General features: G+C 45.5%; 1 long non-coding RNA gene and 1 pseudogene across 2 annotated transcripts; one reads left to right on the top strand and one right to left on the bottom strand.

Moving 5' to 3' along the window:
* Positions 1–62038: 62038 nt before the first annotated feature.
* On the bottom strand, positions 62039–126957 carry LOC142830858 (uncharacterized). 2 transcript variants are annotated; one of them, XR_012906387.2, is made up of 4 exons: positions 86214–86742; positions 85982–86121; positions 64779–64870; positions 62039–62726 (listed from the first exon to the last, which is right to left on the bottom strand). It is a non-coding gene; the product is annotated as an uncharacterized LOC142830858 (long non-coding RNA). The 2 variants fall into 2 exon arrangements; XR_012906388.2 differs by lacking the exons at positions 85982–86121; positions 86214–86742 and adding an exon at positions 126637–126957.
* On the top strand, positions 79648–81316 carry LOC142830859 (uncharacterized; annotated as a pseudogene).
* Positions 126958–144179: the final 17222 nt, after the last annotated feature.

Genomic DNA, 144179 nt, shown 5'->3' with positions numbered 1-144179 from the left:
CCTCTTCCCTGGGGTCTAGGAATGCCGACACCCTGTACCCGTCTGTTCCAACCAGCCCATCTGCTTTCATCTTTCAGTGCTCACCCAACCTGGGAGAGGTCTCACCAATGTGGAGCGTGTTCCCAGTGGAGGCCATGTTGAAAGGATCCCACCCATGGGCCGCGTGTTGAGCCCTGCGTAAATGCAAACCACACCGCAGGCTGCAAACAAACAGGCTGCGGGCCACATACAGCCCACAGGCCGCGTGTTGAGTAGCTCTGCATTAGAAAGTGCCTGTGATATCTTTTCAAGAGGGAAAAATGGTTCTGGTAGAACAGTTAAACTTCTGCAGTAGAGGATAGGGTACTTTGTTGTAGCTTTTGGGTGGGAGATATTCAAAGAGGGTGTCTCTGCCCCCTCCGCAGCTCAAACTGTAGTTTCCAAAAACTACACAGGCCAAGAGATTAGGTAATTTATGATGTAACAGTCAATTTGATCAACTTTGGGTCTGCTCTTGGGCAAACTCTTGCTCACACGATTCGTCTTTTTGACTTTTCACTTGGGACTGTAGGATTAGCTCTGTATTTTAATGGGAAAACTTTCCTCTTCCAACAGAGAAACTTTCATTTTGCCAGAGGATGTGATAATTGGGAAAGGCTTTATAGGGTATGGGAAACTAGCTCTGCCAGTGGTTTTTGCAAGGCCATCCAGGGAACTGGCTGGGATAGGCACAGGGAGTTACTATTGGATGGAAGATTACAGGCCCATATGGGGCTGGGGGGCGAAAGCACCCCCTCCATAGTCCCTTAAGCAAGCACAATCCTACCCAGCCCGGGGAAGGCAGGACCAGCATGCTGCCTGAGCCTCCCTCCCCCATTCTCTGGCTGGGGGAAGGCTGGGACTGATTCCCTGCTTACTTGGGGGGCCATGGAGGTGCATTTACACCCTTGCAGTCCATGTTAACAAAATAGCACCTGTGTATGTCCCTGGATTAGATCCTTCATCCTCAGGGAGAGGTGGGGTACTACTAAGGTGGCAGAGGCCAAGCCAAGCACTCCAGTGCTGCTCACTGTGGTCTGGAGAGAATTTTCTCTTCATCCCCATGGATTTGCTCCCGGTATGGAGAATTTGCTTTCTAACTCGGAACCTGACCTTCAGTTCTCATTCAAGTATGTGAAGTCTGCAAAATCAGGACCTTGCTTTCAACACTGCAAATTTCAAGGTTTGTATTTAAAAGAAGCCAAGAGCTGACTACTATAAAAGCACATTGGACAAAATGACACATAAAAACAGAGTTAAAAGAGAAACCTATCATGGCTGTGTAGGTATAAAAAGTAGCAGTTTAATTCCAGTAGCATGTGCCCTTGGAATCAACTCAGCTGTATTTATGAAATTTGTCCTTGGGTTGTAATTCAGTGCCAGAAGCTTAGTTTTCAAAGAGGCCAGGAAGCAGCAAAGATCTCATGCTAGTATGCCTGCTCTCTGATTATTGCATGTTACAGAGAGAGGTTTTTAACAACTGTTTTGGAACTTGACCCTGAATTCTTTCCATGAGAGTCAATAGGAATTTTGGGTGCACAAGAAAGTTGGACCCTTAATTTTCATTTGTGCTTTTAAAATAAAAAACAAAGTGAAATACAGTGCTACATGTATGTAGTAAAACAGCGACCCTAAAGCTAAAAAATATTTAAAACAGGCTATTTGTTCTAATTGCATATAATCAAAATGAAATTTTAACTTTGTGGATTCCATCCTGCTCCTACTGCATAGAATTTTTGCTATTGCCTTCAAAGAGAAGTAGTTAATACATGGCTCTGTGTGACTATTGGCATAATTTTAGGTGATACTTGCTATAGGTTCATTTTGTTATTGTTTTCAAAGACTTAGTTTTTTGGGGGGCAAGAGTAATTACTGGAAGCTACTGGATTTCAAGTAAGATGTAAGTTTCTAAGCTGTCCTTGTGGTTGCTAGCATGCCTTCTCCAGGAAGAAAGTTATTGTGAAGGATGACTTTCAAACCATAAGCTATTTTGGTAATATCTTAAATAGCACAAGAATTTCTTTGTGATGGTTCGCCTTCAAATTATATTAAAACAATTACCTCATATTTAAGTTTTTTAAATTAACCTTTAAAAACACTTACAAGTCATAGTTTTAGATGAATATCAGAATACTTCCTTAGGGTATGTCTACACAGCAAAGTTATTTTGAAATAACAGCCCTTATTTCGAAATAACTTTCCTAGCGTCTACACAGTTAAACTGCTATTTTGAAATAAATTCAGAGTGCTTATTCCTCATTCTACGAGAAATAACACCAAATTCGAAATAGCTATTTCAAAATAAGTGCTGTGTAGACACTTATTTTGAAACTAGCCAATTAACCTGTCATAAGATGGGATTTTCAGGTCTCTCCTCCACATTGGTCATCTCTCCTGAGTCTCCAGTCTCTCACTCTGTCTCTCTGAGTATGTCTACACTAGCCCCCTAGTTTGAACTAGGGAGGCTAATGTAGGCATTCAAAGTTGCAAATCAAGCCCAGGATTTAAATGTCCCATGCTTGATTTGCATCTTCCCGGCTGGTTGCCATTTTTGAAATTTACAAGTCTGGACTAACTGTCCACGTCTACACGTGGCAGGGACCCAGTAGTTCGAATTAAAGCCCCTAAATCAAACTACCTGTTAAACCTCCTTGTGGTTTAGCAAAACGCTAATTCGAACTAGTTTTTAGTTCTAGATGCATTAGTTCAAATTAGCTTAGTTCAAATTAACTAATTCAAACTAAGTTAGTTCGAATTAACGCTGTAGTGTAGACGTACCCTCCCTGATTTTCCCCTCCCCTCTCCCACTCTCTCTCCTCCTATCTCCCGCTTCCTTTCCCCAGTCTCACCAGAGTTTCATTCTCCGCCGCCACCCAGTTTTGTTAAATGAAAAAACGTGTATTTTATTTTACATTAGGAAGGGGCACTGGGGGGGGCGGGGTAAGTGGCAGGACGTGAGGGAGGAATGAGGCACAAGCCTCCAGTGGGGCAGACCAGGGAGACTGTTAGTGCTCCTCAGGGTGGAAGCTCTCCCGCAGGGCCTCCTGGATACTGACAGCCCCCCAATGGACCTCCCGGATGGCAGCCTGCAGAAAGTGCAGCCAGGCTCACAGCAACGTGTCCATGAGAAGCACCAGAGTGCCCAGGGGCAGCTCTGGCTCCATGTTGCAGGGTGCTGTGGTGTCCTGAGTGAGGGCATCCAGAGCACGCAGACACAAAATGCTTTGCTGTCCCTCATCGAGGTAGGCAAGCAAGCAGGGAAAGCTGAGAACCGGCTGTCCAGGAGGGCTCCCTTTAAGCACAGGCCTCAGATAGCCTCAGGCAGCAGCCACATGAAGTAACTTCTGGCCTGATGCCCTGCTGGGCCTGGTTCCAGCCGGCCTTAAATGCGATTCAGTGTCCACTCAATACAGACAAGCTATTTCAAAATAGCAAAACGCTATTTCGAAATGCATTTTTTGTGTAGATGTGTTATTTCAAAATAAGCTATTTCAAAATAATGCTGTACTGTAGACATACCCTTTCAGAGTAGGCATTGGAACATTGTGCTGTTGCATGAAACCCTGAAAGTAAAACTGACAAAAAAACACCAAAATGAGAGACAAGGTAAATGAAGCAATGTCTTTTATTGAATCAATTTCTGTTGGTGGAAAGGACAAGCTTTCGAGCTTTACAGACCTGCTTTGATCTGACAAAGATCTCTGTGAAGTACGAAAATTTGCCCCCTCCTTCCTCCAAGAGAAGTTGATCGAATAAAAGGCATCTTCTGCCTAGTCTTGAAAGTGGACCAACTTGGCTACACCACTGAACACCAAATATGAAGGTGACTAGTCTATTGTTATCCAAACTGAGAGAGGTATGAAGAAAACAAATGGCCTGAGTTTTCAGAAGTGCTGTGCACTCACAACTCCTATTTAAATCATAGATAGCTCTTGGAGCTCAACATCTTTGAAATTCAGGTTTTTATATTTTCGGTTTTGCTAATCATTTGACTCTAAAACGAATCAGCGCACAGGACATGTACTAAATTAGAGGCAAGATTCTTCTGCATATTTTAGAAGCCAAATAAGTAACTCTAAAATCAAGCATCTGTTTTCAAACAGGCTCATCATAAACTGACAGGAAACATTTTGCACATGCTTGAATGAGTTGCTTTCAGAGTCATCTCCTCTTGTGTACAATTAACATTTCCTTCATTCTTCCCCTCATGCAACAGCAGTTAAAGACAATGCTGCGTATTTATCATGGAAAGCCACTTATTTCCTGCATCTCCATGCCTCTTTGCTGCACCGTTAAAGGATTCAGAGTGAAAACAGAGGCTTATAGATAGCTAACAACTTCCCTTGGGTCAGTCACATATGGCAATAGTTTACATAGGCTCATGAACTTCTGTATTCTTGACAAAATTCTCCACAACCTTGCAGTCATGTGTAACTGAGCAGCTGATTGCTGGTGACTAATTGTCTTTATTTAGACAATTTGTGCATCCTTGCCAATCACTGAGTAATGGAGAAGCTCAAATTTCTGGAGAGTAAGACAATAGGGCAAGATTGGCTTTTACTTGCATTTCAAAATATTTCCATAGGTTCTGATCTCCAGGCATGTGCATTATTTTCATTCCTAGTCTCTGCATACCTTTGGGGAATTACTATTATTACTATTATTATTTGTTATTTTAATGGCTGTGTCCCGACCAACCATGAAGAAACTCATCCTTGTATCAACTACAGCCTTGTATCAAATCTTCCATTCCTGAGCAAGCTCAGAGAAGCCACCCAAAGACCACTTCAGTTTCATCTATTTGAAGCTACTATCCTAAACCTGGCACAGATTGCAAGGACATGGGACAGAAACCACTTTAAATGCTAATGGCTAATCTCCTGCAGGCATCCATTCTCAACCTCCTCACCACCTCCGCAGCATTTCCAAGTGGTGATTATAAAATACTGCTGTCTAGCCTGAGAAATATGGTAGAGGTTCAAGGTAATGCACAAGTAGTGATGGAAAGTTGTACTTCCACTACTAGATCCCTCAACTCTGAAGTCCACAAACGATCAACTCTCTCTGGTCCTACTCATCCTGAATTCTCCTCAGGTCAGACTGGGCCTTGATCTGCAGATATTTAAACCTGTCCTTTTTTGAGATGGGAGTGAGTTCATTCTGCCATTCAACAAATGCTTTCTGCTTGTCACATAGGAATTTGGAAATGCTCTTGTTCTCAAACCAATCCTGGTGTTCCCTTTTCTTTGGCTCCAGCATTGATTTTGCTGTGTCAACAATCACATGTTTGAGCTGGTTCCATTTTTCTGTTGGGTCGTCAGTGACTGGCAGGCATAAGAAATCTTGTCATCACATGACTGCTGAAACTGCACCTGACAGTTGTTGTGCTTGAGCTTTACTAGGTTGAAAGCTGTTGCATTGAGCTTGGGGCATTCACACTGTGAAGGGACTATGAAGGCTGAGCATTGCTTTTCCTGTGATCAGTTCAGGGTTCTGTACCGCACATGGCTCTGGTAATTCTGACTTTGCAGAACTCTAATTGGCAGGTGATAATATAGTCAATCAAGTGCCATTGTTTGGCTCATGGGTGCATCTATGTAATTTTATATTTATCCTTTTGCCTAAAGATGGCGCTAGTCATGGGCAGACATTTACCCAAGAAGAGGAGTATGTTGTTGTTCATCCTTCCCACTCCACGTCATCCAATCATACCTCTCCAGTCACTGTGATCTCTACCAACTCCAGCATTAAAGTCTCCCAGGAGGATGAGCTTGTCACGTGCAGGGGGTTGACCAACAATGGAGTGCATAATGGTGATAATGCATATGCAGTTGTGCAGTGAAAGGTTAGCCCTGATTTTGTGCCAAAGGTAGGAAGGGACATAGTTTTAAACAATGAAATCCCCAGGATCACTAATTTAGGGCACCTTCTTTTAGGGCTTTTGCCAGTCAGATCAATTTTCTCTGCTCAAAGAGCTGTATATGTTTGTTTAGTTTTGTTATTGAATCAGTTTCCAGGATGCAATTCATTATGCTTAGGAAAGAGAGCAGTTTACTCATGAAATACTTCTTTATTTTTCCCATTCCCTGGAGAATAATGTTGCTGCTTTCATAATCAAATTATGGAAATTAATAGGTATTGATGTGCACATTTGGAAAATCTGAAGATGTTGCTGTGGCAACATATTGACATGGCTATGGCTCACAGGACCTAGTTTCTAAGAATAGATATTCATTCTGTTTTCATCTTAAAACCTGTGTAGTGGCTTGGATGGCCTAAGAGGATTTGAGAGGCTCCAAAACCCCTTAAAATGTACAACCTAATGTCCACTAAAGTCAATGGCAAGATTCCTTTTGAATTCAATGGGACCATGATTTTATGGGAGACGCCAGACATGGCTTTGAGCTTATACTCCTTGGCAAGCAGTAGCAGGTGTGATGTATCAGTGCACGTTTACTGTCTGGTGAGGCTGTTCTTGCTAGGGATCCTGTGCGAATGTTAGATTTGTATTCTGGAAGTACTCACCACGCACCAAACACAATCCATATGTGCACAGGAATACATACTGACCTCGCCCTGAAGAGCTGGTTATTCTGTTAGATGTTTTAATTGGGACAAGGTAGGCACAGAAATGGAAGAACATGTAGTCAAAGTTCTTTCACTGAATCTTACATCTGTAGGATAGAAGGTGGAAAACAACTCGTCAAAGATCATATCAACCAATGGGTCATACAGTCCCTTCTGTGAGTTACTCAAACAGAGGATTAGAACTCCAGGCCTGACCCTGTAGCATTGAAATCAATAGGAACTTTGCAACTGACTCAGACTTTCCATGCAGTTTTCTATGAATTCTTCCCATGCATAATTCCTTTAGGGGGAATGGAGGGAGGAAACAGGACCTGTTTTTTCCCCTACTCACAGAAATAACAGGAGCATCTGTCATGCCAGAAAAGTCAACAGGTCCCCAAGATGAGCAGAGATGTTCTGCTTCCATACAAGGTCCCTGCCCTCTATGACCCTTATTCAGACTCTTCAGAGACATGCAGCCAACCACTCCATGAGTTGGTGTCTGTGGAAGACTACCTAAAGTATACGGGTCAGACGTGTAGGAGTGAAAAGTAATGAAGTTAATGCTGACTTCAGGCAGCATTCATTTTTTCCTTTTTTTTTTTTAAGAGTTCTTCTGGGTGTGTGTGATCACACCTATATATAGATGCACACCCATATCTGTCTCCTTTTCATTAGCACTTTCTTCTTTTCTTCATGTTGTCTCTAGTCAGCTGTCTATATTACAGAGTGGAGGACACTGTTAAGGCGGAGTGCTGTGAATTATCTTTAAAGTTCATCTGTCATCGTCAAGTGAACTGCTTATGTGGGGGGGAAGAGTGTGGGCAACTATGGGTCACATGACTATATGTTTTTCTCCCTGTAGTTGTATGATAAGTATATGATCTCACTTCTAGCTACTGTAATTCTCCCATATCAACTTGGCACAATACAGACTGTCCTCGCTATAAGTCCAAGATAAGTTCCAAAACCTTGGACTTATAGTGAAACAACTTAAAGTGAGGAATTTTTTCGCTGCAGCTGACTTCCATTTATGGAAATTGGGTTGTTGGGGTTTTTTTTGATTGTTTGTTTGCTTTTTGCACGACTTAAGAGCGGGAAATGGGAGGCATTCCACTACCGTCTTTTTGTGCCCTGGTTGCCCGTGTGGATGCCAGAGCACCATAAGCATGGAGCCTGGTGTTCAGTAAAGTATCATCATGCTCATGTATGTTGTGGCACTCCTCGTGGAACTGTGTTTCAAGAGTATGAGCGTGTTGCTCCACCAGGAAGAGGATGAGGATGAGGATGAAACTCAGCATGGCATGGAGACACTGCTCAGGCAAGGCCAGGATTTGATGCTAGAGAAGCCACCAGTCAATCCTCTGGACACAGTGCAATGTTGGTTCTGGTGCCGCAAGACTATCTGACTGGTGGGACCGCAGACATAGGATGATCAGTAGTGGCTGCAGAACTTCTGAATGTGCAAGGCCATGTTCCTGGAACCATGCCAATGGCTTTTCCCTGCCCTGAGGTGCCAGAAACCTGAATGAGACCTGCTCTGACCATGGAGGAGTCTGTGGCAATAGCCCTATGGAAACTTGCAAGGCCAGACAGCTACCAGTCAGTCAGGAATCAGTTTAGGGTGGAGAAATCTACATACAGGGCTCTTGTCATACAAATAGCCAAGGCCATCAATAACATTCCGCTATGGAGGATTGTGACTCTGGAAAATGTGGACACCATAGTGGATGCTTTGCCACGATTGGGCTTCCCTAATTGTGGTGGCACCATAGACGGCATGCGCATCCCCGTCCTGGCCCCCGAACACGTTGCCATGGAGTATATCGAGTATCCCAAAGAGTACTTCTCCATAGTGCTGCAGGTGCTCATGGATCACACGGGCTGTTTCACCGACATCAGTGTGGGATGGTCGGGAAAGGCGCCTCTTTCAAAACTCCTGCCTCTCTCAAAAGATACATGCCAGAACTTTTCCCCCTATCTGGACAATCAGAGTTGGAGAGGTAGACATGCCAATAGTGGTCCTGAGGTACCCAGCCTACCCCTGCTCCTGTGGCTCATGAAGCCCTACACGGGCATCCCTGACCCCAGCAAGGAGGAGTTCAATAACAGGTTGGGCAGGTGCACAATGGTGGTGGAATGCCTCTTTGGACATTTAAAAGGGAGATTCAAGGGTATCCTGACTCATCTGGACCTCAGCAAATGCCACATTCCCTTTGTGGTGGCAGCGTGTTGTGTTTCATAATCTGTGCAAGAGCAAGAGGGAAACTTATCTGGCAGGGTTGGGGGCTGAGGCAGAGTGCCTAACCAGAGAGTTTGAGCAGTTGGACATCAGCGTGATCAGGAGAGCACAGCAAGGGGCTGTGCGAATCAGAGAGGCCTTGAAGGACAGTTTCATGCAAGGCCTTTTTTGAGCCTCTGCCATGTGGCTCTCCACAAGTTGCCCTGCATGCCCTGTGTTTCCCTTTAATCCCCCACCCCACCACTGCTGTTCTCTTTGGTTGAACTGGGGTTCTGGCAATTATTTTAGCTACAAAGGAACCAGCAAATCACGAAAGGGACATAAAGCAAAGATTGCTCCTCCTGCCATAGCCTGTGACACAACCCAGGTCCTTCCAAACTTAATCTAACCAGCATTCTGCCAGGGTCAGATCAGGCTGCATTGCGGGTCCCCCTCTCTCGTCAGTGTCCCAAGCAGAGCCCAGACTGTTCTCTCTCAGCAATTGCCTTCTACTCTCATGGTTCTCAGTTGCCCGTCTTCATTTTCCCTCTATAGGCCCTACATGGGCCTCTGGCAGGCTGATGTGCTCCAGCTGACTCCTATCTCCACCCATAAGCCTTTGCCTAATAATCCAGGGTTCTATTGCAATGGGCTTCTTGCCCCAGCCTCCTCCTGAACTATCTCAGGGCTCCAGATGGTTGCAGGGCCAGTCATGGGCTGCTGTACTGGGCTGGAGTAGTGCAAAGCATCCAGAACAAATAGGTGAATCCTGTCCATCGCATCAATCTCAAGAAAGCAACTCATTAATCTCCTGTGACAGCCCCTATAAAACCCATACAAGTATATGAGTAGCATACATAGAATTAGCATGGCATAAGCTTTCTCTGGACACCTCACTTGGCCCACTTTGTACAGAATTTGAGGCAAACACACAACAGTGGGTGCAACAATGATCTGCAGTTTCCTATTACAACTCAATACCGCGACACCTCCATAGCCACAGATGACCAGGACCTTGGATTTTATAGTTCTTCTGTGAGAAAGCACCTCCAACAGGTGAGGTTCTTCATAGTTCTTCTGTGAGAAAACACCTTCCTGCCGCCCTGCTGCTGCTGCATATCCTGAACACAATAGCTCAGAGAGAGCCATGCCACTGGAGTCCTCAGTACCGCAACTTTCCCTCCTCCAGCCCTACCCAGCTTGTAGAATATGACCTGACCACCAGCCCTATGCCTTATGGCTGGGGCACAGCGCAGTGCTGTCTGGCCTTGTGGGTGACTTTCCCCCGGACAGGACAGGAAAGGGACCTTTCCCCAATGGCACGGCCAAGTTTACTTTGCATCTGCATTTCCAAATTAAAAACATAAGTATCACACCCTCTTTCCTTCTGCTGTTTCTCTCCATGCACCATCACCTGCCTCTTTACAGGAAAATGACGTCTGATTTCGGATTCTGCTGGTACAAAAGTGTCACCATTTTGCACCGGCAGCTAAGTCCTTGAGAATGATGGCATGGATGGGAGATCTTCTGTAGGATTTGTGGGGTTCAAAAGAAGGGTGGAGAGTACAAAAAAGGTGCACAAGGGGGGGATTTTAGAGTTACAACAGGGCATTGCTGTGGGCACAAAGAAGTTTTCCTGTTATGCTGAGCTTAAGAAAAATCCCTGACAGAGATCAGCTGATCATATAGAAAATTACTGCGCTCAAGTTTCATGGCTCCAGGATCTCTGTCCACCTCCCCCCAATATTGCTGCTGCTCAAGTTGTCCTTGTCCTCTTTAAAGAACCCCTAGCTCTAGCACAGGCAGACAGCAGGACTATGGCTCTCTGGAGCAGCCAAAGAAGTGGGGGGGACCAGTAGATTCCCCCAAGGGTCTGTACTGGGTAGGGCCATCCCTATGGGGGAGAGGGGACCAGGACAACCTCCTCGTCACCCCAGGCCCTACCCCCTGCTTTGCCCCAGTGCACCTTGTAGCCAGACAGACCCCACCTTCCCCCGCTCACATCCATCTTATTTGCCTCTCTGAGGTTCCTGAAGCATACAGGGCAGAGAAGGAGCAATAAAATCAGCATAGTCTATGCTGGCTCATCTGATCCTGAGAAGCTGAAAACATAGATATGAGGAGAGAGCGATTAAGGCACTAAGCTGACCTCGAGGCTGCGAGAACTGCCTCGGCTGGCACCCATGTTGATACGATCACACACAGCCGCCCCGGGAGAGGAATCTCCCACTGAGAAAAGAATCCCTAGTACTTCCAATTTAGTTCTCTCTCTTACAAGTGTAAATTAAGTTCACAACTCCCTTGTAAGAACTGGTCTCACAAAAGACAGACCAGCACCATTTGGCATCACAGATAAAAAAGAGAAATACGTGACCTCATGGGTATAAAGATGGGTCCAGCAGCACACTCACTTTGAGTGTCAATCTACCCTCTACCTGCTGGTCGGGTTAGGTGTTTTGACCTCCTGAGGTTCCATGGGGACGCCCACCTCATATTTTCGTCTTTCCTAGGAATTGAGGGACCGGCCCTGGCCTGACATGCTGGAGTCAAGAGACACAGAAGGGGGTAAAAATTGTACCTGGATGTGGTCCTTTGTCTTAAGTGTACACATAGACTTAGAGCTCTTTGAAGATTAAGCTGTCACTTGGTACCATTATTTCTATTTTCTATCTTTATTGTCTTTGTAACCATTTTTAAGATCTATATTTGCTAGCAGTTAAGAAAGAGAGCAATAGCCATTGTAACCATATGATTCATAAGCTTCTTTAATAAACCTGTAACTGTTTAAGTTTTAACCTGACTCCTTCAGTTGCTGTAACAGAACCAAGCACAATTTAAAAGAACTTCAGCCGGTCATAAGGGACAGGTATAGGAACACACCCTGCCCTGACCGTCGGCTGACACACCTCCATGCCACACTTCCCCCAAGCCCTAGCCCTGCTCTGCCCCCCCCCCCGCCTCATCTCAACCCTGCTCTGTCTTTTTCCACCCCCATTGCACCTCTTCCCTAAAGCCCTCTCCACCCAAGTGACATGACTCAGGAAATTACAAGGGGATCTGGCACAGGGAAGTAGCAAGGGTCAGGACCCCACACTCACTTCTGGGGCAGGAGCTGGAGTGAACCCAGCAAATCGCTGCACTCCGCTCTCCTAAGTCCGTGTCACTAGAGGGAGCAAAGACGGCTGGGGCCTGATTGCGCCACTTCCCACTGCTGCAGTGGAGCAACCCAGCTGGGAGATGGTGGAGAAGTGAAGCAGGCTTCTGCACGCATTGCTCTGCTTCCCATGAGTCCCACTGCTACAGTGGAGCAACCCAGCTGGGAGATTGTAGAGAAGTGAAGCAGGCTTCTGCACGCATTGCTCTGCTTCCCATGGGTCCCACTGCTGCAGTGAGTGCACAGGGGCCCAATTCCTGCTGCTGGCTTCAGGCCTCCCAGGTAATCCCACAGGTTGCCTTAGCACCCATAGGCCTAACCATGGACCATTCCATCCATAGGACAATTGGGGAGGCTGCCGTGGGGCCCCCAAAGCATAGGGTGGGCAGCCACCTTGAGCCTTCCTATGGCATGGGACTAATAACCCAGAAAAGGAGGTGATCAGGGAAGTGGCACAGTTTGCAGAGGATACAAAGATACTCAAGAATGTTAAGTCCAAAGCAAACAGTGAAGAGGTACAAAGGGATCTCACAAATCTGGGTGGTTGGGCAATAATATGACAGATGAAATTCCACATTGTGAAGTGCAAAGGAATGCTCATTGGGAAAGATAACCCCAGCTATGCATATACAATGATCAGTTCTAAATTAGCTGTTACCACACTACCAGAAATCTTGGCGTCACCACAGGTAATTCTCTGAAAGCATCTAAAACTTGTGCAACAACAATCAAAAAGGCTATCAATATGTTAGGGATTACTAGGAAAGGGATAGAAAATAAGACAGAAAAATCTCATTGTGTTACTATATAAATCCATGGAACTGCACACGGAATATTCTGTCCAGTTTTGGGTGACACCTCAAAAAGCAGACAGTGGAACTGGAAAAGATTCAGAAAAGAGCAGGTACTTGGCTCTAAGGGTCTAAAGAGGCTCTCAAGAACTGTTTAAATAATTATCAATAAACTAGAAGAAAATATGAAATCACTGCTAGTACCATGTATGGGTGACAAAATATGAGAAGAGTGGTAAATAAGGCTGAGGCCAGGGCAGTGATTTAAAGTGATCTGGATCCCTTGGGAAGCTGGACCCATGTGAACAAAACAGGTTTTCACATAGCCAAATGCAAGGTCCTAGCCCCAAAAGCATGCAGGCCACAGCCCTGGAATGGGGAACTGTACGTAGGCAAGCAGTGACTCTAAGGACTAAATCATATTAGAAATAAGGCAGAAATAAGGCACAAATATTTCACAATGAGGATGATTCGCCATTGGAATGAACTACCAAAGCAATTGATGGCTTCTCCATTTCTTGATGTCTTTTAAAGACGACTAGATGCCTTTCTGGTAGGTGCTTGGATCAAAACTTAGCTACTGTGATATACTGGGTGGGATGAGATATGAAGGGCTCAGATTCAATGCTCTAATGGTCCCTTACAGCCTTAAAGTCTAATATTTAATGAAAAAATGAGGGTGGAAGAGGGAGTAAGTAGCCTCTGGGGCTTTATGGGGCAGCCAGCTGGTTCCCCAGACTCAGTTGTCATTAAGAGGGATGATCCAGGGGAAACCACTCAAACATCCAAAGAGGCTGGCCAGGGTCAGAACAGCAGCCTTACAAAGGAGGAGTGGGTGTGGCAGTGACATCACAAAGGCCAGTTGCAGGACCTCAGCCTACTGGGGGACAGTGGTAGGGAGATGATGACCTCATAGAGAAACACTGACATCAGTCAGGTAGGACAGAGATGCAAGGCAGGGGCAACCTCAGAGACTCCTATGGCTTTGCAGCAGCAAGGTTCCTTCTCGAGGTCTCTCCTTGGGCCGTGTCCACACTCAGGGGTTATTTCGAAAAAAGTACCCTTTTTTCGAAAGAACTTCCCCTGCGTCCAGACTCAAGCCGCGTTCTTTCGAAATTAAATCGAAAGAACGCGGCTTTTCTTTCGACGGCGGTAAACCTCGTTTCACGAGGAAGAACGCCTTTTTCGAGGGAGATCCGTCGAAAGAACGTGAGTCTGGACGGGGGGAGCCCTTTCTTTCGAAATTACTGGCCTCCAGGAACAAGCCCTGGTGGACAATCTGGGCCATGGGTTGCACGTCTGTGGTTCCTGGCTGCAGCCATTCCTTAAAGGGACAGGCGCACCCTCACAGCCACTTGTTGCAGACAAGGAGCCAGAGCACACGGCGACCTTGCTGCAGCATGTCACAGCCCCAAGAGCGTCCTGGCCCTTCCTCCGAGCCTTCTGGGGACCCAGCCAAGGGCTCCAAGCGCCGGGCACCATCCTGGTCCGGCGCTGAGATCAAGAGCCTGCTGGAGCTGTGGGGAGAGGAAGAGGCCTTAAAGGCCCTCAAAAGCCGGCGGCGAAATGCCGAAATTTATGGCCGCATGGCTGAAGCCCTGGCCCAGAAGGGCCACTACCCCCGCACACAGGACCAGGTGCGCTCCAAGGTAAAGGAGCTGCGGCAGGGCTACGCCAAAGCCAGGGAGGAGAGCTCCCGTTCTGGGGCAGCCCCCCACTACTGCCCCTACTACCCAGAGCTGGACCAGATCCTGGGTGGCAGTGCAGAAGCACGCACACCACGGCGGTTCGTGCAGTCCGGACTGGCAGACCCGGTGGTGGACGCTCCAGAGCGGGAGCTACAGCAGTCTGGAGATGGGGACATGGGCCCAGAGGAGGAGGACACTGAGGAGACGGCGACCCTCACCCTGGAGCCAGTCACCCAGACCTCTGAGGCCTCCCAGGCGTCATCTGGCACGGGAGAGGAAGCCTCCGGTACAGGTACGAGTTTCTGAAGATGCGGGCATCGTGTGCCCGCCCTGACCACCCAACACAAATGTCCGAAAACTGTCCACGATGGTCGACAAGGGCCTGGAGGACCATAGAAAAGTAGCCCTTTCGATTGATGAATTGGGCTGCTCGATGGGGCGGTGCACGGATGGCAATGTGTGTCCCATCGAGCGCTCCTCCGCAATTGGGGAAGCCGAGGGCAGCAAAGCTGGCCATGACGCTATCCAGATCCGGTAGACAGATGAGCCTGTTGAGCAGCTCCGAATTGATGGCCCTCACCACCTGCAGAACGAGACAGACAACAAAGTGTTAGAAGGGGTGCCTTATGTCTTAAGAGGAGAACCCACCGCCCACCTTCCCTCTCAAACAGCCCGGGAATCCCCTCCTCAGAACCCCCCCCACAATTCAGGGTGAGTGGAGGAGCTCCCTCCCACTCCCACTCCCACTCCCACTCCACTTGGCCCTTCCTGACAGTCTCCCTTCCCCCCACCCCAAACTGTGACTGTCCCCAGACAATGACTTACCTCCATCAAGACGGCCCCGACAGTAGATCTCCCCACGCCAAATTGGTGTCCCACGGAGCGGTAGCTGTCGGGGGTTGCCAACTTCCAGAGGGCAATGGCGACCCTCTTTTCCAGGGGGATGGCGGGCCGCAGGTGGGTGTCTTGCCATTGCAGAGCAGGGGCGAGCCAGGTACACAGCTCCTGGAAAGTGGTCTTTCTCATGCGGAAGTTCCGTAGCCAGTCTTGGTCATCCCAGATCTCCATCACGAGCCGGTCCCACCAGTCAGAGCTGGTGTCAAACCTCCAAACACGCCTGTCCACGAAAAAGTTCGGAGGCAAGGGCAGTGTGGCTGCCGGACGGGGGAACCCCTCGTCCCTCTGGTCTGGGTCCAGCTCGGGAAGGAGCCTCATGATTGTCTCACGAAGATGCAGCAACAGCTGCAGTATGGTGGTGTGGGGCCATCGCCTGCCCAGGGGCAGCTCTGGCTCCATGCCAAAAATAAGGGTCCGCAAGCAGAAAAACCTCAAAAGAAAAAAGCTGCTGGGGTGTCCCAGGAAGCTGAGCACTCCAAAGCAGCACTGCAATGCCTTGCAAAATTCCTCAAGGGACAGCAAAGGCAGCTGCAGGAGCAGAGCAACAGGTGTTCAGGAGTGTCCCTCTCACCACGCGTCTCTGCAAAGGGCAGGCAGGCAGCACCCGGAAGGAAATGCTGCCCCCACGCCCTGGCAGAAGCAGTTCCGGGTGGCTTTCAATTTCGAAAGAGCGTCCAGCAGTCTGGACGCTCTTTTTCGAAATAGCGGATCGATCTTTCGATCCGCGCATTGTAGTCTAGACGTGCTCTTTCGAAAGAACCTCTTTCGAAAGATGCTTTCGAAAGAGGCTCTTTCGAAAGAAGCCTGCAGTCTAGACACAGCCTTGGGGACTGAGGATATATCTACATTACAGCGTTATTTTGAAATATCTTATTTCAAAATATCTTATTTCAAAATAACGCGTCTAGACATAAAATGCATTTCAAAATAGCGTTTTGCTATGTCGAAATAGCACATCCACAATGATAGGAAGCTGAATCATGTTTAAGGCCAGCCAGCCAGCCAGTTCTGGCAGGGCATCAGGCCAGGAGTTAGCCTCAGGCAGCAGCCATACGAGGTATCTGAGACCTGTGCTTAAAGGGGACCCCCCCCCCCCGGACAGCCGGTTCTAAGGTTTCCTTGCTTGCTTGCCTACCTTGCTGAGGGATAGCAAAGTATTTTTTTCTCTATGTGCTCTGGTTGCCCTCACTCAGGACACCACAGCACTCTGCAGCATGGAGCCAGAACCGCCCCTGGGCACTCTGGTGCTTCTCCTGGACGTGTTGCTGTGAGCCTGGCAGCACGTTCTGCAGGCAGTAATGGTCTCCATGGTGTGCCCCACTGGGGGAGTGTGCCTCATTCCTCCCTCACGTCTTTCCACTTACCCCTCCCTAGCCCCTCTTCCTGCTGTACAATAAAAGACACGTGTTAATTACAACAAAGCCTCTTTATTGAACAAAACTGGGGTGGGATGGGGGGAATGAAACCGAGGTGAGACTGAGGAAAGAGGGTGGGAGAGGGGAGGGGGAAACCTGGGAGGAGAGAGCTGGCAGGGGGAGGCAAAGGGAAGAAGGGGGAGGAGAAGCTCAGGGCTCAAGGTTGAGGGTCTCACCAGTCCAACTGTCTCCCAGCACCACGGGTGTGGGGGCATCGGCCTCCCTGAGGTGTGGGGAGGAAGAAGTGGGAGGGGGAGGAGTGGGAGGAGGAGCGGTAGCTGGGGAGGCAGCTAGGGCTGGAGCAGCAGAAAGCAGCAAGCTCTGCCCCAGGGTCGATGACCATCTGGGGGGCACGTACCGTCCAGCCCCCCAGGATGCGGTCCACGGCATCAAAATGGGGCAGGGGTCTGGGACTGCCCCTGGTTGGGAGCTGCCCCTTGTGGCCCTGGCATACGCCTGCCGCAGCTCCTTTATTTTCATGAGAACCGGCTCCTGGGTTTGCATGTGACCTTTGGTGGCCAGGCTGGCAGCCATCCGCCTGCAGACAGTTGTGTTCCTCTGTTTAGTGTGGTGATCGTGGACATTGAAGGAATCCCCCCAAACCTGAATTAAGTCCCTGATCTCTGCACTGGACCAGGCAGGCGCCCACCTTTTCCGGCCCCTGGCAGGCTCCTGGGGAGCAGTGGCGGGCTGGCTGGCACTGGCTGCCTGGCTCATGCCGGGGCCACTGGGTCAGGTGCAGAGACTACCGGCTCTGGGCTGGCAGGCTTAGAGCTGGCACAGGCACTGTGGCCAGAGTCTACCCCTTTAAGGGCTGCGGGGGGAGAGGGAAGGGAGAGGAGTTTTCTTGGTTGTGCCCAGAGTGGCCACCAGGGCACCGTGGGAAGGGCTGGAGGCCCTCTATTTCAAAATAAGTGCCTACATAGCGCTTATTTTGAAATAGGAGTTTCAAAATTGGCGCTATTCCTTGTGGAATGAGGTTTACCGATTTAGAAATAAGCCCGCCGCTATTTTGATTTAATTTCGAAATAGCAGTTTGGCTGTGTAGACGCTGGTAAAAATATTTCAAAATAATGGCTGCTATTTCGAAATAACTTTGCTTGTAGACATACCCTGAGGCTGTGTCTAGACTGGCCGGTTGAATTTCCGGAAAAGCACTGACGATCTCATGTAAGATCGTCAGTGCTTTTCCGGAAAAACTATGCTGCTCCCGTTCGGACAAAAGTCTTTTTCCAAAAGACTTTTGCGCAAAAGGGTCAGTGTAGACAGCAGTGATTTGTTTTCCGCAATAAAGCCCCGATCGCGAAAATGGCGATCGGGGCTTTTTTGCAGAAAAGCGCGTCTAGATTGGCCACGGACGCTTTTCCGCAAAAAGTGCTTTTGCGGAAAAGCATCCTGCCAATCTAGACGTGCTTTGGAGGATCCCAAAGAAGTGGGGTGAGAATTGCTCTGAGACCGATCCTATCTGGGAGTGACTTAGGTCATCCTTTGGCACCTCTGCTGAGACCTATCAGCCACCCACTTCCCAGAGTCTCCAATGCTGATTGACCGAGCAACAAGCTTTTGACAAAGAGAATTTTTCCCAGTTTTCCAGCTGTCATCCATGGCTGTTCATTCCTTTGCAGGCTCTGCACAAGTCCTTGTCTGACCTCAGGCCAGCCATGCTGGGGAAACTGCTGGCAGAGTCCCCAGACACAGACAGGCTCCATTACATCTTGGAGGTGAGCACAGTCAGGAGCAGCAGGGGGCAGTTTTACCTTAGTGCTGGGTGGACCTGAAAAGGGGAGATTTGGAAATCCAGTCTGTCCTCCTACCTGCACTCCTGTGGGCCATTCTTGATTAGGGCAGTCAGGGCAGCGCTATTTTAAGCCTTCCTCAAAGGGGAAGGAGATGAACTTCAAATCAAGGCCCTGCCTGACTTTGGGAATGAGAACCTCACATCTCGCACCTCCTACCCAACCTTTCTTTGCTCCTGCCATGAGATCCAGGAGACAGTGCTCACAGAAGAGTGGGCCCGAAGGATCAACTCTTCTTTCCTACTGGAATCAGATATTCCACCCTGAGAACAATGTCTCAGCTCTGGAGATGGGGGTGGGCTCATCTTAGGGTGCACAGCATGTTCACCAACCAGTCTTGTTTCTGATTTGCCTCCTTCCAGTGTGTCAACATCAGGTGCAGAGTGTCTCAGGAGAGAGCCAAGGCCGTAAGGAGCAGCCGAACACTGTTCTGATTCATCATCTCACTCCCTGAATTTGATGCAAGTGACCTTCCTGACACTAACCAGGTTCATGCTTGGCTATGGGTCCTTCTTGTCCTTCTGGAGCAGCTGGGGGTACAAGTCCCCATGGAGGGCTCTGCCCACATTCCAATGCTCCAGGATCCCTTGGGGGCAGAAGGAGATGAGGGTCTAGCTATAGCTCCTCTCCCTAGTGTCCTGGCCCAGGGGAAATAGGGAGCTGAGAACAGAATACTGATGGAGTCCGCTCTCCTTCCCTTCCATTGGAACTCAGCACAGTTCCCCAAATTAGGGAACTTGATGGCTGAGCTGTGATTGTCCATCAATGACCCTGACAAATCCAAGGCGGCGTTTTAAAGGGGCAATGCTGCACTTCTGACCCGGGGATCAGCTGTATGGCGGCTGCCCCTTTGGAAAGCTGCCTCCATGTTTCAAAGGGGCAGCTGTGGAGCCCAGGGGCAGCTGGGGTGTCCCCAGCTGACCCCAGGCTCCATGGCACCTCAGCATTTTAAAGGGGCAGCGCTGTACCATTGAGCCACGGATCAGCTGTGCAACTGCTGCCCCTTTGAAACTTTGGGATTTCAAAGGCAGTGTCACACAGCTAATCTCGGGCTCAGCTCTGCAGTGCTGCTGCTTCAAAGTACCCCTTCCACACACACAGAGGCAGCAAGAGGGGGGGAAATTGACTAGTCAACAGACTATCTGATAAGCAATTGCTTATCAGATAGTTGACTAGTCCTTAACATCCCTAAACTGGGTGCAAACAGGCTGGAAATAGCTAAGCTCTTAAGTGGCAGGGAAGAAGCTAAGGAATGGAGAAGGTTCCCCATGTCAGTGATGTATGGGGTTTTGGCACATGCAGGGCTCAGCTCCCCATAGGCATCACCCTGGGTCGCTTGGGTCTTGAGCTTTCCCTGAGTGCCAGCCCAACAACCGGCAGTGGGGGAAAGAAGGAGCCTACCAGCCAGGGTGTTGGTGAGCTGAATGATCCAACTAGGGGTTGGTTGTCTGCACAGTGCTGGGAGCACTCTGCAGCTGTGCCCAACAACCAGCTTTGCACGTTCACCCCCATAGTCAGCACTAGACACCCCAGAGCATGCTAGTTGCTTTTAGGAGTGGTGAAGGGCCAGGGCAGGAGGAAGCCTGCCTTAATCCCCCCCCCCCCCCGCCCCGCCCCACACATACACACACAAACTCACTACTGGTGGGTGGGCAGTTGACAAGCAAGGAACTGGCTAGCAACAGGACCCATCAGTCCCACTGATGAGAGGGGAGAGACAGAAAATACAGGATAATTGGCTCATTTTTAAAGAAAAGTAGGGACATCTGAAATAAGGTTTAAATATGGGACTGTCTCTTTAAAAACGGGACATCTGGTCAGCCTACCTCTAGCCCTTGTTAAGTTAAAAATAGATCAGAAATTAAGGAGACTGCACAATATTTACTAGAAGAGAGGGGAAAGGTGATGCCGTTTTGGATCCCTTTCACATGTTTTTGTGCTGAGGAATGAGGTCAAACTTGTAATTCCCTTCGGTCACTGAACTCCATTTATAGCCACCAGAGATACAGCACATGCACAAGTAGCAGAGAGTAATTACCGCAGCAGAATATGTAAAAGTACTGGCATTAACGTACACAAGCAGATGAAGAGAGAGCTCCATCTACTGCCACATAATATGAAGGCAAAAATAAACAAGGTGACCATATTCATTGGCCTATAGCAAAATTACCTGTTTTCACTTAGTGCAGTGGGGGGGAAGGAACAATTAACTGTAGACTGAAAATCTTCTTTTTACAAATACTGAAGAATCACTTGTTTCTGCAGTAGCTACAGGCCCAAATAAAGACTGGGACCCCGTTGTGCTGGACACCATAGATGCACGGTAGGAGTCAGTCCCTGCCCAATAAGCTTACATTCTAAATAGACAAGACAGATAAAAGAGTGGGACAAGGAAATACTGAGCTGCTATTACCATTTTACAAAAGGGGAACTGAAATACAGAGATTAACTGACTTGCTTAAGGCTACACAGGGAGTCAGTAGCAGAGATAAGACTTTAATTCCAGATCCTTTCCCCCCAAATGGATTCTTCCTCCACGTACTCCTAATTCCAGAGATATCATGTAGAGTCTAAATAAAAATTTGCTTAGAAACTATTGCAGCAGGGAAAAGATCTGGACAGATAGAGTTGAGCTTTACTGTTTCACTCACCATTCACTGGATGAATTCACAGGAAATGTTTACAACCTATTCTTTAAAAGAGTTCTGTCTGAAAAATACTGATTTTCTTCCATTTCATAATCCTCTTCCCTTTTACTTCTGTTTCTTGATGGTTCTGAATAAAGACCATAAAAAGGGAAGTGAAAGAGTCATCTCTACATAAAGAGATGGATTCAAATCCCTAAATGTGCAGGCACTTGCTATATCATTACAAGAAAATTGCAGTATTTCTGTAACCATAGTAGCTTAAATAGCTAGAGAAATGTTTCTGTATAAGACTGCAGAGATATTTTAACTAGAGATGGACCCTAAACAAAACCCAGATACAAATTCACCGAATATTTGGGATTGAAAGGGGAGTAGATATCGGAACCCAGATCTAGATCTGAATTTCTCTTTAATATAGAGAACTGAAATCCCAGACCTGAATGCTCCCAAATATGCTTTTCGGATGGTAGTAGGAATTCAAAAAATCTAAATGGGACTCAGACTTTGCACTGGCAAATATCTCTATAATAGGATGAGCCAAGAGCCAAGAGCCAAGAGCCAGGGTCCAGTCATCCCTGAATTTTGAGCTTTAATCCACTTCTACTTGACACATCAGTTTTCATAAACATCTGTTACTACTTTAAAACAGTATGAACAATCAGGGTACTAGAGAAACAATAATTATAGAGTCTTTTGTAAAAAAATATTACCTTATCTAGCAAATGCCATTTTCCCTCCAAGTTATTTACCAATAGCAAAGATGCAGATCACTCTGCATCGGCGTGAATATCAACGGGCTCTGAATTCTGCTCTCAGATTTCCACAGAGAAACTTGAATGACATATTGGTCTGCATTAAAAGCCTATTGATGTTAGTGAGAATTTGTGCATGTCCTCATTACCCTATACTGTAGGAACTATGCATCATCATCAGTAGGAATTTGGCATAGGTAGGGGCAGCAGACTTATCAGATCACAGCTGTTCCCGGTAGATGTGAGAGAAGAGTTTTCCCGTTAGCTTTGCAGAATGTAATCTTTACTAGATACACCACAGTCCAGTGCCATCTAGACACAGGGTTGGCCACCAGTCTTTTGTTCTATGTCTCTGGTACAAAGACTATATTCAATACAGTGGGGTTTTGGTCACATTAAAAGTAGGAATGATTTTGGACGGCTGAGTTTTTATTACACAAATATTTACAAAAAAGGCAAAGGAAAAAACATCTCTCATCTATTTAGCCAGGTATTTGTGTGCCCACAACTGAAGAAGCACGTAAAATGCTTAACCACAGTGTGCTTGCAATGCTAACCTGCTCAGGAAACGTAGAAGACAGCAGTCTTATGCTGACACTGCTCTGTTCTTGTGCTGAACATATGCAGGGTCTCAGCCTCATTCATACAGAGCGAGATTCACACCTATACATCATGTGCCAAAGGCAGTCCAAGTAATTGAATCATCTGACTGTGTTGGGCAAGTAGGCAGAAACTAACTATGGTCCTCTTTGGAGCAATCAGTGTATGATTATAAATACCTCTACATGCACATTTGTAAGCAATTATTGGACCCATAATCTGTGTAATTTTTCTGCATTTGCAGACTTGTATGTCTACATGCTTTAATGTTTATTTACCTTTGAAAAGGCCATAGAAATAACTTTTAAAATAATCATTTGAACAATCAGAAAACTCTACTTTCTTGTATGTGTGACACATCCAAGTGGTTCTTAATGTACAAATTCCACATACTCAACAAGAGTAACAACAAAGGAACCATAAAATACTTTTCATGACAGCTGTCAACAGTTAAATTGTATGGGGGTTTTGCTAATAGAGGGCATGATGAAACACATCGAAATGTGCCACAGATTTAGAAAGTGAGCACTGAAAATGTGTGCCAGAAAGTAGGGAATCGATTGAAGATGGCAAGTGTCTCTCAAGAAATGATGTGGTTTGAAATGGTTGTGACCTATCATAAAGCTGTGCTATAGACTCTGACTTGGATAAAAAAATTAAACATATCTGATATTAATAACTGTGAGTAAATCTATATTTTCATGTAAGGGCCTGATTCTAAAAAGTGCTGAGCACCTATTGAAAGGTTCTGTACTATTAAAAACACTTTGCTTGGATCAGTCACCTTCATATTTCAAGCCTTGCTTTGAATTCAAAGGAAGCATAATTATCTCCATTTTACGGAGAGGGGAGCTAGGGCACAAAGAAAGTTAGTGGCAGAGCTGGGACCAAAACTCATGTGTCTAGACCCCCAAATCTTATCTATTACACCATGGTGCTTCTCAAGGACTCATCTTCAGGGTGCTTTAATTTAGTAATGTAAATTTCATTCTCTACTCCCATGTCACATGCAAACTGGCAGTGAAAACCCTGCTAGCACACAACAGAATTTCTCTAGCACACACTAAGGGCATGTCCACACCAGGAAATAATTTCAAAATAAGTAAAATCCACATAACTCCCAAAATAACAAAATTGAAACAGCGTGTCCCCACTGTGGGGTAACATCGAAATTACTCAGAATTCTTTCTAAATTGCACGTCCGCACTGATTGAAGCTTGTCTTGGATTTAGTGTCCCTGGAAGCACTCTGGGGAGGGCACAGGAGGGCAGACAATTCCTGTGGCTGGTTTGTCAGGCAAGCTGCGACGTCTGCTTTCAGGGACTCCTCTCTACAGCTACGTCTTACACACCACTCATCCACTGCCTCCCCCTCGTGGGACAGCAAACGGACACAGTGTGCTCTGGTTGTCCTTGAGGATGCCACAGCACTCACAATGTGGGGCCAGAGCTGCTGCAAAGGAGTGCCAGGTTTATAGGCCTCATGGTACAGTTCATCCAGACTGCCCACATGCTTCTCCAGCAGGACAATGGTCCTCAGACTGGAGGACCCCTTCACGCAGGTCCTGGTGCTCCTGCTGCTTGCTGTGCATGTCCAGCCATCCCCTGGACACCGTCGATCGCCACTTCTGGCAGAGAGAGACCAGCTCCGACTGGTAGGACCACACCATCGTGCAGTGATAGGACGGCCAACAGTGGCACCAGAACTTCCGCATGCGGAAGGCCATCTTCCTGGAGCTCTGAAAGTGGCTTCCTCACCCTCAGGTGACAGGACACCTGACTGTGACCTCCCATCCCGGTGCAGAAGCGCATGGCCATCGCCCTGTGGAAGCTCACCAAGCCAGACAGCTACCGCTCCAGTAGGTGTGGGGAAATCCACAGTTGGGGCCATGTTCTTGCAAGTATCCAATGCTGCTATGGAGGGTCGTTACTCTGGGGAACATGGACAGCATCATCGATGGCTTTGCCACCATGGGTGTTCCCAACTCCAGGGGGGCATAGATGGCATGAACATCTCGATCCTGGCCCCCAATGACCAGGCCTTGGACTACATCAACAGGAAGAGGTACTTCTCCATGGTGCTATTTCTCTATGGTCTGCTTCATCAACATCACTGTCGGATGGCTGGAGAAGGTACATGATGTCTGCATCTTCCAGAAAATCTGCCTGTCCCAAAAGATGCATGCCGGCACTTTTTTCCCTGACCACACCGTCAGAGTCAGGGAGGTGGACATGCCCATCTGCATCCTGGGCGAAACAGCCTACCCTTTGCTTCCCTTGCTTACGAAGCCATACACAAGCAACCTGGGCCCCACCAAGGAGCACTTCAACTGAGCAGGTGCTGCACGGTGGGGGAGTGTGCATTCGACCGCTTCAACAGGAGGTTCCAGAGTTTCCTCACACAGCTGGTCATCAGTGAGTGCAACATCCCTTTTGTGGTGGCGGCCTGCTGTGTGTTCCACAACCACTGTGAAAGCAAGGAGTAGACTTTCCTGCCAGGGTGGGGGGCAGAGGCTGAACAGCTGGACAGGGCATATGAGCAGCTGGACACCAGTTTGTTGAGCACATCATGCTCCTTGAAGGAGAGTTTCTGCCAAGGCCAGCTGTGAGACTCTACCCTATGCCTCTTCATAAGGGGCCCCTGAATTCCCACTGTGTGCCTTTCCTCCTCCCCCCCCCCCCCACTTTTTTTTTAAACAAGACTTTCTTTCAGAGGTACTGGGGAAAGAACCTGGCATGGGAGAGAAGGGAAGAGGAAAGAAGGGGGCTCAGGGATGGGGATGGGATTTGCACCTGCCTCAGTTAGCTTGGGAGGCTTTTGCTGCCCGAGAGGTCCCACTACCCCATGTTCTGGGGGCTAGAAGGGGAAGTAATCATGGGGGGGAGGGAGCTGACTGGAGGCCCGCCCCATGCACGACGCTATGTGCTCCATCACCAAGGTGAGAGAGGAACACATGACCTCATGTTGGTGTGCCAGCTGGTCCCAGGTGGCCTTCTGCTGCTCTGAGTCAGCCCGGTGCTCCTGGTCAGCAGCCCGCTTCTGGTGCTCCTCTTCAAGCCCCTGGATGACGGACTGGAGGCAGGCCATCTGCTCTCTCATTAGGTCTTTCCAAGTGCTTTTCCTCCTGTGGAGTCGGGAAGATGGTGTGGGAGGTGGTGGACGTGCCATGCTCACATCTGGCTCAGCTGTGAAGAGAAGTTACAAGGGCAGTCATCCCAGAAGACATTGTATATGAAGCCTGGCTCTAATCTCTGAGCCAACACCAAAAGTCTCAGTTCAAACAATGGCGATGCTGCCCCCAGTGCCCACCCTCACCACTGCTCCAGTCGGGGAAGTTGAGGACACATACCACCCACCCTCCCTGGTGCTTCAGGAGCTGGGGATGCTTGGGCCACGCAGCCTCCCCCACTTGCCCAGTGCTCCAGGGAGACTGAGGCATGTGCACTCTTCCCCTCCCCATAGTAGGGAGGGCGTGTGCTCGGTGCGCCTCCTCCCTTCCCATGGTGGGAGCATGCCTCAGCAAAGGGGGCAGGGCTGTAGGTGCGGCTGGGGCCCTGCCTCATGCAGCCCCAGCTGCACTGACTGCCCATGAGTAAGGCCATATGTGCCTTGATAGCAAGCACTTTCCTGCAGGGGCATGGATATCCCAGGAGAGCAACACCCACAGCGAAGGAATCAGCAGGCATGGGAAGGTGCCGGCCAGGCCAGAAGCCTGTGGGTGGGAGGCGGGGACAGGGTGGCTCGGCTTCCTTCTGTGTCCCACCATGCCAGGTCCAGCACTGGTGGTGTTCCACAGAACTTCTCTCTCTGCCCACTGGAGATGGGGGAGGTGTGTGTGAATGTCAGAAGCCACTTGCCAAAGACAGTGCTACTGGGGTCCTCTTCTCTTGCTTCCCCTTGCAGTTTCCATGTATAAGATCAGTCTTCTCCACATCCCTGCACTTCACCAGGAGCGAATTCTCCCTGAGTGCGTGCATGACCCTGTGCCATGTGCAGCATTGCTGTGTGTTTCCATGACCCCCAAACTCCTTTGGCTTGTCAAGGGAAGGTGTCCCACCATGGATGCCAGAGTAAGATAGGCCTCTCCAGGAACCTTGTGAGAAGCAATATTACTTGTGCAGAAAAATGTAGGATTTGTAATGAAATTATCGTGGGAGTTGGCTAGCAGTCATTTCTAGACTGTTAGGCCCAGAGTTACACAAGCAGGAAGATTCACTTGTATGTACTATACACTGGGATGGAGGCATGCTCTAAGACTATTCATATACAAAAAGAGAGCAAAATGCCTGTAAATCTGTTGAAGCAAGAAGGCTGAGACTGTAGCCTGTCACTGAAGTACTTACTTTACCTAGAAAGAGAAGAATCTTTAAATTCTTGACAGCATTAATTTTATGATTTGAGTGTAATTTTACAACATCAGATGTTTCCAGTCATGAGTCTAAACTTGAGTGTAAATCACAGTTCTCTAGTTCTAAAGGGTTAATTGCACTTTCAGTCTTTTGAATTACTACAGCTGATAACGTCATACATGCGGAGACAGAAATAGCACTTACTAAGAGAAAATTAAAAATCACTGGAAGATGAAAGAAAAAGGTGTTGATGTTGTTTACTGCCAGGGGCAGTGATTGTCTGGGACACAGCCCCAAAACAAGTAAAGCTACTTTCAGGCTGCTTTAACAAAATGGGAAGCGATTCAGGAATAATGAGTTTAATCCAGCTAGAAGCCTGACCCCCAGGGATTTCCTTATACCCCCTCCCCCAGTTTTGTGAACTATGGTGCCATACAGCCCACCTTCAGCCTTACGGTCTCATCCCTCAACGGCCCTGACACCCCACCCCCCCTTGTAAATTCGAACAGCCCCCCCCTAATTTCAATTCCTGGGGAGGCTACTGCAGACCTCTTTGATTAAATATTAACCCATAAGATCTACCTTTTGCAATTTGTTTTAACTTTGTGCTCTCATCACCAAGCCATGCAAGCAGATAAATTCAGAATGTTGATAGACTGTTTAAATTTCTAATGCGAAACTGGGTGCCTTGAGAATTATAGGGTTTGAAGCTCTTTTCTTTTGTCAGCACTGACTGTGAAATGTCAGTCCTCTGACTGGTAGCACTATTGAGCAGATTATTTTATTTATGGTTCTCAGACAGACAGAAATGCTTACATGAGGAAATTTAAGAAATGTAAATACTGCAGGTATTTCATAAACATAGATAACTGACATAATTTCTAACAATATACATATGGAGATTTTTCTACGGATTTTTCAGAAGATCTTAATCATAGATTCAGACACTGGTAAGCTTGATAGAATAGGTTAGGGATGTGATAGTGTAAACGTGTAAACAGTTAACCGATGAGCCTGGTCTTATCTGTTAACCTTCAGGGTTACGTGCAACCCTCCCTCCCACAGACACACACTGCTGCCTCTGTATTAGAGGCAGCAGCAGAGGTGTGGGGGAGCAGGCGAGAGCCGGTGCTTGCAGGCAGCTGGCTTTTAAGCAAGTAAATGTGTAACCCAGCGTGTAAAAGCATTTTAACAACCCTAGAATTGGTTAGCAAATCGCTACTATATTATGAGACATTTCTAGCCTCAGAAAACAAATAATTCTACCACTAGTAGAAGTGTAGACAGTTTTTCTTTAAAATTGTTAATTATGTCTTTTGATCAGAATCATACATTTGATCCCTGAGGAGCTGATATTCAGCCTTCTAAAATATGATTGCTACTTATCTTGACAGTTTTGCAGCAGCATGTCTTGCTGCTATCTTGGGTGGGTTTCTTCATTCCACTGAATAGCAATGGAAAACAGAAGTACACCTCCAACGGGATGCTTCCTTAAGTGATTTTTGCTAGTTTTCCTTGGGTTAGATTCTGCCACCCTTACTCATGTTAAGGTAAGGTACTACTTACCCTGGAAATAAGTGCCACTGAAATCACTGGGGCTAATTGCTGTTTCCGGTGCGCTATTCAACTTTTAAATTAGGATGACAAATAGCACCCAAAAGCACACAGTACAACTGAAATGCATGGGAGGGAGGGTACTACAAATAGGCACAGACAATACACAGATAGAACACGACTAGAAAGAATGGAAACATTTTGTGAATGCACTGAGGCAAACCGTCTCTCAAAAATGACATAGCAGGCTTGACTCTTATCTTGCACTAGTATATCACAATGGAATAACTCCAGGGGCTTCAGGAGTTTTCTTCTTTCTGATGATGAGCTTGGAGAGGTTGGGGGTTTGTTTGAAGGCCAGAAAAGGGGGAGATTTCTTTCAGGATGAGGACCCCAAAGTATGCGTTGTTGTTGTTTGATGATACTCACATAGGAAAAATGATAAAATACAAAGCACCATAACACCTGTGGGTGAACATCTTCCTCAGAGTGACTGCTCTATATCTGACCTAGCCTCATCCTCAAAGGGAACCTGCACAACACTTTCAAAAGACAAGCCTGGGCGCTTATATTCATAACTTTACTAGACACTAAAATCATGAGCTGAATAGAGGCATGGATTTATGGCTTATTACAACAATCTGCAGTCTGTGGCACCTTAACGACTATATTACATCATGAGCTTTCGTGGGTACCGCAACAGTTGCTTCCACCTCCATTTCCTTCTATGACTAGAGGGGTGTTAATGGGCCAGTTCATCATGCATGGTTACTTGTAAGACGTGTTAACTACTTATGCTAAACAAATTGTTCCACCTTGCATTTCATTGTGACACTCTCAAAATGGTCTGTTCTACACCACAGACCTGTCGTGTTATTCAGGGGGTATGAAAAATCCACGCTCCTGAGTGACATAGTTATACCAATCTAATCCCCGTGTAGACAACAGGACAGCATCTTCCACTGACACAACTTCTGCCTCTCAGACTACATCTAGACTGCACCCCTCTGTCGACAGAAGGAAGCAAATCAAGCACATCGAAATTGCTAATGAAGCAGGGATTTAAATATCCCGTGCTTCATTAGCATAAATATGGCCGCCACATTTTTCTGAAACAGAGTGTTTTCAAAAAAAATGGCAGTCTAGACAAAAAATAAACCCTTTTTGGACAGATCCTGTATTCCTCAAAAAATACCTCAAAATACCTCAAAAAAATCCTCAAAAAAACTCAGTTTAGAAAAAAAGTGGTGGTCATGTTTATGCTAATGAAGCACGGGATATTTAAATCCCTGCTTCATTAGCAATTTCGATGTGCCTAATCTACATCCCTCTGTCAACAGAGAGGTATAGTCTAAACACAGCCTAAGGGAGGTGGGTTAGCTATGCCGACGGAACAGCTCTCTTCCTTTGGCATATAAAGAATCTTCATTAAAGACCTGAAGAAGAGCTCTGTTCAAGTTTGAAAATGTGTCTCTCACATTAACAGACGGTGATCCAATAAAAGATTTCACCTCACCCACTTGTCTCTCTCATATCGGAAGACGTACAATACTACATTATCGCATTTAGTCACACAAATATACAGGGAGCTGGAACCCTGAGAAGCTGCAGCAGTGGTATGAACCCAAGATCAGGCAGCACAAATCAAATCGATTTTCAGATTGCAAACAAGCAGGATGCTTAAACAAGAGCAAGAGAGAAAAAGGCTAAGAATAAGCAATAATTAACTGATTCCAAGGCATAGAAGAGCTGGGGCTTTACTGAATGTACCAACACAAAGAAACACATGTATGGATCAGAAACCGCTAATTCTATCCAGTAACGTCCGGGTGCTAACACTGTTGCAATCTCACTGAAATTGAAGGCAATCATCACACCACAGGCAGAGGGGTTTTGTGTACAGTACTTCTATTGAAATCCTGCAGGAGCCTGCAGGTTGCCATAGACTTCACTGCAGGACTCCAGCATATTTTCTCTCCATGATAGAACCAAAGTAATTGTTTACTTCTTCATTATTACTACTCTGCAGCTGTAATGGCAAGATGCTAAGAATTACCGGAGCCTCGTTCTGCACCCCCAAGGCATTGAAATAATATATAGGGCTGAATGGAATGTGTGTCCCTCTGTCTTGAAGGGTCTGAGCTAAAGCTTATTGAAACTCAGTGGAGAGACGCCCATTCATTTCAATGGGCTTTAGATGAAGCTGTGTAACAAGGCTTCCTGATTCATTTACAAGGCAGGCATTCATTCAGACCCTTGTCTGTTTTATGTTGCAGTATCCTGGTCTTGTGGTTAGCTAGAAATGTTTTCATTTCCTTAACAGTTTATCTGGCCATGCCACCATTTTGCTAGAATTAGAAAAGCAAGCTCTGCATCAGCGCCAAACAACATTTGCACATACGATCAATCGACAGTGCACAATTGTGCCACATAAATGGATTCATGCAGCACTCTAATCTCCAGCAGCTGTGGATGCTGCTTGAGAAAGTGGTGACAAAGAGAAACAGGAAACTTGTCTATATCCATGCAGCACCTGCTTCGTGGGAAGGAAAGGACTTGACAATAGCATTAGTGTAAAGCTATATTTAGCTGAATTATATAGCTCTGTAACCACTGGGGGCAGTGGACTGTTTAACAATTCATATCCAGTATCTTTCCTGACTGAAAGCAGATTAAATGATTTAGGAAAAGGTTATCATATTTCACTCACTAGGTTCCTTGAGCCATTCAAGGGTGACTTGGATGTTATTTGTAGCGTAAATTCCTGCCACAAATTCACAAGCTGCTCGCTGAAAAAGCAGCTGATACCTCATCAAAATAGTGATGGACATTCTAGCCAGTTCTGCTTGTAGGTCACATCCTTTCTGGAGAGTTTCTTGACCATTTTTAAATTGCTTATGAAGGCTGACTCTTTGTTTTCAGAATTGTAGTTATTTATTATTTGTGTTCATCTGATTCTGCTGTTTGTTCCTATCCTCTGTTATGACATCAATACCATTTCTCAGCAATGTTGTAAACCAAGAGTGGGTAACGCATATCAACTTTTGAGGAATTCTTAATATAGATCCCGCCTTATTTATTTAAATGTTTTTAAAAGATCATTTTGACTCTGATGATAATTCAGTAATAAATTGTAACAAGCTGGACCCAATGACCATACCTTCTCACCATTTGCCAAAGCCTTTCTACTCATTCGTGAAGAAGGGTAAATGAAAACAGGAGAAGCTATGTAAATAAACCTAACCCAAAACAGAAATAAACTAACACAAACAAAAAGAATTAATGAGATTTTAAAACAGCCACACACTTGGATATCCAATAGATGTCCTCTTGTACCAATGAGAAAGTCCTGTCAAGTTCATCCCTCATTGAATTGCAAGGAGGCGAAAAAGGGCAAACTCAGCTGACCAAACAAAACAAAAATTGATGCTAAATGTATAATCTGAGATTATTAAGGACTCTGTTGTCTTATTTTCTTGTGGAACTGTATAAAGTGTGTTTTACCAGCACAGACAGACAGGTTCCCACCTGGAAAAGCTCACAGACTAACTTTAGGCATGATGCCAAAATCTGGCCAACAAACAGAAGGGAGGGAACGGGTAAGGAAATGCAAGGTTTACAGCACTAGGAACACTTGATGTGACACTGGTACACCAGGCACCAGCTCTTGCTAAATCTGTAGAGCACTGACACATTCATAGCTGGAAACCAGATCAGCTCACCTATCTACTGTATATTTGAGAGAATTTCTGTGTCTGTGTGTTTGTTCAAGAACTCCTCCTAAATGGTAAGAGCTAGAATTACCCAATTCAGTATACAGCATGCTCTTATAACTTAAAGCAAGGGAAGGGTTTTGTCGTCTCAGGAAAATAGGATGTGCCTAAAATGGGATTGTTTCTCATCAAACCATAAAGAAAAGAGAATGACAAGGGAGCTGAAAGGGGCTGGCTGGGGGCGTGAACCTCCCCCCTCCATATGGGACTGCCTCAGCCCTGAGCCTCCCACCCCTCAGGTGACCTTTAGGGAGGCAGGGTGGGGGGGCTGAAGGTCCACCCCAATTCATACAGGAACATTGCTGGCTTTTCCCTTTTGTCAGCGAGCAAAGGGCAAGTGCACAGTTTGCTCCATTCCTCACTCTGGCTGGGGAGTGCAGGGTGCAGAGTAACTCAGCCCTGGCCCCAGCCTGCTCCCCTCTACTCCCCCAAGCCCTACATTGTTCGGGGGAGCAGAGCTGGGCTGACTTCTGGGTCATTCCGGATCCAGTCATTGTGGTGAGTTTGAGAGGCCCAATCCCACTGCTGCCCCATGCCAGGCCCCCCAGGCAATCCACCAGGCGCCCCCCCAAAGTATGAATGGAATGGGTCTGAGTTTACACAGAACTTTTCTTCAGGTTTCGGGCAGATACTCAAAAGCAGTGTTTCTTAAACTGTGTTCCGCGGCACACCGGTGTGCCATGAGGCAGTCGGAGGTGTGCCGCAGAGAACAGAATTCAAAATGGCTGCCCTTAAAGGGGCAGGCAACTTTTCTTTTTGCTCAATAACTTTTCCACAACCCTTTTTTTCCTCAATAACTTTCCCCAGACCCTTTTCCCCTGACCTTTTTTTTTTTTCCTCTCAACCAAAAATCCTTGGTGTTCCTCATAAAAAACAATGTTTGGTGTTCTTTGGTCTTAAAAAGTTTAAGAAACACTGCTCAAAAGTGTCAGCTAAATTGGAGACAGCTCATGGTTAGCCAGTAAGCTGCTGCTTCTTGGTTCATCAGTTCCCTCTTGTGGTTCTCCTGATTTACTGCACCTAAAATACTTACCTGTATTTAAAGCTAGCTCCAGTTCCTTACCCCCTTGCTCTCTGTATCTCTCACTCCCTCTATTTTCTGCCCTCCCTTGTTTATTCCCTGTCTCCCTGTGTCCCGGTTCTTCTTCTTTCCTCCCTTTCACTCTCTCTCAATAGCACAATCCCTACCTCCCAGCCATCTCCATGTTCTTTGTTGGCCAAATTTATCCTACTCCTTCCCCCACCTACTGCCTTCATGTAGGAAGGCCTTTGTGCACAAGGTCCCAATCCTCTGATCCACCCAGAAGGAAAGGCTTTAGTTGCAGGGATAAGATCCAAAGCACATACCTTCCAGAGGTTCCTTATGGCTAGCCACAAGGGAAATGGCTGGCTGTACTTCTCTTCCTATTCCAACTTCGGATGGGATGTTCAGAACATCTGTACTAGGCTATTTAATGGCAGACTAAAAGGGAAGTGTTCAGATGTGTTTCCACCAGCACCAGATGCCTCCTGAAATGAAAACATACTGATTAATTTTATTGTCTTTCCAGACCGTATAGCAATGGTATTTAAATCTTTATCTATCACATTAGGAACTAATTGCATGGAAGAACCCATGTGGAAGTATTCAAGACTGCAAAAATATGAGGCCAAGTACTTTTTTTTTTTCAAACTTAATAAAATTGAAAAGAGTAAAGCCGCATTTTTAAAAATGTTAATGGAGAAAAATCTCTGCTGATATTGTAAGAGCCAATTTACACATTGCAAAAGAATTTGTCGCACTGAGCTGTATGCTCCTAAAACCAGGAGTTTATAGTGGGGAACGCAATCTCAACCTGAACATCAGAAGAACTAACAAGGTGCTGCTAATACATAGTGTATGCGTGTTTCGGTACAGTAACCTAGTATGCCCTCACTAATTCACCTAAAAAAGCAGGAGACCCAAAGTGCATTACTGAATTGCTTTGAAATGACAAGTAACAGACCAAATATTTTATCCACCTATCAACCTATGGAGCAAGGTCATCACACACACACCCTTTTAACCTCCAATTTTTGTAAACAGTACTTCAGTCGAGAAAGATCTGGGATCAACTGTCATCAGTGTCAGTGACTGCAGAGCTCTATTATGCAGCTAATTGTTTTTTGCTAATGCTGTTGTCAAATCTATTTCCTTTCTGTAAAGCAGGGGATGCCTGAGTTTAGATACAGTTTGTACATGACACTGCACAATAATGTTCCCTGTAAGCTGAGTGCTTGTGCAGCTGCTCTGAAGACATTCAAAAGCCGCCCAGCTGATTTAGCAGAGCTCTCACAGCTAGGTTTTGTTTCTACTGGTGGTGCACATTCACATATACCTCAGTGAACATAAGATTTATTCTGCACATAGATGGAAAAGGGAGGGAACATTGATGCACAGTCCCTGTGGTGGATGAGGTGGTTTTCATATTCCACAGTGGTGAGCAACCTGTGGCCCAAAGGCCACATGCAGCCTACTGGGATTCTATGTGTGGCCCATGAGCAATTTTGTTTACAGCTGCCCCCGTGCAGGGCTGCCAGATTCTGCTGGTTTCTGTCTGAGTAGTTTTTGTCTGACTGGTATTTCTAAAGTGACATGCATGTAAAGCCAGGGCACATGAAGCGCAGTATGTGCTTATTGCACACAACACTGATTGTGAGAGCTGTGCGCTCCCTCAGCATCCAATCAAAGTGGTGCTACAGTTCAATCAGCACACCCTGCAAATCCTAGGTACGCAAGTGCAGTTAGGAAAACTACCCTATCCCCGGAAACTGTCTTAATTAGGACAATCTTGCAGCCCACTCACTAGCCCAGGTGCTCATCTCTGTTGTAACATGTGACATGAATAACGGCCTAAAGTTTCGGAATATTTCAATTCAAGATAAGGCTATGGGTCTGTATCACACAGCACCCAGTTGAAGCCAGTTGGAAATCCTGCTGCAGCATCGTTCATATTAAAAAATTAAGGGTGTAAGCAATGAACTATGAAGATAAGCAATACATCCAGTACAATAGCCATTGTGATTTTTATATTAAGTTCAATGTCTTTTATTCTGACACCACATTCGCACAGACTTCCTGCTGGCAATGCATAAGTGCACTGTAGAAGCTGACAGTGGAAAGATGGTGGTGATGGCAGCTGAGGAAGGTCCAGTTGTGGCGTGCAGCCTTTACAAAGTCATGAGAGGTAGTTTGGAATAGGGGGATAAATACACTAGCAGGATGTCTCTGCTAAAAGTCAAACAACAGTGCTGATGGCCAAATGTTCATCGTTAGGTTTCAGAGCCAACAACCTCTAGAACTACACAGAGTAGGTCACACCTCTCCAATCCATTGTTTCAGACTGTTTGCAGGCTCAGGAAAGTATCACTCTAACTGTTTATACTTGACTTACGTTTTTAAGGCTACCCCTGTTACCACAAGGGCAAGAAACATCTTTTTTTTTTTTTTTAAATAAAAGCTAAGATTCTAGGGTACAGTCTTATGACAAGGGATGGAGTCCATAGCCACAGAATACAGAAAGCAAACTCCACAGTGTTCTTTGTCTTGTTCTGTTGACTGGTATGGAATTAGCTGCTAATTATTATTTAAGTTTCAGTCATTTGTGTTAGGAGCACTTCTCTTTACATTTGTTTAACTCGATATAACTGAATAAATACCTCAATCTCTGACTATTCTACATCTCCTGGCAACTCCTCAACTTTTGAAAATCCAACGCAGTCTACAATTGTCTCTCTTCTGACTGAGCCTCAGGCATAATGAGTTTGAAATCTGGTGTTCACAGTATAGGGTAAGGATGTAGCTAACTGGGGAAGCATCAGAATCAATGAGATTTGACAGCATTACATTTGCAGCAAAGAAACAGGTGAGCTGAGGATCGGATATTCAAAGGCAGTAGCAGCTCAACAAAAAAGCTGAGAAGGTCTGATGGGGACTGTGGTGAATTCAGAATTAGGATTTTGCATAATCTTATAGCACACTTTTCCTTTGTTTAAAATTACTGTGAAACTCCAAAATGCCTAACAGTCTGACTTATTTATTTCCACTAGGGATGGTACTGCTAGTACTCAGCTAGAAATGTTACATATATAAACACATTTTTAACCCTTCAGTATCAGCCACCATTTGAATTTGTTCCTTGAAAGATAAAATTCCTGTTTTCATTCAGGCATTTAAAGCGACACTGTCAATATTAATTAATGTGTTTAAAAAAATATTTTTCCTGTTTTTCTACTAACGTTTGAGAGTAATAACAAAGAATTTGAGAGACGAGATGGATAAAGTCATATCTTTTATTGGGCCAATTTTATTGTGATAGAGACAAGCCTTTGTGCTACTTATAGTTTCATGGCTGACCCCTCTTGTCTCTCTCATATCCTGGGACCAACACGGCTACAACACCACTGCATAAAATAAATGTTAAGACTCTATGGGCATGTCCACATGAGGAAATCATTTTGAAATGATTCAATTCGATATAACTCTTGATTTAACAAAATTGAAATAAAGTGTTCCCACTACGGGGAAGCACCAAAATTAGCCAGAATTATTTCTAAATAGCGTGTCCACACTGACTGGAGGCTGCCTCTAACTTAGAGCCTCCAGAAGAACTCAGGAAAGGGCACCAGGAGGATGGACACTTCCTGTAGCTGCCTGGTCAGGCAAGCTGCCACATGTGCTTTCAGAGGCTCCTCTCTATGGACATCTCACATGCCACTCCTCTGCTGCCTCCCCCCTCTCGGGACACGGTGTGTTCTGATTGCCCTTGTGGACGCCACAGCACTGATACCATGGAGCCAGAGCTGCTGCAAAGCAGTGCTCGGCTCACAGGCCTTGTGTTGTGCCTCATGGTGCAGTTCGTCCAAACTGCCCACGTGTTGCTCCAGCAGGATGAGGACCAGCCTGGACTGCAGGCTCTGCTCACCCAGGTCCTAGAACTCAGGCTGCTGCACATGCCCCTTAATCCCCTGGACACCGCAGAATGCCACTTTTGGTGGCAGGAGACCAGTTCGGACTGGTGAGACAGCATCGTCCTGCAGCTGTGGGATGACTAGCAGTGGCTCCAGAACCTCCGGGAGCTCTGCACGTGGCTAGCCCCTGCCCTAAGGCAACAGGACACCTGACTGAGACCCACCATCCCCATGCAGACACATGTAGCCATCGCCCGGTGGAAGCTCACCAGGCTGGACAGCTACCGCTCAGCTGGGAAAATCCACAGTTGGGGCCATACTCCTCCACGTAGACAAGATCATCAACCCCGTGCCACCACAGACGGGGTCACTCTGGGGAATGGGGACACCATCACATGGTGGACTTCCCCAACTGCGGGGGGCGGGAAGGGGGGTACAAATGGCACGTACATCCCCATCCTGGCCCCCGACCACTGGGCCTCAGAGTACATCAACAGGAAGGGGTACTTCTCCATGGTGCTGCAAACCCTTGTGGCTCACACGGGTCACTTCACCAACATCAATATCAGATGGTTGGGAAAGGCGCATGATGCCCACATCTTCCAGAACTCCTGCCTGTTCTGAAAGATGCATGCTGGTACTTTTTCCCCCTCTACTGCACCAGCAGAGTCAGGGAGGTGTACATGCCCATAGTGATTGTGGGAGACGCAGCCTATCCCTTGCTATTCTGGCTCATGCAGCCCTACACGGGCAGCCTGGTCCCCACCAAGGAGCACTTCAATGCCAAGCTCAACAGGTGCTGCATGGTGGTAGAGCAAGAATTTGGCCATTTAAAGGTGAGGTTCCAGAGTCTCCTCATCTGCCTGGATCTCAGGGAGTGCTGTTGAGGGCGAAGGACATTGTTATCTGTTTGCAAGTTATAATTGATGTAAAGTTGAATTGTTATTGGCTTAGGTTCTGTAAATTCCCCTTATAGTTCTCCCTTCTTGAATGAATGCATGGTGTGTGTGGGAAACAAACATGCAGTAGGTGATGAACTTTTACTCACCTGAACCTGACTGCACACAGCCCACTGCAGTGCACACAGCCCCCTGCACAGAGTGCACACGGCCCTGGGAGGAAGGCCAATGGACCCAGAAGCTGCACATGGATTGTAACATCATCAATCCAACAAAGAGAGAGGGAATCCGAAAGAGGATCACCAAGCAGGACCTCCCGGGGGTGCCCTCTGCTCTGATCGCCTGGCTCGTGATCCGGTTCCAAATACCAACAGCACGACCCTCAGCATGAACTCCTTCTGGTGCCTGGTGTTCAGCCTGCATTTCGTCAGACTGTGTGATTGTGGAAAGTGAGAGTGAGCCTTCCCTTTCCCCTCCTTTCAGAGTAGGTGAAAGCAATTAAAGCCATTTGCGCTCATTGCCCCGTGGTCCCACTGCTTCTTAGGCCAAGGTTAGTTGTACCCTTGCAACAAGTGCAACACCCTCTTTGTGGTGGCGGCCTGCAGTGGGTTCTCTCTGTGTAAGAGCAAGGGGGAGACTTTCCTGCCAGGGTGGGAGGCAGAGGCTGAATGGCTGGCCAGGGCATTTGAGCAGCTGTACACTAGCACCATCAGGAGAGCACATCAAGGGGCTGGGCTCATCAGAGGCCTTGAGGGAGAGTTTTGTGCAAGGCCAGCTGTGAGAATCTCCCCCGTGCTTCTCTACAAGGGCCCCTGCATTCCCTCAATGTGCCTTTCCTCCCCCACCCTTCCCTTCCCCTGCTTTACCCACTCCCATGCAGAACAAATAATAAAGCCTTCTTTTCTGGAACAACAGGACTGTTTATTGGGGGGCTATACAACAGAGGAGGGACTGGGGAAACAACCTGGAATGAGGGGGGGCTCATAAATAGGACTGGGAGTGGTGCCTGCCTCTGGTTGGTCAGGAGGCTTCAGTTGCTGGAGAGGTCCCACCACCATGCATTCTAGGGCCCCGCAGACTCCTGGGAGAGGGTGCTAGGAAGGGAGGCCATGGGTGGGGCGGGGAGGTGGCCCATTCCATACAGGGGGCCATGCACTCCATCACTGCAGTGAGAAAGGAGCACATGACCCCATGCTGGAGCGCCAGCTGGTCCCGGGCGGCCTTCTTCTGCTCCCAGCCAGCCACCTGCTCCTCCTCGAGCCCCTGGACGAGGGACTTGAGGCAGGCCACCTGCTCCCATATCAGGTCCTCGCAGATTCTTTTCCACCTACAGGTCCCGCAGAGTCATGCAGATGGCATGGGAGGTGGGGGATGCGCCACACTCACAGCTAGCCCAGCCGTAAAGAAAAGTTACAAGGCAGTTATCCCAAGAGACACCGTATAAGGAGCCGGGCCCTAATCTCTGAGCCAACACTGATACTGGTGGCATCCCAGAGAGAGAACTTCTATCCCTGCCTGCTGATAGAGGGAGTGTTGGTGGAGGTCTGTGTGAGTGGCAGATGCCGCTTGCCGTAGAGCCGTGGTCACCAACCAGTAGATCGTGAGCTACAGGTAGATCTCGGGGCTCTAAGAGTAGCTTTTGAGCCCTCTCTGAACTGCGCATTTGAGGAGCAGCTACTCACCGAGCAACAACACAGGTGAGTAGCTGCGAGGAATGGTGGGAGCTGGGAGGTCGGGAGGGCTGAAACACCCCAGCCAGCTGACTGTGGCTTTCACAGCTGGAGCTAGGCACAGCCTCCTTGGCTGAGCGCAGGGCAGCTGGGCAGGAGGGAAGAGAAGCAGCTGCCCGGCCAGCTGGCCATGGCACTCGGCCAGGGTGCACCACGCTCCATGTGGGCTGGCACAGAGGAGAAGCTGCCTGGCCTGCTGGCTGCAGCCTTCAGCCCAGAGGAGGCTGAACCGCGCTCCAGCTGATTGGGCGGTTTCCCCTCTGCGACTGCCCACGTGGAGGTTGGTGGCACCCTGGCTGAGCACGATGGCTAGCTGGCTGGGAAGCCGCTTTTCTTCGCTCCAGCCCAGCTGCCCTGCAGTCAGTCCAGAGGGAGCGCGGGTCGGTAGCTTCCCTCTGTGGCTGGTGTAGGGAACTCCCTGCCCCCAACCTTGTTCCCTCTCCTCTGCCCCAAACTTGTCCCCCACCCTCCTGGCCCCCCGTTCCCTCTCCCTTGCCCCCCCCCGACCCCACTGCAGAAACCTGCTCCCCCCTGCAGAAACTTGTCCCCCGGCACCCTGCCCCCCCGCAGAAACCAGTTCCCTCTGGCACCCTGTCCCCTACTGCAGAAACCTGTCCCCCCCAGCACCCTGTCCCCTGCTGCAGAAACCTGTCCTGGCACCCTGCCCCCTCTCCTCTGCCCCCACTGGCACCCTGTTCCCTGCCCCAGAACCCACTAGCACCCCTCCCCAGTACTGTGTCCCCTGCTCCCAAATAACTTTTCTATGGGTCAGTGACCCCTGACTCAAGGCAGGTTCCCTGCCATTCTGATAAATAAAGACAGCTGGACCCTCGCTGGGTTGAAAGAGGATGTGTAGTCTCTGGGGTGGGAATGAGGGATTTGGATGTGGGAAGGGGTGAGAGGTGCAAGCTCTGGGAGGAAATCTGAATGCAGGAGCAGGTGAGGAAGGGGACACTGGCTCGGGGAGGGGGCTCCAGGCTGGGCAGTGTTGGGATACTAAGCAAGCCACAGGCTTGTGGATGTGAGGGTGCAGGAATTTGGGTTGGGGTATGTGAGGGGCTTAAGGCAGGGGGTTCCAGTGTATGATTGGCTCAGATATAGGGTCTAGGGAATGGAGGAGTGGTTGTGGCCAGAGTTTGGCCCCAATTGGGGGTTTGTTGGCCAGGCTTCATTTTTAAATAAAATACTATGTCAAACACAAAAAGTAGACAAAAAGAAGGCCCCAGTGGGTCATGCAGGGAGAGTTCAGTCTTCCTCCTCCACCTGGAAGCTCTCCCGCAGGGCTTCCCGGATCCGGACGGCCCCCCGCTGGGCCTCCCAGACGGCGGCAGTACAGGGCTGCATGTACTGGCCAGCCATGCGGTCAGCCTCAGCCATCCAGGCAGGCAGGAAAGCCTCCACCTTCCATTTGCATAAATTGTGCAGCACACAACATGCTGCCACCACAGGAGGGATATTGTGCTCGGCGAGGTCGAGGCGAGTGAGGAGGCACTGGAATCGGGCTTTCAGTCAGCCAAAGGCCACCCTCCACCACTATGCAGGCTTGGGTGAGCCTGGCATTGAAGGCCTGCCAGGAGGGGTTGAGGTGCCCTGTGTAGGGCTTCCTTAGCCAGGGCTGTAGGGATAGGCCACATCCCCCACCAAGCAGAGGGGCATGTCTAGGTCCCCAACCCTGATGTGGCAGTCGGGGAAGAAGGTCCCAGCATGCAGCCTCTGGCACATGGAGGAGTTCCGGAACACCCTGGCCTCGTGTGCCTCGCCGGACAAGCCCACATTAATGTCCGTTATTCTGTAACTTTAAAAACTTTTAAACAATGAGTAGTCCTGTGGAACCTTAGACATGATCTACAGTGAGGAGTTAATTTTGAAATAACCCCTTTATTTCAAAATAACAAGCGGAGCAATCACACTACTGTACCACGTCTGTGATTTCAAAGTAACGTGTTGGTTATCTCAAAATCTGTACTCCTGCTTTCACACTTATTTTGAGAGAGCATTAGCATGCACAATCCAGCCCTGCTAACTGGAAATAATTGGCCTCCAGAGGCCTCTCAGCTGAACTTGTGGCCACTCAGGCCACATCTGCCATCTCTACTGTTCCCCTTCTCCAGCAGAGCTTAAAACAGAAGGCTGCAGGAGAAGGGCTTGTGACACATGGCCAGCTTGGCAAGCCCCATGCCATACAGCAGGAGCCTATGGAGGCATGGCAGACCCCAGTGCTCCCTCAGACCTTTCCATGGCTGCCAGCACTCCTGCAGCTCCCTCAGCTGCCACTGGCCAGGGATGCAGGAGAGCTTCGCCTGGACGCATGTGGAGATCCTGCATCTCCTCGTCAAGTTCTGGGGCAAGGAGATCAACCTCCAGGATCTCCGCACCAGAAAGTGGAACGCCAGATGGCCACGGCTGGCCACCAGCCTATCCAACAAATACCAAACCCGGAACCTCGACCAGGTCCTGATGAAGATAAAAGAGCTCCAGCAGGCCTACAAGGCCAGGGAACAGAGCGGATGCTCCTGGGTGGCATCATACACATGCTGCTACTATGAATAGACTGATGCTATCCTGGGAGGGGGGCTGGTCACCTTCCCTCCCCGTTGTTGAGTCTGGCCAGGACACACCTGGCATCTGCCTCCAAGAGGGCAGGGATGTGGACGAGGAGGATGCCGCCAGCCAGGACCTGCTCCTCATCCTGGAGACAGTCCCTCCAACCCCAGCATGTCTCCCATGTCTTGATGGGCTCACCAAATGGCATTGATGTCTGGCGACTCCTGTGCCTGGTTGCTCCTGTGCCCATGCCAGCCATTCAGCCTTGGCCCCCCACCCTGGCAGGAATGTCTCCCCCTTTCTCTCTCAAAGAGGGTGTAGCACTTGCTGAGGTCCAGGCGGGTGAGGAAACTCCAGAAACTCCCCTTTAAGCCACCAATGGCCTGCAGCACCATGGAGAATGTTAGAAAAAAAAAATGCTCCCCCAGTAAAAAAGTTTGGCCAGGCCGCTCTTGCTATAGTGAGCTGCAGTACTCCTTGGGAGAAACCGGCCACATCCTTCCTGCATACCATTGCCTTAGACTCTCCCACCAGTCACCTTGGCGTAAGAACTGTGGGGCTTACCTGGTTGCATGAAACCTGCACAGTTTCAGCCCAACCCCTGGGACACAGACCCCCACTTGGTGACCGTTGGGCCGTATATGGTAATATGTAAGTGCAGGAAAGTGATGTGCAGACTTGGGGATAAATACCCATAGCACAGTTTGCTCGTGGAGGTCTTCGCAGCACGGGGGTACGTGTGCTGCGAAGACCTCCACGTGTGCCTTCCTGTATACTTCAAAGTGCTGCCAGCCTGATCAACTGACCAGCCACCTCCCCTGACTCTCGGGTGTAACCAAGGCCTTTGCAACCAAACCGATATCTTTGAAATGTTCCGTGTGCTGTGTAAGTTTGTATGTATGATTTGATTTTCTTTGTTGTATAAGCTTAGTGTTGTGGTTGTTTTTTGTAGTACCTAGAGTTTGTAGTTATCACTTATTTAATTAGTGTAGCTGGCTATCTTTAGAATAGAGACTATTCCCCTTGCCGTTGCCATCCTTATATTTGACACGTTTAACTAGAAATCATAGAATATAATAAATACTGTAAATTCATTATTAACATGGTCTATTAAGAATCTTAGAATAAATACTATAAATTCATCACTGTCATAAATAAATATCTTTAATTTTCTAAAACTGTCCTTCCCCCCCTTGGGTATGCATCATCGGACCTGTGGTTCTCGCAACAGAGAAGTACACCTTCCTCTTGATGTAGTCTGAGGCACAGTGGTCAGGGGACAGGATGGGGATGTACGTGCTATCTATGGCCCCTTCTCCGTTAGGGAAGCCCATGATGGCCAAGTGGTCCATGATGGTGTCCATGGTCCCCAGAGTGACAACCCTTTGTAGCAGCATGTGGTTGATGGCCTAAGCTACCTGCCGGAGCATGGTCCCATCTGTGGATTTCCCCACACCAAACTGGTTCCCGATGGAGCCGTAGCTGTCTGGCATGGCAAGCTTCCAAACAGTGATGGCCACGTGCTTCTGCATCGGGATGGCAGGCTGCAGTCAGGTGACCTGTTGTGTGAGGGCAGAGGGAGAGCCATTTGTGGAGCTCCAGGAAGGTGGCTTTCCAGACGTGCTGGTTCTGCAGCCTCTGCTGGTCATCCCATAGCTGCAGGATGATGCAGTCTCACCAGTCTGAACTGGTCTCTCTCTGCCAGAAGCAGCGTTTGACGGTCCAGAGGGTTGAGGGGCATGTGCAGCAGGAAGTGCACTAAGACCTGGGTGAAGAGGAAGTGCCTACCCTCCTGGTGCCCTCTCAGGGACGAGGTGTACCAGTAGTTCGAATTAGAGATCCTAATCTGAACTACCTACTCTGTGCCGCGTGTAGCCGCGGGCACGGAGTTCGGACTAAGGGGGATTTAAAAATGGCGGCTCCCAGGAAGATGCAAATGAAGCCTGGGATATTTAAACTCCGGTTGCCCTCATTTGCCTGCCTAGCTCGAACTACTGAGCAAGTATAGACATACCCTAAGGTATCACAGAACTACTCGTTTTTTAAAAGTTCTCTCTTTTAAAATATAGAATAATTGCTCATATAGACAAGCAAGATAAATAGGTAAATATCCTTATCCATGAATATGCAGTTAGCCAGGTAATAACAGCAGCATCCCTTTAAAAATTGATCTCCATTTCTCTCTCCTCATTATGTACCCAGCCACTTTGGAAGATGCCACACACAGAGGCTGGGATATGACAACAATGCTCAAACAGGCTCTCTCATGAGAAAAAACAACTTTCTGATGCCTCAGAAACAGCCCCAGGGTCTTGCTGTATTTGAAGAATAAATCCAAGATGGTGACACCAGAGTCCCCATAGCCTCTTATGAAGGTTTAAAAGCTTTGTTTTCTATAGGAAAAGCCTATCTGAGCATTGTTTGTGCTGGACTGAACTTCAAACAGAATTGCTGCTAGGAACTGACAGCAGACTATGTATGACAGCCAGTGATATGTAGCACAGTCTTGTCAAGAGAACAGATAATCCCCAGCCCTTAAATATGCATTCTCTTTATGTTGGCAATGTACAGTCTTACAGGGATTTTACCAACTATCCTGGATATAACAGTTACAAAGCACCAGTGAGAAATGGCAACATGAATATATTTCGTTTCAAACTTTTTAATTAACAAAAAAGGGAGAGCAAAAATAGTAATAGTATTAGGATTTAGAGTACAAACATGTTCAAAAGGTAAAAGCAACTTCTTTAAGAAATACATATATAATTACTACCCCTCAGATCAGGGAGTTATAATAATTGAGGGAGTAAATTAATACATGGTGAAGTCTATTTCTCCCTAATTAGATCTATTTTTCACTTAGAATTTCCAGGTACCAAACAAAAACTTTTCTACAGACTCACTAAAATGGACTGGTTTGGTTGTTAAGACCATCAACAACTGTTTAATCCATCAACAGTCTCCCTTTTGGACATAGACCGGAGTCGTGCCTCAAATTTCAAATTACTTTTAGCATTAAATGTACACTGTTGTTATTGATGATACAATTATTATAGCCCCAGGCAGAAGGTATGCATGGTGCTCTGCCAACATACTAATTGACAAAATTCTTGTTCTGGTGAGCTTCTAGTCTTCTTTGTCTATATGAGCAATTAGTCTGTAGCAAGCTCCTGTATGCATCTACCACACCTGCCTGCTGCAGATAGTGGATTGTCGGTATGGACCCTGCTAATGTGCAGTTTGTCAATGCACTTTGATCTATTGCTGTTTCAGAGAGGGCTAGATAAAAGTGCACTAAAAATCTGTTCATCCACCTCCACAGAGACAGATATTCCACAACAGGCTTGTGCGGGGGTAGATTCACGTTCCAATTTACTGCACAGTAAGTGTCTATATAGACAAGCTTTATTTCCAAGATCTTCATGTATGGAACTCCCAGGTATTTCAAAGGGAGTTTTTCCCCCAGGAGCATATGCAGCATAGGACGCCGAGTTTGACAGATAGGCAGACATATAGTGTAATTGATGCACTGCACAAATAGCAGAATTTTCCATCTGTTACACAATGGTATGCCATGTCTATAGCACCCTACTTGCTAAATATATAGCACATTGACAATGACCTGATTGTATTACCATGTCATATTTAGGCCTTGTCTACATTAGTGTCACAGCTGTGTGAGCAAGGATCATGTTAACATGGCTCTTGTCAGCAGGGTGCTAATATGGATTGGATAATCACTGTGGGCAGGAGTATAACTTTTCTTTTAGCATTATGATAAATAGGATTGCCACTCTGTCTTTCTGCAAACACAACAGCCTATTTTTACAGAATCCCCTTTGTAGCATGAGGCATCCTCTATTCACATTGCTATGGGATAGGAATGTTCAGCCAATAGAGTGATCTCACTGGCTGAATATCCCTAAATTCTTTCTAATAGGGCTTACAAAGGTTCATAAAAGTTTGCACCAATGTCACTTTATTTACCCATTCCGTAGATTTGGCCTGAAGCTCTTTTAGTTCTAGAACAACTAACCAAATATGCTAAAGAGCTACATCTGTATAAACACTAGACAGGGAAGGGTCAGATTTCCTTCTCTTCTTCACAGTTGTTTAAAGCCAGAAGTTAATGGTATTAGTGGGATCAGATGTCTTGTGTGGTTCAGGAAGGCATGATTACATTAAAACTGTCACTTTGCCATATATCCTTTTAAAAAAATGTCTTCTCCCTTTTATGTTTTAACAGAACCTCTATGAAATAAAATTAAAGCTGAATGAAATTTGAAATTGCCATTCTATGGGGAAATCCAACATTTCAACTTCTATTTTTATCCCAAATAGAGGGGGAGGGGAGAGGGAGTTGAAATTTTTAAAAATTTTGAAAAACAGAAAGCCTGAAAACTTACATTCCGAAAACCTCCCAACTTACATTCCGAAAACCTCCCATGACAGAGTGATAGATTTGGCAATTTGCTGCAATATCTTTGAGAGATCTTATAGTATAAAATGTATATATCACTGTGGAACAGGAGTTGCATATAATTCCATGGAGGACAATCACCACAGCTCTGCCAGAAACTAGGAACAGTATGTGGAGAGGACAATAGGGATAAAGCAAACTCACTCAGGTTGTAACAACTCCAGAGAGGTACCCGCACTTGGAGAGGCTTGCACATACAGTTCAAATTGGAGTCTTCAAAGCCAACAGACAAAAAAGGTCTTTTGGATAAAAACCCCAGTTTAAACTGACCCAGGGCTTTTTTTCTAATCCAGCAAATGGACTGGACTTCTGTACAAAGGGAGAGCCGTCTCTCCCTTGCAATCCTTAAGAAAGTGTTGGAGGAACTGACACCAACCAAAGCCCTTTTGAAGCTTATTAGCATGTACATAGGTTCTTTTATTACTGTTCATGTTTTCTTTCTAATGCTTTTATCTTAAGAATGAATGTGCTTACTTAGAAAAAGCTGAGTGGTAATTTAAACCCAAGGGCAATTATGCTGCTGATAGTCTCTGAACAGAAGGTAAAATAGGCCTGGTGAGGGCGTTAAGAGGTGGGTAATCTACTAATTGTGTAGTCAATACAATTTTTAGTTGATAAGGGAAGGCTTCCTTAGTCCCAGCTCATGCTGGGTCCAGGAGCTACCCCCACTGTGGCTCTGCAGTTTGAATGTAGTTAAGAGCCAGGCACATAAGCAGCCCGGCTCCTACCATATTTAAACTACAGAGCTGCACTGGGGATAGCTCCCAAACCCAGTGCAAACAGGGACTGAGCCAGGATTCCTCAGTCCCGGTTGGCACTGGGTCCAGCAGTCCCACTCCACAGCCAGCCATCACTGCCACAAACAAGGACTGCTGCCAAAGCAGCTGCTGTTCATGGTGGCCAGCCTTGTCTGCCGCCGTGAACAGGAGCTGCTGGACTCAGCACGAACTGGGACTGAGCTGTCCCAGGACACTGCACCTCTGCACTTTAAATGAAGTAAGAACCCAGCAGCTCTTACTACATTTAAAATCAGAGCCACAGCGCAAGTGACTCTGAGAGCCAGCATGAGCCAGGACTGCTCAGCCCCAGCTTGGGCTGGCTCCTGGAGCTACCCCTGCAGCTTTGAGGAGTGGTCATCATCAACTATATGATTAGCTAAGTAACTGCAATTTAACATCCTTATTCTGATTTGCTGGGGAATTCATAGCTTAGGCAATGAACTGTGCAGTCTGCTAATCCTTGTCAGGAGGGAGAGGGACATTTGTTTCTGCCCAAGAGAAGCGGCGGCCAGGAAGCTGGAAGCGTTTCAGTAAGCCGCGTATGCGCTCCTCCATCGTGCGGCACATGGCCCCAGGGAATTTAAAGTCCGGTATCTTGCTGAGTCAGTCTGTCCCTGAGCGTGGGGCCCGGGAAAGCCGCCCTGTCCTATATCCGCCGCTGGCTGCGCCTCTGCATTTTAAATTTAGCAAGAGCTGCCCGGCTCTTACTACATTAAAAATGCAGAGCTGCAGCAGTTCAGAGCCAGCGTGAGCCGTGATTGCTTGGTCCCAGCTCAAGCTGGCTCTGGGAGCTATCCCCACTGCAGCTCTGCAGATCGGCCCCCTTATTGACTAGTCATGTAGTCAATACAAATTGTATCGACTACATGATTAGCCAAATAATCGCTCTTGAACATCCTTAATACCATTAGAACATAAGAATGGCCATACATGGGTTAAACCAAAAGTCCATCTAGTCCAGTATCCTGTCTTCCAACAGTGCCCAGTGCCAGATGTCCCCGAGGGAGCGAATAGAACAGGTAAACATCAAATGATCCCTCTCTTGTCATCTATTTCCAGCCTCTGACAAATTAGTGACACTATCCCTACCCATCTTGGCTAATGGCTATTGATGGATCTAACCTCCATGAATTTATCTAGTTCTTTCTTCAACCCTGTTAGAGTCCTGGTCTTCATAACATCCTCTGTCAAGGAGTTCAACAGGTTGACTGTGCGCTGCATGAAGAAAAACTTCCTTTTGTTTGTTTTAATCCTGCTACCTATTAATTTTATTTGGTGATCCCTAGTTCTTATGTTAGGGGAACTAGTAAGTAACTTTTCCTTATACACTTTTTCTACACCAGTCATGACTTTATAGACCTATATCATATCCCCCTTTAGTCTCCTCTTTTCTAAGCTGAAAAGTCCTAGTCTTTTTCCATCTCTCTTTATATAGGACCTGTTTCAAACCCCTAATCATTTTTGTTGCCCTTTTCTGAACCTTTTCCAATGCCAATTTATCTTTTTTGAGATGTAGCCACCACATCTGCACACAGTATTCAAGATGTGGGCATACCATGGTTTTATATAGAGGCAATAAAATGTCCTCTGTCTTATTTTCTATATCCCTTTTTAATGATTCCTAACATTCAGTTTGTTTTTTGATTGCTGTTGCACGTTCAGTGGATGTTTTCAGAGAACTATCCACAATGACTCCAAGATCTCTCTCGAGTAGGTATAACTGAATTAGTCCCCATCATATTTTATGTATAGTTGGTAAATTGTATATATAACTGGTGAAACACCTCTATGAGGGGAATAGCTAACAGCACTAGGAACCTACTTACACAAGTGTTTTATAATGCTGTAACTTGCTGCGCTCGAGTGTATGTTTTTTCACATCCTTTAGTGAGAAAGTTACAGCGCAGTAAAGTGATAGTATATACAAGCCCTAAAAATACTTGTTCAGTTGCTCTATTTTCACTTTCAACTGGAAAACTCTGGTGACAGAGAAAGTATTGAAATACAGGCAGTCCCCGGGTTACATGGATCCGACTTACATCGGATCCCTACTTACAAACGGGGTGAGGCAACCCCGCACTAGCTGCTTCCTCCCAGCAGACCAGGGAGACGCAAAGCTAGCTCCCCGCCCCCAGCAGACCAGGGAGACACGAAGCTAGCGCCGCCCCCCCCCCCCCCCCCAGCAGACCAGGGAGACGCGGAGCGGCTTTTCTCAGCAGACACCTCAGCTTGAGAATAAAGGACTGAGGGAAGTGAGGTGTGGGAGAATAATACTGAGCTCTGGAGAAATGTTTGGCTAGAGTTTCCCCTACAATATGTACCAGTTCCGACTTGCATACAAATTCAACTTAAGAAAAAACCTACAGTCCCTATCTTGTACGTAACCCGGGGACTGCCTGTAATGACACCAGAAGAAAAGAACAAAAATTTTAAATGCAAAATGTAAAAAAACCCCTAAATATCTTTCTGGCTTCTTTATCCACCACAAAGAAAGAGACAAAAAAGGCATAAGCCCATTTTTCTTCTCCTGCTGATGGTTCCAGTTATCATCTACAAGGCATGTCTTGTGATTAGTGACTCAGCTGGCAAGTTGTATTATTGAACTGTCCAAGTCATTTAACATTTTAAGACGACCAAGTGAAGCCGGCTAAAAAAAGATTGGTTAGTCAGAAATTCAAGCATTCGAAAATATGAGTAAAATTGTCTGACAGCATTGCATAAGCTGCTGCATATGCAAGCATTGGTTGCCATGTAAAAAATTAAATATGAATTAAAATACTTCAAAAATACTATTTAAAATCCACAATCATTAACAAATAGATTTTAAATGATAAACTCATAACATGTAAAAAAACATTTCCTCCACGTTTACGTACCTGGCAAGACCTGACAGAACTATAATTGGTTATTGAAAGGGAATGAAACTGGAGCATGTAGCCTAGGTCTACCATCCTCAGGATCCATCAGTCCAATGTAATGAGGGCCCATGCCCAGTAGGAGGATCGGCGGCTGCCAAAATATGGGGAAGGATCTGAGGTAGGTACTGGTCCACAGCCATCAAGCATCCCTTCAAAACCTGGGTTTGGAGCCAGATTGGGACTTAGGTGGGCCTTGGCTGCGGCCACAGGAACAACAGAGGGTTCTCTGACTATTATAATGGCCTCTACACCTATACAAGTCCTGGCAGGGACAGAGTTAGAACTGCCACTGGCGGTACTGTTGTTTGTGGGGCTGGGGCGGTCTGAAGGTTTCCTCTGCGTGGCCAGGGTGCTCATCCCCAGAGAATGCATAGTGGCCCTGGTGTCCTTCAGGCTATGGAAACGGGAATCAGTTTGCTCTGAGAACAGACCTGAGCTGTGGAAGGGGAGGTGCTGCAAGGTTCATTGAACCTATGGAAGGCAATCTGAAGACTATAAATTGGCTGATCTTCACTTAATCCCTGTAGCCAGCGAGCATACTGCGGAGTTGGCTGCATCCAGAGAGGCCTGTCCTAGCTACCCCTTTCCTTTCCTCAGCCAATGCTGCAAAATCTGCACGAGAGCCCTCTGGGAGCAGCTCTTTAAACTTTTGGGACGCATCCCAGGTACTGAAGTTGTACCTGCTGAGGACAGCCTGATGGTTGGCTATCTGCAGCTGGAGTCCTCCCACAGTATACTTTTACCTCCCAAAAGTGTTGAAATGCTTCACCTCTTTGGCCTTCTATCAGGGCCAGCCCAAGCCATTTTGGCGCCCAGGGCCCCGGGCGGGTAGCGCCGCCCCGGGCACAGAGCACATGCACAGGCCCACCCCCAGGGCACGTGGGCCCACCCATGGGCGCACGGCGCATGTGCGAATCTGCCCCTGGGGTGCGTGGGCCCGCCTCCGGGCGCACGGCTCATGTGCGAGTCTGCCCCCGGGGCACGCGGATGGGCACACAGCGCATGCGCTGCCCAGCCACCGCCGCTGGCGCACAGCCCAGGGCCACCCGGGTGGGCCACGCCTGGCCGTGCAGGGCCCCGCAGCAGCAGGGGGAAGGGCACAGTGGGGGTTAAACAAAATGAGAAACCCCAAATACATCATAAAGTGAAAAAACTTGAACAAATAACCTAGCAGCACCTTAGAGACTAGCAAAACATGTAGATGGTATCATGAGCTTTCATGGGCACAACCCGCTTCTTCAGACGAATGGAGTTATCCGCTATTTATTTGGCAACTGGACCTTTAATAAGGGGGATGAGTAGGAAAAAGGGGGGGCGAAGGGAAAAGAACAGTCAATTAGTGTCTGTGCTACATGAAGCTAAGAGAAGGTACTAAGTATTCTTAAGTACCCATTGTTTGTTTTTTTATATCATTAGGATGTTTGATGCAGTGAGCCATCCACCCAATGTCTTTGTTCATACCTCTGTTGAAGGAATCAAACTTGTAAATGAAGTTGAGCTCTGAGGCTTCCCTTAGGAGTTGGCTTGTGAAACTGGACTGAAACTAGGGATGTGAAAGACTAATCAACTAGACACTTCCCTCCCTTGCTGCCTTTATCAGCAAGAAGCAGCAAGGAGGTGGGAGTGGAAGAGGTGCTTCTAAGTGGCAGCACCCCATGAAGCCTGAGGCCAGACCTTGGGCATTGTGTGGAGCTTCCGCTTTGAAATACCATGTGCAGCCCGGGGCCAGCTGGAGAGTCCCCAACTGACCCCAGGTTCCATGCACTGCTGCTGCTTTGAAATGCTGCGGGGAGTATGGGACCAGTGGGAGACTGCTCGAGTCCTCCGCTGGCCCTGCGCTCCCCACAGGGCTTTCATGGAGGTGCCCTTATGACTAATCAAATAATCTAAATGTAACATCCCTACCTGAAACAACATGGTGACTTTGAGATGCATTAATGAGTGTCGGTGCAAATTAAAATGTTCCCCTACAGGTTTGCGTGTGTTGCCTTTTCAGATTTGTGTCCATCCATTCTTTCTTGTAGAGACTATCCATCAACCTTACCCTGGACCAATCCATACGAGAATTCCACTTCCTTGACACTACAGTACAATATCATGACAGGCAATTTCCGCTACCATATATCAGAAACTTACTGACTGTTACACTTACCTTCATGCCTCCAGCATCCATCCTAGACATCCCAATCTATTGTTTACAGCCAGGCCCTAAGATACAACCGGATTTGCTCCAATCCCCCTGAAAGAGACAAACATCTAAAGGATCTATATAGAGCAGTGGTCCCCAACGCGGTGCCCACCTAGTGACCAGGGCTGGCCCGAGCCATTCTTGCTCCCTGGGCCTCAGAGCATGTACGGCCCCCGCCCCCGGTAGCTCCAAAAGGTTGGGGACCACTGATATAGAGTATTCTTAAAATTGAATTGAATTACCCACCCAGAGAAGTGAAAAAATAGATGGACAGAGCCAGACAAGTACCCAGACATCAGCTACTTCAAGATAGGCCCAGAAAAGAAAACCAACAGAACACCATTTGTCATCACCTTCAGCCCATAATTTAAACCCCTCCAATGCATTATCAACAATCTACAACCTATCCTAGAAAATGATCCCTCACAGGTCTTGGGGGACAGGCCAATCCTCACCTACAAGCAATCCCCAAACCTCAAACAAATTATTTCCAAAAACCATACAGCACACCATCATACTCATCCAGAAACCCACCCCTTCAATTAACCCTGGTGCCAACACTGTCCACTCATCTATGCCAGAAATATTATCACAGCATCTAGCCACATCATAAACCACCACATCAGAGGCTTGCATAACTGTACATCCATTAATGTGATCAATGCCATCAAATGCCAGTAATGCCTCACTGCCATGTATATTGGCAAAACTGGACAATTTCTATAGGAAAGAAGTAATGGACATAAATCAGATATCCAAAAAGGCAACACACAGAAACCTATTGGGGAAACATTTTAACTTGCCTGGGCATTAACTAATGGATCTCAAAGTCACCCTATTATTTCAGGCCAATTTCACAAGCCAACTCCTCAAAGAGGCCTCAGAGCTCAACTTCATTTACAAGTTTGATTCCTTCAACAGAGGTATGAACAAAGACAGAGTGGACGGCTCGCTACATTCCACACTAATGACATAAACTAAACAATGGGTACTTAAGAATACTTAGTACCTTCCCTTTCAGCTTCATGTAGTATGAAGCAAAATGCAGGACAATGTAGCACTTTAAAGACTAACAAGATGGTTTATTAGATGATGAGCTTTCGTGGGCCAGACCCACTTCCTCAGATCAAATAGTGGAAGGAAATTGTCACAACCATATATACCAAAGGATACAATTAAAAAAATGAACACATATGAAAAGGACAAATCACATTTCAGAACAGGAGGGGGATGCAGGGGGGGTGGGAGGAAGGAAGGTAAGTGTCTTCATGTAGTATGGGCACTCTAATTGACTATTCTTTCCCATCCCCCCCTTCTCTCTCCACCATCCCCTATTTTCTTTAGAAACTGGACCTTTAATAACTCCATTTGTCTGAAGAAGTAGGTTGTACCCACAAAAGCTCATGCCATCTACATGGTTTGTTAGTCTCTAAGATGCTGCTAGACTATTCGCTGTTTAAATTTTTCCAGTTACAGACTAACACGGCTAGCCTTCTGAAGCTTTATACTATACCCTGGTATTTCTGGAAAAGTTGGTCTTAAATAGTTCTTTGTTTCCAGAAATGAACTAAAGAAGGTTTGTATCAATGTAACTGTAGCTTAAGTTACTTTTTAAGATCAGATAAGCATCCATTTTGGGTATTTCACAGATAGGAGATATGATAAATATGGCACAGCAGTAATGATATGCTATACAACATTCTCTTTGTCTCTTGGTCCTTCTCTAGAGAACATAATGTACTAAAGTAGACAATAAAATGACAGTTGCATTTATTCAGAAAGAAAAAGATATGTTCAAATTTTTGTACTAAATAAAGCCCTCGGATCATTGTAATATACCTAGGGATTGGCACTTTTCAGTGGATATTGGAAAATTTCTTTACTGAAATGCAAAGGCGTCCACTTTTTTCTAGCATATGAAGACTATATTCCAGGGATGGGGAACCTTTTTTGGGTCAGGAGCTACTGACCCACAGAAAAATCAGTCAGGGGTCGCACACAAGTGAGAAGCAAAAAACAAAACAAAACCCTCACCGATGTGGCCCCTGACAGAAACAAATCAGAGCCTAGGGCAGGGGTGGACAATAAATTTTTTTTGCCACAGGCACTTAAAAAAATTCTGAAGTGGCCCTGGGCTGCACCAGAAGGGGCAGGGCCAAGAAACTTCTGGGTTCCCCACCTCCAGACCCTGATTGGTCTGTGAATGGGGCAGTGCCTTTGTCCCCCCACCCTCCCAGGTGCCCATGCATCTGGTGAGGGAGGAGACTTCTTGCACTCCCCCGCCCCCAGGCCAATCACAGCCTGGGGTGGGTGAGTGCACAAAGCCTCCTCCCGCCCTGCCAAAAGTGCATGGCACTTCTAAGTGCTGCACACTCCTCACAGGGTGGGGGCAGGGCAGAAGAAACTTCACACACTCCACCCACCCCCAGGCCTGGGGGCAGGGGAGCAGCAGGGCCTCCGTGGGCAGGATCCACCCCCTTGGTGGGCCAGATGCAGCCCACAGAGGCCCTTTTGCCCACCCCGGCCTACAGGCTGTACCCAAGTTAGTAGATTTTGTGCGCTTCATTCCCAGGAAGGACAGTGGGTGGGGGCTGAAGCACCAGCCCAGACTCCTCAATGCAGGGGGATGGGGGGGGGGGAGGGGGCATCCCAGTGGTGGATGAAACTAGGTCTGGCAAATTTGATGAGTGCTTTGGGTTCTGTAAAGATGAGCTGTGCCATATAAAGACAAGATATTACTAAATGAAACAATACAACTATAGCAATCTCACTCCATTCTAGAAGACTGAGCTAGATCACTCCAGCACCCTCCTCGGGAGGATCTAGGTAAGGGTAGTGGGAAAGGGAAAACGATGGTATGGCACCTTCATTCCTCTGATCCTTCTGAAGCTCCTTTGTGGGTACCCTAAGGGGAACAATATCCACTCAGATGGAACCTTATCCACTGATTTCAGTGGGCTTCTGATCAATTCCAAAAGGGGCTAGGTGTGAGGCTGCCACTTTATTGCACTATCCCATTGTCTCTCTCTCAGAATATCAAAGAGAAAGTTAGTACTGACCCTCAGCATTACCTTCCCTGGATTTCCTCTATGAACATTCTAAACGTCAATATTTGGAGGGTAGCAGCCATCAAGGAATTTATAGGGCCAGAGAAACTTGGATAGGGAGACCAAGAGGCAGTGTGGAGACACATGATCATTATCCTACAAACTGTCTTTGAGCCTTCCTCCAAGATCTGTGTATATCCTGAGAGATCACTCGATTCCCTAGGCCAGTGATATGGCTGTTCTTTGGGCTATTCTCTAGAGAACATAAACCCCATACTCTTTATGGAACAACAGAGAGGAAATCCACTAGCGTTAGGTCCTGGGCTCAGTCCTTTGTTTTGGCTGTTTTTGCAGCTCAGGCAGTACCTAGAAGCCACAATGCTATCTAAAAAAAGCCAAAGATTCCCCCATCCTCAGGTGGCATAAGTCAGCAGAGTTGCCTCTACACCCCCAACTCCCTTTGTGTAAGCCAAGGTCTGTGATGGGTGCAAGAAGCAGGCATGCAGAATGAAAGGGGGTGAGATGATACGTATAACACTCCATAAGACTTCTGGCCATTGAGGCTGCTGGTTACACATAATGTCACTCAAAGCAGCCCTGAAGAGGCTCTAAGTTACAACAAGGGCTCCGACTATTAGTGTCAGAGGAAAACAAAGATGCCAATTTCCCCCTATGACCTCAGAAGTTATGGTGGCCAATTCTGGTTGGACGTATTCCTGGAGGTTTCATCATATCATATTTCACTGAATATTAATCTTGAATTCCTGAAGACTCCAAGACAATCCTGGAGAGCTGGCAACTCTAGGCATAAATCACTGTTTGAAATTCTCTGACTGGTGTATGTAAGAAGGTCAGACATGCTGATTGGGCTCTTCTGAACCTCAAAAATCTATGAATCACTGTAATCAGTCAGAGGAGACAGGTAGTTAAATTATCTCAGAGCATATTAAACAGGGGACAGCAAAGAAAATAAAAAGGGTTTTAAACTGGCATTACACAGATGAAAAAAAGTTTCTTGACATCCATAAACACCACTGAATAATCCTTCACAGGATAAAATAATCAGGCTGAAAAATTCCAATGGAAAAAAAAAGGAAAGCAACTAAATGTTAAAACACTCCAGATGGACCATTTTTCATTTCCTTTACCAAACCAAGAACATACATGAGACAACCCTAGGGAAAAAAGCCTACTTGTCAAGTTGTCACACTATTTTAAGTTCAGCCCCAGTTACGATCACTTTAATATAACTTCCCTGCCACACTGTTTTTCATTCTGTCATATAGTGGTTGGTTCATATTCACAGTGTCTCGCTTCTTATCAACTTGGCAGCCTTGATACATGTTTCTCAGTCTCCATTGAAGACAGAATTTATATGTACACTCCAACATATCCGGAAAAATACATCCAACAATGAGGCCCTGAACTGGGTAAAAGCCAACATCTGAATGGCATGAAAGATGAGAAAATTTTGAATGATAGAAATAATGCTCATCAAAAAGAACTCCGTTGTCTGGATATAATGTGAAAAGCATACAGAAATCTGATATTTTTAATGTTTTTATTTTTTGCTGATCCAATTACTCCAATGGAAAAATTAATGAAACAGTTCACAAAAATTAATGAATTAATTACATTTTAAATTGTCTTTCAAAATGCTAGATAAATCAACTAGCTGTGTGATTTAAAATTGATTTAAATCAGTGCAAAAGCCTGTGTGGACCCTTGGCCTTAAATGGATAAAAACCTGGCTTATGCTGATTTAGCTTATGTTAAATGAGAACAAGTTTAAACTAATGTGAAATGAGATTCTCTTAAACTTGTTTTGCATCAGTTTAACTAAACTGGGTTAGAAAGCTCTGATATAATTCATGTAACTTCTGTAAGTCAATAAAGGATATGACGACGCACAGACACAAAAGGGAAAGAGTGCTAGAGTCAGAAAGAGACATGATGGTTTCATCTGGTGAAGTGTGACTGTTTCATTGCATGAATTTGGGGTGATTACCTTATTCAAGAGCATAGAATCCATGAGTGAGCTAGGCAAGTCATTTCAAATGAATTTCAATAAAATCTTTATAGGAAAGTATCTGCCTAGCTTTGTCTATCTAGGTGTTTACAATGCCTTGTGTGGTGTGTCCTCTGAACCATTACTGGTTTTAATCCTCTATTTCAGAGCAGAGCCAAACACAGAAAAAACAAATCTGGACAGTTTCATGAAAGGCACGGGAAACCAAGTTCCAGGGAGGTGATAGCCAATCCCTAACCCTAATCAACAAATTAGCTACCTCTCTTTGCCAGCATCTGAATTATATTCATGTTCATTTGAAAAGGAGACCTAATAACAGAGACCAATATTTGTAAAAGCCTTGCAGAGGGACGGATGAACATCATGATGAAGTAGTGGCAAACCAAGGTTTAGAAGGAGGGCTTATTTTTTAGATTAATGACAACTCCTGTTATGACACAGTCTGAATGTTATTCCTAGAAAAGGGCTCTTGTGTGACAAGAAGTCTGATGTATGAAGTACAGAAGGAGTCCAGTGAACACTGCTTTGAATGTTGAATCCTGCTTGATATTGTTTGATATAGATCCACAGGACCAAAGGAGTGGTTCTGGTCAAACTGATTAGATGTCCTTGGGTGCTGGCTGATGCCCTTCATTTAGCTCTGTTCAGCCAGCATGTTCCCAGGATGATATGCATGTGAAGAAGGGCACTTCTTCAAGACAAGTACAAAGTAACTCATAGAACACTAGAACGGGAAAGGATCTCAGGAGATCAACTCCAGTCCCCTGCCCTTATGGCAGGACCAAACGCCATCTAGATTATCCCTGTGTCACGGGGTCGCCAGTCCAGGCCGCCGCCCTTCCTGTTTGCACCTAGGCTGCGCTCAACGCACCAGCTGGTTCCGAATCTCCGGGCGGAGTGGGGGGTCCGGGCCCACCCTCTCTCCGGACCCCGACCCAGGGCCCTGACACTGAGACACTCTCAGTGGTAGCAGGGGGGGCTGGTACCCCAAACACACCTGCTCACGGGTTCCACAGCCCGCCCTGGGTCCTGCTCCACTCTGCCAGCCCTCAAACGTGCCGGTCACCCACTGGCCTCCGCGGGCTCCCTGCCACCTCCGTTGCCCCCTTGTCCGGGTTCCGCGGTCTCCTCTCCTCTCTCCTCGCCTCCTGACCCCGCTGGCTCCGTCCCCCTTACCCCAGCCGCTCCTGCTCCTTTTATCCTCCCCCTCCCTTCCGCCTTCCCTGGCGTCGCCCTTCTGACGTCATCACCGGCGTGCCCCGGCGCCGCGTGATGACATGTCCCTCCACCCCCGCTCGGGCCTGCCACGCCGGTTGCCTGCCCCCCGGCTGCCCCGTTCACCCCGCACGAGTGGCGGGGTTGTTCCACCCCGTCACACCCTGATAAATGTCTAACCTGCTCTTAAATATCTCCAGTGATGGAGATTCCACAACCTCCCTAGGCAACTTATTCCAGGCAGTTTATCACCTGACAGTTAAGAAGTTTTTTTCTAATGGCCAACCTATACCTCCCTTGCCATAATTTAAGTGCATTGCTTCTTGTCCTACCATCAGAGGCCAAGAAGAACAATTTTTCTCCCTCCTCCCTGTGACACCCTTTTAGATACCTGAAAACTGTTATCATTCAAGCACTGTTACAGGCTGGGGACCAACTGGCTAAGTAGCAGTTCTGCAGAAAAGGACCTGGAGATTACAGTGGATGAGAAGCTGGATATGAGTCAACAGTGTGCCCTTGTAGCCAAGAAGGCTAATGTATATTAGGTTGCATTAAGAGGAGAATTGCCAGTACTGTAGATTCAGAGATGTGATTATTCCTCTTTATTCGGCTCTGGTGAGGCCACGTCTGGAGTATTGTGTCCAGTTCTGGGCCCCCAATTACAAGAAGGATGTGGACGCATTGGAGAGAGACCAGTGGAGGGCAACCAAAATGATTAGGGAGCTGGAGCACATGACCTACGAGGAGAGGCTGAGGGATTTGGGCTTATTTAGTCTGTAGAAGAGAAGAGTGAGGGGGGATTTGATAGCAGCCTTCAACTTCCTGAAGGGAGGTTCTAACGAGGCTGGAGAGAGGCTGTTCTCAGTAGTGATGGATGGCAGAACAAGGAGCAATGATCTTAAGTTATATTGGGGGAGGTCTAGGCTGGTTATTAGGAAAAACTATTTCACTATGAGGGTGGTGAAGCACTGGCATGGGTTACCTAGGGAAGTAGTGGAGTCTCCATCCCTAGAGGTGTTTAAATCTTTGCTTGACAAAGCCCCGGCTGGGCTGATTTAATTGGGATTTGTCCTGCCTTGGGCAGGGGGCTGGATTTAATGGCCTTCTGAGGTCTCTTCCAGCTCTATGGTTCTATGATTCTATGTCCCCTCTTAGTCCTCTCTTTTCCAAACTAAACAAGCCCTGGGTCACTTCCTACCCCACTGGTGCACTGCGCTGTCCTCTGCAGCGGCTGCTGCAGTGCCTGATGCTGCTGCGAAGGCATCTGCGGCTGTGACTGCTGCGGCATTTGGTGCAGCTCCAGCTGTAGTGGCTCTGGGGGCTGGTGCTGCTCGGTGGGTGGCTGTTTCTGTAGCTGCTGTGGTGGCTGGGGCTGCTCCAAGGCTGTCTGCTCCAGATGCAGGGGCTGTCCAGGAGCTCCCCCATTGGCTCCTTCCCCTCCCAAAGTCCACCCCTTCTGCCCTGAGTAGCCCTCTTTTATACCCGAGCAGCGGGAGCATGCCCAGTAGGCTACAGGGGATGTAGCCACGCTGGCCCTCATAGTGGAGTCTACCACTTCTGGCCTAGCATGGGGGGAACCTACCCCGTCACAATCCCCAAAGGATTTTTTAGGTGCAGTAAATGGAAGTTAGGTTGTGCCTGCTGTTTGGGTCTAGTACAACTCTAGCATATAAAGTAACATGATACCAATAGTGAAATAACAGAAAAATGAAACATTCAACAGCTCTCTCTCTTGATATTAGAGTAAGAACGGTTTTATGGTTAAACCTGGGTTCAACTCCCAGCTTGGCCATAGACTTTGTTTGTGTGTGGGAGACACCTTGGAGAAGTCACTGAATCTGTCTGTGACCCAGTTCCCCATCTGTATAATAAAACTTCCTTTCTCCTACACTTTGTCTACCTGCTTAGACTGAAAGGATTTTGAAACAAGGACGGTCTTCTACTGTGTGTGACAGCCTAGCACCATGAGTCCTTGATCTCAGATGAGTCCTGTAAGTGCTACTGTGTACAAACAATGATATTATCCAAGTACTGCTGCATGATCATATTAGTTAAGCCCAAGAGAACTACATGCTAAAGGCAAAATATCATTGCCTTACCTAAGAGCCGGATTTTGAGAGGGTCTAATCAGCCCTATGGAAAACACTCTTGCAAGCCAAAGAGACTGCCCCTCCCCCCCAAAAAAAATCGATTACAGAATAAATCATCATCAGCTATTTTATTTTGTTCTTCTTTTTCCTTTATGCCACATTTCCTGGTGAGAGTTGTGGTGCCAACATGGCAAGCAGGAAGGAAGAGACTACTTTTTACTTCACAAAAGGTTCCAGCTCCTCCTGAGGGATTCCCCGGCCAACCAGGAGATATAAATAATCCCTCTACTATGTTCTGGGACAGCCTTGTGGTCTCCACCCAGTGGGACATGCCTGATAGAATTACTTGATAAGGATGCCCCCAGAGGCTTCCTCTGGGGGCATCCTTATCAAGTACCTAAACCACCTTAACTGGCTCCTCTCAATCCAGAGAAGCAGCAGCTGTACTCCAGGACCTCCTGGGTAGCTGAGCTCCTGGTCTTATCTTGGTGAGTAAACCCAGCCATCCTGTGGAGAAACCTCATTTCCGCCACCTGTACCTGTGATCTTGTCCTCTCAGCCATTGCCTACAGTTCATGACCATTGGTGAGGATCCTCTCCAAGAATAATTATACGCCTCCAAGGATTGTTATTTTCTTGCAGTGGAGGGGCTTGTGCGCTCTGAAAAACCCTAGGGCTAGGTCTCCTAGTGCTCCTGTGGGGTTCACCCAAAGCAAACAAATCAGGGGGAAGATTCCAGACTAAAAATGATCCACCCCAAGACCATCATGATGTGAACCTTGCCTGGACTAGGAATACCAGGGCCAACCAGATGGTGGCAGGTGACAATGTGGTGACTAGACCACGCATGTAAAGGGCAAGGAGAAAATAATTGGTGAGGGTTGGGTGCGTTGCCAGAAGGGCAACAGGAGGAGATGGACACAAACTGGAAATGTTATATTTATATTTTTTAAAAGTCAATATTAAGGATGGTTAACAAATTTTAATAGAATAGAATGACTGTTTCTGTAACATCGTATAGAATTTCAGAAAAAAAAAAGTATAGCCCTGCTATAGAATTCTATTAGATGGATAGAAAAATGATAGGCTATCTAATTTTCTATTTAAAAAACAAATCTATATAATTAAATTTCCAAGTCTTTTACCCACCAGCAGAAGGGTCTCTATTCACATGGTACTGAGGCATGCGAGCAATTTTTTTTTTTTGGGGGGGGTAAAAAGATGTGTCAGATTGCTTCAATTGGCTAAATAATCAGTTGGCAAAAGATTAACTTAATTCCATAAGCAGAATTTAAAAACTCCATGGTTCTTTGTTTAAAAGCCAGATTCTGCAAAAATGAGCCCCAGTTCTGAAATAATCTCTGTCCTCACCCATCCTATGTTGGGTCTTTCAGCATATCATTACCTCTTCTTATTGCATTATTCCATCTGAATATTTCTGATTTACACTGGAGCCATTCTATGGAGACTCACACTGTAGAATCCCTGGGCCTGGTTCTCCATTTTCTTGTACTTTGTCTGGTCATTCACTCTTTTGTGAGGTAAGTGCCAGGTGGTGATACAATGACTGCCAATCAGAATGTCAGAGCTGGCTGCTCATTTGGCTCAGGTTTTATACCACAGCAGTTCAGAATCAAGCCTTCAAGCTGATATAACTGAAAAAAGAATAAGGTTCAGAATCTATCTCCAATGAATTCTGTTTTAACATAAAAGAAAAGGGGAAGTTAAAAATCGCTCTGTTCTGATTTAATGAACTTTCAGGAAAAACAGGATTTTATGATCATTTTGCTTCTGTAAGGTACTAAGTATTGCCCTCCACAGAAGCCAGTGGGAGACAAAGGCACTCTTCTAGGACCAACCCTGCGGGAAGGCTGGTTTAACTGGCTGTTCCCTTCATACAGGCTCTGTTATCATTTCCTCACTTTCTTATCAGCTGCTCATTCTTAGGATCTTAAATTGCTTCATTTACCTCCCATTCTATTGTACTGTTCCATCTCCCTAACCTTTCTTTTCCCTTCTCCAGTGTAAATGTCCTCATTACCTCAGTTTTATCTTATCTTTCTTATATTCCAATACTTGTTGAAATAAGGGGAGACGAGGCATGAATGTGAGGCATTTCCTCACTTCTGGTTGAGTTGGACTGGCACCCATTCTGTGAATCACACATCAGGAATGGCTCTGGCTCAGAGACACTTAAAAAGCAGCCCTATTTGCTTATGCAACAGACTAGCTTGCATGGCATGCATTTCCAAGTGCCAACACCCTGGATCTTTTGCAAAGCCTCTCTCTAACTTGGGAAAAAAACTACCTCAACCTCAGCACTTACTGTTTTTTCTCTCCTTATTAAAGTGTGTCACTGAAACGTGTGAGCATTATTTCTAAACTTCATGCAGTTTCTATGATGCATCCTGTCTGGAGCAGGAGCCTGGAGACAACGGATTACAGATGTCAATTCATGAGGATCCTGGAGATGCACAGGGAAGACTGGCTCCCCTAGGCTCAGATGTGTCCTGCCTTGCTCTGCTGGCTTTCCTATTCTGAGGTACAGTAACATTTCCAGTTTGTGTGTCCATTGGCTGGGTGGCCTGGGAGGAACTAGTGCTGCTTTACTTGGATATCTCTGCAAGGTAACCAGGGAATGGTGCCACTGCCAGTCTCCAATCAGAGGCTTTCCCACCTGAGAGACCTTTTCACACAAAAACAAAAACAAAGTGCTGGTGGACAAGCAATTGAACTACTGAAGAGGATGGAGGAATAGTGCTCAGTACACAGCAACCCTCATATCCACATTGGATGGGGGAGGATCCCTGTAAGTCTGTGTTCTGATCCAACTAGGGATGTAAGCAACTAGTCGACTATCCGATGAGCACTATCTGATAAGCTTATGCTTATGGAGTAGTCCCTCAACTAGTCGCTTCCCCCCACACTTTGCCGACTATCAGAAGCCAGTTCCCCCCAGCACCAGCACCATCTCCGTGAGAGGTAGGGAAGGAGAGAGGTACAGGTGACTGGGTGTGAGCCAGGAATCAGCTGACTCCTGGCTCACACTCAGTCCCAGGTGCTGTGCTTCTGTTTTTTAAAATTTATTAAGAGCCTACCAGCTCAATACATTAAAAAGCGCGCCGGGACAGCTGATTCCCGGCTCACACTGGGTCCCACCGTGTGCCAGCATTTTAAACGTATTAAGAGCCTGTTGGCTCTTATTACATTTAAAAGGCAGAGCCACAGCAGGGTTAGCCCCTGGCGCTGGGAGTTAATTCCGCTGTGGATCTACAGTTTCCCCCGCTTATCGACTAGCCGATAAACTAATCAACTAGTCAGTGGAATTTCTATTAAACTAAATTTAACATCCCTAGATACAACCAGACTTTTTTCTCCCATTAATTTACCCCCTTTTTTCTTCCCAAATGAAAATTAGAAGAGAATCCAGGATAAATAAACAAGAATCGTTTAGTAAACAGTTTCCAGCAATCCCTGCCCACTCAAGGAAAGTAAGCCAAGTCACCTATAGATAGGAGTCTCATTCATGTTTAAGCAGACAAGGTTCACAAGACTAAGAGAGATAGAAGAAAGAGAAAGATTTACTGCCTGTATCAGATTAAAGTGAACTGTTTGAGGAAAGATGAAGGAAATGAAATGATGTGATCCAAAACAAGTAATTGCTATAACTACTATAAAATGTATCATTATTGTAAGACACGACTTACCTTGCCTCCACTCTGTTGTATTCTTCTGTCTAGTATAAATGATAGCCACTTACTTCTTTTGCGAGGACCCTCCATGGTGTCAAATCCAGATCCTGAAATTTAGATACTTAAATCATATCGATTTCAAAGGAAGTTAAGTGCCATGCCACTTGGTCCAATTTCTTTGATACAGGTTCTCAACACCTCACAGGAACAGGCCAAGGAACAGCCAATCATTCTGTATAGCTTGAAAGAAAAAACACAACTAAAGAGGAATTAAAGGAAAATGCCACCCCATGTAAGTGACCCATTTTGATCAAAACTGGACAACATGCAGAGATCTGTCCTTCAGAAATAGTGCTTGCTTGCAAATGAAAAACATATTACTGCCCTGTTTATGTACCCCCCCCCCAAAAAAAAATCCAGCTTGCAGGCAGGAATTTTTGGGGGGTGGGGGGCAGTGCTTTATTGTAAATGTGGACAATAAAGGTGTGAATACACCTCCTATGATCCCCCAAGTAAGCAGGGAAATCAGCCCCACTCTTCCCCTGGCTGGTCAAAGCATGGGGGAGGGAGGTGTAGGCAGCACACTGCTCCCGTTCTTCCCCTGGCCGGCTGGAGCATGCTTACTTGGGGGACCCTGCGGGGTGCTTTTGCACTCTTCACACCCCCTGCTGCGTATGGGCCTGCCAGATATCCCTATAGTGAGTACTCCTTATAATCTCAGGAGAAATTAGTTAACATGAGTAGGAGTAGCTGTGAGTGAGTGGCTCACTGAAAATTAAAATATATTGGAAGTATTTGTAATGCCTCACTGCTTGGTGAGTATGATGTTGTGATATGCATCTGTTATCCACAAATCCTTTCCACTATTTTTCAAATTTGCCTTAATAGATTTAAATAAGCCCAGCTATTACTGAAATTCAAAGTAAAATTGCACAAGAAACTTTTGCTTCTTTTTTATTTTAAAATTTCAGTTTCTGCTCTTTTTGGTTGAAATATTTTTGTAGTTTATATTTGAGTTGAAAGCATATATAATCAAGAAAGAGTGAAAGCAAATAACTGGAAAACAACAAAATAAAACTAAAAGCATATCCACCTAATCTCTTTCTGAGTTATGTTTGTCTTCTATCATTCAACAATTCAGAAGCACCACAAAACAACTCCCCTCCCCAAAAAAACCACACACACCTCAACAACTAAGGCTGGCAAAATCAGCATTAAAAGAGAAAGAGAAAGAAAGGGTAACTTAGTGACCTAAAATTAGATGATTACGCTCCTACAGTGACCTAAAAATAATAGGTCTCATCTTTTGGCAACGATTTAAAAATAATAGAGAACACCCTTCTCCCAAAGTAATTTGGCCAACAAACAAGACATAATATAGAAATAGCACATAGGATGCCTACAGCTATGAAATGTGGCATTCTATTGGTCACAACTGTCATATTGTGTCATTATGCTAAGCTGGTTTTTCTTTCTTTTATATCTTAATTAATACTGGTATTCTCCATTTCCTCTCGGTGGTAGAAATGTTGAGCGGCACTATTTTTTAGTAGAAACTATTTTTTCTGGTCAGTGATAACTTCACTGGATCTTTTCTGCTGATAGGTGCTGTCTGTTCTCAGGCAGCTGATTGATTACTTTATAACTGTCCTATGAATTAGCACAGATGTTCTCAAAAACTTGATTGCATCATGACCCCCTTCTGAAGATAAAACTTACCACATGACCTCAGGAAGGGGGACCAAATCCCTGAGCTCCTCGAAGTCCCACCGTCCTGAGGGGGTAGAAGGGAAGAGGGCAAAAGCCAAAGGGCTCCAGCCCCAGTCATGTGGGGAACTGTAATCTGAGCCCCGCCATGCAGGGCTGAAGCTCTTAGATGTCAGCCCTTGATGGGGAATGGGATTCAGCTTTGGCCCTACGCAGTGGGTTCAAGCTTTGAGTTTCACCACCCAGGGCCAAACTTTCGCCCTGAGCCCAAGCAAGTTTAACACCAGCTCTGGGGACCCTATTAAAACTGGGTTGTTCATGATCCACTCTGGACAGATTGTGAACTGCTGAGTTGGCAGATGATATCATGAATAGAACATTAGAGAGATTAAGAAAACTTCTGTCATCAACCCCGAGAGAAGCAATCATTTTAGTGCTCACTAAAGATACCAATAGATTACAGCCTTCTACACACCCACAGAATAAACAGATTCCAGGCAGTGGGAGTATAATTTTGCAAATAATGCCCAGCCCAGTGCCTCTCATTCAGAGTGAAAGGGGCCTGTCTATGCCGATGTAGCTTTACTTCTCTGCTTGCCAGAGGCAGATATAGGGCAGGGCGAGCGGGGGCGGCCACCCCGGGGCCCGCGCTTCAAGAAGCCCCGCACATGTGCCGTGGCAAAGGGGGGCCCCGCAAAACTGTGCTGCCCTGGGCCCTGCAAAATGGTCATCTGCCCCTGCAGCTGGCAATGCCAAAAAAGTTCCCATCAGTTTTGTGATATGGACACTTGCGCACTGAGAAACAACCATCAGATAGTAACACCTTTGCCCTGGTCTACAGTAGGGAGTTGTTTCAAAATAACAAGCTGAGCGTCCACACTACCAAGCCCATTATTTCAAAATAATGGGCTGGTTATTTTGAAATAACTCCTGTTTTCCACGAGGAATCACGCTTATTTTGAAATAGTTAATTTCAAAATAGTGGTAGTGTGCATGCTGTACTGCTGCTATTTCAAAATAATCCCCAGAGTCATTCAAAGTAATTACTCTGCCGTGCTTCCTGGGGCTCTAAGTCGAGGTAGCACATCCATATAAGGAAGCCTGCCTTGGACTGATTTCGAGGCTTCCCTGTAGTGTGAACACGCTGTTTCAAAATAGTTATTTCAGGAGTTATTATTTTGAAATAATTTGTTAGTGTAGACATGCCCTTTTAGTCCCAATAAGCCTCAGCTGGATTTTGACTGAGCTATAGTAGCACCCATAAGGAATTAATCTATTGATTAAAAACTCCAAACTTGAAATGTCCTAAAACTTACATCCAGATAAAATAATCCTTTTTGTCAGAGTTAATCCTCCCATAAATTGCTTTATGCCTCATTTGCATTTTTTGTAACTGATCTATTTGGACTGAGAGCTATACAGACTATATATGCAAACTATTACATGCTATCTACTGTAGAAGATACAGTTAGCATTAGGGATAGTTATTTTTTAAAACAATGTATTTATATTTTATAGATTTAGAAAGCTATTATTGGTGGTAAAACATGTTTATAACGTGAGAGCTCTGAAACAGTTTGGGCCCCATGTAACTTTCTTTCTACTTATAGAATTTCATCTTTACTCAAAATAGATCGCAGTGTGCATGCTTTAAGTTCCAAACACAAGTACAACATAAATGCAATTGAAATGCAGCTTTGTGTTACATCAAGAAGCAAAAGCCTGGAAAAGGGAGCGGCAGTAGGCTCAACAGCAGTTTCCTGAAGACACAAATGATATGAATAAAATAGGGTTCATTTGTACACTGGTCAAGAAAATGCAACATTTCAAGTATTTGATGTTGAACAGTATAAAAAACCCCAATTACGAAATAATGCAGATTCTAATTAAGAAATAACAGGAATTGTTACCTACCTTATACAGGGTTACATAGTACAAGGCTGTGTGATTTTAACCACCCTAGAAAAGGCAACATTCACCAGGCTAACAAGCCATACTGAGCTCTGGACAAGAGCTGTAGCTGCTCCTTCATCCACTAGATGCTGCTGTGGAGCCTAGCAGCAGGAGGCTGTGTGGCCTGACTGCCTCCTCCCTGATTGTGCCTCCAGGAGCACGTCTACACCGCAGGGCTCAAGCTGAATTATGACATGCAACTTAAACTACGCAATTAACATAGCTGAAGTCGACTCGGCTTTTGGCCCTGTCTACACAGCAGGAAGTCAAAGGAAGAACACTCTTCCTTCGACTTCCCTTGCTCCTTGTGAAACGAGGGTTACCATGAGTCGGAAGAAGTCCTCCAGTTCGATATTGTTTCACAATAAAGGCTTGCAGTGTAGATGCGCACTGTGCTATTTCGGTCTAACATCAGTTATTCTGAAATAACACTGTTGCATAGACATACCCTAGCAGAGCAGGAAAGGAGCTGAGGGGGGGGGGCCGGGGGGGGGGGGGGAAGCAGGAGCAGCATATAAATTGAATGGCAGAGAGAAAAAGTGCTCATGAGTACCCCAAAGCTACCCCAGCCAATCCTCAAATCCACCCACACCTCCTTCCCAGACAGTAGCCATTCATCTACCTTAGCACGCATCCAGCATCCTACCATAAGACCCACCCACTACACAGCCATCCTTCATTTAGCTCCTCACCCACTACCCTCTAGTACTTAATGACTCAGACACTCCATCATCCACCTCCTGAACTTAGTGGTTCCAGTCAACCTCCAATCTATCCCAGCACCCCTAGACAACTTTCAATCTGAGCATACATGCTCCAGGCTTGCACCCAAGTTTCATGAAGTGTGGGGCCTTGTCTTACTTTAGGCACTACTTGGGGCAGGATATATTGACCATAAGCTGAAATTTGTGGTGGTGCAAATAATTAGCTATTTAAATATGTTCTTAAGAACTCAGAAATCTCAGATTCATTAGGGCCCTTAATCAAACATACTCGCACAGTGTAAACCCAAAGTAAGTGGAACATCTTGCCCAGTATCTTTGATAAGGGGCTCTAATGTATCTCAGTTTTCTATGTTATATTTACTTTGTATTTGTGATAGGCCATAAGACTGGTAACTGAAGACAATAAAACTCCAAACTCCTGTGAAAGCAGCAAAACTTTGCCAACAGATTCAAGGTGACAATAGACAATCTTTGGTCAAATGGGTAAATAGTAAATATGAGTCATCTAGAGCACACACATTAGCATGAAGCATCATGGGAGTGCTACTAATATATCTAGTTGTCCGAAGTCCACTAAGGCTTCAGTAACATTCCATAATAAAAACTGCAATTATAAAATCCTTAGTTTAATTATCAAGTTTTTTAATCCTGTCAAAGAATATTCTTTAGCTGTTACCTAAACCTGTCTCGGTTCTTCTTTCCCACACTACACATGACATTTTCTAAACCTTTCTTTCTGTTTTGGCCGGGGCACATTTGACTAAAGGATTCTCCCATATAAGGCATTCACTAGCATTGTACTCAGAGGCATATACCTACAGGTATTTGATCATTCCATGATCTCTATCACTCTCCTGCTAAAACACTGCATTCTTTTAAGACAAAGCTTTAGAGTCTTCTTTTACAAGCTATCAACAGATGTAAACAGAGCCTGAGGGTGAAGAGCCTAACATCATTTAGTTTAATCCAAACCCAGGGTTGGATCTGGTGCAATTACTTTGCTTTTATTTTTCTTTCTACAAAAGTCTTCACTGGGCTCTACTTTTTGCTATTTAATTTTCTTTAAATTTTGCTAAGGGACTGTGCCCCCTGCTCATTACACTTGCCAAATCCCCTCTTTCTGGGGGTAGACAGCCCTGATCCACCCCCCACCTCACTCCAGACATGGGGCAGGGCCAGGCAGAACTGTGATAGCCCTGGCCTGCCCCTTGCCCCCAGCCGCTGGGCCGAGGCCACTCCTCCCATCAGTAGCCCTGAGGCTGTGCCAGACCTGGCTCTCCCCCTTGGCCACTGGGCAGGGCTGAGGCTGCGCCAGCCCCAGCTCTCCCCCCACCAGCCATCCTGAGGCTCTACTAGACCTGGCTCTCTCCCCCTTGGCCATTGGGTAGGGCTGAGGCCACACCAGCCCCAGCTCTACTCCCTTCCCTCTACCCCCACCTCCTACCCGCTAGCCCTGGCCAGGGGGAGCGGGGCCAGGCCAAGACCTTACCAACCCCACGCTCTCCCTCTGACTTCCCTGAAGGGCCCTCCTGGAAGCAACTCAACCTGGGGGATTATCAGGGGCCTAGTGCAGGGCAACAGCAGGGGTCACTCCTCCCCCTGAACTTAACACAATGGTGGGGAGCCACAGGAAGCGGAGCGACCCAGCAGCCTGCTCCCCTATGCTACCCATCTCCCCGCTGAGTTGCTCCACTTCACTGCAGCGGCAGGAAGCAGAGCAACCTAGCTCCAAGCCCACTCTGCTCTGTTCCCGAGTGCCCTGTTGCTGGAGGGAATGGAGTGGAGCAACCCAGCTAGGAGACAGCAGCAGAGTAGAGCAGACTGCCGCATTGCTCTGCTTCCCACAGCTCCCGCCACCACAATGAGTGGTAGGGGGGGGGGGGAGGAGGGGATGGAACCAACTCATTCTGCTGGCCCCAGACCCGCCAGGTAATATCCCAGCTTGCTCTCGGCCCTGCGGGCTAACCTCCATATGGGGGACTATCCCATCCATAGGACAGTTAGGGCAGCTAACACAGGGCCCCACAAAGTGTGAGGCTTGGGGAAACTCTGCCTATAGGGCTTCCCACAGAAGTAACTGTTTATAAAGGGGTTTTCAGAATTCACATTTGCCATGTTAATTTTTAAATGGGCCTATTTCAGCACAGATTTAAAAAATCCATTGTTGGTCCATGACTTTAATGGCAGTTTGCTGGGAAAAGGACAGAGGGAGAGAGCCCGTGAACACATATGCATGAGTAGTTTTACAACACTCTTTGGAGCCATGCTATCCCAGGCTGGGGGCAGAGCAGAGCATTCTCATTGGCTGTGTCTACACTGGGCCACTTATTCCGGAAAATCAGCCGCTTTTCTGGAATAAGCTGCGAGCTGTCTACACTGGCCCTTGAATTTCCAGAAAAGCAACGATGCTCTACTGTACAAAATCAGCCGCTATTCCGGAAAAACTATTCTGGTCCCGCTCGGGCATAAGTCCTTATTCCGGAACACTGTTCCGGAAAAGGGCCAGTGTAGACAGCCCAGTAGTCTTTTCCGGAAAAAAGCCCCGATCGCGAAAATGGCGATCGGGGCTTTTTTCCGGAAAAGCGCGTCTACATTGGCAACAGACGCTTTTCCGGAAAAAGGGCTTTTCCGGAAAAGCAGCCTGCCAATGTAGACGCTCCTTTTCCAGAAAAACTGAAAATGGAATAGTATTCCATTTTAAGCATTTCCGGAAATTCATGCCAGTGTAGACACAGCCATCGTGTATAGGGAGGAGGGGGCAATGGGAAGAGGCTCGCCATGGCCACACTAGGAGCAGGGCCTTGGGCAGAAGGGGTGGCGTGTGGGGTTTGCCTCTCTGAGCCATGGGGTCACCCCACCACTCATGATCTGCAGTAAAGAGTTTAAGATTTGCTCTTCAGGATTAATACTTTGTTATTATTTCTTGGTATTGCAGTAGCACCTCAGAGCCCCATTCCTGGACCCAAAGACCCACATTTTGCTAGACTCTTTACAAACTCAGAGTGAAAAGATGGTTGCTGGCCCAAACAGCTGGCACAGAAGTAGCATTGTTTGGGTGCTTTGAATTGCAAGTTGCTCTTTGAAAAAAAAAAACGTGAAGGAAGCTAGGTTCAAGTCCCCTGCAAGATATTTCAGGTATTCTGTAGCACGATCACTGTGCTTCTTGTCCATAGTAATGCATAGTCCTTTGTTCCTGTAGTTGTATTAGTCTATTTAAAAGAGGAGCACTTTAATCATGCAGGTAGGGCTTTGAAAAGCACCTAAGTGACTAAAGAGCCTGCGATGGACAGGTGTGCTGGCCAGCACCTGGTGTCTAATGGGTTAAACTCAGGTAGCTAGCAAGGATGTTGCCAGGGAGCCAGAAGTACCAATGGGGATACAGTGCTGAAATCTGAATTGGATATAGATACATGGTCTGCTCTTCCTTTGTATGTATTCTAAGTAAGGGCTGGAGAGAGCAGATGCAGGGACCAGAATTATCATGCCTACAAGAAATATTGGACATGGGAGTAAACTGGACCTGGAAATATGGATCAGCATGGATCGTGAGTAGAAGGCAAAGTATATCTAGTCACGCTCAGGATATTTCTTTATTTTGGTTGTTTGGTTTGAACTTTTCTGTGTGAATCAACGCTTTCCCTCCCCCATTCACTAAGGCTGTGTCTAGACTACACCCCTCTGTCAGCAGAGAGATGTAAATGAAGCACTTCGAAAGCACAAATGAAGCGGGGATTTAAATATCCCGTGCTTCATTTGCATAATCATATAATGGTGCTCTTTTGAAAAAGCGCTATTTCAAAATTGAAACTGCAGTCTAAGTGCAGTTCTGTGGAAAACTGCGTGCTTTTTCGAAAGATCCTGTAAGCCTTAAAAAAAAAAAAAAAAAAAAAAAAAAAAAAAAAGACACAGCCTAAGAGTTGTTCTCAAAGATTTTCTGTGTTTTGTTTTACTTAGTTGCTCTGCAACATCTAGTAATTAAGTATGCTTTATCAAGTATATCTTTTCTTTGTTAATAAAAGTCACTTTAAGGTGATGATTTGATTCATGTGTCTTGCAAAGTAATAGAGGGTCTGTGTGTATGTATCTGCCTGCCTAGACTGAGCGGTCAGCTACCAGAGACAGCAGCTTGTTTTTCTCTTCCCCGCCCCCTCCCCCCCAGCTCTTTTGGAGCAAGTGAGCTTGGGGTACTCCAGGGGGAGGAATGTAAGTGTTCCCCCGGTTTAATTTTTAGGGTAAATCACTTGATGGTGGCAGCTTCCTCCCCTCCTTCCTCCAAAGCCAATGCATCTGTGACTCTAGGTTCTGCTTACAAAAACTCCCCACAGAGGCAAGGTATTTTCGGTTTCTTGTGCTCCCCCATCTTCTGCACTTGGAGTACCAAAAGGGAATCAGCCCTGGAGTCCAAGTTCCATTTTAAACTACTTTTAACGTTTCTATCCATTTGTGACGGGGCAGCCGAGCCCCACACTTGTAGCCCCTCCCCCCCCGGGGGGAATAAGCAGCAGAGCAGCACAGAGCATGTGCCTGAAGTGGGGCAACAAAGCACCCCAAAGTCAGCCCAGCCACAGGGGAACGGGGAGCTCCGGTGCACAAAGGGCCAGCTCGACCGGTGGTGCCAGACACTGCCCCAGCTACAGGCACCAGCACGCAAGGGGCCGGCCCGGGAGACGTTGCCAGGCAGCGCGACACATCCTCCACGGGTAGGGGGCGGGGGACACGAGCAGGGGCATAGAGGATTGGTCCGGGGTCAAAGCCCCAGCTATAAAGGGAAGCATGCCGAGGCATAGAAGCGGAGGTCAGAGGAGAGGATGGAGGCCCAGAAGGGGAGGAGAGGTCTAGACAAGCAAGAGACAAAAGCGCGGAAGAGGGGAACGGGAAGGAAAGGTCTGCGGTGCGGGAGACTGGGGAGGAAAGGGTGGGAGAAAGCCAGGAGGTCGTGGGACCTATTGAGATAGAAGGGGAAGGAAACGACCCAGGGCAGAGCTAAGGAGGTAAGCCCATGGGCTGACGAGTTAAGGGTGACACCGTGTCAGTCAGGTCATAGGGGGAGGAAAAGCTGCCCCTCGACCTTAGGGCCCTGGGTCATCTGGAGTCATCTGGAGCAGTGATCGGGGCAGAAGCCCAAAGGGGGTCCTGCGAGGCCCGGGCAGGGCTGACAACTCAAGGACCAGACCAGTGAAACCTATTACACCATTATTACTGCAAGATCAACCACCTGACTATGTATATAACATTTCTAATTTGATAAAGAAATTGATATACAAAGTGAATTTTGAATCTGGGAGTCTTCACCACTAAGTTAATGCACTGCCAAGAAGTCACAATTTGACTCACAAACAGGTGACAACATATGAAAAGTGTGAGGCATCTCTACGCCCATAATGCTGACATCAATCTCAAGGTGCACCTGTTCACACACAGATATTTGATTTAGCAGTCTAGAGCTACTTAGGTGTAGTCATGTGCATATAATAGGTTATATGACTAAGGAAAGTTTATCAGATTATCAGAAGGGGCAAAGAGAAAATAAAGCAATGAGCATTTTGACCTAGCTGGCAATCTAGTGACCACTTATTGTGCAGTCACACTGGTGACCTGAACTTATTTCCTCCCACCCAAGGCCAGTGAGGACTGGCTTCATTGTAAGCATAGCACAGTTTTCGCTGAAGACAAAAGTGTGTGCATTGTCTGTAAGAAACACCTTACAGCTGCCCTAAAATGAGTGGAATTAGGATCCAAGGGAGTGAAGAGGGAATTCAGCCCAATAATATAACTTTTGGAAAGGCAGCGAATGAAAGAGGAAAAGCTCCCACGTGGGCAGTATACTGGGGAATATATGAATGGAATTGGGTTCCTCTCAAATTTGCCCATTCTCTTTGCAGAGTGGAAAAGTAGCTGCAAAGATTACCCACAAATATCTAACCTACCAACTAGCCTCCCAGGCATAATTACGTGCTGTTTGCTGAGCTAGCTGAGCCTATTTCCATTCTAAATGACTTTCAAGTTCACCCATGTGTGAAAAGGGTACTGATTTAGAGGGCAAATCAGAGGAGAAACTTCAGGGGGGAAAGTGAAATAGTAGAGACTTATTTGAATTATGTTGTCTTCAAGGGAAACCAAGGACAAACATATGCATTCACGCTGAAGTAGAAATTTTGAATGTGAAAAGGTGGCAATAGAAAGGTCCTGAAGGATCCATGTTAAATGAAGCTGGGATACAAGCTATTTCACAAAGTATGGATTGTAAAACAAAAGTTATTGGCTTGAGAGGGTTGGAAAATTTATTTTTCTGAGTGAAACCAAAGTCTATTTCATTTTTAAAAGCTCTTCAAATTGCACCTTGTTATTCAGACATCTAGGGTCTAATCACATTACTTGGATTAGATTCTGAATTTAGGCTTTGTCTACACTGCCACGTTTAAACTGTAGCTGCAGCAGCACTTTAACACAACAGCACGGTCATGGCATGGCTCACAGCTCTAGGTAAGCCACTTCCATGAGGCGAGCAGCTAAAAGCACTAGAAGCCTGTTTATAGACGCATTTTACAGCATTGTAACTTGATGTCCGGGGGGGGGGGGGGGGGGGGGGAGAGTTCCACACCAGAGAAAGAATGTTACAGCACAGTAAAGTGGCAGTTTAGACAAGCCCTTAGTTACACATGAGTGTCCACTGACTTCAAGTGGGTTTGATTTTAGGGATTTACTCTAGATTTAGGCTAAGTCTACACTTACAACATTAAAGCAGGCCCCAGCTGTGCTTTAAAGTGCAAGTCTGGCCACAGCACCCGCTGAGGAAGAGAGATTTGCATAAAGCACTGGGACTGCTCTATGTACACCACCTAAACGAAGAGCATAGCTCCCAGTGCAGGAAGCCTGCTTACAACCGCACTTCACAGTGCTGCAGTCAGTGGTGGGCATATTTTCCACACCCGAGCCAGAAAGTTGCAGCATGCCAAAGTAGCAGTATAGACATGGCCTTACTCTGGAGTCACTGAGATAGGGATAAGGCCTTTAGTAAAAGGATGTCGGCTCACCCAGCCAGTGTAGGCCCTAGACCAGCAAATACACTGGCATTCACTTACCTTGCCTATTTAGCACTCAAAGATAACATGTGCCCTAGGAGTAGGTGCTTATAAAATTAAATGTGTTTTTTTTTAAACTTCTGATCCTATCAGGTTTAGAATGGATGTAACCACTAAACAGCCAACAAGTAAAGAAGGTTCGAGAAGACTTCTTCCAATACCATGAGATTTTATGATGTAAGGGATCTTAATTTAGGGCCCAGTCCTGAAAAAATTTTATTCATGTAATTTTGCACTATACTCATACAAATCTACAAAATAAAGGGTTTGCAGAATCAGGCTCTTATCAATACATTTAATAGACTTTACCAGTCAAAAAAACAGTTCTTGTAGTAACTGTGCTATATTGCATACCATCCAAAGCTGGAGGAATTGAAAATAAATGTAGCAGTTATTTTAACAATTAAAACTTGTTAAAGCAATCAGATCCATTTAGCAACAATGTAAACAGCTGGATGCATTCTTACATAAAGAACATCAGAAATGAAAGACACACAATTGTTTTTCACTTCTCACCCCAAATGACTCCAGGTACCTATTGCTGCTGTAACAGCCATCTGTGAGCTGTAACCAGAGCTGTCCCATCCATAAGATGGTTCCGGGGAGGCTGCTCAGGCCCTGCACTTTGGAGGGCCCTATGGCAGCTGCCTCGACCATCCTATGGATTGGACTGTCCCCCATATTGCTGGGAGCCCATGGAAACCAGGGCAGCCCAGGGATTTATGGGGGAGTGGGGAGTGGCATGAAGTGGCAGCAGGAGGAGGTCACCCCTCCCCCCCGCTCACTGTGATGATGGGAGCCCAGGTAGTGGAGTGACATACATAGCCTTTGCTGCCATCTCCTAGCTGGGGGTCACTCTGCTTCCCCACCGTGGTGGGAAGTCAAGTGCCTGGAGCCCAGCCTGTTGCACTCTGCTCTCCCAAGTGATGCAGAGCTTGGGGTAGCAGAGTGCAGCAGGCTGGGGCCAGTAATCCCAGGGGGCACATAGCTGAGGCAGGGGGGTAACCCAGGAATAGGAATTGGAATTTATTAGGTCTGTAAAAGAAATTTGGGGAGGCGGGGGGAGACATGGCTGGCATAAAAACGTATCCACAATATAGCGTCTAGTGGAAAGTGAAGCCAGGCCAGACAACATTAAAATGATACTTCTGTTATATCTGCAGAGCTGAACAAATCAAAAGTTTGTGCCCCACAACTCTTGCTGTAAACTACTTGAACTGCTAGGATTCTGCATTTACAACATCACAGTGCCCTTAAATGGACATAGCTCCACACAGAGAGAACTTCTTTAATGCTTTTTGAAAGCTATACTTTCTAAAGACTTGGCAACTGCTTTGTAAAGTGAAAGAGATTGTATACCCAACTATGATACAACATGCCAGGCAATAGAAAAAAAAACAATTGTGCCAAATGAATTAGTTTTGAATTGCACAGAAATTAAGGATAAGTATTTTCTTTTGTTGGTTGAAATCATTTCTTTTCTGTGAGACCCAATACAATGAATTATTTTGGTGGCAGAGCCTTGAACAGTGCCAAAAGTGTCAACAAAATGATGGTTCCAGAAAAACAAATTATTAGATCTGAATTTTCTTTGCCATATTGGCTGACAAAATGAAACTATAAACCAAGAAATTTAGCAATCACAATTTGTGATGCTTTTAGTCTGGTTTACGGTCTCATTCCACGTAAAGAAAGCAGGTTTCTGTCCAGTGACAAGTTCTGTAATGTTGGAATGCATAAGAGAGATATAATGTGTGGTCTGGGTTTATGCAACTGATTTATGGCTGCAGGCTGCCCTTTTCAGGATATTACCAGGTATATTATGTAGAAGTACTAATCTCTGCAGGGTTATGTTTTAAGTTGGCTTCCCATGATGAGACTGATTTTGACCTTTTATACCTACCTCACCAATTTGCCAAAACAGAATTGAACTGCCTGAAATTTTGTGTGACAATTCTTAATGCTGAGCAGAATTTTCCTGCAAAGACTAAGGAAAACCAGACAAGCCATTTAGCACATTTTGTAAATCCAAAAACAAAGTGGGTTTCACTTATACATTTGAATTATATTTATTTTGCATTCTCATATCACCAACACAATTGTGCCTCATTCCACGAGGAGTACAGCTAGTTTGGATTAGAAGCCTAATCCGAACTAGCTATTCCGTGCCGCGTGTAGCCGCGCGGCACAGGGTTCGAACTAGCTGGCATTTAAAAATGGCGCCAGCCGGCTTCATGCAAATGAAGCCCGGGAAATTCAAATTCTGGGCTTCATTTGCAATTGTGGATGACTACATTACCCCCGCTAGTTCGAACTAGTGGGGTAGTGTAGACATACCCTCCCTTGCCTCTCTGGTCATTAGTTTGAACTCCACTGCCGTGCCCTCAGGCTATTAACCCTCAGGCCACATCTACACTAGCAGATGTAAAGTGCTGGCAGTTAAAGTGCTACTCTTTGGGTACGTCTACATTACATGGCTCCGTCGACGGAACCATGTAGATTTGTTTATTGGGCAAAGGGAAATGAAGCGGCGATTTAAATAATCGCGGCTTCATTTAAATTTACATGGCTGCTGCGCTGGGCCGACAAACAGCTGATCAGCTGTTTGTCAGCTCAGAGCGCTAGTCTGGACGCTCCCCAGCCGACATCAAAGCCCTTTGTCGGCAGCCCCGGTAAACCTCATCCCACGAGGAATAACGGGGCTGCCGACAAAGGGCTTTGATGTCAGCAGGGGAGCGTCCAGACTAGCGCGCTGAGCCGACAAACAGCTGATCAGCTGTTTGTCGGCTCAGCGCGGCAGCCATGTAAATTTAAATGAAGCGGCGATTATTTAAATCGCCGCTTCATTTGCCTTTGCCTACAACCCTCATCTACATGGCTCCGTCGATAGAGCCATGTAGTCTAGACCCAGCCTTAGAGCACTGCAGGGAAACCCCTGTGGTATATCCACACAAGGCTCTTTGTGATGGTGGAGCATGTCCACATTAGCAGCTCTTGCAACACCAGAGAGAGCAGTGCATTGTGGTAACTATCCCACTGTGCTACTGGCTGCCTGGTGCTTTGGGAAGGGTTTGCAGTGCCACATGGAGCAGTCAGTGTCATCTGATGCAGGTTTCCCAATCCCATTGCTTCATGGTCATCCTACTACAATGAGAGCTGCTTTTCGACAGAAATCAGGGGCAGGAGGCAGAGTGTGACAGGGAATGGGGGGGCCTGGGAGGGTGACAGTGTTTTGGGGGATGTCAGCATACTGTCTTGTAAGTTCAGATAGTGGCAGGAAATAACACCTCCTGAACCGGGGGAGAGGGGAACCCAGACATCTCAGCTCCCCTCCCACCTCCTTCCTCTGCTCTTTGCAAAGCCTCTCCCCCCCCCCCCCCCCTCCTTACACAGCCACCTGCCTCTGTGTTCAACAGCATGAGCATTCCATCTGACTGGTTTGCTCTGTGTCCTGGAGCAAATCAGCACTGCATGCAGGCTGTCCAAAACAAAGCTCTGAAAGAGGATATGTGCATTCCACAAACAAAGAGCAGACGGGATTTGAGGGATTATGGGCCATTTCCAGAGGCCAGTCAGGATGCAGCAATCCATTCAAGTGTCCACACTGGTCCCTCTGGACTGTATCCAGAGCACATCGGGAAGGTCTGGTGACAAAAGTGCTGTTGACATGCCAGTGTCACCAAAAGTGAAACACAGTTAAACCGGTTTTTCTGCCTCTGTCGACATTTCATGGCAACATTACTAGCACCCTGCCTGGTGACAACAAATAAGAGCAAACCAATGAGGTAAGCATCCCACAGTGCAGTGTTGTGGGAAGGAAGAACAGATCCCTGTGCTTCCTAGGATCCCTTTGCTCTTTGTGCTGAGGAATGTCAAATCAGTTCAGCAGTCTCTCCAGCCTTCCCCCAGCAGCAGCAGTCTGCCTGCCACTGTGTTTCTAGCGAGGTAAAACAGAAGCATTCCAATAATTTGTTCTTTGTTCCCCAAACGAAGCAGCTCACTCAGCTGTCTGATACTTCCCAGATCTCTGAAAGAGAACGGGGGCACATGGCTGCAGGGTAGCAGAGATCACCACACATTGAGCAAATCCATCAGGGCAGGCATTGCAGGATACTGGCAGGAGCCAGTTCTCTCAGCAAAGCAAACAGCAGAGTCCACACTGAACCTTTGTCAACAAAAAATGGAGAGGAAAAGGCAAAGGCTTCTCTCACACACAGGACTAGAAGTTTTTTGTAACTAAAACTGGGTGTTTTTCCCCCACAAAAGTTGCATCGCAGTGCAAATGCTCTCACTGTTTTGTCACCAAAAGGCAGTTTTCTGTGACAAAACATGCCAGTGTAGACACATGCCTAAGTGTCTTGCCTGTATGAACATCTTGGGAGTTATAGCACTGGGAGCTGATTTACTGTGCAGGAATTTGCCAGTGTAGACTTGGCCTATGACCCATCCTTTATATTTCCTTGGAATTATGAAAGTCTTTCTGTTTGCTCCAGGATACATGGTGAGCTCTCAAAACATCTTCCCAGGTGGTTGTGCCTGCTCTACACCCTAGGAGATCCCTACTTGGAGCCACACCAAGGTACTCTACCTCATCAGTGTTTGGTGAAAGGAGACTGTCCAGTTCCAGCTGTGTGCCAACCATAGGAATTACAACAACTACAGGCTGACATCAAGATGCATGACTGAAAGAGGCCATGACTGGGACGCACTGCAATGCAGGGTCAAAGTGAAGGAGCTGTGAAAACCCTACTACAAGTCACGGGCAGCAAACTGCTGCTCCGGTGCTGTGCCCATTACCTACCAATTCTACATAGAGCAGGATGGCATCCTTAGGGGTGACTCCACTTCCATTCCTGTGGATATTTCAGGTCCTCAGGGACCATCCCAGAGTGGACTGAGCCAAGAGGAGGAAATTGTGAATGAGTGCGCCAAGCTGAAGGAGGACCCAGAACCAGGGCATGGTTCAGCATCCACAGATGCATGCAATCAGGAGCAATGTTCTACCCCAAAGGAGGCTAGCTAGTCACAGCTGTTGGAGGTTTGAGAAGCACAAACACCAGATGACACACCTGGTAAGCAGTTTTGATTTCTGGAAGTGCACTGATATGAGTTGTTGGGTGGAAGGGAGGCAGAAAGCAGGCTTGGGTCTGTGAGGTGCTAGTACTGACAGAGTTAGTCAGATGCAGAACAGGGTGTTGTTGGACTATCACTTCACAGTAATCAGCCTCATAGATCTCATCAAAAAGAAAAAACTATGTAGCACTTTAAAGACTAACAAGATGGTTTAATAGGTGATGAGCTTTCATGGGCTTAAGTGAGTCTGGCCCACGAAAGCTCATCACCTATTAAACCATCTTGTTAGTCTTTAAAGTGCTACATAGTTTTTCCTTTTATTTTAGAAAGATCAGACTAACACAGCTACCTCTCTATTATTAGATCTCATCAAAAGTGTCTTGCAGGTGCTGGGCTGTTTGTCTGCACAGGTTCCATGGCAGAGCTGTTGGGTTCGTTGTCCCAGTAAGGGTAACATTCCACAACAAAAATGCACATTCCACAGACTTTCTGCACCTGCTTAGCCTGTTGTTGAACTGCTCCAAGTTGCCTTGCTGCTATCAAGGCTCCCAGTGTATAGCTTTGTGAACCACAGCATTAAGGGGCAGGTGGGGTCTCCATGGAAAAATAACCCTTCTGGTTCATGTACTCGGAGGCTAGGTGGTCTGATGCCTGAATTGGAGTATCAGTGCCATCTATTGCCAGTTAGGGAAGCCCATCTGTGCAAAGCCATCCACAGCTTCATGCTCATTGCCCAGAGTCACAGTCTTTTGGAGCAGGATGCAACTGATAGCCCTGCACCCTCTCATCAACTCAAGGCCAACTGTGAACTTTCCCACTCCAAACTCATTGGTGACTGATCAGTAGCTGTCTGGAGTAACCAGTTTCTACAGCATAAATCGCCACACACTTCTCCACCAGCAGGGCATCTCTCAGTCTCGTGTCCTTGCACCGCAGGGTGGGGGCGAGCTCACCACACAGTCCCATGAAGAGACCTTTCCTCATCCAAACGTTCCGCAGCCACTGCTTGTCATCCTAGACTTGCACAATGATGGGATCCCACCATTCAGGGCTTGTCTTGGGCACTCCAAAGTGACATTCCACTGTGGTCAGCACCTCCGTGAGAATGCCACAAGACATCTCATATCATATGTACGATATGTGGCAAGACAAGACCAGTGTCTGACTCTTCATTGTCACTTTGAAGAGTAAGGAATAGTTCAGCTGTCATACATGACATGCTACAGGTTGAAACTCCCTTAACCAGGATTCTCTGGTCTGGCAACATCTGTTTTCCAGCAGGACCATCCATGGATGTTCCAGGACCAGAGAGTCCCAGTGGAGAGCTAGCACAGAGCCCTGCAGGCTGGCAGGGCAGCAGGAACCCGACACGTGTCAACAGGGCTTCCTAGCAGGGCAGCGGGGGGGTCCCATGCACAATAGTAGATCTGGCCAGTAGGGCAGTGGGAGCTGGGCACTTCAGCGAGAGCCCGGCCTAGCAGCAAGAGCCTGGTGCACATGGAGGTGACGGTGTTGCTGGGTGCATGCAGAGGCAGCGGGACTACTGGGTGCTGCAGTGAGAGCCCAGTGCACGTGGGGGTCAGCGAGAGGGGGGAAGATGGTCAGGCCAGGGCTGGAGGGAGCTGGTGACTGGTCAAGTCCCAAGGGTGACGGACCAGGGAGAACTAACCTGTAGTGAGACCAATTAGCATTTTCTTCATGGGATTCATTCCCACAAACTAAGGAGACAAAGTGCACAGCACAAAAGGCATTGAAAGATGGCACCAAAAGGAGGGAAGCACAGGCACTGCTGGGGTGCAAAGCGGTGCACCAGGACCAGATGGTATCACCCCAAAATTCTGAATGAAGTGAAATAAGGAATTGCAGAACTAGGGTATATAAACTATTGCTTAAATCAGCCTCTGTAGTGGCTGGAGTATAGCTAATAGAATATAATTTTTTTTTTTTAAAAAGCTCCAGAGGTGATCCTGACAATTACAGGGCAGCAAGCCTAACTTCAATATCACGCAAATGGGCTGAAAGTATAATAAAGATCAGAATTATCAAACACATAGATGAACATTATGAAAATGCCACTAGTGTTTACACTGCCCAACTTTTAGCAACACAGTCATCACGCTTAAAGCTGTATAGCATAGACAAAGGCAGAAACTTTGTCTATACTGCTAAATTTAAAGCACAGCCGCACACCAGTGTGGTCATAGCACCAGCACTAGGAGAAAGCTCTCCCAGCACTCTTGGCAAACCACCACCATGAACTCCCAGCACTGAGAGCCTGTTTACACTTGCTTTTATAAGCTGCTTCAACTAATTCCTCCATCATTTAGTGCAGTTACATCTAAGTCTAATTCAATGAATGCAATTGGAGTGCATACAAATAATTCCCAGTGGGTACTGCCAGCTCTAAGAGGGCAGAGTTAAGATTACATGGTTTTCACAGGTTTGAGTATTGCAGAACTTAACGTTCTTGAAGAGGCTAAGATATCACCAGGCTGTGTTATCTGTGGAATCAAAAAAGTTGGGTTTTTTGCCATTTTATAGGTTGTGTTTTACTTCATATAGGAGATACTCAGCACCTTACGAGATAGGGAATTCTTTGAAGAATTTAGTCCACATAAAAGTCTAGTCCAGTGGAGACCAGATAACTGAGAACTGACAAGTGAATGTATAACTTTCTATCTCAAAATCATTTCAAATGGTCAAATTGAGTCCTTAATGGGGTTTATGGAAGGTCACTACTGCCTGATGGGACTTTGATGGTCTTTATGAAGTATCGTGATCTGGCTCTAATTTTTACTACAGAAATGTTCTCTCAAAAATGTCTTATCATGATGATCAAAAGCCAGCATGTGACGAGGCAGACAGGCCCCACACTGAAGGGCAGGGAGTAGCCCAGGCCTAGCTGGATGCGAAGGCCCTGCCCCTCCAGCCCTGCTGGGCATGCTCCCAGCAGAACCAGGCTATAAAAGCAAAGAGAGCCCTGCAGCGAAGGGGGCCACAGGGGGAAGGAGTAGGCCAGGCTGAACCTGTGTTTCTACAGCAGCTGAGACCCGAGTCACTGCCAGCAGCCGCCAACCCCTAGGAGGCAGGAGCGCCCGCAGCCCCAGCAAGGACCAGCCCTGGAGGCCAGCAGACTATGGGGGTACCAGGGCGTGGTAGGAAGCAGCCCAGGGCAAAGGACTGATAGTGCAGCTTGGTGTGTATCGGCCGGATTCCCCACCGAGCAGGCAGGAGCCATAGTCTCTGCCTAAAGGGCCCTGGGCTGGGACCCGGTGGAGAGGGAGGGCCCGGGTCCCCCTACCACCCTTTTCCCTACTCTGGACAATCAACTCCTGATCCAGGAAAGACTTCTCCTGGCGGCTAGGCCTCAGAAACTGTATTTACCCTGATAGAGGGGCATTGACTTTGTGACAAAGCCGAGGGCGGAAGGGGGGACGAGCCCCTCAACACAGCATCAGAATGACGCCAGTTCATAACAACAAAGCCAAGAAATGAATTGACATGGAAAATTAGTTACCCTTTCAACACTAGAGGTGAAACACTTTGGGGGAAATCTTGTCCTGCTACTGCCTATATGGAGACAAGAATATGGAATTGGGCATATTTTACTAATACTAAACTACAGGTTGAACCTCTCTAGTCCCAGCACTCTCAGGACTAGGGACGTAAAAAGGTAACCATTTAATTTGTTATCCAGTCAGCATTAGGCTTACTGGAATGTTTATCAGGTAACCGGTTGGATGGCCAACCACAGCAGGCTACCCCGCCTATGTCAGTCCAGAGACCCCAGCAACATGGGTACGGGACAGCAGGAGTAGCAAATCCTGGCGCCAACTGCACAGAAGCTGTGGACCCCAGCCAGGCTGGGCTGGGCAGGGCAGAGCAGGAAGAACACAGCCAGAGTGGCCCTGGTGGGCTGATAAGACCCTGTCTTTAGCTGCGCCCACAACAGCAGATCCCAGCCCCAGCTGTGCTGGGTGGGCAGGTGGTGCTGAGGCTGGAGCAGCCTGGACAGGCCTGCAGAGCCCTGGTCCTGGCTGGAACAGCGAACCCAAGCCTCAGCTGCGCTGGATTAGCACAGGCCACTCTGAGTTGGCTTGGGTGGGCCAGCAGGATCCCACCCTGGCCATCCCAGAGCAGACAAGTAGATGCCCAGCCCTGGCTGCTACCTGCCAATGGTTAAATGGTAATAATGTAATCATTTAACCGCTTAACAATTTTCGTGGTTACTTATATCCCTACTGAGGACCTGACCAGTACCGAACCAGACAATTTGCCTGGCCATGGGAAGCCAACATAGTCTAGCTGGCAGCTTTATCAACACTTCCACTGCTTACTGGGCTCTCAGAAGACATTTAAGGGCAAATAAGAGCTATAACAGCACAGAACAATGAGAGCCAGGACTGGTGGCTGTAAAACTTTATGGGACTGCGGGAAACTTGGCCACACACTTGATAAATAGACATCTGGCTAACTAAAATCATGCCGGACCATGGATGTTGCCAGACCAGAGAGTGCTGGACAAGAGAGGTTCACCCTGTATATTCAAAGGCAGTGCAGATCTTAGGTTTCTGACAGGCAAAGTTCCAGATAGCAGGAACCATGAATGGCAAAGTATTCCATCACTGTTCACCTATCTTTAAACAATTAAACTATTGCATTTTTGTAAATATATTACCAAGAATTTCCACCCAATGCTGGGCGACGAGCCAAGTTGTAGAGTACAGATTTGGGTCCAGCTCTGTGGATTCAGGTTTCTCCGAGTCATAAGACTTTTGGATTTGTGGTTCCAGTTCAGGTTTACATTCTATAAGTTTCCTTTATGGAAAATAAAAAGTAAAAGATAGTCACTGCTCATATGTGTTAAGATGACTGTGGCTTTCTATAAGCTATATTTACATTAAACTCACATTGACTTCAGCTGGAATTCTTGGCACCAATCTGTGGTGGGATTTAGCTCAATTTAGGACTGCAAAAAAGTGAATCACAGTATGAAAAGGAATAAAAAAAATAAAAGGCAAAATGCCAAGACAATTGATTATGTGGCACAGAGAGATGCTTCAACTTTCTGGATAAAATGCTTTCTTGCAGGCTATCTTCTTTTAATACAGTACATGCTGTCTTTTTAACAGGTGGTCCTGAAAAGTAGCTGACATAAGGACATCAAAAAGTTTGACTAATGTGCTCCTTGCATTTCTGACTAAAAAGAGCATATGCTGAGTAGTTAAATTATAAAAGGGAGATTAAAATTGTGGGAAGGTTTATACTGATATTTTTAACTATTTGTGCTCCTTCTTGAAAAAGGAACAAAGTCAATATATGGGTTATCTTTGAATTTGTACATCTTCAGTCAGGAATGAAGAAGAATGGCAGATATGTTATGACAGCAAATTCCATGTGTGTCTTATGCCATCTGCTAATAGCATGTGTTGGCAGCTATGTTACCAGAAATGATGAGGAACAAAGAGTCATTCTGCAGAAAATGATACAGCTCTGAGAATGAGTTTCTTCTTACAAAGAATATGATAATTCAGCTAACACTATATAGTTTAGGAGTCAAATTCTGCATAAATCCAGTGTAACTTCATTCACATCAATGTATACGAGAACAGAATTTGGCTCTGATCTTAGTTTACAAGTTCCATGCCTGCTAGTGATGAACATAGAGTAGAACGAGCAGTTTTAAGAAAGCTGAGTTAATGCCAGTTTCTTTACTAAGATGGCTTTGTCGGAATTCCAAAAATGGAATTCATTAAAAAAAAAAAAAAAAAGACAAACAGAATAGGATTGGATAATGGACAGAACTGATTATCAGTAAGGGAGAAAGATGAAATGCAGGTGTGCTATTCTGCTGTGGAAATAAACAATAAGCAACAGGCTATGTTGGCCAGAGAACATCTGAAATCCACCATAATCGTTTTTGACATTTGATCTTCTAAGTTTTAAAATGGTCTCTCTCAGTGAATACACTGAGCCATGCTCAACTCTTCCTTAAACGGAAGCGATTCAAGTCACACCTCCTAACACGAGGACTGGATTTAGCCCGTTATCTTTAATAAAAATATCATCTGTATATCAGTATTATAATTTCATGGTGAGCTGGTACAAGAAAACCTCACTGCTGTATTAGTTCTCGAAGTAGACAGAATAAAGACCCTTCTAATCAGATATACACACCCTAGAATTGGCCTGAGAAGGCTGGAGTTCTTATTCACACTGTAATTCTTCGAGAAGGGGGAAAAAAAACTGGAGGCAAAGAGAGACTTGTGTGGCTTACAATGCTGGAAACTACTATCTATCATCCTATTCATACTATTACATAATGCATAATATTTTCAGGAGAAAGGGGAAGGTAAATAAAACAGTCTTCTGAATCCTTCAGGTATCTCTTTCACCTGGTCAATTTCTTTCAGTACATTTCATTTATTGTAAGAGTTGAGGAAGAAAAAGAAACAATACAGGATAATATAATCAATGCATGTATTGAAAATAGCATTCCACAATACAGTGCATTTGCCCTGATCCTGCATTCCATACATGCTCAAATCTGCCATTGACTTCACTAGAAATTGTGCGCGCGCAAGGAATGCAAGATCAGGCCAGCTGTGCATAAGCTTTCAACTCTTACATCACACCCACTTAAGATCAGTTACATTTCAACCAAAACTTCAGCGGCATTTGCAGCCATATTCCAATACCTTTATTTATACTGAGTATCACTTCACAAGTGGTCCCACTTACTCAGTGAAAATAAACATATCAGAATCTGGTCTTTAAGTACCAAAGCGATAGGCACCTTGTAAATAATTGAATAGCTAGACAGATAGCATTAAGATTTAATGCAAAATAATGCAAGTAAATGTATAATTTAAATGGATCCTATTAAACTACACTAAAAAACACACAACTTCCAGCTTTCTCTCTTCCATGACATTTCATAATGTACTAAACTTGACCCCAAATCAATGTGTTGATATGTTTCTTCCCTGCAGTTTGTCAATATATATAATATGATTATTTCTGAGAGTGCAGGCAGATGGACTCTCCAATGTGGTTCATAAAATTATTGTAGAAACAAGTAGGCCTTTTGTATAATCACATCAAGTGTTCAACGTTTTCTTCTTTAAGAGCCTCTTTTCATATATTTTGACCTCTCGGTCCTCTAACATTTTAGAGATCTACTTTAAATTTATTCAGGATGTTGTGTTTATTCAGAAAATACATAATGCTCTAAAAAGTGATCTTACAAAGTTTGGAAAAAGCATAATGGGCTGGATCACAGGGGTCTGCTTGGGATGGTCACCCGATGAGCTGATGACACCACTGCGCCCACCCTACCTCCCCCTCTGGGGCTTCCCATCATCCTATCCTGGCTTGGCCAGGAGCTCTGGTCTCTTCTAGCTAAAGTACAGAGTTGTGGTAAGAGCCCAGCAAAAGGGTAAGACAGATGCTTAACCAGCTTAGCTCTGGGACGGCTCAGCTATTGGGCTCCCAGACAACACCCAGGCACACAGCCCTAAGAAGGGCCAAACCTACACATAAATTTTACTTTGTATAAAAGTTGTACACAGAGAAAGCTCATAAGTTTATCTCCCCCATCCCTTTAGCGGGGGGGGGGGGGGGGGGGGGGGGGGAGGGAAAGGAGCTATGCACAGTGGCTGCTTCCTCCAGGTAATTATTTACACTGGGCTTGATAATAAACCAACATGATTTTATTAAGTATAAAAAGTAGGATTTAAGTGATTGCAATTGAAAACAGACAGATCAAAGTAAGTTACTAAACAAAACATGACAGTTAACACTAATTCACTAAAAGAAATTATTTCAAAGAACCGTATGTTCCTCGCCCTTGTTCATATTTCAGGTAAAATGCTTCAAGACAGAGTTGATTTTGTCTCTGGCTTGGGCCTACAGCTCTTTGTGTCTTTATAATTTCAGTTTTCTTCACGTGTATCCTCTTAGGGCATATCTAGACTACACTAGACCTCCGAAAGGATATGTAAATTCCAGCGGAATTTGCATATCTTCTTTTGAGCTCACTTTTGAAAGTGAAAGTAATTAAGATGTGGTTTTGACGGTGAACCCTCCCGTTTGTTGACAAGCTGCTGGTTGACATGGCTTGTCGACAAATGGGAGGGTTCGCCGACAAAACCTTGTCTTAATTACTTTCACTTTCAAAAGTGCCACTTTCAAAAGTGAGCTAGAAAAATATGCAAATTCCCCATGAATTTGCATATCCTCTTTCGAAAATCTAGTGTAGTCTAGATACGTCCTTAGGGTGGGGAGACAATTTCAAAAGCCAGCAGAACACCAAAAACTCATTGATTTCCATTCCTTAAATAGACTTCCCCCAGAATAGGAATTTTTGTTTTAAATCTCTCCATTACCATAGAAAAAAAAAAACCAGATTAAAGAGGGAGTCCAGCATCAGGTAGCATGGTCACTGGGCCATTAAGTTTCCTCAGGTATGCACTTTGTAGGTGAGGGGGTTATCAACACTTACAGAATACACAGTGGCTTAGTGTTGAGACTTTCTGCTGATAACTGTTCATGCACAGCATTTGGCAATAAACCTGCATGATTGGTTTCATCCTTGCCTGAATCTGTCATTTCTGGGGCTCCCAGAGATCTACTGCGTTGACCCAAGTGCACAGAGTTTAACGGTTTAGATAAAGGGAGCACACGCACGCACTCAGCCGAGAGTTTACCAACACCGATAGAGTAAAGGACCTGTCAGGGATGCACCAGGACAACCCTGAAACCCTGATTGACAGATATTTTCATCCATCCCTCATACCAATACATTTTTTATTCCTATAGGACCTTTTCTAGTGTTGGGTCCAATCGTGCTTTAAATATCCCTGCAAGTTGGACTGCCCTCATATCTCTTGAAAGATGATTCACATCTCCACCCTACAGGTGGCAAGTCTTATGAGCCCTGTAGTGCCTGGGCACCAGGATCATTCCTGGCCTGGGGCCCATTCCTAGGCTTGCCAGGTGTCCGGTGTTTACCCAGACAGTTTGGTATTATTGCCTCCTGTCCAGTAAAAAAAAATTCAGAGGATACCAGACACCTGAGATGTCCGGTATTTTCTGAATTTTTCCCCAGCCAGGAGGAGAAAATGCCAGGCACCTGGCAACCAGACAAACACTCAGTGCCCAGCCTCCCCCATTCCCGAGCCCCCCGCTTCCAACACCTCCAACCCTTGACCCCGGCCTCCATGCTTACATGGTTCCCCAAGGCTGCTGGCACAAAATGGCTGCCGGCCAAAAGACCTAGGGGAAACAATGCTTCCCCTGGGCCTTAGTGCTCAACCGCTCCCCTGTTCCTATCCCTGCACTCACTCTTAAAGGAGACATGCTGTTTTATTTTAATTTTTTTTTGTTTTTGGCTTAAGTCCTTGGAGTCCTCTTTTTTTTTGTGCTCAACAACTTTGGTCCCCCCCTTCCCCCCCCCTCAACAGAATTTTTTCCAGGTTTTTTTTTGGGGGGGGGGGTGTCGGTATTTTTGTTTCAACCATCTGGCAACTCTACCCACTCCACCAGGGGCTGCAGGAGCATGTCAACAGCAGTGTGATGAGTGACAGGAATCCATTCTAGCCCTTCTGCACTACTGGTGATGGTGGCAGGGGCCTGTAAGCCTTTTTTTAAAAATTGTTAGAGAAAAGAAACTGCTCCCCCAGTAAGAAAGTTTGGCCAGGTCGCTCTTGCTATAGTGGGCTGCAGTACTCCTTGAGAGAAACCGGCCGCACCCTTCCTGCATACCATTGCCTTTAGAAAAAGGAAAGGTGTGAAAAGGGGAAAATAGCCTCAGACTCTCCCACCCGTCACCTTGGCGTGAGAACTGCGGGGCTTACCTGGTCGCATGAAACCTGCACCGTTTCGGCCCAACCCCTGGGACACAGACCCCCCACTTGGTGACCATTGGGCCATATATGGTAATATGCAAGCACAGGAAAGCGATGTGCAGATTTGGGGATAAATACCCATGGCACAGTTCGCTCTAGGAGGTCTTCGCAACACACGTACCACCGTGCGTGTGCCTTCTCGTATGCTTCAAAGCGCTGCCGGCCTGATCAACCGACCAGCCACCTCCACCGACTCTCGGGCGTAACCAAGGCCTTCGCAACCGAACCGATATCTGAAATGTTCCGTGTGCTGTGTAAGTTGGTATGTATGATTTGATTTTTTCCTGTTGTATAAGTTTAGTGTTGTAGTTGTTTTTGGGTAGTACATAAGAGTTTGTAGTTATCACTTATTTAATTACTGTAGCTGGATATTTTAAGATTAGAGACTATTCCCCTTGCCATTCCCATCTTTATATCTCTGATACGTTTTACTAGAAGCCATAGAATAATACTGTAAATTCATTATTAACATGGTCTATTAAAAATCTTAGAATAAATACTATAAATTCACCACTGTCATAAATAAATATTTTTTATTTGATAAAACTGTCCACCTGGTTCTGTCCTTCCCCCCTTGGGTATTCATCATCGGACCTGTGATTCTCACGACAAAAATCACCCAAGAGCAGCAGGAGGGCCAGGGAATACATTGGGGGGGGGGGAAGAGCTTGTGGGGATAGCAAGCAGGTAGCAGTGCAGAGATGTCTGGCCTTTCAGGAGCTGCACGTGGAACCCCCTCACCCATTTCCCTTGATTAACCCACTGTCCCCCACATCCCACCCCAAACAACTGCACACCATCTGCAGCCACCAAAATGCCTGCCAAAGCCTACACCATTCACCCACCCCTACCCATGGCCAGCTTTAGGAAGTGCGGGGCCCAATTTGAACAATTTCAACGGGGGCCCGCAGCAATTTTAGCCGTTCTTGCGCAAGAACCCACAGAGCAGCCACACTGCCCACCTGCTCTTGTGCAAGGAAATTTACACTATGGTGTGGTAAGAGAGGGTGTCTTGCGCTAGAGCTACGCTCTTTTCTAACAGGCGTAAGCTCTCTCGCGCAAGAGGGCAGTGTGGATGCTCAGCAGGGATTTCTTGTGCAAGAAACCCCTATAGCTAAAATGGCCAATGGAGCTTTCTTGGGCAAGAGAGCATCCACACTGCCATGGATGCTCTTGCACAAAAGCACAGCTCGCACATGGCAGTGTGGACGTGTTCTTGCGCAAGACTTCTTGCACAAGGACCCACCAGTGTAGACATAGCCTAAGAGTTTCCTCCCATGAGCAGAATGGATTTTGTGTGTTGTGCACCTGTACTGAGTTCATGTGGCTTGTTTGGATGTGCCACTGTGGCACCCAAATTATTAATAAATATTTTATAAACCTTTACCTTTTCTCTCTGCTGCCATGTGTCCTCACCTTGCTCCATCAGCTCCCCTGGTGCCTGCTGCCCCCCAACCCCTCACCCTTCTCTGCTGTCCTGACTCCTGCCCTTCTCACTGCCCTCAGCCCTCCTGTGACCTGTCCCTTCTCTCCCCCCTGTGCCCACTCCTCCAGTAGCCCTACTCTGATCATGTGAGCTACCCCTCCTCATCTCCTCTTCTAACACCTCCCTACCTACACACCTGCCCTGCCTCTCTCCTCTGGTGCTGGTCCCTCCCCTGCAGGTGTCTGCCCTTCTGCTTCACCCCCAGAATCCCCTGGCACCTGCACCTGCACCTTCCCTTAGCCCTGCATCCTCCTGGTGCCTCCTCCTTCCCTTTCTGCCCCTGCCCCCTTTTTCCCTGATGCCCACCTGCTCATCACCTGCTGCCCCCATTCCCCTCATGCCCCTCTGTGCCCCCACATGACTTGCTCCATCCCCACCTCTCTCATGCCCACCCCTTCTTTCAAGCCTTCTCCCAGCACCTCCTCCTCCAGCCCCCAATGCCCTTACTCTCTCCTCTCCCAGCATCACCCTGTCTCCCCTCCCACTGACACCTTCTCTCCTGCCCTTTTCCTCATTGTCTCCACTTGGCCCCCTGGCATTTGTTTCTCCTCCACGCTATCCCTTCATGCCTTCCCCTTTCTTCCCCTATTTTCCCCCTCCGCACAAGCCCCTTCCTCTCCCACCCTTTCCCCTCCACACAAGCCCCTTTCTCCTCCTCCCCTCCCCTTACCTTCTGCCTTTCACTTTTCAGACCGGAGTCTGCACTTGGGCCCCAGAAGTCCCCAGACTCTAAACCCAGAGCTAGGCCACGTGGCGTAACGCCGCACCAAGCAGTTTTAAAGTCCCAAGCCGTGACGTCACGTCATGCCCAGGCCTCCGCTCATGGCAGCAGCAGCCGGCAGCGCATGCCAGCAAGGGGGCGCCAGACTGAAAGCTGCGCACGGCAGGGGGGTGGGGGAAGGTACGCTCTGGGGCCGGGGTGGAAGGATGCATAGGGGGGCCGGCAGGTGGGGGGCAGGGCCCGCTCCAGGCAGGGCTGGGGGAAGAGACCCAGCTCCAAATATTGGTGGAGCAGGGCCCCTGGCTCTGAATATTGCTGGAGCACGGGCACCACGAGCCCATATAATTCGCCGCCCATGGCACCATCTGGATAGCACCATGTGGTGTTCCGGCGGTGATTGAAAGGCGCTGGGGCTCCCACCACTCCTGCTGCGCTGGTAGCTGTGGAGACAGCCTAGAGCCCCAGGCCCATTTACAATCATCAGATCCTGGGTCAACTGCCCCCTTTGCCCCTTCTGTCTGTGGCCCTGCCAGCAGGAAGTTTACCTTGAACATTTCCAACTCAAAATAGCCTAGTTATCCCTCAGGGCTCTTAGTGAGTCATCAGTAGCAGGAGCAAGCAAGAGTGCAGCTACCAAGGGGTGAGAAAGAGGGTGCAGTGACAAGTAAACCCAGTTGGAGCAAAGGGATAGTGGATGCAGCAGCCACCAAGACTAAGAGCAGGGAGGATATCATGAATTTCCAGAAGAGAGAAAGGAAAGTAGGTAATAGCCATCAAAGGAGGGGGCAAGGAAGGAGCTCTAGGAAGAAGGGGAAAGAGAGCAGAAAACTACAAGGGGAGGAGGAAGAAAGCACTGCCAGGGCTGGTGCAGAGCTGTTGGGGAGGAGATTATACCACTTTCTCCTCCATTCACATAGTGCATTATGTCAAGCTACTGCACTAAATTCTGTCCCATTGCTCCCACTAAGCATCTGTTCCAAATGCTTCTATACATGTTTAATGGGACTAAGAGGGTCTGCTCTGTCACTGATAAAAAATGAATTTACTGACGATTCAAGTGTTTTTGCCTGCCAGCTTATTAAATGGAGGAAGCAAAGTAAGGGATATTAACAAGTGTCAAACTGCTGAATGCATCTGATAGTTCCCGAACTAATCTGAAGGTAAACTATATTGGGCTTGCAGTTCCTCAAAAGTAAGTCTCTTCGTAGAGCAGTGATCGTAAGTGTCTTTAAGGAATTCAATACCCAGCTGCCTCTAGTTCTTCAGCCCCTGTATCTCCAGGAGCTTTTTGCTCAGTAACAGAATGCATCGTGTTTTGTACGAATCTACAGAGGCAATTGTGAGCAGCTTAAATAGCCCTGATTATGTTTAGAGAAGGCTGTTCCCTTTAAATGGCTAGGATCCCAAAATAAACATATTGCCACAGATGACTGACTGATATATGCTTATGGACCTAGAACTGTTTGTCCGACAGACAACCAGGATCCAAAATAGGCACTTTACTAAGTTTAAATGCCCCAAAATAAAGCTGAACATGCAGGAGACCCAAATAGCCATGAGCACTCCAGCACACTACTCAGCAGAAGCTATAAAAAGCAGCATTTAAAGGGGCTTTACAGCATAAACAGGGTACAGCTAAGTTTCCTGTGGTATCACAGATCAACCACAGGACAGTTAGTTGGTCCAAAGTGCACACCTAGGGAGCCAGAGAGGGATTAAATATAGGCACTTAAATGCCACATTGACAAAGAAAGACAAGCTAATGTTTGGGCCCTGTGAAGAGAGGAATAGAACTCATAGGAAACACCCAGCAGGTTTTCTTTATCATTTTTGCACTGCGAAAATATAGATAACAATTCATCTACATTTGGTGTAGAACCTTATCTAGCCCTGCTTAACTGATCCCAGGGTACGCTGTTGACTGACACATGGGAAACCAGCTCATTCCCTAGTCCGTTCCCCTCAGCTTGACAGTTTTGATTTTACACCCCTCTCATTCCCTCCCCCCCCCCTCCAGTAACTGAATTCACTATTAGGAATATTTAAATACTTTGGGGGAGAGACTAACTACTTACTGGATCAAATTCTCCTATGATTAGCAGGATCCAATGACCTCTATCTGTCCACATCACATGCATACCTAAGATCCAAAAACATGGTTATGGTGATCTTAAGCCCAATGTATTGTATTTATTATTATTCCACTCATTTTGCATACGAACACAGAGAAGTTATAGAGCAACATACAGATGGTCATTAGTGCCTGAAACAGCACGTGACATAAATGGGACCCTACTAAACTCACAGCAATGAAAAATGCATCACAGACTAGTCTTCCCCATCAAAGCTGGTCTTTTGAATACTTTTGTCCTATACAGATTTTATGGGGGAGACCAGAGTTGCTCTAACTGGGAGGTCCCAACCCAAAAGAGGGCTGGGGGAGCAGTAAGGTTATTGTAGAGAGTTTGCAGTATTGCTACCTTAACTTGTGTGCTGGCAGCTGGGAAGCAGTGGGTGCTGCCCAGCTCTGAAGGCAGCTCTGCAGCCAGCAGCAGCACAGAAAAGGTGGAATGCTACACCATAACACTCATATTTCTGCACTCCACTGGAAGTGGAGCTGCTTTCAGTGCTGGGCTCCCAGACAGCAGTCTCAGAGCTTCCTGAAGCTGAGGGAAGTTCCTGGAGGAGCGTCTGACCTAGCCCCCAGAGGCATGTCTACACTGCAGGGGAAAAGTCAAATTAAGATACATAACTTGAGCTACATCAATTGCGCAGCTGACATCAAAACAACTTAATTTGGCTTTTGGCTACACAGCAGGAAGTTGAAGGAAAAAAAACCCACTCTCTTAGATTTCCCTTATTCCTCATGAAATGAGGGTTACAGAAGTGAGAGAAAGAAGTCCTCCATGTTTACATTATTTTGAAATAATGGCCTACCCAGACAGACCCTTGCAGGGTAAGAAGCCTTGTCCCTCAAGGCTGGCCAGGACCAGTAGCTGAATCCTATATATGGAAAAAGCCCACAGCCGGGGCGCTCACAACTGTCCCTCCCCAGCTCTGGGTCAAGTGCCCTGGTGCTCAGGATTTTTAAGTGGCCTTGGGCTGGCTGGGGAGGATGGGTGACCACAGAAAGCCATCCCACTACACATGGTGCCCTAGGCGGTTGTCCACATCACCCTCTCATAAGGCTGCTACGTTCTCCCATTCCATGCCACCCTGTGTTCTGTTCTGCTGTTGGCAGTGATATTGCCATAAGAGCTGGGCGCTCAGCCAACAGCCACTTCTCTCCCACCACTCAACTCTAAATGCAGTGCTTCCATCAACAGCATAGAAATGAGGCTGGAAGTACTGTGATCCCCTACAATAGTCTTGCAACCTTCACTGGCCCCCTTTTGGGTTGGACCCTCCATAGTTACAACACTATGAAATTTCAGATTTAAGTATCTGAAACTGTAAAAAAAAACTATTTTAAAAATCCCAACTCTGATATTGACCAAAATTGATCATGAATTTGGTAGGATGCTAGCCATGAAGTAGACTATATAGCCATTCAGTAGCACAGAACCCTATTACTATTTGTTGGTTATATCCGTAAGTAGAAAGTGACTAAAACCAAAGGCTTGTATTCAGACTCCTTCCAAAACTTTATCTAACTCCCCAAAGTGAAACCCCAAAATCAAATGAGAGGGGGAGAATTCCAGAGTGAATTTATTCATGGAACTCATCTCTCTCAATTATGAACACAACAGGAATGGAGGTTGTTGCTAACTTTGAAATGTTAACTTGGAACAAAATGTTATGGTGTTCTTTCAAAAGTTTTCTACTGCAATTAATACAGCTTTGAAACTTTACTATGCAGAAGAAAAATGCTGTTTTACCTTCCTCCTCCCAGTAGTTTATGTTTAACACAGTACTATGTTGTATTTGCTTTATTTTTTGTTTCTGCTGTCTGATTGTCTTCTTCAGGTTCCAAATGGAGGTATGTGGTTGACTGGTCAGTTCATAACTCTGCTGCTTGGAACTCTGACATTAGAGTGTGTGTGCGCATGTTCTCTTTAGAACAGAGTAGGAGCTTCACCTGCCTCACAATGTGTCTGCCAAGTACTACTGGACTCAAGTTAAAAATTGTCACAGAAAGGTGCTAACAGGACTGCAATACATGATCTGTAGCCACCAATTTTCCCCTCCCAGATCTTCTAATTTCCAGTCCCCTTGTCTAATCCAGGAATCAAATAATTGTGGGGGCAAATATGGGAGTATTTAGACTGTAGAATCACATGGGTAAGTAATATAGTTTTCGTTTGCTACTCAGTCTCTGAACCAGTGAGCCTTACAAGTTACTTAATTCATAGTATGGCACAATTCACTAGGTGTCATATGATCGTGATTTGTAGGAAAATTAACTTGGGGAATTTCTCATTCAAGTAAAACCAATATTTCTGCATTGCACCACAGAGTTAAATATTAGTTTCTTAGGGTCTACTTAGCTGAAAAAATGGCCCAAGAGACTTCTCAGCCACCTCCATGCCACTTCATACATACCCTGTTCCATTCCTCCATAAAGTCCCTCCTCAGGTCTCTCACCTTTCCCCCACCCCCAACTATTTCACCTCTCCTTGACCCCACCACTCCTCCAATGTCTCTGCATAGCTGGCATAAACCAATCACATTCTTTCCCAGCTACTTTGGTGAATACAGCAGCTCTTTGCAGTGTCTCCTATTTCTATGGTAACCCAGGATAAGAGGAGTGGCATATCACTACAGAAGCTGCTGCAAAGGTTTTAATTGTATATGCAGAAGCCATTTGGGGATAGAAAGCCTCGTTCCAGCCATTATAAAAACAGCCAAAATGTTTGCTGTTCTCAATGATACCCAAGCACCCCAAATGTAAACACAAAACAATGCAAAGAAGAGTCAATTAACACACAGTAAACAAACCAAACCAAACCAATCTGGCGGTGTTTCTACTATCCCATTGACAACTATTTGTTGTTTGGCTAAACTACTTGCAAAATAAACCACCACCTACTCACAAAATGACATAGCTGCTTTCCTCAAGATCCTCTCACCCAAACACATTTAGCAAAGGAACACGGGGCTGGATTCGAGCAAAAGAGCCAGGGAAGTAGGTTTTAATTTAAACAGAGCTTGTCAATGTAGTCAAATAATTGATCTGAGGAACTTAATTTGTTTGTAAGTTATTTGGAAGTGACTGAATTTGATGTATATATTTGACATTAATTGATGAACTCTTAATGGGCCTTTTTTTCCAGAGGTGCTGAATATCAGCAGCTCTCTACTTTAGCTTAGCACCTGTGAAAAAGTCAGAGAGAACTTTCCATCTATGGCTTCATTGTGAACAATTGTCTTTGATTAGATTTTGGGGTATTTGCATTGTATTTTCTTGTTATTTGCAGTTCATGATGGGTCACAGAAGTCATGGGATAGTGTTTCTGGTCCCTGACTGGATGCTGGAAGGAGGGAAATGAAAGGGCTTTCAAGAAGCTGCATAAGCCAGTCTGTCATGAATTTTTACAAAAACATGGATTCGTATGACTTTTGCTGTCCACGCACATTCTTACAAACAAGAAAATTACCAGTGTCAATGAAACATTGAATAATAAAAAAAAAAAAAAGACAGTGAATGCTGTCAAAACAACATAATGTTTTCACTCTGAAGAAGGCTCAGAAATAGGATTCTGCATCATTTGCTGAGCTCTAACTGAAAATTAGAGATGGTTCTAAGCCACAAAGTTCTGACCTGGAGCTAAACTACTCTAAAATTTTGGGTGGGGTAAAAAGAAGGAATTATGGTTAGAGTTTTGGTTTAGCTCTTTACAGCTAGCCCTTATTTCTATATTGTGAAGAGCTAGAGCTGAACTTACCTAAAATGCAGCATCTCAAGACTCACTACTGCAGTGCTTCCTGTTGGTCGTACTGGGAATTAGTTTTCTCCTCAGCCAGGTGCTCCCTTCTGGTTGGTGTCTCATCCATTGTTGCCCCATGCATTGCTCCGGAACCTCTTCAGGTCTCTCATTTACTTCTGGCAGTATTAGTGGTCCTCAGTCTAACCCCTTCCCCCCTCCATCTCAGGGGCAAGCAACAGTCCATAAAGGCCACTCCTTCATCCAGCTAGGTCTGGTTCAAGAGGAAAGGGACGGGGGAAACCCAGGGCTGCCCACTACTCTGGGACCTGGCCCAGGGCAGGACAAAACTCCTGCCACAGGGTAGCACCTTCCCTGGACCACTTCCCTGCCTACCCCTGCATCTCACTGGCCTTTGTCAAGGCCTGAAGCCTGGCAGGTGTCAGGCTGGAGCCTCCTTCTCTCTGGCTCCCATGAGCCTGTCCAGCACTGCTTTCTCGATGGTACTTGACTGGGAACCAATCCTGCACCTCCCTTGGTCAGGCTCCAAACTGCTCTCTCACTGCCGAACAGCTCCTTATATCTGTTCAATATCTTCATCAACGGTTTAGATATTGGTATAGAAAGTACGCTTATTAAGTTTGCAGATGATACCAAGCTGGGAGGGGTTGCGACTAATCAGGAGGATGGGTCATAATTCAAAGTGACCTGGACAAATTGGAGAAATGGTCTGAGTAAATAGGATGAAGTTTAATAAAGACAAATGCAAAGTGCTCCACTTAGGAAGGAACAATCAGTTTCACACATACAGAATGGGAAGCGACTGTAGGAAGAAGTACAGCAGAAAGGGATCTAGGGGTTATAGTGGACCACAAGTTGAATATGAGTCAGCAGTGTGATGCTGTTGCAAAGAAAGCGAACATGATTCTGGGATGCACAGGTGTGTTGTGAGCAAGACACGAGAAGTCATTCTTCCGCTCTACTCTGCGCTGGTTAGGCCTCAGTTGGAGTATTGTGTTCAGTTCTGGGCACCGCATTTCAAGAAAGATGTGGAGAAACTGGAGAAGGTCCAGAGAAGAGCAACGAGAATGATTAAAGGTCTAGAGAACATGACCTATGAGGGAAGGCTGAAGGAATTGGGTTTGTTTAGATTAGAAAAGAGAAGATTGAGGGACGACATGATAGCAGTTTTCAGGTATCTAAAAGGGTGTCATAAGGAGGAGGGAGAAAGCTTGTTCATCTTGGCCTCTGAGGATAGAACAAGCAGTAATGGGCTTAAACTGCAGCAAGGGAGGTTTAGGTTGGACATTAGGAAAAAGTTCCTAACTGTCAGGGTAGTCAAACACTGGAATAAATTGCCCGGGGAGGTTGTGGAATCTCCATCTGTGGAGATATTTAAGAGTAGGTTAGATAAATGTCTATCAGGGATGGTCTAGACCGGTGGTCCCCAACACGGTGCCCATGCACGCCATGGTGCCCGCGAGGGCATTTATGTACACCTGTGCCGGCGTTTTAAAACTACTCACATTCACCCCTGCTTAGAGCAGGGTTGGCAGCCTGGGGCCCGTGAGGGAGCCCGATGCGGCACTTTAGAGGCTTGAGCCCCACCCCCACCACAGCAGGCAGCCCGCGCAGGTGCTTCAGTAGCTGGAGCAAACCCCACGCTGGTTGGGTCTGGCTGCGAGGCAGCAGCACCCTCCCCTTCCCTCCCCCCGCCCTGCAAAACAGCTGTGGCGGGGCCCTTTGTGGTGCAGGAGCCGCAAGCTGGCAGGGGAGGGTCCCTCATGGCTGCTTCCGCCCCCCTGCATAAGCCCATTGGCCAGACCTGGACAATGGCAGCTGCGGAAACCTACCAATCCCCAAGCACATGGCCAGGCAGGTCCTGTGGGAGAAACAGGATAGCAGCACGTCTTGCTGGCAAGTGTCTGGCCCCCCAGCCATAAAATCTTTCCTACAGAATGCTTTCTTTAATAACTTATTTAACGTTGTGATGTTAACCTTTTGCCACTGGGGCTCCCAGGTCCAGAAACACCTGTGGTCCTGTTAGACCACAGATATTGCCGGATTAGGGAGTCCTGGTTTTGGGAGGTCCAACTTGTAGAAGCAAACTTCCCAGCAGGTGTAGACAAACTTGTGCTACCTGCCACTGGCTTCAACTATCATGCTAAAAATAGTAGTGTGGACGCTGCAGCATGGGCAGCCGTAGGGATATAAGAGTTTAAGTGGTTAACTGATAACGCTCTGCTAGCAGCTCACAGAGCATTTAACCATGTAACCGATTGAATTTCAATTGGTTACACAATGAGCAGGGTTTTTTTAAATGTTACATCTCTAGGCAGCAGATGCCCTTGCTCTCAAAGTAATGTGCTCCCTCTCTATCTAATCAAAGTGCTGCTACAGTTCAATCAGCACTCCCTGCAAATTCTAGGTATGCAAGCAGAGTTAGCAAAACTATCTATTCCAGGAGACCATTTTGGTTATAACAATCTTCCAGCCCACTGACTAGCTTTGGCTGCCCATCGCTGCATTATTTCATTAATACTTGTTTCCTCCATGTACTACCAAAGCTTTGTGTAGAGCTACACGGTAGGAATTACTTTTAACAGCTCCTAGAGAATAATTTCATCTCTAATTATAACTTCATGAAACTAATATCATACATGTACAGAATATAAACACAAGATACCCAGTAAACAAACTTATAATACTAAAACTCAGGAGCCAGGTTCACCACAGTCATTTACGGCTAAACACAAAAATGTTGTTCGGCAAACATTTTCAAAGGAGCTTCTTTATGATACTACCAAGTTGCTGGAGTTTGTACATAAACGTAAAAAAGAAAGCCAAATGACTACACGCTCTCTGGTATATTTAGGATTTTGTGCTGAAAACAAAACAAAGAGTTCTACGTTCATGTACACTAGTGTTTCTCAACCAGTGGTACGAGTACCCTCAGGGGTACTCAAGAGAAGTCTGGGGAGATACATCAACACAACTGAAATTTAAAGAAAACGGAATTTGTTTTAAGTTTTACAGCTCTTTTTTGATTATTTTTGTACACCCAAAAATTTCATCACCCACCCAGCTATGATTAAGTTGTTTAAACAAATGTGTTGCAATGGTAGAAAAAAGTTGTGTCTGAAAACTGTAGGTACTGGGTGAACTTATAACTTTTTAAAAAAGGGGGTACTTTATTAAAAAAAAAGTTGAGAAACACTAATATGCACCCTTCTGAAGTCAATGCAAGTGATCAGTGCAGAAACAGGACTGAGGCCTTTTGCTGTTAAGTGACAGGACCATTAGTATAATGCAATAACTGTGGGGCAGTTTCTTGAGCCAGGTTCAGATAATGTAGAAAACACAGATTTTCAATACCTCCTTTGCTGCTACTTGAAGCAATAAAACAGGTCTGAATTTATAGTCAACAATTTCATAGCTGGATGCCTAAAGTTAGGCTCCTGAGTCATTATTTAGCACCTAAATATAAATATCCTGATTTGCAGAGTTGCCATTAAAGTCTATGTTAGCTGTGGGTGTTCATCTAAACCCTGCTGCTTCTATGTATAGTTTCCTAAATATAGTCATTCTTTATGTATATCACAGGATTTAAGTATCTATTTGGAGTGGATATATATGTTAATTATGCTAATATATGGAAGCAAGCAGAGACTAGACAGAGTTAGCATGGAAGAAATTAGGGTGAAGATGAACTGGAGGTTCTCAGTGATAGACTGGAAAACAGGTCTGAAGTGGACGTGTTATAAGAATGAAAGAAGACCGAACATCCAAGAAAACATTGGAGGAAGAGGAGAGCAAGAAGGACATAGAAGACCATGGGTACAATGATAAAACTCCATCAAGAGAAGTTTGATGAAAAGACTGGCACTTCAAGACTTACAAACCTGCACTATGGACTGAAAGGGATGGTGAAGAGTCCTGGGCACCTCTGACTCCAGAGCCACCAAAAGAAGTGACATGTTAGATATATATTTAGCAACAAACAAAATAAACCTTTAAAAAAGAAACAGCAAACTATACAGACTATATTTTTGTCAAAAGATGTTGATATGATCAAAAAAAGACTTAAAAAACCGGAGAGACATGTTGATTTTACAAAGGTGAGCTCTTGCCTGTCAACGCTTATGCTGATAATTGTTACTGTGACCACAACATATGCACTATTATTTTGTTTGCACTACAGGCAATCCCCGGGTTACGTACAAGATAAGAACAAACCTACAGTCCCTAAGTTGAATCTGTATGTAAGTCGGAACTGGCGTCAGCCGTTGCTGAAACTGATCAGTTTCAACCGCAGCTGAATCTGGACACCAGTTCTGACTTACATACAGATTCAACTTACAAAACCCAGGCGTCCCCAAGTCAGATGCTGCTGAAACTGATCAGCGGCTGATTCCAGGAAGCCTGGGGCAGAGCAGCTGGGGTGCTGCCGGGTTGGTCCGGAGCGGCGCTGCGGGACCAACCCGGCAGCCCCCAGCTGCTCTACCCCAGGGGTAGGCAAGAAAAGCCTGGTCTCTTGGGGGGGGCACTAGCACCACCCTCCCCCCCAGCAGACCAGGGAGACGGGGGTGGCGGGACCGCCCAAGTCCTCCACGGCTTTGCTCTGTCTCCTTGGTCTGCTGACCTGGGAGATGCGGAGCAAAGCCGCAGAGCACACAGGCAGCGGGACAGTCCAGGCGCGCCGCAGCTGTCCCACTGTGGGCGTGCTCCGAGGCTTTGCTCCCCATCTCCCTGGTCTGCTGGTTGGGAGACGGGGAGCAAAGCCTTGGAGCATGCCCGCAGGGGGACAGCTCAAGCGCGCCCGGGCTGTCCCGCTGTGGGCGTGCTCCAAGGCTTTGCTCCCCGTCTCCCTGCAGACCAAGGAGACGGGGAGCAGCTTTTCTCACCCCGGAGGATGGGGGCGGCGGACCGCGGCGCATCTGGGCGTCCCGCCACTCCCATCCTCCGCGGCGAGAAAAGCCCCGTTCGTAACTGCGGATCCGACATAAGTCGGATCCGCGTAACTCGGAGACTGCCTGTATATATTAAAATAAAGTTAGACTAAAGTACAAGATAAAGACTGACATGATGAAGGCCTTTTTATTAAAACAAAAACAAAAACAAAAACCACAAAGGCAGCATGATCTAATTGTTAGAAAAAGGGATGTGGAGGAGTGAGAACATTTGGGTTTTATTCTAACTCTACTAAACCATTGTATGATATTGACTGTTTCCCCTTACTCAGTGCCTCTGGGCTTGTCTACACAGGAGATTAAATCTTCAGCTTTTGGTTATATGTCAGATAATGTTCAGTACACGAGCCTCTATAGTAGTGTGCACATTGGATGGCGTACCTTCCATCAATATGCAGTGCCAAACACACAGTGCCAAAAATTGCTGCAAACTGAGGGCATGGCATTTACTGTGGGTATCCTGTGTTCCTTTCCTGGCCAGCCATGAAGTGTGCATTCTAGGATTTTTCTTGCTATGCATAGCAGAAGAGAGGCTAGTTCACTATTTGTCTGTCTCTGCTCCGTACATCCTTTATGGGCAGTCTAGCACCATTTTTGACCTGCTATCATTCAGCATGGATCCAACAATCCTCCTCATCACTCTGCTGGCAACCTTGGGCTGTATTTCAGCACTCAAAGATGGATAAATTCAGCTTGGGACTTCACCTTCATCACCAAGGAGGTGATGTGGTGGTGGCAGCAGCATCTGTTCTAGCATCAGAAAAACGGGATGTGAATAAAGAAGAGGAAAAAACTGAACTGAGAGTAGAGGACTGGTTCTTCGAACAGCTTCACTGCATGCAGCCATCACTTCTGGACTCAGGAAACCAGCACAGATTGGGAAGAGAGAATTGTTCTGCAGATCTGGAATGACGAGCAGTGACATGAGAATTTCAGGACTGGGAAGGCAACCTTTCCCCTTGCGAATTGAATGACTGCCCACTTTTTTAAAGCACTTGGATATCATCAGATGAAAGATGTTAATTAAGCGCAAAGTACTGTGGTTTCTGTGAATTTTGTTTTCACCATGACAACTCTATGACTAAACTTGCTCATGTGGAAACAATTTAAAACAGTTGTTTTATCACAGCTTTATTCCCACCTGGATCAGACAATTACATACATACATACATACAGGTATGTACTCCAGTTGACATTTCTGCTTTTCATATTGATTCATTGCTGTAGAGACATTGCTCTTTAGTTCAGAGACTTGATATACTTATCAACCCAACACTGTGCAACATGTTAAGAGTGCAATACATGTACAGTCATTCCACATACTGTACTAAAATCCATATTTTCAGTGGATGAAGGTCACCAGTAAACAAAGGATTCTCCTTAATCATTTTTTCTAAAGCAGCAAGAGTGATTGTAATAGGTCTACAAGACATAGATATGTCTATCCTCACATTCTTCTAAAAAGTTTAGCTACATCAGTAAGCTTAATTTTGAACTGGTAAAAATAAATCTTTAGATTGAAGTAACCTAACATTCTCACACCATAAATTGCTTCAATGTATATCATACAAAGCTGAGGTTTTGCTACAATAAGAGCTTTTCACCACTTTTGAAGAAAGAGTATTAGAAGTGCCATGATTTTTGAAGATGCTGAGTTAGTCCTAAACTACAGGAAAGCTACTTGAAATTCTTGTGGTTAGACCCAGAGTGATGAGCTAGAAGATTTGAGTTCTCTTTCTGGATCTTCCACAGAATTGTGTAACACAAGGCAAGCCACTAATATGCCCTGTGCCTCAGTGTCCCCAATGAGGAAGGGTGTGATATTCTCTCCTATTTCATGGATATTTTTATCCTTGTGTAATCAATTTATCTATTGTTCTTCTTCCCATCCAGTACTTAGATTTTAATATAGTGAGCCAATCTCGAAGAAATGATTTCAGTGCAGGATGCATTAGCCTGCACCCAGAAAAAGACTGAGACTTGCATAATGTTTAATCATTAGAATTTAATTACAGTGCTGCATAATTTTTACATACACGCGGACAGCTGCACTCTTTGAAACAGACACAAATGAAACGAGTTTGGAAGTGTTAGGAAGACAACGAATAGCTTCTGAGACTACCACCAATGTTACTCTTTAGACTAAATATGAAGATATCTGTAGAGCAGCAACTGGCACCCCATCCCTCTACTTCTTCAGCTTTGCCAGTTTCAACCAATGCACACAGTAATTGTTGAATTGCTTTCTGATTTCAATCTCAGGACCACTCAGTCACAAGTGCCTATTACCGACATGTATGGTAGGAGTAAGAAAAACACAGTTACTGATTTGCTTCTTTGCACTTCATTTACTGGTCTCATTAATTGCTGATTGTTGTTTTGAAAACTAGGAAACATCATGCTATCCACTATAAGAGGACATCTCTGAATTATATCTAACAGTATACTTGAAGCTGCCATGTTTTAGAATGATAATAGAGACTTAGAACATATGTAGTCCTTTTCATCTGTGGAACATGGAGCCTTTTTGTTGTGGTAGCCCAAAATAGACAGTGTGCAATGTATCCCGGATTCGCCTCCTCCCTTTCCAGCTAGGCCCCTGGTATGATCCTACACTGGGGGCTGTGAAGAAGGTGGCATTCAGCCATTCTGATGATCCAGTGCTGCTCAGGGAAGCCTCTTACATCAGTGAATTCCAAAGTGGCCATTTTCACTGGTTTTATGGCTGCTGTATGCCAGCAGAGTTGGCATAATGGCATAGAGGGTCCGTACCCAGGTCCACAGGCTCTCCCAGTCCCCTGTTCTAGCCATGAGGCAATGTTGCCTTTTGTACTTGCATTTGACTGCAATGTTTTTGTTCTTCAAGGACTAAAAATACGGTTATAAATTAAATAGCTCAAATAATTGTACACAATTGTTAACCTCTTCGGTGTCTTTAAGTTTCCATGATCCCCATCCCAAAGGAGGGACAATGTGATCTTGCTATACTAACATTTTCTTACATGAGACTAACTTACATCTCCTATCTGGAATACATCAGAGTATTTGTCAGTAGCATGTGTAATCATGTACTACTTGTTTGGCAACCAAGCCAAACCAATAAACACTTCCCAGCTGCATAATTTCCTTCCCACCCTTCTGGCAAAGGGAATAGCAGGTGACAACTTGACTGGCTCAGTGTTAGACTTTAGCAAACAAACATGCACTCAATATTTTGCTGATTTCTTTGATAAAGAATGCTTTCTAGGCCAGGTAGAGAGTACTGGTTGTGGCCCAGATGTTCATCTTAGCTTCATGTATTCTTCAAGAATGTGATGTTTTCTCTGATGACAATTCAGTACAATAGAGAGAAATAAGACAATGGAACTAAATCAGGACTACCAGTATATGAAGCACAATATTACATTTTCTGTAAGGAAGTTATTTTACACCCATAACAACTCTGAGGTGGCATCCGTTAATCTTTGAAACTAGGCAGCATGACCAGTTAGAGCAATCTATATAGAGGGTAAACATGTTTTTCATATTCCAGTACATATGTAAGAAAAATAAGTGAGGCAGGGAAGTCTTGTGGCTAAGTCACAGGACTGGAAACCTAAAAAAATTGGAGTCTATTGCTGTGTCTATTACAGACTTGTCATGTGATCTTCCAACAAGCCACTTGTGAATTAATTTTCAGATGTACAAAGCATACCCACTAGAACTGGTTTTGAGATTATTCAGTGGAAAAAAAAGTGTCACCAAAAATTTGTTCACCTAAGTCCTGGCCTTCAACAGGGTTCAAAAAGAGAACTAGATAAATTCACTGAGGTTAGGTCCATCAATGCTTATTAGCCAGGATAGGCAGGGATGGTATCCCCAGCCACTGTTTGTCAGGAGCTAGAAACAGGCTACAGGGAATGGATCATGTAATGATTCTCTGTTCTGTTCATTCCCTCTGGGGCACCTGACATTGGCCACTGTCGGAAGACAGGATACTGGGCTAGATGGAGTCTGATGCAGCATGGTCATTCTTATGTTCAACATTTTTCACACTTATCAAGGAGAACCAACTCCCATTACAATCATTGGTACCACTGGGGGGAAAAAAAAAAAAAAATCAAGGTTCTCTTTGCCTTCCCCCACTTGTAAAATGGGGACAATGATAGCTCCTCTCAGAAGGGCTGTGGAGTTCATATCATAAATATTTGTAAAACGTGTTCTGTGCTCAAGTGGAGGCATTATGGGAGTGCAGTGACACAAAATATATGGAAATTAGGATAATCAAAAGGTAGGTTTATATTTCAGCATATAACAGAAAATATTCTTTCCAGTTACACATGGGATTCAATAACTGATACAAATACTACAGGTTGAACCTCTCTAGTTCAGCAACATCCATGGTCTGGCATGATTTTAATTAGATGTTCACTTACCATAGGGGTTGCCAAGTTTCCCACAGTTTTATAAAATTGGTTTACAGCCACCAGCCCTGACTTTCAGTGTTCTGTGCTATTATTTAGTTCTGATTTACCCCTAAATGTCTTCTAAGAGCCAAGTAAGCAGTAAAAGTGTTGGTAATGCTGCTAGAAAATATTGATCTCCTTTGGTTTGGCAAATTCTCTGGTTTGGCATTGGTCAGATCCCAAGGGTGCCAGACTAGAAAGATTCAAAAACATACACAGAGTTTATGGACTGTTCAGCCCCCACTTGGGATGCACCTCCACAGCGTTTACCTGCTGTGAGTACCAAATAATATTGATGCTGCAATTTATTTGAAAGCAAGGATCTTGCATCAGTTCTTTGGCTCTCTTGCCTTTCATTAAGATGTTTCTCTAACATAGTTATTAAATAGTCCACACATACCTCTGTCCTTGCCACGCCTTCCAGCATGTTCATCTGCATTCCTTGTCTCTCTCAATAATATGCTTTTTCTTATGTATTTATGTTTTTAGAGTTTATTCTCACCAACTTGTTTATACACATAGGACTAAGTGAGTTCAATGGAGTTACCACAGGGATATATATAGCCAACAGTTTTGACTGCCAAGTAATCCTGTCTCCACGGTAGCAGATTCTCAGCACTTTAGCACAACATAAATCACATACCCTAATCATTAAACAGAACAAACATTTTATCCCATGCTCAAAAGAGTGTTAGGTCCATTGGTGTCACTGGCTAAAAACCTTAATCTCCCTGCATGAGTCAGGGAGATCTCGCCCATTCTTAAGTAAAGGATCTTCATGAAGTCTCTTCTCCATGGTCTTCTTTCAGACCCACCCCAGAACTTCTCAGGAGCAACTATAGCCTTTTCTCAGCCTATCTAGCCTCTCTCTGCTATTTCCTTCATTCCTTACTAAAAACTTTCCTTCATCCCCAAAAGGCTTTCAAAACCCAGCAGCTTTTCCAACAAACCGTAACACCAAGAATCTCCTTCTAACCAACAGAGTATTTACTAGCATTGAGCCAAACCAAAACCCCACATCAGAATCTCTCAGAAATTGAAAGGATGTTTGGAATCTGAATCTGGATGTGGACCAAATTTGGCAGCTAACCTTTAAGTCTAAGGTGGATCAAATAAAAATTCTGATCTAAACATCCCTGAATTTTTATTGATTTAAGAGTTAAAATTTTTTCCAAAGTCCTGCTTTGCATAGAGAAGACTGGAAGTGGTGTGTCAGCAGTATTCTGAGACTTGGCTCTGGCTATACTACACATTTACGTCAGTATTCTGCACTGCTCAGGGGTGTTCCAGACCCTTGAGCAATTCATTTATACTGACCAAACTTCCAGTGTCGATAGCACTGTCAAACGGAGGGCTTCTATCAATATAACTACTACCTCTCCTCACTAAGCACTACAGAAGCACAGCTATACCGTGCAGCGTTGCTGCTGCAGTGCTGTAAGCATAGACAAGGCCTTGGTCTAGGTGGGCAGTGGTTTCCAGGCCGCAAACCCCTGTATGATGGGGCTGCGCATTGCCAGGCCATGCCCCCTTGGGTTCCCAGGGAATTCCCTCTGCGCACTTCCACACGCAGCAACAAGGTGAGTGGGGTAGCTGGGTGTGCTGCAGCTGGAACCAGGAACCAGGACCATGGTGAGGCTGTCCCCAGTTGCAGCTCCAGTGATTGCTACGCAGCCTGGCCAGTGGGACCAAGTGCCAAGAGCTGCTGGGCTCTTACTACATTTAAAATGTAGAGGTGCAGCGATCACCATGAGCAGGTACTGCTTGGTCACAGCAAACAGGGGCTGGTGCCTGAGCACCCTCTGTTGGCAGCAGTGTCCCCTATCCCCTGCCTCCCCTCTCCCCCCTGCTGCCTGATAGAGACGGGGGGGGGGGGGGAGGCGGTACCTTGGAGATTGCGGGAAGGGGGGGAAACAGCTCTTAAACTGGCTCCCCACAGTACCAGCTCCTCCCTCTCCCCCCCCACCCCACCCCACCCCGCTGCCTCTCATAGAGGCAGGGGAGGAGCACATCGCAGAAAGCACGGAATGAGCCGGGACTGCTTGAGTCTCTGCTCGCCCCCTGATCCCTGCAGCACTTCTGTTTTTGAAATGTAAAAAAGCCCTGCCGGGCTCTGTACATCTCAAAAACAGAAGTGCAGTTGGACCCAGCAGGAGCAGGGACTGAAGCAGTCCCTTCTCTTGCCATTTCCCACTGTGCCTCTACCTCCCCTGCACCCCCACCCCCCAGCAGAGACGGTGCTTGGGGGGAACTGGCTTTACCAGTTCCCCCAGCACCGGCTCCTGTGTCACTCCCCTGCCCTCCCCCCGCTACTTCTCTCTGATAGAGGCAGCAAGGGTGGGGGGGGGGGGGGGGAGCGACTCGTTGCGTTGCCTAGTCGCTTACATCCCTACTGGAGAATACTCTTTTAACAAATATAAGCAACTATGTTATTGATTTTTTAAAATGTGTTTTTCAAATTCTTGTTAACCATCCTGTCCCCCCTCCTTTGATTTGCCTGATATACCATGGGCTAAAGTTACCATAATGAACATGCAAATAAATTAATGATCATATAAATACAGGCAGTCCCCGGGTTACGTACAAGATAGGGACTGGAGGTTTGTTCTTAAGTTGAATTTGTATGTAAGTCGGAACTGGTACATATTGTAGGAGAAACTCTAGCCAAACATTTCTCCAGAGCTCAGTTCTATTCTCCCACACCTCACTTCCCTCAGTCCTTTATTCTCAACCGGATGTGTCTGCTTAGAAAAGCTGCTCCGCGTCTCCCTGGTCTGCTGGGGGGGACGCTAGCTTCGCGTCTCCCTGGTCTGCTGGGGGGAAGCAGCTAGTGCGGGGTTGCCTCACCCCGTTTGTAAGTAGGGATACGATGTAAATCGGATCTATGTAACCCGGGGACTGCCTGTATGCTAATATTCCATTGCCAGTCCACCAATGGTTTTTGAATGAGTTTGCCAATACGTGGTATAAAAAAGGCTGGGAACCACTGGTCTCAGGCAAAGTACAATGTTAATCCATCATTACGTCACACACACAAGTCTTTCTGTTTACTACTACATCCCACAATAAAAAGTGTGTCTAAAATCTTGACTGCTACCAAACACTAGGTCTCATCTACATTTCTCCCACTCTCTGCTGTTTCTGTTTTACTCATAACTTTCATATCTATTTTCACATGCTTGATTCTAACCTGACTGTTGTTAAATTAAGTTTATTTCTGAAGTTTAGCTGGCAACTGCCTCTCCTCCCAGACTGTTTTTCATATTAATAAGACTAATTAATACAGATTAAACCTCTCTAGTCCCGCATCCTTGGGACCTGACCAGTATGAAACAAGAGAATTTGCAGAACTGCAGAAGGTCATTATTGTCTAGCAGTATTATCAACACTTCCACTGCTTACTGGGTGGAGAGCCAGGACCACTGGTTGTAAACAAACGTTATGGGACTGTGGGAAACTTGGCCATAACCAGATGTCCACTCATCATAGGGAACTAAAATCATGCCAGACCATGGATGTTGCCGGACCAGGGAATGCTGGACTAGAGAGGTTCAACCTGTAACAGGTTTAATAATTACTTTATTAAGATTGCAAAAGCAAACAAGCCTCATTCATCTATGAAAAAAATTCTGGTTTCCAAGAAATGAAACGCTTAGAAGAACAGGGAAACATTCCAGTGGTGTAGAAGAACACGAACTCATCAATGAGCTGGGTGGGGGAAAACATTCTACTGAATTTTCTTCCCATCACCTTCCTATATGGCATGTAGAGTTCTTTCAGTGGGAGGTATGGGCACTCACTACCATGGGGGAAGGGAGGAACCTAATGCCTCAGGGCCACATGCAGCCCCCTGACCCATAAGGCTCAGGGTTCCCCTCCCACAGGTCTGGATCACACAAAATCTACTAGCCTAGGTCCCCCTAGGCTCTGGTTTGTGACCAGGAGCCACATCAATGAGGGTTTGTTTTTTGGATGGTTGGGGTTTGTTTGGGTTTTTTTTTCCCTTCTCAAGTGTGTGCAGCCTACAACTGATTTTTCTGTGGCTCAGTGGCCCTTGACTCCAAAAAGGTTCCCCAGCCCTGCACTATCCTACAAGATCAGGGTCTATATATTGAAGACAAAATGAGAAATGTCCTGCTGTTAAAGGGAAAAAAAAAATCATAATGAACAATAAAACTTGCCAGCACAGTTTGAAGAGTTGTCATGCATTGAAACCAAATGACCTATGGCAGTGTTTGGTGCTCTGTGATGGAGTGCATATCCTACACTGGACTAGGTCAGGAAGATTGTATGATCTCACCTATAGATAGTGGCTACAATCAGCCCCACCCAGCAACACCTACCAGAACGATTCCACTCACAATAAATCATCAGGAAGGGAACTGGAAATAAATGAGAAGGCAGGAATCCATAGCTGGGTATGCTGGTAGAGGAGGGATCTCATGGTTAGAGCCCTGCAAATATCTGCTTTATAGCCACAGATGCAGATATCCGCAGCTCATTTTTGCAGATACAGATATGGATACAAATTTTGTATCCATGCAGGTCTTTAGACCCCATTCTTTTTAGTCATGACAGCTAGAGTAAAGGGCCTAAGTAGTAACACCAGCCTAGAAAATAGGATAGGACATAAGGGAAACCCTGGAGATCTACTCCCTGGATTTTTCCCTTTAGTTTGGGATTTAAAAACTGCAACTCTGATGAATGAGACATGCTGTCCAGACCTTTCCGGGGTAAAGGAAAGGACTAAGGAATCAACCAGATAAAAGGAAGGAATTTTTGTCTTTCTGGAACTGAATCCAACCTATGCCTGCTTTCGGTCACGAAACTTTTGCTGCTCGTTTACAGTATTATTTAGATTACAAAGAGATGAGTTTTCTTTCTGCCTCCTGCTGTGGCCACAGGGACCTCTACATCATGAGTGGAATCTGCCTAAGTCTTTCTACTCAGCTATTTCCACTATAACGTTTATTTCACTCAGCACAAGTCAGAGCTGTTTTATTATGTCAAACTGCAAATTTGTGCCTGTGCGTGTACTGTAATATAGAAAAGGACTCAATTCTGATATTTTTACTACCCATACCCAGAATGCAATTCCTACCATTGCGGATAGGTCCCCAGCAATATGCCAGACGATAAAATGTTCCGTGCTTTTCCTTTATCTTCCTGAAAATAAAGTCTGGGTTATTCACTCTGTTTCCTGTGAGTCAGTCCACACCCTTGAATAATCTCTGACAGATGTGAAATCATTCTGTTGAGTTACTACACTGGAGAGCATTTTTGCATGACCGGTTTATCTCTGGTTGCTAGCAGGCTCATGATTTACAGTCCTTCATCAACAAGGCATGCGAAATATTAAACATGGTGACTAGACCAACCAGACCCAACCATTATACTTTTATGGGCCCCTATCATGAAGGGTTTTGTGAAGCAAGCAATACAAAGTTCATATGCAATGGAAATATGCTTGTACCGAGTACAGCAGTCCCTGACTTACGAACGGGTTACATTCCGAACAAGTGGTCGATTTAGTCATAAGTTGGAAATACCCTTAAACACACTGCCCACGCTGTTCGAAAAAATTGACATACATGGTTCTCAACTCAAAAATATTATAATGGGGTTAATGGGAGCTTGGTCGTAAGTACGGATGGTCGTAAGTTGGGAAGTGGCTGTAGGGGAGTGAGGCATGCATTGGCACTCTAGACTGCTCTGTGGACCTTAGTACTGCCATGAGGAGGGAGGAACTGGTAGTTCTGTCAGAGATATGGCCAGTTGAGTTCACACCCAGTGAAATAGTGGGATCCAGATGTCACACACGAGGAAGGCAGTGTCTCATTTTTGCTTCTCTTTGGCTTAGTTTTCACTGACTAAAAAAAGCCGTGCTTTTACCATGCAGTAACCAACATGGCTTAGCTAGCCTACTATAAAAACAGTGCAGAAAAGGCATGTTAATTTCAACATAAGACAGACCAGGCAAGATCACTATTATTCCCTCTGCCTATTGTTGACACTGCCTAGTTTACCTTGCAGTAATACTCAAGTGTGTTGTCTCCACTATGCTTGCATAGCAGGATAGATAATATGCACTAGTTACCTTGGGGTAACACCACACTTTTTCTTAATGAAAGTAAAACCTCCATATCCTACAGTCGGCAAGCATGGACCACTTCCCTCCATTAGAATGCTTTGCAGCTTTTTTTGATGTAGAAGATTCCTTGCTCAGCCCTAGGGGGCTTCAGAGTACCACCTGAGAGCTACACCCTTCTAGGGTTTAATCCTCCAAGGAGCTGAAAAACTCCTGCAAGGTACTGAATGATCCTCAGCACCTCTGCTGAATTCAGTAAGTGCCAATGGCTCACAGCATGTGGCTATTATATAGCTGGGGCTCCATTATGGAAAATAGTACAAAAATATGTATACTAATTCATTTGAATTGGTTTAATATTAATACCATGTTGACATGGTGAGATGTTATAATTATCCTGTATGGTTTGCCATAAGTCTCATAAGTGCTGTGCTTTCTTATTAAAGGATAGCTCTGTTGAATAGCTCTACCTTAAATAACTGCATGAATAGTCACTTCAGAAACAGAATTTTTAAAAATACTGGGGCATGTTTCCTTAACTGTAGTCAGTGAATGGGATGCATGTGCCTTAGCGGGAGACATGTATTATTTTAAGGATACTACCCAGGGTAGTATCTGGTACAATGTGCAGTTAAATCAAATTAGCTTTACCATTTGAAAACTTGAGGAATCGGAGTTTAAAATGTTTTAGAAAAAACTATTATTTAAAAAACAAAGCATCCCAAAGTTGTTTATTTTAAGAGTAAATTTAATTGTGGTTAATTTATCTATTAAATACAAAGATTCAGTGTTCTATTTGTCTTCTAGCGATCAAGATGATTTTTTCCTTCTGTTCATCTACAAACACCTTTCTGTTTGATTGATAACCATTCCTCTGTATCAAGAGTGGAGAACCTTTTGGGTTGGGGCCACACACAAATGAAGCAAAAAAACGGCACCCCCAAGCCCACAGTGATGTGACCCCCAACTGAGCACGAGAAAGACACTCCCCAAATTCCCCAGGCTAGACTTTGTGTGCTCCAGCTCCACGGTGGGACAGCAGGGGGAAGGGGCTGGACTGCCAGCATGGGCTCTCCAACACTGTGTAGGGAACCCCGAGCCTCAGTTTCCCACCCCGTTTTATATTATATTTAACTTTGAGATGAAGTATTTACTGTTTTACAGATTTACTCTTCTTTGTAATTAGATGTAGTGAATGGAATAGTTCTTATATTGCATTCATGATGTCTCTCTTAAACGGAAGCTGTAATTCAAATGTCACATGCACAGATGCATAAAACTAAAAATGTCTACTTTCATGCAGACATCTAAATATGTCTATTTTTCATATTTCTTGCTTGTGGGAATCTACATGGGACATCAGCAGGAACTGATCTGTCATCTCTCTGCTTATTAGATCCACTGGATTCAGAGAGCTGAATAGAGAATATCAAAGTGTTAATTTTGTCACATTTCCTAGTTAATTCTGTTTTATGCATTTCAAATTACTTCAGTGTGATAACAGGGCGAGACCTCTTACTTTTCCTGCTAGGCCTCCCTTGTTAAACAAGAGGATCTTACATATATTTCCAAGTGAAGTAACCCTACACATATTGGGGGTTCAGAATTATTACAGTATAAAATCAGGATCTGTATTGGTTTGCTCTCGCTCCTTGGAGATAGCAGCACGAGACAGCTAACAGCTATGTAAGTACGCCTGTAAGAGTAGTCAGGTATTGGATCACTACCCTAGCAAAGTTAGAGGCTAAAGCCACAAGTTCTGAAGAAATAAGAGAGCCTTTATGCTTGCCCTTTCCAGAAGGAGCTTTGCTATAAGAAGCAAACAAAACTTGGACTTGATTCCAATCCCTGATGTCCCATACATCAATGACGATACCCATGACCATGAGATCATGTCCCTTGCTCTTCATTCCTAAATCAGAACTATTTTGCATGTAACTATTATTTTATTTAGGTATAGTATTTAGGGTTAAAATGAGCAGTCCTGTGGCATCTAAGAGTGTCTACACAGCAATGTTATTTCGAAATAAGACGCGTGTCTATACTACAAGCCTTTATTTCGAAATAATGTTGAGCTGGAGGGATTTTTATTGCAACTCATGGTAACTCTAATTTCACAAGGAGCAAGGGAAGTGTCCTTTTCGACTTCCTGCCGTGTAGACAGCACCAAAAGCCAAATTAAACTATTTCGACTTCAGCTACATCAATTGCGCAGTTTAAGTTGCATAGCTTAATTTGACTTCAGCCCTGCTGTGTAGATGTACCCTTAGAGACTAAAAAATTTATTAGGTCATGAGCTTTCATATGTAAAACCCACTTCATCAGGTGAGTTGGTGGGTTTTATCCACGAAGCTCATGACCTAATAAATTTGTTAATCAAAGGTGCCACAGAACTGCTCATTGTTTTTACAATTATAGATTAATATGGCTACCCCTCTGTACTTAAAGTTGCCAACTTTGGTAGGTTTAATTCCTGGCTGTTTTATCACATGACATTATCTTTAATTAAAGATTAATCCTTAATTCCTGGAGACTACAGGACAATCCTAGATGTTGGCAATCCTAATGGTTTATATTAAGCACACCACACGTACTATTAACATGCATTTCTAAAGAATCCGCCAAAATGCTGTTACTAATTATCAGACCTAGCTAAAACTCTTAGAAAATGCAGAGTTAATTTATTTCAAATGTTTAACATTTTCTCAAGCTGTGTTATCTTTAGTGATTTTGTCACAGTAGCTTACAAGCTAGCTTTATTTGTCTCAATAATGGGCATAAGTCTAAAGGCACTTAAAAATGGCAAATACAAAAATGAAAAAAAATAGTTTGTCTCGCAATATTGCTTCTGCCTAATACAAATTTGGACCAGGTATCCCATTAACACTTTTGAGATCAAATTAAAACTAATTATATCCTGTAACTACAAGAAAACATCTTTCATGATATAAGGGTATGCAATAGGACATATCCAATAAGGCTTTCTTATAAAGTTCTCTGTGTATTTTGCAATCGCCTTAAAGATACCTCAAAAATAAAATGGCTTAGATTTAGGATAAAATCGTTTACCGTATTCCAGGTGGAGCAAATTTTTACCAAGATAGCTACTGTACTGTCCCTTTCAGTGTGGGTTTTTTTTCCCTTTCTTTCTTGGAAAGAGGGAAATCTCATGTTTCCAAGTAGGGCCTGATCCTTACATTACTGATGTCAAGGGGAGACATATGAAGCTTATGGATTTGTCCTTATGGAAAAATGCTAGCTTTATTGCAATAACAGAAAGAAAGCCTCCTTTCCTTTCAGTGCAGCTGCAACCTACATTCTTTATATTTTTTTACATTAGAGCTGGAGTAACACTAATAAGTTATTACAATTTAAACATGGTGGTGCATGTACTGTACTTTCAGTTATTTATTTGCTTGCAAAGGTTTGCATTCAAGCCCACCAAAGGAAGGAAGTTATTAAAGAAAATTTAAATTAAGATATTATTTGGAAAATATGTTCAACGGGATCATGGTAATCAAGCTTGGACAGATCCATTATGCCAGATTCTTCCCCCCAGACATGCTCTGGTCCAGCACAGTGAGGAGAAGGGGCTGCCAGGAATCCAGTTGCAGCTCCCTGGTCCCAAGCCATTCAGTCTTGGCACAAGTTAGAGCTGCAAGGGAGAATCTCTGATGACACTGGTGTTACACAATGGAGGAAGGGGTGGAGAAGAATTCTATTCTTCTGAATCCCATCCCTTCCTCCATCCTGTCCCTGGAGTAGCCCCAATGAACCCTTCCACCCCATACACCTACGCCGGGCATGAGGGTGAAGCTGGTGCAGGAGACAGCAGAGCTACCTCGGCCAAATTTCTTCTGGCAGAAAATTCCCTACTCAAGAAGAATGTATCACCAGGGATCTCAAAACACTGCAAATCTATTTTGTAAGTAAGAACAAGGCTATGACACTACAGATTAGTACTAAGTTCCCAGTGCTGTTTGTTGCTTTAACTAAATAGTATAGATAGATTAACCCCTTCATGTACTGGACATACACATCCTCTGCAGGTGGATATTCCTCAGCCTGTACAGAAAGAGGGGATGCTGCTCTTAAGACACTATCCTTATTTTCCCTGAGATGCCACAAATGCCTCTGAGTATGCAGAATCAGGGCTTGGTGGGGTGGGGCTGTGGTAAGAGAAGTCAAAGCATGCAATTATAAACACATGGCACTATTCCCTGCAGACCGGCTGCCAGATTTCCATGTGGAAAGAACATCAGGGATTAATGCTGCTCAGAGCAGCATAAACTTATTCTGTGGCTGATACAATCAACTCAGCAATAGAAGTATGGTTCCTACAGGAATAGTGGATGCAACAGGAGAACCAGCATCCATTAGAGTCATACTGCAAGATAGCTATCATCTCAGGGACTTAAGAGAATGTTCCCTTTAAATCCCTTGGGGATCCATGAAATTGGAAGGCATCACCCTTCAGACTCCATAGCCCACAATGCCTTTCCTGCCAGGGGGGGTTTAATTTTTCTGACCCCCTCCTGTTGGTTTCCATATGAGAGAGGGTGATCTGAATTAAACTGGGAGATTTCTTTATGTCAGGATTACAGTCATAGAATAGCTTCCCTCTTCTTTTATTTGTAATGCTGCAGTAACATTTTGCAGCAGTACATGCTGCCAATTCCTGTCCAGGAAAATTTGGGTGGCTGCATCTAGCCAAATAACCTGAACATTTAATTTTGTACAAAATAAAAATACTCAGTTTCTCACTTGCACATATATTATCCCTATTTTAATCACTTGGCTAAACTACACTGAGTTCTGCAAATGAAAACCATAGTAAACTGGAAATGTTAAGCATAATGTATTATTCCAAAGTCATCAGAAGAATAGAATATCTGCCAATTTATCATATGTACAAGGTCAATGAGTTCATTTCTTCAGGTCAGCAGACAGGATGAGTGTGATGTCATCCTAATGCTAGCATCTTCACATTACAAAGCCAGCACTTAATGTGGTAAAATTATTTGTCTATTCTCAAGGGAGGACTGAAATGCAATGGCAGAGTTTAGCACTGAAGTTTGGTCCACTGTCTGTTTTCGTGGGAACACGGGATTGTTATTATCAATCAGAACAGCAATTCATCTGACCCAGTAACCTGTCTGACTATGGCCAGGCACTAGTTACATGAAACAAAAGGTGCAAAAAATTCTGCATAACATAGTTATGGTAATAACCTGCACACAGGAAATGTTTCTTCCTGACCCCTGTTAACTTCTGTCTTGAAGCATTTGAGCCCCCCTTCCAAAGTTCTTGGTCATTTTTATAAATCCTTACTATTGTAACTAAATATTCATATGTAAATATCCAGTCTTACATAAATTCTCTATTTATGTATTCTTATACAAATAACCAGCTTCTTAATATCCTAGACATCTATCTGGATTAGAAGAACATGCATTGTGACCATTTCAAAGCAATGTCATAAATTCACCAGCAAAATTGAAAATAAAATAAAGATTTGAACAACAACTATAAATGCAAACTCTGTCGTAGTCTAGGAAATACATACATGTCAGGCATTTACAAAGTGGGCTATGTCTAAGAAATTAGAACCACTCTGAAGGGACTTTCATAAGCAAAAGTAGGCAATTTTGGGGAGTGTTTCTATCTACCCAGTAGAATGTAAATTCTAAAAGAATGGTCCTGGTCTGTTAAATAGTGTATGTATTTGAAGCTTGTGTAAACATAAAGAATAGGAATTGCTCCTAACAACTTGTCATTGATGAATTAGATCATTTCCTCCCAGATGTAGATCTTGTAATTGTTATGTAGTGAGTTAGCTTGCTACTGCACCACACTCTAATTGGGGCTAAACCAGTGATGAGCAACCTGTGACCCACTGAGGTTTTATGTGTGGCCCACAAGACATTTTGTTTACCATTGGTCATGTGCAGGGTTGCCAGATTCTGCTGGTTTTCATCCACGTTGGTTTTTTTCCTACTGGTATTACAAAAGTGACATGCACTTAAGCAGCAGTGGGCAATAATGTTTGAAGGGGGGGCCACTTCACAAATTACTGCAGTGGTTGTGGGCAGCCCCGGAAGAGGCAGGACCAGGAGACTTTCCGTGCTCCCAGACCCGGATGGCCTATGGGCGGGGGGAGCACATGAAGCCTTTGCCTCCACCCCTCAGTGCATACGGAGAATCGCAAGGTGCCCCATCCCCAGGTCTTGACTGGCCTGGGGATAGGGGAGTGGCAGGGCAGCTGCGGGCTGCATCAACTTGCTTGGTGGGCTGTATCCAGCCCAAGGAGACTGTCTCCCCCGCCCCCCAGGTAAGGGATTCGAGTGCAGGAGGACCTGTGAGGTCTGGGAGGGAGTTTGGGTGGAGGAGGCAGTTGTGACCTAGGGCATGGGATTGCGGTGCAGAGATTTGAGTTGTGACCTAGGGCCAGGGACTGGGGTGCACAAGAGGGTACTGGGACTCAGGTTGCAACTTAGAGCAGGGGATTATAGTGCAGGAGTTTGGGTTGTGACCTAGGGAAGGGAGGAGATTGTGATCTGGGACAGAGGATTGGGGTATAGAGTCTGGGAGGGGGTATAGGCTAGGAGGGGGGCAGAGGGCTGGGGGAAGGGAGCTCTGGGGTGCCAGAGGCAAGCTCTGGCCAGAAGATTTGTCAGTGAGACTCCCGGCCAGCAGCCCAGTTGGTTTCTCAGGCTGGAGCCTGCCCCGCCCCTGCACAGGCTGCAAAGCCACTTTCTCTGTGAATAAGAGCCTGAGGGGAGGGGGAAGTTTATCAAAAGGCAGCTTTCATTAGCCAGAAATTGGCCAGTGATATTGTGCTGGGGGCAGAGGTAGCCATGAAACACCACTTCCCCCTCCCCTCCAGGCTCACAGTTTGAGGAACACGAACAGACCTGCAGCTGCTTTTGTGAGCAGTGTGCAAGGAGTGGGGCAAGCAGGGGAGTCTGCCTGAGACTCCCTGCTGCATCTGCAGACCAGATCTGGTGGCTTGGTGGGCTGTATCCAGCCCACAGAGGGTGTTTTGCCCGGGCCTGACAAAACAAGAGCACGTGAAGTGTTGTGTGCAAATCAGCATGCACCTCATTGTAAGAGCCACGTGCTCCCTCTGCATCCAATCTAAGTACTGCTACAGTTCAATCTGCAGGGCTTGACAAGCTGCAGCAAAACCTACTCGCCAGCCCCACACTGCACATGCGCAAGACCCGCATTGTGCATGCGTGCGCTGCCGGTGAACGGGGCAACCGGCTGAAATCTAGATTCAGTGATTTGTCAAGCCCTGTCAATTGGTATATCCCGCAAATTCTAGGTATGCAAGTGTGTTTAGCAAAACTACCCTATCCCAGGAGACTGTCTTGGGTATGACAATCTTGCAGCCCACTGAGATGAAAAAGGGCCAGTCATGCTGCCCTAGCTTAGTTTACCTTTCACTGGGCTAAACACTGAAGTCCATGCAGAAATTTTGACTAAGGGATGGACCACTTTCAGAGTGGGGACAGACCAGTGAGACCCTACTGAGACAGATTCAGTTCCCCACTGCAGCTTTTATGCTCCAGACATGTAAAGCTACCAATATATTACAGGGGGCTGGGAGAGAATTCCTCTGATGCAAACACAGTTTAGAGCCACCATAAAGTATCCCAGATCTTCCTCTTCACAAGTCTCAATGGAGGGGTTTGTTGGGGAGAGGACTTGCAACAGGAGACATAAAGGCAGTGAGCACTACAGTGATTTTGGGTGCATTGCACCCTTAGTCAGCCTAGGATAGGCTGCTGCAAGTCACAGCAGACAGGAGCTGCTCTAATTTATGCCAGAGGCCTTTTGTGCCCTTGGAGGAACTCACAATCCAAACAGTGATGTAAAGTCACTTTTGCCCACCACCACTTGGGCTGTAACTTCTTTGCTTCACCTCCAGAAGAAGCATCATAGAATCTGACTCATTACGGTTTTTGATTCACAACTTTACTAGCTGCTCCTCCATTTCCAGGTGAAAGTCAAAGCACTGGTCAATGTTCAGAAAGCTCTGAATGGCCTCAACTCAAGTTTATGTAAAAGACAGGAAGTGTATAGAATGTACCCCTCCCTCTCTGAGCTACTAAATCAGCTATATTATGATAAATGATTACCTAGTCCTTCCCATGGGTGCCACATGCAAGACCTGGATAAATGGATTTTTGGGGGATGGGAGGGAGTGGGATATTACCTCTGGAATTATTTTCCAAAGAATATGTATTTAAACCACATTCTATCACAAGTATCAGAGGGGTAGCTGTGTTAGTCTGGATCTGCAGAAGTGACAAGGAGTCCTGTAGCACCTTATAGACTAACAAATGTATTGGATCATAAGCTTTCGTGGGCAAAGACACACTTCCTCAGATGCATCATTTTGTGGGCCTTTGCCCACGAAAGCTTATGCTCCAATACATCTGTTAGTCTATAAGGTGCTACAGGACTCCTTGTCGCTTATTCTATCACAGGAGATTTCTCTGTCTTGACTCTCACTTACTCTGAACTAGAATCCCTGTGCTCTAAACCCAATTACTAGATTTTTTTATCATCTTCTAAAGCTTCTTCCTATGGCCTAGTGCCACATACTTACTCTCATGGAGTCAGACTAGGTTCACGAATAAGCCTTTACAAGATCATGCTCTATTGTCGAGAATACCAATAGATTTCAACTCACATTGCAGGTAGATAACAGTGAGATGGTTACACAATATCAGTCTAAAGATTAATTGTCCCAAGGTCTTTTACATATTTATCTATCTAGAATTAAGGGTGTGTAAAATAATCATATAATACTAATTAAATAAAACAAATAGACCCAATTCCTTAAATCTTTATTCAGACAAAACTGCTATTCCCTTGAAATAGAGCTCTTGAGTAAAAATTGAGTAAGGAATTTGGGATTTGGCAAAATAAAAATGATAGTGAGGATATCCTGACAATAACTACTAATTAAAAAGTTTCCAAATGGAGGGAACTAAAATAGGCCCCTTTTAAGTTTTTGTAGGTATTAGATATTCTATAGCTTGCACTGGTTTTTGTTATGGATATTATGTATTCCACAGACTACAATGCTTTCTTCAATTAGCAGCAACTACAGGCTATTTGATAAGCAGATAAGGCTGCACAACTCTTGAAATATCAGCTTCTGCAGTACTCTGAGATTGCATGACACAAGCCACTTGCAGATTATCTTGATTCTGCCTATATAACCACCAATTTGCATCTACATGTCCCAACATGCTTTACAAAGTTGGAAAAGCATCATCCTATTTCACAGGTGGAGTAAGTGAGGTACAAAGAAGTTAAATAACTTGCCCAATATAAAATTGTCAGTGCAAAGAATAAAACTCATCTGATTCCTAGCCCCATGGCTCACACACTAGAAATACTCATGAATTTTTCAGTGACTATTTGTATCAAATGTTAAAGATTCATGTTATAGTTATAATGCTACCAACACCAGAGATTCAGTTACTCAGCTTCTTCCTAGAAAAAGTGAGGTCTTATCTCTTTTTATTTTTAGCATAATGTGAAACAAATAAGAAATAAATTAGCCTGCTACTGATTGCTGTCAAGCTGTACCACCATTTGAACTTCAAATGGTTGGGGTGAATCTTTTAAAGAGATCATATTTCATTGTGTGCCAATTAGGTTTTTTTCCTCTTTCACTCTTTTTACATAATGAGTCAGTCATTGCCAGAAAATTTCCTTATCTTAGGAACAAGCAACAGCAGAATATGTGCTCCAACAACATTCCCATAAGCTCTGCAAATGTCAGATACTTCAGACAGGTGAATGTGTGTCACATTTATATCCTTGCTGCAGCAGCTTCTGCTGCTTTATCTTCAGCTAATCCACCCGTGTGTGTAGACCAGTCCTTAGATCTGTCTGAATAACACATTTTCTCTTTCACTGTCTTTCTAGCATAAGAAATCTAAATGCCTACTAATTTTTTTCTTTGTCAAGAATGGGATTTGAACACAGGAAATGCAATAGCAGATAAGGACCAAATTCCATTTAGTCTAAAAGTTAGTCTCTGACATTATTCAGTTCTGGGCATGTGAGTGAAAGACATTAGAAAGCCTTTTAATGCACCTAGCTGTGTAAGAGAAATTCTGTCTGTCCCTAATTGATAATCAGTTATGATGAACTAGATTTACAGCTTTTATAATTTCATTGCTCCTGATGCACAAATCTTACTGTTAATGGGCCAAATTTTGACATCTTTATTCAGACAAAATTATCAATGGCTTCAATGAGGCTTTTGGGATTTGATCCACTGCATCTAACCTATTTTTATTTTTAATAATCTCAGTCTCTGCTTTGAAAGCCAATGTGTTATATCAATTAAGTAGTCTCACTCAAGTCAATAGAGATAGCATGAATGAGAACACCAGATTAGGTATTAAGTCCTCCTTTTCCTTTCATATCTATTAATTATAAACTGATGAAGTCAACATCCTAAAGAAGGGCCAATTCAGCAATTGTAGTTGCATGGGAATGAGAGACACACCTGTCAGTAGAGTCCCTAGGGACTGCAGTAGTCTGAGTAAATAGAGGTATGCATTTCATTAAAGCTAGTCTTTTATTTCCTTACAGGTGCATGCATGGTGGGAGCAAGGAGTAGCTGGGATTATTTATCCCTTTTTCTGATTCACAGCATAAGGGCACAACAAATTAAAAAACACATGTTTGACTCCAGTGCTGTAACCTATGAGTATCATCTGAGAAATACAGTCAAGAAGGCTGACCTTATTTCCAGCAAATGAAAAGCTAATTAGAAGCCTACCAATGCTAGTCACATTTCCTGTCACACGGAGAGGATGACACACCAAGAACAGATTTGGAAAAACTTTGCTGACAGTGAAAGTGGAATAAATGTAGAATGAACCTTCCTTGATAAAAACATATTACCCCATTCAACAAAATGGACCAGGGAACACTACTTCTTACAATAGCATTCCTGCAGGTACAAATGCTATGCCTTTTTTCAAGGGAAGTTTTTTATTATGTAAGGACTATGAGACTTAGCCCTAATAAAAGCTCAATGAAGTCTGAAAACACTATAGGCCATGAATTCAAATTCAGAAGCATGAATAAAGCAAAAAATAGCAGTATAATGGTTGGGTAAAGTAGAGCATCTTTGTATGAGTTTTGGTTTTTGGCAGGCCTTTTAAAGAGCTGCAGGGAGCTATTGATGGGGACAAACCATGTGTTTTGGTTATACTTATGGTATTTTCATAATATTTTCTTTGATGTTGAAAAAACAGTGACTAGATTGTCAGATGATGTAAACCAGTGGAGCTTCTCACTGGAGCTATGCTGATCTGCACTTGCTGAGGATATGGGATGCAGTTTAAAAAACAAAAAACAAAAAAAAAAAGAGTCAAACAGAAAAATGTAAATACAAAGAAAACAACCAGGAAGTATCCAAATCAAAAGCCCTCATGCACATCTAGACACCCACTAGTCATCTGTATTCCTCCCTAAAGTTTGTTCCTGTAGCATCAAATTATATTGTTACACTAATGTAAATAAGCATACTCTCTCTAAGGACAGTCTACATCCTTCAGATTTGCCAATATACCTGAGAACAGAATTTGAGTTGTATTATATTAATGTGGACCCAAATTCTTATTTCTGGGGGGGGGGGGGGGGAACCTATAGTATGGTTTAAAAAAGAAACAGGTTGCACAATCTACTGGTACTAATAATTTAAAACAAAACAGAATAATCACAAAGCAAATGAAGAAGAAAAGATTATTTGGTTTCTTTCTTTCTGCTTTAACATCAGTGAAAATTAGTATCTGAAAAACTGTCTTACCTCTCTTTAAACTCAGTGGCCTCAAGGATGTTACTTCCACTCTTTCCCTCAAGGACAAAAGGGAGGGGAGGGGGGAGAGACAAGTTCTTTCAAGATTACTCATTTGGCAAAGCTGTGATGCCTGAGCTTGTAAAACAGGATCTCCCTCACCTGTTGAAAAATGACACAAGATTTTTCAAACTATAATCTCTGCCCCTATACCTGCCCATATGTGGAGTCAAATCCTGCTTTCCTTAATTATGGAGTATTCCTAACGAGACTCATAGGACTAACAGCAGGAGTAAAGCAAGCACAATTTGGCCTTTGTAATCAGGATCCCACCATCAAATATTTTGTCACAGTTTTTTTCATTTATAAATCAATGGACTATTGCCAGTAACTTCTGCAGAGTGGAACTAATTCAGACTGGGACTATAGTCAATATTAATTATGGGCTACGGGGTGTGATTTTCATTTCAATATTTCCTTTAACAAAGAGAAATCTGAGAGGTATTAAGTTTGACATTTTAAAAAGCAAAAACAGTTACAGGGTTCTCATCTGTTTGTAACTATGTAAATTATGGAAGGAAATAATTCACATAGAGCTGTGCATGCTATGATGTAAAGCAGGGGTATGGAGCCTTTTTTCTATCAGCGTCTATTGACCCTCAGAAAAAAATCAGTTGGGGGCCACACACAGCCCCATGGGGTGGTGCTGCAAAGGCTTGGTGCTTCCCTAAGTTCTAGATTGGGGCTACAAATGAGGGGCTCAGGTAGGGTTACCAGATGTCTTCAAAAAAATACCGGACACACCTGATCTCAGATCGGGGGAGGGGGAAATACGTGCAAGGAAGGGAGCAGGGCTGGCCAGGAGGGGGTCGGGGGCAGTAGGGCAGACTGGGGGGAGATTGAGGAGGGAAGCAGGGATGGCCAGGAGGGAGTTGGGGGGTGGGGCTGGCCAGGGGAGAACCAGCCGGCAGGGAGCAGAGCTGGCCAGGGGAAATCGAGGAGAGGGAGGAACTGGCCGGCGGGAAGCAGGGCTGGCCCGGGCACATGTAGATCCCTGGGTGCTGCCCATCCCGCGCACAGTCCCGGTGGAGCACGAGCCAGTCCGGCGCCGGGGATTCCATCCCACCTCGGCCCTGCCCCCCTCCTCTCTACCACGTAGTTGCATACTGCCTGGCTGGTAGACACACTCCTGCAGTGTAAGTGTGTCTACCAGCCAAGCAGTACGCAACTACATACTGATAATCATGATAATAATAAAACTTACTTAATTAGAAAATACCTGACATTTATATGTCCAGTATTTTCTCAATTTGTTTCCCTGACAGAAAGGTCAAATACTGTATTGTCCGGTTCAAAACCAGACACCTGGCAACCCTAGGCTTAGGACGTGGGAGGGGGCTCCAGGCAGGAAGGCTTGGGTGCAGGGGGTGGCTAAGAGCTGGGGGAGAGACTTGGAGTGAAGGAGGGGCTGTGGGATCTGGTAGTGAGTTTGGAAGAGGGAGGGAGCTCAGAGCTGGGACAGCTTCCAGGCAGCATTTACCTCAGACAACTCCAAGAACTAGCAGACATGTCCCTTTTGCTCCGAGGTGCAGAGAGGGACCTCTGTGTGGGAACCAAGGCCAGTGGGAGCTGCAGAGCTGGAACTCAGAGTGGTGCCTGCATCAAGGGCAGGGCAGTCTGTGGAGCTCCCAGGCCACTCCTGCACCTAGGAGCCAGAGGGACATACCTGCTGCTTCCGAGAGCCATGCAAAGTCAGCTACTGCAGCCAACTGGACTTTTAGTAGCCAGGTCAGCAGTGCCTTTCAACTGGGCATTCCATTTGAAAACCAGACACCTGGCAACCCTAACTGATAACAGCTAAGGATCCAACGCTATTCAAGCAAAGAATACCTCTGCTGTTAGTACACACAAAGCAAAGAGCAAGCAAAGGTGAAGTAGAAAGGTATTGTATAAGGGCAGGTGCAAGAGGAAATTAGAACAAGGAGTGAAGCATCTCCCTTTTCTTTGTAGGTGGTCTCTACTCCCTCCCGCCCCCCCTCCCCCGCAACTTCTGCATGTTCCTTCCCCTGCTGTGATCTAAGACAAACTCTCAACAACCTTTTAGTAACTCTGTGTCAGAAGTCGCCTTTTGCCCATATACTGTACAATATGTAAGTGCTGGTAAATTTTACATATGCCTTTCAGAAGATGCACTAAATTTGGCCAGCATGCATTATATAAACCACACATACTGTAGATGCTCTATACAGGGGTGGGCAATACTTTTTGATGGGAGGCCACTCCAAGAATTTGGAAAGTTGTCGAGGGCCACACTCTTCCATGATATTAATGGAGGAGGTGCGAAGTCTGGGATAGAGGTTAGGTGCGGAAGGCAGCTTGGGGTAAGGGAGAGAGTTTGGATGACCTGGGTCACTGGACTGGAATGCAGGGGGTTGAATTGTAACCTAGGGCAGGGAATTGGGAGTATAGGAGGGGGTGCAGAGGTTTGGGATATGAGCTAGGGCCGGAGGGGACTGTGATCTGGGGCAGGGAATAGGGGTGCTGGATCTGGGAGCCTGCCTGGGGATCCTCACAGCATCTGTGGGCTGGATTCGGTGGCTTTGGCGGGCCAGATCCAGTCCACGGGCAGGATTTTGCGCAAGCCTATTATATACACATTATAAAATTCATTGTGTAGGGATATAAATGGGTAACAAGTAAACCGGCAAGCACTGCCTTAATAGCTTGCTTACCAGTTAACCAGTTAACCGACAGGATCAGCAGTGCAGCAAAACCCCAGTGGCCACAGCAGCCCCCGCACTTGCCTTGGAGGGGTGGGTTGGAGGAGCCTCCCCCATCTGGCAGATTGGCCAGACCCCAGCCAATTAACCGGTTAAACAACTGCAATTTAATCATTTAACTGGTTACGTTTTCTCTGCATATTTATAACCTTAGCTAGAGTACTAGACAGGGGACCAGGAATTCCTATGTTCTAACTTGTATTATGTCTACACTTAAAACACTGCAGTGGCACAATACTGCACTATTATAATGCTGCAGTGTAGACCAAGGTGGGCAAGATATGGCCTGCACCAAGTAATTTAATCCGGCCTGTGGCCCGCCCCAGCGGCATGGAGCAGCACCACTCAAAGCGACTGGCTACTCCCTTGGCTCTCTGCACTTGGATGTGTGTATGTGAAGGCTTGACGTGCGGTCCCTGTCCCCATCAAAATCTCTCAGCTCCTACTGGTTGGAAACCAGTCCCTGGCCCGATCCCGCTTAGTCAGTTAACCGATTAAACATAAGGTTAACCTAACGTTTAACACATTAACTGATTAACTGGGATTTTACATCCCTAAATATTACATATCTCTCTTTCACTGATAAAGGGAGCTTATCTGATGAGGTTTCACTGTGTAAAACTTTTACTCAGGAAGAATCATAGAATAATAGGACTGGAAGGGACCTCAAGAGGTCATCGAGTCCAGCCCCCCGCCCTCAAGGCAGGACCAAGACAGATTTATTTGGGGGTTTGATCCCTTTGTGGGGGGTGGGGGTTGGTTTCCTGGGTGCTGTGCCCTAGAACTGCTTCCTCCCAGAGCTGAAATGGTTCAGTGTCTGTATTGCTCTGCAGGGGATGGTAACCTCAATTCTGGGTACATCTAAACTACATGGCTCCATCGACGGAGCCATGTAGATTAGTTTACTCGATAAAGGGAAATGAAGCGGCGATTTACATAATCGCCGCTTCATTTAAATCAAAATGGCCGCCGCGCCGTGCTGATCAGCTGTTTGTCGGCACAGCGCAGCAGTCTAGACGGGGATCTGCTGACCCTAGAACTCTTCGTCGGCAGATCCTGTAAGTTGAGGCATAAAGGATCTGCTGACGAAGGGTTCTGGGGTCGGCAGATCACCGTCTAGACTGCCGCGCTGTGCCGACAAACAGCTGTTCGGCACAGTGTGGCGGCCATTTTTATTTAAATGAAGCGGCGATTATTTAAATCGCCGCTTCATTTCCCTTTGTCGTCCTGCCTCATCTACATGGCTCCGTCGACGGAGCCATGTAGTCTAGACATACCCTCTGTGCCTTGCCTGGGATAAACCAGAGGATCTGACCTAGCAGGACAGGGTGGTGGGGAGCCCCAGAGAGCAAGAAGGTAAGTGTCAGTTGGCATGATCACCACACTGGTAAACAATCACAAGGAGTTTTCTGTGACTGCAGGGTCACAACAATGTTGCATATATAATGGATAACAATGTTTATTCAACTAATCACGTCTGCCTTTAATTATTGGAAGATGTCAGAAGAAAAACTTCAGCCCTAAATGAATCAGATGGCTACATTTGCTAAACAGTTAAGGTGATCTAGACAGTGTCAGGCTCTCACACTGATATCTGAGATCTTCGGTGCCACACCAAGAGAAAAAAATCAACAGAAATAGTATTGCTTTTCTACAGTCCTAATAATTCAAGTAGTAAGTTGCAATGCTGAAAGAACAGGCAGTCCAGGAAATACTTTTTTTTTTTAAATTTCAGCCAATCTCCTCTTACCATGATTATGTCATCGAAAAATTATGCAATATGACTTAATGTTGAAAACATGCCAAAAATTCCTGTCCCAGAGAGATCACAATGAAACTGCTTACTAGCTAAATTAGTCATAATGTACGTTACAGATAAGTCACTTTAACAGTGTATATTAGTACATGAGTAATTGCGACTGCAAATAAATACCATTGTCTGAGTAGGGAAATCCACAGCAGTCATACTTTTAAATAATTAAATCCACTTTACCCACTACCTGAGTAATGCAGAAGATTTTTTTCCAATATGCAAATATTATATAAAAAGTTAAAAGGAAAACAAACAAAAAATAGAAGCCACTTTTGTGCTAACCAAATATAAAATTCATATAAGGAATACATCGGCACAGAACGTTCTTTGTATCTGTTTACAGGAGAATTTACTCTGAAAGTTTCTTTTTCTTTACAATTCGTAGGTTATGCGATTTAAATTTTTATTGATTTAAAAAAAAAAGACGAAAGGAGAGGTGAGATGAAAAATGGAGGGGAATAAACAATCGTGGGATATAATCATCCAGAGAGAAATAATCCACATTTACAGACAGCAAGTTTCCTCATGTTTAACAGTATATGTCAATAAACTGAAGATAGTTTTAAAATCCATAACTTTATCAATAAAACAGTAACTGACCCACTCAAAATGTGAGGATCGTCCAAATTAGTTTTAAGGGTCTGATACAATTCACTTGAACTGTAATGGGGTTAAACCTTAAATTTTTCCTGGCATTTTTCCAGCACTTAGCCCTCAATCATATAGTAATCCACTCTAGATTTTAATATAAATGCTTGCTGGGCTTTTTCTAATATCAGAAGTATTAAAATCACAATTATTTTGAGTCCACAACCTAACTCGGTGTTTGGAATAATATTTAATCTCTACATCATCTCCTTCCAAAAAGGAAACACAATAGGACAATGCCATAGTATGCAGTATGCAACAAATATCCATTGTCTTAACTGAAATTCCAACATCTGTTATTACACGTTATGTTTAAGTATTTTGGCAGAGGTCCAGTTTGTTTTAAACAGAATTTTTGTTGATATATTCCTCTCAATTTGAGAGTAAATGAAAAATCTCTTAATATTTTGACAAGTTCTAAACAAGACTTGTCAGGAGAATCTGATTTCCAACAGATAAAATACATGACCAGCATTTTAATGAAAGAAGATAATAAGAACCTATACCTTATGGACACAAGACACTGTAAAAAATGTAGAAGAATATGAGTGGTATTTGACAACTGGGGCTTTGCAGGAAGGGACAAAAATTGCAATCTCTTACTGGCTCCAATTTTCCAACAGTTTATGCGGGAGTTTTTTCTGATAGGGTATGTCTACACTACAAAGCTTCAGCTACCCCAGACTAACACGGCTACATTTCTATCTTAATTCGAACTAACAGACGTTAGTTCGAATTAACTTTGATAGGCGCTACACCTACAAACCGCTAATTTGAACTTAATTCGAATTAGCGGAGCTCTTAATTCGAACTAGGTAAACCTCATTCTCGAGGACTAATGCCTAGTTCGAATTAAGTAGTTCGAATTAAGGGCTTTGTAGCCACTTAATTCGAACTAGTGGGAGGCTAGCCCTCCCCAGCTTGCCCTGGTGGCCACTCTGAGCACCACCAGGGAAACTTGTCTGCCCCCCTCCTGGCCCTGGAGCCCTTAAAGGGGCACGGTCTGGCTACGGTGCCCGAGCAAGCCTGCCAGCACCCAGCCAGCAGACCCTGCACCTGGCACGGCACAAGCCAGCCACCCACTGCCACCCAGGCCTCTGCCTCTTCCTGAGACCAGGCTGGCAGCTCCCAGGAGCCTGCCCGGGGCCGCAAGAGGCGGGCGCCCGCCTGGTCTAGTGCGGAGTCTGTTGACCTCATCCAGGTTTGGGGGGAAGCCTCCAACATTCACGACCTCCGCACTAGGCACAGGAAAGTGGCCGTCTAGGGCAGGATAGCTGCCAGCCTGGCCACCCAGGAGCAGGTTTGCATGAAAATCAAGTTGGTCCAGTGAGACCCCCAACCCTGAGCCCTGAGCTTAGAACATAAAAACATAAGAACAGCCAAAGGTCCATCAAGCCCAGTAGCCTGTCTGCCGACAGCAGCCCACACTAAGTACCCTGGAGGGGATGGACCGAAGACAATCACCAAGCCATTTGTCTCGTGCCATCCATCTCCAGCCTTCCACAAACAGAGGCCAGGGACACCTTTTCTACCCCCTGGCTAAAAGCACTCCATGGACCCAACCTCCATGACTTTATCTAACTTCTCTTTAAACTCTGTTATAGTTCTAGCCTTCACAGCCTCCTGCAGCAAGGAGTTCCACAGGTTGACTATTTGCTTTGTGAAGAAGAACTTTCTATAATTAGTTTGAAGCCTGCTACCCATTAATTTCATTTGGTGTCCTCTAGTCCTTCTATTATGGGAACTAATGAAGAACTTTTCTTTATGCCCCCTCTCCACACCACTCATGCTTTTATAGACCTCTATCATATCCCCCCTCAGTCTCCTCTTTTCTAAGCTGAAAAGTCCTAGTCTCTTTAGCCTCTCTTCATATGGGACCTGTTCCAAACCCCTGATCATTTAAGATGCCCTCCCCTCTCCCCTCTCCCACCCTCTCTCTTCCCCTCTCCCACCTCCTTTTCCCAATCTCCCCGAGTTTTGTTAAATAAAGAGAGTTTCTATTTTTGAACACGCAGGTCCTTTATTTTGTACATCAGGAAGGGGGGCTAGGGAGGGGTAAGTGGAAGGAGGTGAGGGAGGAATGGTGTACGAGCCCCCAATGCGGAGGACTGGGGTGGCTCTGCGGGCTCCTCGGGGTGGAAGCTCTTCTGCAGCCCCCCCAATTGATCCCCCCCCCCCCCCGGATGGCAGCCTGCGGCAAGTGCAGCCGGGCTGATGGCCGAGTGCTGTGATGTGCTGAGTGTGGGCATTCAGGGCACTCCAAGCCAGGACTGCTTTGCTGTCCCTCATCGAGTTAGACAAGCGAGCGGGGAACCCCTGAGAACTGTCTGTCCGGGGTGGGGGTCAGGTCCTTTTAAGCACAGCCCTCAGCTAGCCTGAGACAGCAGCTCCACTCTCTAAGTCCTAACCTGATGCCCTGCCAGCACTGCTTCCAGCCAGCCTTAACCTCGGTTCAGGGTCCACTCAATGTGGACATGCTAGTTCGAATTAGCAAAACGCTAATTCGAACTAGTTTTTAGGTCTAGATGCACTAGTTCGAATTAGCTTAGTTCAAATTAACTAATTTGAATTAAGTTAGTTCGAATTAGTACTGTAGTGTAGACATACCCATAAGCACTTCAGCATTGGGTCTTCAAATTGTACTGACACCAATTAGTATCTATTTAAATTGTTCCTAATTGTTCTATACATTTTCAGTGAGGTTAATTCAGGGTTGAGGCTTACGTTTATAAGACTTTTAAGATTATTCAATATCTTTATTAACACATGATGCTTCTGACTATCTTACTGACCATTTAAAGATTACCCTTATTCAGCAGATCTGCACCAGGTGTGTGTATTATGCCTGCTTTTTCTAATTTGGTCTTTTATTTTGTAAATGTTGTTATGTCTGTTGTCATTGTAATTCAATACCAAACTGTTAAAGTCAGCAAAATTATTTTCTGATGCATTCATCTCACATACGGAATTTTTAATAATACTGCAAGGTACAGAACCTTTATTACTAGTAAATAGAACTACACAGTGAAAAAATATATTCATGGAGATTTGGCAAATTAGAAGATAAATTTTGAAATGACATGTTCCTAACACATCTCTACATGCATTTTACAAACATTCAGTAAGATATGTTCATATAAATGTGAATGGAAAATGAATTTCACACTGTACATGAAATTGTTTCATGAGAAAAACGAAACTCCTTTCAAGTAGAAGCTGTAGATTTCTTGCTTTTCCTACTCAATTTGGCTAAGAAAGATTGCTGTTTCTCTGCAATAGAGTATTGTGGTCTGCCACTTCAGAGGGGCAGGTTCTGAAGATGAATCCGTGCTATGTTGATTGTACCTGTGTTAAAATTATACTTGTGTATGGGGTCTAATTGTGTGTTTTTGACAGATCATTTCTCCCTCCACTGCTACCACTCTTGTTCAATGTGTGTGTGTTGATGATCAGTAAAGGCAGTTTAAAACTGAATAATTCTTCATAATGAAAATGAGACGCAGACTTCCTGAAATGCTTCTCAGAGCATTTGGCAGAGGCTATTACAGGGATCCAATCTCAGTTCATGGAGATATTTATAGCCCATCTACTATATGTAAATAATCATGGTAAATGATAATGGGAAAGAAAAACTGGAGAGCAGTAAATTAAGACAATGCCCTCAGATTATATGTGAAATATTGTGATATAAAAAATACTGTTTGACAACGCACCACCAAAGAGACTATTGCTCCCTGACCCATTTCCCTGAGATGAAGGCTATTAAAGGTCCTGCCGGTAGCTTTCCCAACTAGGACTGTGCACATATGCCTGCTAGGGATGTTAAAATGTATTTAATTAAGTGTAACTGCTGAAAATGCTGGGGGCAAGCGGTTCCCCAGAGAAAGACACAGCACCACAGGGTGGGGGGGGGGGGGGGGGAACAGGAGGAGAAAGGAGGTGGCACACCAGGAGCCAGTGTGCATGAGGAACGGGCTTTTAAGTGGACTCTCCATGTGTACTGGGAGCCTGTGCATAACTGTGAATGTATGGGATGAGCCCAAGCTCATCAGCTAACCGTGTACAAGATCACACTTTCACATCCCTAATACCCACACCCCAATTTTACCTCTGATAATGACTGTAGTGAGTGGTGATAGGTAACACCAAACTGGAATCCAGAAAATTAATGTAAGCACTTTATATATACATTATATGAAATATTGCAGTACAGCAAACAACAACATAGCATAAGGTAGACTGGAGGGTATTCCCAAAACAATAGGAAAGAGCTTTATTACAGAGACAATTAAATAAGCCACACAAGCTATGTCCGATATGACAAATATCACAAATATTTTATGAATCTGAAAGAAAAATAATTTTAAATTTCACTCCAGTCTATTATTAAAGCAGTATGATTTTTCTAGTTATGAAGTTTCAGGTAAAGCTTGTCTTAAATGTTTCAAAAAGGAGAGGGCTTATAAAGTCCTAAACTCCTGCCTTCCTAGCCTCTTGCAACTCCATTAACTGTTCTTCATTTTTCTAAGAGAAACTCATAGGCCCAGGAATTTCAATGGATCCTTGCTTTTTAATCAGTGTTGTAGTCAAGCAATGTGGGGACATGAACAATAGCATGTGGCTAAAGTTGCCAATCACATAGCAGCAATACCAAAGTGTTGTTCAAATAAACAACAAATAAATGCAGGGATCATTTTGCAAACAGTGCATAGGCTGTAATTTGCTTGCATGAAGCATTAATCAAATAACTTTAAAGAAAAATAAATTCTTAAAAAATCTAAATCTGATTGGAAACTATTCACATATCAAAAGGTGAAATTAATTAAAACTGCTGGGTGATGATGCACAATTGCTTTTTTTTACTTGTAAGCTGATCAGTCACTCTGAAATCATTGAGACGGGGCTGGCCCAAGAATATAAGCAAACTACATGGTCACCTAGTGTGCCAGTGTTAAGGGGTGCCAAATTAGATGCAAGTGATTTTTTTCTCTATTTAAAAAAAGATTAAACAAAAATATCAAAATTGTACTTGTAATACAGTGCATCATTGCCATGTCTGGAGTTGAGATAAGTTATTTATTTTACATTGTAGAGCACAGCTGTGTATGTAAACACAGTTAAAATGTGTCGCGGCCTAGGTTTGCTGCCTGGGGCCAAGTTCTGGCAGTTCAGTCTTTTTCAGTAGCCCAGTATTGGTTTGTCATACAGCTGAATCAGTGTTACTTGCCACTTAGTGAAGGCTTGTCAGCAACCCACAACAGCTGTTCTGCCGTGTTACGAACCATGATCCCATAGATGCTGTTCTCACAAAGAATTTGTGTTGTGTTGAACTTAGGAGGTTTTAACAAAATTGTAAAAGGAGAATCACAAGTACTTGTAAGATTAAGTTTGTGTATTTATTGTAGACTATTACTGTTAAAGTAACACTAACGGCCCAATTTTCAAACATCTGACGGATGTTAACAAATACCACTTAGCATATACATTCCTTCCCTTTTGAATTACAATAATGTTCAATAACAATAGAAATTCTGGCCACCATCTGAATAGAACACAAAATAGCTTCAAAACTTTGTCTCAAACTACTGACTACACAATTTGCAAAAGCAAAAGTACGAAAAGCAAAGTTCTGAATTTTTGCACAAATCGATGGCCCAGTGCAAAAGGGTTACAACTGAAAACAGACTGTGTTCAATATCAAGGAATAAAGGTTTTCATAGCTTCTCCAAAATCAGTTCCTTTGGAAGGAAGACAGTTGCAACTTGAAATGCAACTGTTTATAGCGCTAACCAGAAACCCTTTTTAACTCACCACGGTTAAAAGTTCAACGTGTCAGTTGTTGTGCAGTTTACCTTATACAGTATAATTGTATCAGGATTAATGAAAAGTAGAAAAAATAAAATGTCAAGTAAATAAAGGTAAACATTTCATTCTAGACTTCTCATTTTTCTCTATATTGAATGTTGAGGGGGAGCACCAAAGTGACTGTTCACCAAGGGTGCAAAAAACTCTTGGTCTGGCCCTGCAGTGAGATACAATAATTTGTAAACTCCACAATGCCACTCTTGATCTAAAGCCCACAGAAGTGAGTAGAAAGGCTTCCTTTGACTTCAGAAGGCTATGGATCAAGTCCGTCAAGAGTCACTTTGTAGTGCAGAACTTCACCTTAAGAATCCAGTTGTGGCATCAAAAGCATTTCTCACAACATAAAAAGAGAAACGAATTAGCAGCAGGGATGGCACTATCATGAAAGAAAAAAAATATTTATGCCTGTAATGAGGTTCGGGACCAGTGTCCCTCTAAGATTTTCCATCCATGAATGGAGTGAGTTTTGCCTTGGGCACCGATATTGAGGCCATGTGCGTTTGTTCGGATGTGTGCCACTGTGGCACCTGAGTTATAAACCTCTCCCATTCCCCCTTCCACTGCCATGTCTCCCACCCTCCCCTCACCCCATCTGCATTCCTGGTGCCTGCTGCTGCCCCCCTCACCCTCCTCTGCTGTCCTGGCTCCTGCCCTTCTCACTCTTCTCAGCCCTCCTGGGACTTGCCTCCTTCCCCATCCTCTCTGACCCCTGCACCTGCCCTTCCCTTCCCCTTGTGACCACCTCTCCTCTAACCCTCCTCTCCATCCCCCCTCCTACCACCTCCTTCTACCCACCCACCCCTGCCTTTCTCCTCTGCCCTCTGGTTCCCATCCCTCTCCTCCAGTCCCCTCCCCTTGTCTGCCCTTCTGCTTCACCCCCACAAACCCCCTGGTACCTGCACTTTACCTTACCCCCTGCACCTGCCTGGTGCCTCCCATTCCCTCACTGTCCCTGCCCTCCCAACACCTGCACTCCATGCATTCTTCCTCTCTGGTGCCCACTCAGTGGCATAGCGAGGGGAGGTGGAGAGGGCAGTTGCCACTGGACACCATGCTAAGGGGGCACCAATTTAGTTCCCCTCCGCTTCCCCTGTCATCCCATGGCTTGCCTGCTCCTCCTCCACCCCCAGCCCTACCCTCTTCCATCTCCGCCGGCGGATTAGTTCGTGTGGGGGCCCGGCCCCAAACTGGAGGAGGTGGGGGAAGACTCAGTACAAGCTCCCCCCACTCCACCCAGGGTCGGGCTCAGCCGTGCGCCAGATTCAGGGCCCCACCACACAGTGGTGGTGGGGGCGGGATGGTGCAAATGTTGCCTTTGCCCCCAGACTCATAGCGTCCTTGCTACACCTTTGCCCACTCCCTCACCACCCTCTTCCCCAGTTCGCCTCACGCCCCTCTGTGCTCTGACACATGAATTGCTCCAACCTCCGCCTTCCTCATACCCAACCCTCCTTTCAACTCCTCTTCTCCTGTCATCCACTCCTCTCCTCCCCTCTTCCTTCCTCTTGCCCTCATTGCCCCTCCCCTGTCCTCTCCCAGCATCACCCTGTCCCCTCCCCTCTCCCACATCCACTGACACCTTCCTATTTTCCTCCCCCTCCCCTTCTCCTTCCCCCGCTCCTCCTGCCCTTTCCCCTCATTGTCTCCTCTTGGCCCCCTGGCATTTTGTCTCACCTCCTCACTTCCCCTTGGTGCCTTCCCCTTTTTTCTCCTACGCTGCCCCCCTTTCCTCACAAGCCCCTTCCTCTCCTCACTCCCCTCCCCCTTAGTTGTCTCCCTGCCTCTTCCCTCACCTTCTGCCTTCCTGACGCCTGCACCTGCACAGTGGGGCAGCATGGTGGACAACTGCCTTGTGTGCTGGGGCTGGAGCCAGGGCTGTGGTGCTATTTTTAGCACTGTGGCCCCTGGCTAGGAGATGCTGCTCCATGGCCTGACTCCAATCCCAGCACATGGGGCAGCCACCCACTGCGTGCCCCAGCCCCAGGACAACTAAGACCAGGACCTTGGTAGCAAAAATAGCACCACAGCCCCAGCTTCAGTCCCAGCACATTGGGCAGCACATTCTGTGTGCCAGGATTTGAGCCAGGGCCATGGTGCTATTTTTAGTACTGCAGTCCTGGCCCCAGCAGTTGGAGCACGTGGCTGGGCCACGAGGTGGGTGGCTGCCTGTGTGCTGGGACTGGAGCTGGGCCATGGTGCTGATTTTAGTATTGCAGTCCAGGCTCCAGCTCAAGCAGCTGCCATGCAGGCCACGTAGTGGCTGCCCAGCTCCTTCTGTGATGGGCAGTCATCCGCCACGTGACCCCGCCCCCGGGAGCAACTGGGGTCGCAGCTACATGGCTCTGCTGAGGGGGTAGGCAGGAATGAAATTATTGGTGTGCGCCCAAGGAACCCTGGTTGGGACCCTGTCTAGTGCAGGGTGACTTCACCCTGTCCTTCAAGCTCTCTTTGTCTCTTGACCATGAAACCTAATGGCAGGAGTCCATAGAGATGCCCTAATCCACACGGCTTTAAGGTTCAATGGCTGGAGTCTAAGGAATCACCTGGCTCTCCAGGGCAATAGGGTCACATGATCCACATCCAGGGACTAGCCCTTCTCTGCTGGATAGTAAGACCTAGTGGTACAGGGATAACCCAGGGTTTGCAAAGCAGTAAGGCTTGATGGCCAAGGTCAACAGAGATGCTCTGGGTCTACAGAGCAGTAAGGTCTATTAGCCAGAGTCCATAAAGACACCCTTTGAGAAGAGTTGTATGGCCTAGCAGCCAGAGCCAATAAGGTCACCTTCTGGGTGCATCTGATGACCTAGTGGCCAAAGTCAATATAATTGTAGGGATGTGAACGTGTATTCATTTACATGGCTACATGCAGACCCCCCCACCCTGGCACTGCCGCCTCTGATACAGAAGCAGCATCATGGGGATGCGGGTAGGCAGAAGCCAGTATGCGTGGGAAGCTGGCTTTTAAGTCTGTTCTCGGGGAGCCTCCAACCCTCCATGTTGCTGCCTCTATATCAGAGGCAGCAGTCGGGGGAGGCGAGGGAGAACGGGCAGGAGCCCATACTCATGGGGAGCCAACTCAGCAGTTACACATTTACTTGAATACCCACGTTTTAACATCCCTATACAATAGTCCTATGGGCAGGGCTTAGCAGTCAATAAGGTGGCTCTCTGGCACAGCTGTATGGCCTAGCAGTCAGAGTCAATAGGGTATACATCTGCATGGGGCTGTATGACCTAGCAGCCAGAGCCAACAGGGTCACCTTCTGGGCACGTCTTTATAGCTTGGCAACCAGAGTAGCCCTCTGGGCAGGGCTGTATGGCCTCATGGCCAGAAGCACTAAAGGTGCCCTCTGAGTGGGATTGTAAGTTTAAGTGGAGATGGAGATGGGAAGCACCACTGGAAGATGTCTCTGTTCTTCAGTTCATGCAATTCTCTATAGCTCTGATCTCTCTGCGGTATCCACAGGTAGCCGGGTGTCTGTATGAGCCTTGGCATCTCTAGCTTCCATGGTCTGGGACTCTGACAGTCAGTCCAGACTGAGCTGGACCATTCCCTCTTATACTGCTGCTACTCCTGAAGCATGCCCAATATAGACATGGGGGTAGGACTTTCTCTGCCTGTAGAGAAGAGTTAACCCTTCCCCATCCAGGGCAGGGTGAATTTACCCTGTCACATTTCTCCAAAATGCAAATTATCTGGTGCTATAAATGCAAGAATCCTTGCCTACTGGACATAAAATCATATCCTCAGAGTTGGCACCAACCCACACTTGTTCTTCTGATGCAATTGTTGCTCTTGCTTTCTGCTGTCTGTTTTCTCTAGTGTTATGTTGCCATTTAGTCCACTTGTAGCATGGGGAGATGAGGCAAGCTCATCTACCATCCTGTAAGTTTATGTCTACACTACAAGGTTTTTGCGCAAAAATACCTGTTTTTGCACAAAAAACGGCAGAGAGTCCACACCTCAAGCGTGTTTTTGCACACAAAAAAAATACAGTAAATTGACAAGACAGAGGGCTTTTGCCGGTAGAGTTATTCCTCTCCCCACGAGGAATAACTCCTTTTTGCGCTACAGCTCTTGCACAAAAAGACATGTGTGATTGCTCCGCAGAGGTTTCTTGCACAAAAAGAAAAAGCACAGGTGCTCGGATGGCCATTCAGTTAATGGCGATCAGAACTTTCTTGCGCAAGAGTGTCCATGCAGTGTGGACGCTCTCTTCCTCAAAAGCACATCGTTTTTGTGATGCGCTTTTGAGGTGTGGACATGCTTTTGCACAAGTTTTTGTGGAAGATCTCTTCTGCAAAAAGCTTCTTGCCCAAAAACTCTGTAGTGAAGACAAAGCCTAACTGTGTGTACCGCGTAGGCTAGATTCACTAATGACACTACACTGGGATTCTCCTCCATGACAAAGCTAAGGGTCGGGCTATAATGCTTTTGTATCTGTGCTGTCTATATATTTTCATATCTAAACTATATATACACTTTCTCAATGCTCCTGAAGTGTTTGGTGCTAGTCTACTGCAGATTTAATCAGATTTATACCCAACACAAGCAGAGGAAGACTGAGGTACTTCTGCCTGGAATAAAATTGGTATCTCTTTGCAAGACAGGGACCATTACAATCTCTCTCTACAATTGCCTTCACCCTAATGAGGCCTCAGGTCCTCTCCTTGATGATAGCTCTGTGTCTATGATCTACACTTATCTTCAAAGGCTTGGGGACTGAGGAGTAATATCTTTATGCTATAAACTCACAATTCATGAACCTAGTATTTAACTATAAAGGATTAGTTTATAATTGAGAAAATTATTACCTACTTACAGATTAAGGTGTTGCTCGATGTACCATCACCTTTGTAAAGTATACCTACTGGCTTTTCAAAATTACGTAAGACCTTCAATACAATCCCATTAACTTAACACCCAGTTTCTCTGCTGACTGTTAGAAGTTTAGAGGCCCTTAGGTATTCTTGCCTTGAGACATGTAATTATTCTCACAATATCAGTACTGGTATTTAAAATGTTGCAATATTCTTCATTTCATTCATAACTAAATATCCAATGTTTTCATCAGTTTATTCTGAGAAGTATGAAAATGTCCACTGTTTAGCTCTGCATTTTTACAAGTGTTAAATTCCTCAAACTGCTGCACCCTAGCCTATATAAAGGTACCCCAAAAGGCCTCTGAAATCTGGTGGTCCATTTCATAATTCATTTTGTGTTATTAGACTCACACAAAAACCTAAACTGTGCACCACGGATTTATAGCTTGATTGGCTTAGACCAGGGGTCTCTAACTGCAAGCCAGTCCCGGCTGAAGTGATTGTGCAATCATTGCCGTGGAGAGTGCAGGGGGTGCGAATGTGGGGAGGCTGCAGAGTACTTGGGCAGGGAGTGCCATGTGGGAGAGAGGGTAGGGTGATTGCAGGAAAGGGTAGAGTTTGGGGGCCGGTAATGGTAATTCCCCAGCCTGCCGGGAATCCTGGTCTGAACTGCACAATTGATCTGGACAGGACTGACCCTTGAGCCAGGAGTTTGAGACCCCTGGCTTAGATCATTGCCATATTGAAATCAGATTTTTAAAATGTTTTAGCAAATATTATCTTAATGTTCCTGGTGGCCTGAAAATCTCACCCGTCCTTTAAAAATGTCTTTAAGAAATCAAGTATAATGGAAACTCTTCCATTGTTTAAAAATGAAGATTACCACAAACCTCTATTATCAGTCTAATTTCACCATTCTTAGTCTTGTTTAACAGTTTCCCAATTCCACTGATTTATTTGGTTTTATTGACTTCAATGGGGCTACTTACATAAGTACTAAAACATGAGTAAGAATGGAATAATTGGGCCCTATGTGATCAGGAATATAGAATTATATTTTTCCAATTCTATATATTGTCTGTTAATATGGAAGCACCAATAAGACCAAATTCCCTCACTTCTATAATATCTGAATGGTATTTTGAGAGGTATAGATATTAATTATGTCAAAGATCACAGAAAGGCAGATACTGGAAGTTTTTATATCATGTTTATAGGCACCAGATTGGAACTAAAATATACACCAAATTCTCTATCAGCTACAAAATATGTGTACTTGTGCTTGCAGAAATATAACAGATACTACAGAATAAATATTATGCCATATATTTTCCATGAAAAAGCAAAGAGTTCAATGTCAGTCCAACTAATCTCTATCTTTTAGGAGACAAATTGCCATAAAAATACCCAGCATCTAAATATATAGCAGTTCCCAGACAACTTTATTTATCTAGTTGTAATTCTTTGCTTCTAAATATATGCTTATCAAATAAAAAGGGGAAGAAAATGTATTGTTTATGAAGGTGAAATATGAGAGAAACACACATGCAGGTCCACCTTTGAACCTGGAAGTCATATTTGTGATGTTTGAATTTTCCACAAGCCCCAGTTGTATAGGAAACACA

Source organism: Pelodiscus sinensis, chromosome 10 (genome assembly GCF_052426305.1).
Source record: "Pelodiscus sinensis isolate ZL-2025 chromosome 10, ASM5242630v1, whole genome shotgun sequence".
In the NCBI taxonomy this organism is placed as follows: Eukaryota; Metazoa; Chordata; order Testudines; family Trionychidae; genus Pelodiscus; species Pelodiscus sinensis.
This window is presented reverse-complemented; position numbering and strand designations above follow the sequence as displayed.